This window comes from Aplidium turbinatum, chromosome 18 (assembly GCF_918807975.1).
Source record: "Aplidium turbinatum chromosome 18, kaAplTurb1.1, whole genome shotgun sequence".
Classification (NCBI taxonomy): Eukaryota; Metazoa; Chordata; class Ascidiacea; order Aplousobranchia; family Polyclinidae; genus Aplidium; species Aplidium turbinatum.
Genome location: NC_137489.1, coordinates 6,906,304 through 7,050,482, shown reverse-complemented (window position 1 = coordinate 7,050,482; position 144,179 = coordinate 6,906,304). Strand labels below are relative to the sequence as shown.

The following is a 144,179-nucleotide window of genomic DNA, read 5'->3' as shown; positions in this document are numbered from 1 at the left end:
ATTTTAATTATGTTATATTTTGTGTGAAATAAAGTATGCTAAACCCGCTAAAGTTACTATGTTTTATTTCTCAATGGTTTTCAATATTCCTATGCAAAATCTATTCAATCAAAATCAAAAACGGCCATGTTATGTTACAAACGAATGGTACTTATAATAGTTTTCTCAAATTTTGTCTCAGACATTTCGATCCTCAACATCACTTTATGTTGAGCATAAGCCTGCTGTAAACAACGTTTACAGATGAGATAAAACTATTGTAAAGGAAGCTTAGCGTATCTGATGACTGCTTAACAAGGCTGACAAACATCTGATCTCTGCTGATTACTATCTTAAGCTTCGCAACCACATTTCACTGGCTCTTAGCCTCGCTTAGTAAGGAAACCACACAGATCCCGAAAGGGACTTGGATTTTTTATTAATTTCTCTCGTTTGGTTATGATAGTGTTCACTCTTGAGGAAGTCAGTCACGTCTTGTTGATGAAACGTCTGAATCAATTTTAATAAATGTGATTGCTTCTGTTGCTTTGGGAATAAAAAAAAGTTTAATCAACGTCGGCTAACTCAAGGACGGAGTGACGTCAATTTTGTAGCAAAATACAGGAATTACCTCATTAAAACATTCTACTCAGAAATGCGCATCTTTTACCAACAAAATCCTGCAGTTAAAGCTTCAATGAAATTCTATTAAAACCGAAAAAAATACCAGCAAAGAGCAAGCAATTAATATCACGTTTTTAAAGCTTCCCATAATACACACAACATGTTGTTATACAAGATAAGTTAGCTAAATACTTAAAGTAAGTCTGCATTGTTTTACAAATGCGTCTATAGGGCAATTCAAAAAATGCCTCGGGTGCTTTAACGTTACGAACAGTGCTAAGTAATTATTTCACAGCAATCGAAATATTATTTGAATGCCTAAACTTTAGAGAATTTGCTAACGCAGTCTTTCTCGTGGCTAATCATACTTCAACAACGCACAAACATCACTTAGATTAGACTTTCATAAAGCTGTCTTTTCGATAACTGCAGTTTAAAGGCATGTAAAAACCTGGTGTATTACGCGACTCAGACAGCAAAATCTACCATTTTTACATTGATTTAACGTCTGCAGACGTTGAGTCAATGTAAAAATGACGGATTCTGTTGTCCGGAATTTGTAGCAACGTGATAAAGTTTCCGTGGGCTCGTATTCCACTTTTTCGGTAGTTGAATCCTACTTACATCTTCCGTAGTTGAATCGAAGTAAATGAAACTGATTTGCTGACTGGGCTACACAACAAGGTGCAAATGTTTAGTTTCAGTTATTAGTTTTGGTGACACTCACAAAAACCCGTCATCTGCAGACGTTGAATCACTTAAAAAGACGTTGAATCAATATAAAACTGGCGAACTTTGCTAGCTGCGCATTTCACATCTCTATGGTCACGTTGTGAGCTTCAAGAAGCCACAACTATTCTTGAGTAAACACGGCATTGTTATCAGACTCCCATGAAACAATGATAAGATCGCCATCATTTATCTGCCTTGGAATATCGCAATATTTGTTATGAACTCAAGTTGAGCTTTGTAAACATTCTGCTTACTTTGGTGAGCCTGGCAACTGAGTAAACTGAAATTAGAACCAAAGTTTCTAAGATTTGAGGGCAGGACGGAGTAAGTAAATTGGCAAACAAAAATTTCGATAAACCAAAACAAAATCTTTTTTTGGAACAAAATCCACGTCACGCAGGCAGCTGTAGTAGATTTAGAATAACCGTTGAACGAATTTTCAGTTACTCCGCTGGTCTACTGTAAGCCTGATGTCTACTCTCTGATAACTTTGCTTTGTAAACAAGAGTAATCTGACATTTTTCTCTAATCTCTCAACTGATAAAAATACAAGTCTGATAAACACCGTTTTCTCGATGGATTTAACATTTTTATTTGCAGGCAATTAAGTCGGTGACCAAGATTCAACAAAACCACTCCTCTGACGCGTCTACTTTACTCATTAATTAAATATTCCCTAAAAATCTCTTTTGCGACCTGCGACCGTGCTTTGTGTCAAAAGACCCCATTTCGTCGCAACAGAGCATAAGTAAGGCAAACGATTCAAAAAAATAGTCTTGCTGATTTTATTCACTTCAAATTGCCTTGTTAAAAAAAAGTATCCTTCTTGCTTTTCGCTTTCTTCTGTTTTAAAGGCTACAACCAGAACCACATGATTGATTACCTATTTTCTCCATACACAGCGAATAACATTGTGTATACTTCCTTCCATAGTGGCCAATATAGTAACAGTAGTACAGTGTTAAAAAGAAAATTACCGATCAAAATTTTTCGGTACACCCCCGGATGTGTGATGTTCGTCCTTTAAAGTTGAAAGGTATTCCCCTTTTCTATGCATTCATCGCCTTCCGTTGAAAACTTGCTTGTGTTATCATGAAGTAATGCAGTGGTATGAAAGTTTAATCCGTTGTTGCGAAACAAGACATGACTCAAACAGCGCACTTTTATCTGTTGTGCGATGTTTCACGACGTCCATTGCACATTGAACACAAGATTTTAAATAATGACGTAGCTACACAAGTGTCTCACACATGAGCAAACTGAGTCTGTGCATGACAATACGTTTTCAGTTTTTTTTTTGGTGCACATTTGAGGCAGAATCCAATCCTAACAAAATCGCATATAGTTTTTACAACCGAACATTATGCAATACATTCTAAAAACGCTAAAATGAAGGTTTGCACAACAGGTGCATATTGCATTTGGAACTTATACGTTTCAAAGAAAACTCGCAATCCTGCGATTCATTTAGTGCGCTGAACTTCAGCAATTAACACGAACGATTGATCTTTAGAACTTTGGACAAATTATTCAGCGGAAAATACAGTGATTCATATGCTTCAACATTTATCAATGTATTGCAGTTAAGTTAGATGCAAAAACGAAAAACCGCCCTTGAATCAGTCAGAGATCGAAATGCTTTAAAACATATTGCAAGAATAAGGACCATCTTTTGAATGCGTATTGCTCTCGAAAAGGTTTTAAGCGATGATTTTCTGGGAAATTAATTTTTCTCGACATGCTGTGGCTTCAGGTATTATCAAAACAGTTTTCCTTTTCTGTTGCCTAAAATGTGTTCTGTGACTGAATGTTTACAGCACTGTGCAAATGTCTTCCTTTCAACTTCAGCAAACCTACTGTATCAATCCTGTTCTTATTGACAACTCTTTTTCTATCATGACTTTTCTTTCAACTTACTGCCTTGGAAAGAGACTTTATATGTCACGTTTATTTCCTAACAATAATATATTTTTGAGTCACAAAACACGGATTCGACGTCAGTTCGATTGCTGCCTTGTTTCGTCACATTGAATAATTACTGATCATTTTCTAACGACTCATCTGACCACTAACCCACCGCGAATAACGTCTGGCCAAGACTCAGTGCGGAAACGTTTGGCAACTGTGCTAAATTGCAGTACAAGACAAAAATATTAATTAGCTCTCCTTTCTTCAGAAGGCAACGAGCAACAGAGATCGTTCAGCAGAAAGCTAAAAAAATACTTCATTCCCTAACTTGGCCACAGCAACGCAAAACAAAAAGCTTAAAGCATGAAATTGATGAACAGTCTGGGCTTCTTCACAAACGACATTACTGCAATTGGCAAAACTCAGCCTAGCTTCCTGATATCGAAATCAATTCATATTTGGACACGTGCAGTGGTCTTGACACGCTTCACTTTATCACTGACGAAGCTCATTTATCAGATTGTTTTGAAGTCACGTTACCATTTGACACTTCTATCTATAGGACATAACAGTGGTCTCTGGTTCAATTTGCTTATATGGCATTCTGAGCATCATAAAACAACAGCAAAGCCGATGCTACGTGCTCACTCTAAGCTTCCTATTCGTTATTTATGTTTAGAATTGTCGTATTTGCACCTCTCAGCATAACTCCATGACCATAACGCAATTTTTTGCTTATTTTTAAACGAAGAGCGACAGCCATATTCGATTTTGAAAACTCAGATTACGTTGAAGCAACGTAAAAAAGAAACTCATAGCCAAACTAAAACAGACTGTGAAGGCAGATTTATCCAAGCATGGTCAAAAAATGCAGCGGCAATTGATGGAATATTGCTCACAAGTCACAATACAAAGAAGCTTGGATAGCAAAAAATCAAAACCTACAAATCTAGAAAATTAATTATAGGACAGAGTGCATTGAATTAACGTAATGCAGAAGTTGCTCGGTTACAAAGTCGTATTTTTTCCCCATTAATTTCAAACAAATAAATCTGTTAAATAAAAATTGACAAAATATTTCCTACATTTTTCTTGAAATAGCAACAATGACAGATTTCTCGTTCAAAGTAAGCCAAAAAAAATTTCAGTGGATAACATCACCAGTCACCAATAGTATCCGCTTGTTTTCCAGATAACTAGCACCATCATCATGCAAGATTACTCATGTTTAAGAGCATGCACAACGATTAGCACAATGCAGTGTATCAAGAATGAAACACCGAAGTTTCATTGAGAAATTTGACATGTTCAGAGACGAAAATATCGATAAACTTGTAATGACTCAAATGAAAGTAACTGTGATAACTGCAGTTTTAGCAAGGAAAAAAACTTAACCTTTTCTCAGTGGATCAATATTTAAAAATAAAAATTCGTCAGTCTTGCTGGTTACGAAAACCTTTAAAGCCACTGTGAAACTGCACGGTAATTCCTAGGAAGCACTTCCGCAAAGTTTTATAGAGGACAATCTTGAATTTTTATAGGTTAGTTACAATAGATCTACAATTGATGAATATTTGCTACTTCTAACTAGTTTATAGAATAAAAAACAGAAATAAAGTTGGTTTTTCCACAGCGCAACATGTTTTGGTGATGTCACAAAACTGAACACCAGCTTTTCAGGCCACATAAAATAGAGTATTGTCAAGATGAATTTCACATCGCAGAAAATAATTTTCAAACTAGGCTTCTATATACTCTGCCCATGGCCTGCTCTACCATGCAGTCTCAGGTATAGAAGTAAATGCACGCAATTTTTAACCACTCACATCGCTCCGAAAACGCGCACTCACCACCACCACATACTCCTTCCTTTGCACGCATAAAAACTTCTCACTAATTTAAAACTACTTCACTTTGATTCTACAAGCTTTCCACACTGTCAAGTCCTAAACAAAACAGGTATGGAGTCAAGGGCTGAAACTGAAACTTCCACAGGCAATTGTGTAGTATTTCGACACAAAATTGAAAAAGGAACTGAGTTTATTAGTTGATATCAAATTTAACCTTTAGACTTCAATTACAAAAGTAGCTTTCGCAGTGTTATAACAGCTTTCTTTGAAATTGCAATTTTCAATTGAAATAAAAACAGCAGAATTCCAATTGACTCAACGTGAAATCACTTTCGTTAGCTGATATAAAACAAGGTGAAATCATCAAATTCAACTATTTCATACAAAATGACAGCATTGAAATGAGTGGAACAATTTACTTCAAAAGTGTTATGAGTAATTTTGACAAAAACAAGCGCAAGTCAACATTGCGAGGAAGATAGCAAGATTTACAACAGACTGAGCCACAGTGGCTAAACTTAAGTGTTCGGTAAGATTCAACAAGTTCATTCAATTACTATATAAACAACCTCAAACCAGGCTGGTTGATTGCGTGGGGAAAAAACTGTCTGTATCTATCCCATACGTAAATCATTTACAAAGGAATTTCGATGATTCCCAACACACCTCCGCATTGTCAAAATAGAAAATATTTAAAACCAGTAAAAAGCCTTTTTACATCATCTCCACGTCGTCAAACATTGAAACGATGTTACAGGCAACTATTTTAGTTAAAATTTCACCCAACCATAGTGCCATTAAACTAACTGCATTTTAGCAGGAATTGTCTGTGAAACTTCTCCTGCTCTTCTGGTGCTGCTGCGTGCTATAAAAAAAATGAAAGTATTGAAACCACAATGAAAACACGTGGCAGAGAAAAACGCCTTCAGTCTGTTTTCTTGAACAACGCCATGACAAGAAATAAAAACAATATTTCGATTTGCCACCATTTGGTGAAGTGCAATTAGTCAAGCAGAAGAACTACAAAACGAACTGTCACACAAGCTTCCTATTTAAATTGATAAAAACTTTTCAAACCAGTCAGATATGCAGGTTTATGCAGTTGATGTAGCCTATCACATTAGGCATTAGCTTGGTGCAAAAATTAAACGTCCGAAAATCAGTTGTGCAACCTCAATCATTGTCCTGAAAGCTTCTAAAAAAACTGAATGCGTCCAAAAGAAAAAAGGCCTTTCTATTAAAATTTTGCTTGTGGTGGCAAACCATTGTAGCCGCGGTTTAGTATAAATAAGCTTGTTAGCAAAATGATAGAATGTTACATAGATTAGACGTCGCCAGATGTTGAGCTATTGCAAAGTTAAACTACATTTCAATCCAGGGCTACTAGCAAATCTACCATGAAAGAACTCCCTGTGCGTAACAAAAACAGGCTTTCAACTTCTCAAACAAAAGAAGGCATCCAATTAAAAAAGTTTATTTGTAATTGTATCCGAAAAAGCAGAAGCAAGTTAAAATTAGAATTCAATGGGAGTCGCATGTAACTTTGTTCGTGATTTCACTTCTCTCAATCAAACGTCATGTTGCTATGTACTGACATCTAGTGGATGAAATAGGTTCAGTTTGACGAATGCTTGAAGGCTTCACAAAATGAACAATTTGCTATCTATAATAATTAAACCATAGGATAACAAGATGACTAAATTTGCATTGCATTGCATTGCACCTTGGCATTGCATTAAGCTGCATATCATGCCAAGTTAATGTTGGTCTTTCAATAAAGCTGAATACTTTGACCTTATCTCTGGAAACTAAACCTGGTTCGACGTTACTTGAAGCATGGCCACCTGAAGATGCGGTCTGATTCGTCACATTTTGCAGATTTTGATTACAGCTATTGCTAGTGTTTGACTGACATTTTCTGAGATTTTTTTACTTTTTGCTGTCTCCTAATGGTAAAAAAGTTTTTTGTTGCCTTGGGGAAGCAGTAGCAAATGAGAAAAAGTAAGTTGAAAAACGCTGAATCAGACTGTTATTGAAAAATTAACAGTCTGACTAAAATCTTCGAAATCAAATTTTCTATGTTTTTTAACATCTGAGGATGTTAAAACCTATACTGTCATCTGGGGAATGTAGTAAAGAAAGCGTAAAAATAGAATTTTTAGAAAAATTTATTTAAACATTCGCGCAAAGTTAGCAAAATATGAAAATTTCTGCTAAATGCGACAAATCAGGCCGTATCTTTGGGCAGCCATGCTTGAAGAAGCAAAATGCCAAGCAAAAGATATACTACATTTACACTTGTGGAAAAAAAATAATGTAACCTATGTTTAGGCCGGTGATGATAGCCAAGAAAAACTGTCTCTATTAATATCAGAAAATAAGGTTTTTCCAATCTCCAACGATAGAGGCGGCGATATACAACATTTCTTGAAAAGTATTGTATCTTGCGTGGTAAAGATAGCGAAGGACATGGCTCACATTGGAGCTGTTAAATCGCGTATTGCCTCTGAATATAATTGGAGCAGAGGTGTTTCTTTTCGAAACAGTCTATCAGTGAAAACTCAGAAATTATTGCTTACATATCACACAAAAATTAAAAAAATATCTCACAATAGTCTTCGTTCACACAATAGGTTCAATAAATGTTTCTTTCAATAGGTGTTCAATTTTAATGAGAATAGAAGATAATTCCATTCTCATTCACCACGTCTCTAATTCAAAGCGCAGCATGGTCTTTTGAAGTACAGCCTGCATCAATGTGTATTGGGTAGCCGTGCTATCCATACCATACGTATCTAATTGTCCTAATGTATCGCTTATTGCAGGTACTTTCGTTTTTGCCTCTTACTACTACGTTTGCTGTCCAATCTTTTTGGTTGTAGACGCGGCAATGGTGAAAATTGAATTAATATCAGAGCTTCACATTGGTTATTTGTTTATTCTGTCTCGCGAAAAATGCGTCACGCCTGAATAGACTCAATAGAAGTCGTGGTCAAGCAGCCGGTTCCGCAAAAAAGCAGATTCGAAGCGACGATGAAAACAATTTAAAACGAAAGTATTCAAATGAGCGCAGGTTTTATTGCGTTCAACTCAAGCCAGTGAATTGTTTTCATTGAACCAGACAATGAGTGATCCAATCCAGTGTCAACATTCCATTCCTTAACACGAAGTGATATTAAGCGTTTAAAACCAACCGTGAAGTAGTCACGTAGTGTATAAGTCAGAACAACACAACATGCTAACTGCTAAGCGTATCAACGTTAAGAATGGTCTGGCTAGAAATTTTTTCATCGGATGTGATTATTAATTGTGATTATTGATTATTATTATTCCATCATCATCGGGTTTTGTTTTTTAGCGTGCAGGTTTTGTGGGCCCCACTACATATGACTAGCTAGCTGCATGCATGCGTTAATATCAATTGTACCAAATGCAAAATAATTTTCTTGCAGCAATGATCGAAATGAAAGTACCGGTATATAACTCAATGATTTGGTTCAGGTGAATGCTTATTTTGTACATATACAAAGCGTGGTATTGAATTGAAACACCGGGGGCCATAGCAAAGGTGCCAATCAAACAATTCTAAACGAAGCCAGATTAAATTAAAAGCCGATAAAAGTTTCACTGAACAAATGGCTGATGCGGCTGTAACGTAGATTTTCTCAAAACGATTATTACCCAAAGCAAATATCTTACTCCCGCTATCACTCAGCACTTCCGTTTGAAATTATGACACGTTTTCAAACCTAAATGTACCATGCGTAGTTTTTGCTATTTTGGTGGGAACGTGATAACGCGTACGTCAGCAGGGCAAATGCTTTCATGTTGTAACACCGCTGAATTGTACCGACTGGCCTTTTAAACATAAAGAGATGTCTTTCCCATACAAGACAGGAAGAAAAGTTGACAATCGCGGCTACAAAAAATGAAGCTCTATCATTTGAAAAATTCGTTTTTGGTGCCATTTGTTTCAGGTTTGTTTTCATTTGAACCAATTAAATCTTTTGCAAATGAAGGCCGTGCATTGGGATTACGACTGGGAACGCTTAATTAAACAGCATCCAAGTGAAACGTCATAAGTATTGGCAACCATTCTGCTTGATGACCTCAAAGCTCTTGTAATTTCGTTATTATGAATTCTGCTGAAGTTGCTTCACAAATTTGACAACACTCATGCAGCTGTATGAAAATATCTTCTACAAAACGTGTTCAGGAAGCACATATTGTATACAGAGTCAAAGCTATCTACTTTACATAGGAAAGCTCGGAACTATGACATATGAAATCGATCAATAACCTGCACCTGATGGTAAAGAAAAATGAATCAAACTCATTAATTCCTATGCACATCCGCAGCATTATCGCAAAGCACATGCGGCTCAGATTTGAAAGCTTGTTTAAACCAATACAGACCACAACGCCCACAAAGCAAATAGAAAAACTATACATCAATATTCAATACTACTGCCCTGCTAGTGCTAAAGGCCAAAAAACTTGCTTTTACAAAGACAACATTTTGGAAATCATTTACCAAAGTTTTGGCCACAATACCATGCAAAAAATACCATCGTGTCACCAGATAAATAATATGCTAATGAAGTAGGCTAATGACATAAGGCGATCTGAAAAGGAATTATGAATATATGTAGTAAAGGTATCATATTTCCATAGTCACTTCATGTACACTGTAGTAGTCACAACATGTATTGAACACTTCAACAGGTATACAAAATTTCACATACTGGTACCTCTTTACATCATCTTACTTTTACAATTGACCTTGATACAGGGTCAGCTTACTACTTTCAATTTTTCAGGAAAAACTAAATAATGCTTACAAGAAAACACAGTTAGCAGGTACAAACATCCCTGATAAAGTTCTTGTACACTAACTGGAATGATTCTATAGAACATCCTGTCATAGACGTAAGTTTACTTTTTAGTTTTAGTTAGATATATATATAATATCAATAGAAAACTGAAACAGAACATAAACTTATGCATTGCTTTGGCATAGGGCAGCAATAAATGCATGACTTGGTCTTAGTAGTCTGTTGCCTTAGTAATCAGCACTAGTCTTACCTGTAGCCTTGGTAGAAGTTTTTGATGGAATAAAGTTTGACATTGTTTGTTGAATGAACTTTTCAGCTTCATCCAATTCAGCCAGTTCCTGTTCCAACCAAGAATCGCTTGCCATGATCAGTTTTTATGCCACAAGATGATACTAAATAAATGAAAATCTGAAAGACAAAATACATACGGTACATCAAGATAAACAATAAACTGCAGAATGTACATAAAAACTAGTCTATTCTCTCCTAAAACAAAGTACTGGCATGGCTGAACACTTTTGATATTAGGCTTTTCAGAAAATGTTGCTATTGATAAAAACTGACAATAATTATTAGTAAATGATTCACTTTATGTTGCTCTACCTGAAGTAACTAAAAAAGCTCTTAAAGTAAAATTTATATACATATCTAAACTGAAAAACTATTTTGAGAATGTAATTTAATAACAGTATAGCATTATTATTTGATTTGCCTACATATTAACTATATATGAAAACAAGCTTTCGTCTAATTTTGCATTATAATGTTTCCGTCAATTTCTAGGGTTTATGAACTGCATGGATTAAGCAATGTAGAAAAACTCCTCTATTAATAATTCAGCAATACATATAATCTATATACACTTCAATTCTATACATTTCGAAACAGCCTGCTAGTTACACGATCTACAAATCTCATCTTTGCTTTAAATACTTTTGAATAACTTCCTAAGCCGCTTGAAAGCGACAGCAACAGGATGTGACAGCAATTCATACGTTATTTCACGACCTTAACGTCTGGGCGTAATGCATGATTACTGACACGACTACTTCTGGTCTACCTCTTTGTTGACGATAAATCAAACCAAAAAAGGAAAGAAAAAGCTGTGTAACTTGATGTTAATTTTATGCAAAAAAAAATCAAGCAAAATACAATTAATCATTAATATAAAAATTATCTAAGTTTAAATCTTCAGAAATATAAAATTGACACGCATGCAAAACATAAGGCATGTATTATTACATTTTATATTTGGTCATTAACATAAAAAAGTTAAACAAATTAAAGACCAGATTTTTAAATGGCATAAAAACATGACAAAGTAGCTGAGTACTAAAAGCAAGCAGAGCAGAAAGACACATTCTACATTTGCACAGTTTAAATTTTAAATGTTTTTTTCAGAACTTGCTCATAAAAATTCAATTTATCAAATTAGTTAGTACACAACACAACAGCGAAAACATCCAAATGTAGTGTAATTTCAATAGGACTATCACAAACTAATTTAAAACGCTTGCTATTTATGTATCAAAAGTAACAGAACATTTACACAAACTCAGCAAACCCATAAATTGCAAGAGCATATATTATAGATAGCCAGTTGAACTCCCAATTGTGATACATGACTGAACACTGAAGCAATCATCGATCATCAGCCTAGGACTGATATTTCTATAGGGCTAGATCAGGTAATGACTACCTGTCTACCATGGCAGAACACATTGTAGATTACAGTTAAATAGATGGTGTACAATTATTGAACTGTGTGTGTAAACAAGAAAAATTATTGAAGCCACAAATGCTCAAAAAATAAGAAAAAGCTTGTGAAATACTTCTAAGTCTCAAGTTTATGATTCAAATTGTACATACTGTCAACAAATTGTCCAATGTCCATTCTCTCTTTTACGTTAGAATGAAAATTCTAAGATAAAATAGAATATTTTTAAGATGAAATGAAAAGAAAATATCTTAATGGAAAAAAAAAACTTTTTCATTCCATTCTACAGTAATACACCTTGCGTCCCTGCTGTTAAGCATTAAGCAATTAGGCAAGTATCTTTCTGTTACAGCTACAGTATCATTTTGTCTATAAAGATTGAGTTAAATTCTTTGCAGGTACTGATAAGACTGTAGTCTACTATGCTCTGTCCTCAGTAGCGTACCTAGGGTATGGCAGGTAATGGCTCGAGCCATGGGCGCCACATTGATAAGGGCGCAAAAATCGGTTGGTAAAAATTAAAATTTGTGACTTACACTGTCTTCAAAATCTAATTTGCACCCCATACGGTACAATACAACGGAATTGCCCGTTTCGGTGAGTCCGATTCGGTGAGTCCGATCCCTTAACGGGGAATTTTTTCAATTTTTTTTTAATTATCGGGTACCGTAACCTAATTATCATTGCAGTTTAAGGGTTAGGGATTTGGGGTTAGAGGTTAGGAACTCACCAAATCGGACTCACCGAATAGTAGCAAGACCCCAATACAAAGGTCAAAAAGGAGTGTCTCTTTTACTGAAGCCATTGTTAAACAATGGAATTGTGACGTTGCAAAAGCAACATTGTGCCTCTCCCGGCTCATTTTGCGTTCAGTCAGCAACAATTGGAAGTTTAGTAAAGTCGCTAAGCATCGACCAATTGAAGCTTAGAAGTAGCACCAGAACTTACTTATTTATTTTTATAAGAATTAATAAATCTAATCTGTTATAGGCCTATGACTTCAATTTGGCCTGACGCCGCCCTGACCATAGCACTCATTCTGTTCCAGGAAGAAATTAGCAAAGTATTATTGAGCCTATAAGCATGATTATGGGGGGAGTTGTAACGTGCCAAAGGGGGGGGGGTTGTAACCCCCAAAACCCCCCCCTTGGCTACGCCACTGTGGCACCTACAAAGAGTGTGTAAACTTAATTATGATTTGGTAATTAAATTAACAATTGGGTAGGCAATACATTACCTGAAGTAAAATTGATTGATTGGATCTTTATCCTCAGACTGGAAAAGCTTCTTAGAGAGCTTGATCCTGGTAGTTTCACATACTCGTAGAGGCTTTAAACCACTCACACAGGCTCGGTCACCGATTCTAAACCAGCACCAAGAACTGCTCTCCATTCAGTGACATCTAATGGATGGAATAATTTCCTGCCAACAACACTTCAACAATCGGAAACTTCACTCTGTCCTTAACATACCGTACATAGTTCAAGCACAATCCCTGAGAGCCAAACTACCACTGCTCGATCTTGATGCTTCTTCACTCACGAAGCTACGCACTAACCAACTGAGCTAAGTTGAAATGACTATGATGATTTTAACTCACTGTCCAAAAATCACCCCCCCCCCCCCCGAATTCTAAAAGTGGAATGAGCCCCTGCAAAATGATATGCTTCTAAAATAGCCAAGATAGATTTTCGAAAATGTGCTACAGTACATTAGTTTTTGTCTGCTATATCTTAATAACAGTTAGAAACGATCAAACAAACATAAATTTATTTGAATTGCCCACCAATTACGCGGAGCAATTCATTGACAAGTCCTCAACCCACATGTAGCCTTAGCATTCATGCAACCAAACAATACCTTTTACGGCCATAAACAACCAACTAAATACATGTAGTGTTGCCAGATGCTCAACGGAGTCGGCTTTGTTTTTATTTCTGACCATCACAACGACAAAACAGAAATTAGACAAAACTGGTTGTGGTCACAACGGTAAACCATAATCTCTTTGTGGGAAAATTGTAACGTAAGATTCCCGAATCCGTTCGTCTGCATGTAATGACCGAAAAAGAAACACTCTTTGAAACGTCTTTTCAAAAAGTGTATTCCTGTAAAATTAGCCCGCGGCTATCGAAATCGAGATGCAACGCCGTACACCTCTAAAAACTGTCACTACAATACAAACTACTTAAATAAAGACGGAAATTTTGTCCAGCTAGCAAGCACTGAGCAAACAGTTAAATGTGCGACTAACTCTCTTAAGCAACCTTTTCACGAATGACCAGAATAGATAGCAATATCTCAAACTCACATTCACAGTACTGTGACGTAATAGTGAAAGACATTGTCACCCAATTCAAACAGGTGTTCAAAGCTGGTGAACCAATATTTCATGTTTAAACAGGTTTGACACTGAAACAGGTTTAAACAGGTTTAAACAGGTTTGACACAAGTCGTACAAACGATGGTGCAATCTCTGCTCATGTTTAGGAAAAATTCCATGACGTAATACGCTAACATTCAGTAAACCTGAACGGTTTTTATATGACGTTTGATTAGGTGAACAATTGTCTGGAACAGGTTGCTATCCGTTTTTCGGGGGGTAGCAAGACGCCTGAAAATCCAGTGTATCGTTTTTATTTATTTTTTTGCCAAAAAAAAATTAAAAACTGTGTTTTTTTTTGCAATCGACCATTTCTGGACCTACGGTCATTCTATTGTTCAAGCTTTCAGACGTTGCAAAGGTTTTATCAATAGAAAAGCCTTCGATAGGCTATTTATAAAGATAATCCCTTGATATTCTCACCTAGTTCCTGTAACCCACGTTGCTTTGTGCCAATTAAAGTTAACCAATAACCACGCTATGGCAAAAAATCAAGGTTATTTAGAATTCTATGTCAAATATGAATTTTTCAGTAGACCATTGTTTCCAATAGCATGGAAAAAAATTAGTAGAGGAAGGCTATTTTATTGAAATTTTCTTTCATTTAACGAATCTATACGGTGAGGTACAAAGTGAGGTGAGGTATTACATAAGGTGAGGCACTGCCTCACCTGCTTACATCTGGCAAAGCAAAAGTTATTTATCAAAGAGATAGTTATCACAGAATAAATAGGCCAATTATTTTCTAAAAAGTAGTAAAAATTGCACGTTTTTAGGTGCTTTAATTTGTGTGAATTGCTGTAGTTGTGCCCCCTCTTCCCAAATTTCACGTTTCTATGCCCGAACTGTGCTTTATCTTTTTCTATTTCTGTGGCGAAATTCGTATCAAGCGTTCACTTGATCAAAGTCGTTGAAATACGCGAAGAGAGGCAACGCCAAGCTGTGCCTCTATTCAGACCACAAAAGTTCCATACACTGCATTATGCGTGCCTTTTTCTTTCGCAAATCGCCCAGAAAACATGATGAACGATTTAGCTACGGTTTGAGGTAGTGTTCCCTCTAAGAAAATTTTACGCTGAGCAAATATTTGATTTAGACTTCAGTGAGCATGAGCATTTTAATGCTGAGTTAAAATGAATTACCAACAGAAAATGTAATTACTGTAAATAGTAAAACCAGCCTTCAGAGTCGAAACTGGAAAATAGGCTATATTTTGCAAGCTAAGTAATAAAGTTGGGGAGACAGAGTCTTTTATTCATAACCTTTTATTCTGACTCTTTTATGACATCACAACTAAGTTTTTGAATGCGAGACCATAGACTGCTTCATAGAGCAGTCTATGGCTTCCAGTCTCTATGAAGCAGTCTATATGGCGAGACTCTCAAAGTAATAACTTTGGAAAACTTGTCACTTTTTGAATTTTTTTTTGTGTTAAATCGCCCTTGTTGCTCTTACAAGTGTTAATTGTAGGTCTATATTACAATCGACAAAATAAAAGTTTTCTTTTTTTGCTTTCTTTTCTAGGTTTGGTGGCTGTGCATTTTTAAGATTATGTTTTTGAGACACTGTTTTATTAATGCATATTTTAAACTTTTTGGTTTTGCCATCTTTTCCTTTTGTTGGTGTAAAATTTGTATGTTTACTTTATCGTTCTCTACATGTTCGCGCCAGCAATGAAAAATACAATTGAATTGAATTGCATCCACGAGTGTGGAGTGTTTGTGAAGCAAAGACAAAGGATTGTGAATTGTGATGTAACAAAAGGGTAGCCTACTGTATGCTCATGTGCATCAGCACACGGTATAAATGCGATAAGGGAACGTTCAAATATTACGTAACGCTTTTTTTCCGAATTTTTGACCCCCCCCTCCCCCATGTAACGCCTTTTTCAATCCCCCCCTCCCCCATGTAACGCTTTTTCACTACGAATTCAGCACAAAAAACTACCGTTCCGAACTCGAAAGCGTTACGTAACGTTTTGCTTGAACCCCCTCCCCCCCGATGTGACGCTAACGTAACGCTTTGCATAAACCCCCCCCCCTCCCCCTCGAAGGCGTTACGTAATATTTGAACGTTCCCTAAGCGCAGAAGCGTTCTGTCCAAAAATAATGTTGAAGATCATTTTACTTTTGAATTTGGAAATTGCAAGTGTGCGATAAGCGCAGAAGCGTTCTGTCCAAAAATAATGTTGAAGATCATTTTACTTTTAAATTGCAAGTGGGCAAGAATGAGATTTTACTGCGCAAATAGTCTGGTGGTACTGCGCATTTTCTCAGTTGCGCACCTTAGAGGGAACACTGGTTTGAGACATGCCTTAAATGTGAACGTTTGTGACGTCACAGCTATGAAACCTTTCTTCATTTACCTCAGGGCTTCCCAATTCGTTTATCACCCCACGTAGAAGGAAAAAGTAAATTTTCAAGTGGCCGGTGGCAGATCAAAAATTTGTTCGATCGAAATAAATATGTTACACAGTGTTCTAAACACCCAATGGCAAGTTTTCCAAACCCAAGCTAAACAAAATGAAGAAAAAAGTTTTTCACCCACCTAAATCGATCCACCCTACCCCACACCCCATCGGATTGATGAAGCCAATCTCGCACCTCCTGTTTTGATGCCGAGTGGTTCTGAAAAAAAAGTTCAAAATACGTATGAAAACAACACAGAAAAGCAGCTCACCGGCATTAATATGGCTAACAAATAGGAAAAAGGGCAGCCTTCAACAACGCAATCACACAAATGCAAAAGCGAATAAATAAAGAAATAACACAAGCTGAGAACACATTGGCGTTAATCAAGATCTTTGACTTTTCTCCTGTCTCTTTTCAATTATCTGTTCGACCAGTAGCCTGACTAGTAGCTGACACTTTCCTTTTCGTAAGTCAAAGTCAATCCACAGTCTACAACGTGAAAAACTTCGTTCTCGCTTAAAACGCGTTCTTTCCCAATGTGTAGGCCTACGATAAGAAATTGCTAACAATGAGCAAATTGCTGACACAATATTATCACAATATCCCGCCACCAATCACGTGACGTTCGAACCACAGCCTTTTTGTTATCAGCAACTTAATTCTTGGGTAGGTTTTTCTTGTTGTTGTGCATTGTGCTGCATAGGGCAGGCCAAAATAGAATGCTCTGAGGGTGGTCACAGCGGTAAACTATAATATCTTTGTGGAAAGTTGTAACAAAAAATTCCCGGATCCATTCGTCTGTATGCGATGACACCGAAAAAATACTCTTCTGGAAACGTCTTTCAAGAATTGTATTTCAGCAAAAAATAGCCAACGGGCTGTCGAAGAAGGAAGAAACACCGTACTTACTAAAAATTGTCACCACGATACAAATTACTTAGGGTAGAAGACGGAAATTTTGTCTGGTTGGTAAGTAGGGTTGCCAGAGGTTAATATAAAAAAGAGCCCAAGCTTATGCAAAAAGTAGCCCAAAAGTAGCCCAATTTTTTTGAAGGTTCTAAAATGGAGCCCAAGCAAAGAAATAGGCCATTACGGTATACAAAATTTTTCCAGAGCGCTTGATCATCAGTTCCAAATTATAAGTGTTATTTCAGTTCTTCACACCTTTCAGACAGATCAGCAACCATGCATTCACTCAACTGTTTGTTAAAATAACTAAAAACAAGTACAGTAGGCTACCAGCAGGGCCGTAGCCAGACCGCAGAGCAAGGGGAACCAACCTTTTTTAGGGGAGTAAAAAAAATTGAATCAGTATAATTGTAGCTGTTGCTCGAGAATGTTGGGAATTTGCCAGGGGGGGCAAAATATTTTTCAGGGGGGCAAGGCCCCCCTGGTCCCCGGCTGGCTACGGCCTGGCTACCGGTACCACACCAAGTAACACAAAAAATGGTTTAATTGCTTTTCGTGATGAGCTAACACATCAAGAGTGTTCCCCTCAAGACCATCAACAGTTTTGATAACCCACCAAGGTCGATCACCGTAGAAACCATCTTTTTTGTCTTTTTTTTTACTCATATGAATTGTTAAAAAAAATACACTAGCCTTTTTTTTCTCAACTTTCTACATTTGTAAAAACTTTATTCAGATGTTGCGACCATGCCATAACTGATTGTTGGCATCATGCACGTTATAGCGTCCGTGTTTTGTCGCTTCTACCTTTTTCTAGACCCCTGCTATGTTTGATATATATTGTTTTTCGTTGTGATGGTCAGAAATAAAAACAAACTGAACGGATGTCCATTGTCCACTGCATTTTCATGAAAACCTGCATCACTTATGTTGCCAGGATTGCCAGATATTAAAGCCTAAACATGCATATCTTTGAAAATTGGCATCTTTATACCAAATTGATAACCCTGCCTGACCGAGACCTCCAAAAACGCTGCTTCTCAATGAAATAGGCGAACTACGAATTAGGTAAAAATATTAAACATGATAAAATTTTTACATAAAAAGTTATATTATATTTAAAAAAAAGTAGCCCAATTGGGCGCCAGCCAAAAAAGCGCACCCAACGCGAATTTTTGGCGCCTAGAGAAATCAAAAGTAGCCCAATTGGGCGTAAAAGCGCCCAATCTGGCAACCCTATTGGTAAGCCCAAGCAAAACAGTTTTAATAATCGACCAACTTTTTCAACTACAATTCTAAAATGACGAGACTGACTTGAGCTACTGTATTTCAAGCCATATTACTTTCGTCTGTGACGCAATAGTGACATGCATTGTGAAGCAAGTCCAGCATCAGGTAAATTTGGCTTACGCAAGATTTCGCAATTCAAGATTTAAAATGATGAAATATTAGTAATATTCCATTACGTAATACGCAGGTTCAGAAGACCTTAACGGTTTCATATGACGGTACGGTACGGTTTCATGAATACGATGGTACGTCTGAATACTACTAATGCTAACACGCCTCGGTAATTTATGCAATGTTCGAAATCAGTAGCGTAGCCAGGAATCTTGAAGGGGGGGGGGGGGGTTGACGACCCAGCGGCGGGGGTCTGGGGGGCCTCCCCCAGAAAATTTTGAAAAATTACTTTGAATTTGGTGCATTCTGAGAGCATTTTCAACAAAAATGTGGGTATGAATATTCCTGTAAAATGGTGCTGTCCGGTGGCATAGCAAAAGATAAGATCATGTTTTCTTCGGCATTTTTCGGAAATAAAGCTAAGTCTCTATGTTTTCTTGTTGCTAATTCCTGGCTGAGATGTTTGAATGTTTGGCATTGGCAAAACTCGCTCTTTTAATGCAGTTTTGTATAAAACCAGGCAATTGTTTTTTAGACTGAAAGCATCATTCTCAATGTTGTGACGTCACACGCGTGCCAAAGGGGGGGGGTTGTAACCCCCCAAACCCCCCTCCCCTTGGCTACGCCACTGTTCGAAATGCATTATTGTAAGCCTCACGCAATTTATTCATACTTGAGGATAAGTATCTGGCCCACAGTTGACTGGAGTAGCCTACATAGGTAAACATTACAAAAATTTACAAAACTTGCAATTTAAAGTTTAGTCAATCCATGATTGATTGTGGTAATTTTTCAGGAAACTTCATCACACTAAAGCGGATAAAATCATTGTCTCCTTCACCCGGATAGCTTAGCTGGCTAAACGTTTGGCTTTGCAAACGAAAAAACGGCGAAATAAAGCGGCTCTGGTTTGACTTTCGGAGTGTGCGACATTAGCAACCCATTTCTAAGATAGCTCTTTAGCGGCACTGAGTGGATATATTAATTGCAAATCACAACTGAGTCAGGGAAATTTCAACAAGTGGCTGGAGTTGGCAAATGATGAAACTGAGCAAGCCGAAACTTGGCATGTCACAATCCAGAAAATTCAGTTTAGCAAGCGATGACCAAGCAAGTCCGAACCAAGTAAGTAAATCTCTTTGGCTGAATTGCCGACTCGCTGAACTGTCCGAATTGTCAACTGAAGTAGCTGAACGTGATTTTACAGAAGAATGCCTATAGCCTATGATTCTATATTGCCAAGTTGTACAAACTTTGAATCGCGTACACAACGACAAAAAAACTGACAAACAACTTTTCTTTCTCAGTCAGACATATCATCAAGACTGAAGATCTGTGCCTAGGCGGTCGCTTCCTTCGGAGGCGTGTATGTAACTGACAGTAATAACTGAAGATTGGAGATGTAATCATGAAATTCTAAGCGAATAGAAATTACAAGAACTAGGCTACATTTGGAAAAATGTTGTCTATTTTTCACTGGTGACCAATCATGAGCTAATGTAATTTTTAGTAGACAGCAGTTTTCACGTAGCTTATGTTGGGTACAATCGCTTCAGTGACAAACTTGGCTTTTCGATGAGATTTGAGTTTGGTGAGCTAGCTATTGCTTTCATGTTAAAAAGTTTTTAAAACAACATGTCATTTTATTTAGTCAAAAAATTCTTGGTCTTCCATCTCGAAATCGTAGCAATTGTGCTCTTAAAAAAATATGAAATGCAGGAGAATGTTACACAGCAGAAAGTGTCATGAAGTGCAAATTGAGCGAGCTTGCATAGTAGTGATGCAAGCCGCGCCGCGCCGCGCCGCGTACGCGGCCGCTTTTGACTTTTTCGCCGCGTGCCGCGCCGCGCCGCGTGGAAGGTTGAAATGACAAAGCCGCGCCGCGCCGCTTGCCGCGTAAACTTTCAAGAAATTAATTTTTCGTAAACGTAAACTTTCAAGAAATTAAACTTTCGTAAACGTAAACTTTCAACTTTTCAAGAATCAGCTATGAAACTTCAAATTTAAATTGGAAACACGGATCAGTTATTTTTCCCTTCGGAAACCCTAAGATGGAAAGCTATGCAAATGCAAATTGCAAATGGCTTGCAGTTGACAGGGTTTTAGGGCTTGCTTGTCAGGGAAGCTGTACGAATGTTTTTGGTTAGTAGCCTAGCTGATAAGCTCAGTTACCAGGCTATAGGCCTAGCGCAACTACCGCATTATTTACTATATCAGTTAGCCCAGTGAGTTCAGGCTATAAGTTTTACTCTTGTGTGTGTAGTTCATATAGCCACTGGCATTATAATTGCATTATTGCTTACAAAAAGTGTTCAAAAGTCCTGATACTGGATCCAGGAACATTCTATTTGTCTTAGTTTGTATTATGTCTTAGAACTTAGATGCATTGCTGATAAGAGAATATGATCTGGTTAGCCTGGCCAATTAGTGCACAACTGTATTGGTACTAGGTTACCAGTTATATGCCATGGATGCTTTTTCCTACAATTGACTTTCTAAACAATAACTCGTTAAAATATTTTTTTTTAATTTTGTAATTTGCGGTGTGCGGTGCGGTGTCAAAGTTCCAGATAAATTGCGGTGTGCGGTGCGGTGCGCGGATAGATGAGTCAGTTGCGGTGCGGTGTGCGGATAAAAATTTTGGGTTCGCTGCATCTCTATTGCATAGCCTATAAGTGCTTGGTCAAGATAGGCTGTATGAACTATACTTTCGCGTGGGATTATTTCAAGCAAAATATTGTTAACTTCAAAATTTTGCTTTATTTGGGTTAGCCTACATACAATAATTCCTTTACATTAATTTTTTTTTGAGTTAAACTTTTCAAGCGAAATAAAGTCTTTTGGCTGATTTACTTCAAACACCTCTAGTTTATCGCGATTTCATCATGCTTCAGCAAAAGCTATCAAATTATGTTTTCAACAAAATTCATTTATCGTAAAATTGTAGATCAGTGCGATTCAAATTATTACTGTCCATACTTAATTGTTTGCGATTAATTTGTTCCCAATGACGATACTGTTCAAATTACTGACGCTTGATTTGTAATTGTTAAAAAAAATATTTTATAATGCTGGTTAACAATAATATATGAACTGTCGAAATGCTGTATCACCAAGGGTGTAAGATATTTGCAAAAGTTAATATCACCATTAAACTACTTTATTCTGGTACTGAGTTTAAGATAGGGTTAGCTAACCCTAACCAATATCTTAAACAGAAAACGTGACTTCGGTGAGATTTACAAAACAATCTTAAACAAGCCTAAAATTTTTAAATTTTCATCAGTCCAGATTTTTTTCTGCTGCAGAGTAAAAAGTGTTTGCGACACCATTGAAGGTTCCTGTGTAGCTTACGTCACTAATTCAAAATGTGTTTTATTTTTCAAGGTTTATGATATGCACATACCTCCTGGCGAATAGAGTAGTGACTCAGTACCGGTACTCCATATTCGTGACTACATTGTAGGCCTACAGCAGGTCCTGTAGCTTAATTTCAATACAATTCACCTTTCAAAACCGGTTTGCCAAGTTCATTTATTGTATTTATTCATTTTTATATTTATTCATTTTTGTATTTATTCATTGTATTTATTCATTTTTGTCTGTTATGAGTTTTTTTAGTGTTGTATGTAGGCTACGCAGCTTAGCCTACTATTAACCTACTGAAAAGATTGCACCTAGACCAGCATTATTGCAAATACTGTAGGTTAAATTAGAAAAGGGAAACAGGCAGAGGTGGGCACCCGCTACTTTTAAAGTAGCGCGCTACCCGCTACCGCTCCTTGGACCAAAATAGCGCGCGCTACCGCTACCCGCTACCAATTTACAAAAGTAGCGCGCTACCCGCTACCGCTACTTAGACCAAAGTGGCGCGCGCTACCGCTACTTCTTCCGCTACTTTTGTCTAAAATGACATTAAGTTAGGAAACACTCTTCAAGTCCCTAATGACGCAAAAATGACCTTGACAACGAATGTTATCATTTGTTTACACTGTCATTTTAACGTCGTTATAGAAAACACATTCTAAGGGAAATTTATTGTTACGCATCTTTCAAAAACACAAGCATTTCAAAATGAGAATCACTAAGTCCTTCCGGCTTTGGCTTTAAGCACATCTTTTCCAACAGAGAAAAGTCTCTCCACCGCAGCACTGGAAGAAATGGGGGTGTTGTATTTAATGAACAGATGTTTTAACTCGAAAAGCTCAAGGACTTGCTCCTGTCCGAAAAAAAGGCGTCCACAATTGCTGTTTCCTTCTGCACCGACGTTTCACGGGATGGCGCCAACACACCAAAAATTTCATCCTCGAAGTCGTGACTGGTGTTGGTGTCACTCTTCCCAGTATCAACCTGGCTTGATGTCTCTCACAACAGTCGAATTCCATCTGTCTTGACTTTTTTTCGCAGTGCGTCAGCATCAGCCGTGGAAACGTAGTGCAGAAATTGTAGCCACGACATCTTAAAGGAGGGATGAAGACATGATGCCATAACGCATTTCATGTCGTTGAAGCACTTGTTGAATCGTTTCTTCACCCCTTCAAGGACTTTCACTTTCAACTCCTCACAGCTCACAAGATCACTGATCTCGGTCAACTTCTTCGCGTAAATTGTAATGGTTGGAAACAAGATTCCGTAATACGCCTTGGACTCGCCCAGGAGAATGTCTAAAGTGTAGCAGTTAGGCTTCATCACACAGAGATATTCGCCGAAGTAGTTGACGTCAGCTAGAAATAAATGAGCTGTTTAGAAATAAGACAAACTACGTTGTAACTTCAAAGTTGTAAGCAAAACAAACCACATAAAATTGCCTTGTAGGCCGAATGATTTCTTTTAACAAAAACCATCGTGTAAGAAAGTTTTATCAGCAACAAATATCTTAGCTAACCAATTGTCAACAGTTTTACTTTAATCAATACGATAAAACCTTATTTTTGGACATCTTAACATAGGTGATGACTGATGAGGCAATGCTCTCTGCATGTAGTCTATATTCAAAACTATATACAACTTTACTTCGGCTATTATTAAAATGAACATTATCGATTTCATACCTTGATCGCAGCTCCAAACCAGAAAACGAGATTCCCAAAAGACCGAAACTTTGCAACCAAACCGATCATATAAGATTATAGGCTACATAATATAACTGCTTGACCACGCCAATGTTGCGAAAAAAACGAGTATTTTTTTACTTTAAATTAAAAAGTAGCGGGAGTGCGACTGAAAAAAAGTAGCGCCTCTCCCGCTACTTTGAAAAAAAAAATAGCGGAGCTACTGCAGCCGCTACTCTAACTAAAAAGTAGCGCCGCTACTGCCCACCTCTGGAAACAAGCCAGGATTTATTACAAATGTGTTCAGAAGCGTTGACAGGGGAGGTTCAGCGAGTACTATTGGACCTGGGAACTTGAAGAAATTCCCGAGTATTCTTTGGATACGGTACAGTGCGTTTTTTAAAAATGTCTTGATTAGAGGCCCGAAGATCTGATCGGCATCAGGTTTAACCCTGAATATTATGGATAAAATTTGGAATGTTATATACCAAAAATTGCCTGTGGCTAAATTTTTATGTCAAGTTCAATATTTTGTACTTCTGACTCTAAAATCCGTTACTGATTTATAACACGCGTGTCTCGTGCCGCCGGTCGGCTTAATGCGATGTGAAGTGGCATAAACCAGGGTTTCCCAAACTTTTTTGTGCCACGAACCACTAATTTTTCGTAAACAACTTTTAAATTACACCGAAGGTGCAACAAGTAAGTTTACGATACTGGATAGCACAAGCTTTCGAAATCATTTAAGTTGTAAAAAACTGCGGCAATTATGTTTGACAGGGTATGTACTGTTCAACGTATATGTGTGACTTTTCAATGTCTTGTCATATCACCACGGACTACCTGTGCAGTCATTGCGGACCACCAATGGTCCGCTGGCCACAGTTTGGGAAACCCTGGCATAAAGAGTCTGCAAAAACGTAGATAGACTGCATATATTTTCTTGAGGGGGCAGGTGACTAAATGCTAACTGAATCTGAAGGGTTGATAGCTACGTCACTGTAATCACTCAAACAACTGTACATTCACTTCTATGTACAACAAACATATATTAGAGCAGATGCTTATAATTCGAATAGAAAAAAGAACACAATTTATTTTTGTTGTGCAGCTTTTCTTTGAGCCTGGATGACGGATTGCATCTCCTCTCGCTTCTTCTTGGCACGCTGGTGAGATCCCAACTGAAAAAATTGAACCTGATGGTAATTGCAGTGTTCTAAGGTTTTAAAGATGGATGAAAGTTTGGAAAAACAACAGCACAATGACATTGATACAGTATAAATGCATTAAGCTTTTGGTTTTCTATCTATGAATTTGCACCGCGCAGTATTAGTTGAACTAACCTGCTGGTCTTCAGTCGGCAATCACGGCAAGGATAGGAATAAATCAAAGGCAATAACCTTCACAAGCAAACTTACCCTTTTTTTAGCGAATTTCAGCGCCCGCTTGTCCTTGCCGATTCTAAGCAATTCTATAATACGTCGCTCATATGGTGCAAAGCCAACCACTTCTCGAATGAGATCTCGCACGAACTTTCCCTTTTTCGTCAACATCTGCAGCAAAAACAATCTCTTAGTTCATATTTCACTGGAGCAAACTTTATGTCCACAAGTATGAACAGATGGTGAACAACTTTACAAGTGCAATGGGCATCTACCGATATGACTGTAAGCTTGTAGTCCATGAAGCAACAACTGAACAGCACCTTCAAGACCACCTAGTTTTCATCTATCAATGATGAAAACTAGCCCCGATAGCTCATTGGTTAGTATGTGTTTTCGTGAACAAAGAAGCTTCAAGACCAAATTGCGCTGGTTCGTCTCTCGAGGTGTACGCTTGAGCAATGCATTATAAGAACTGCTCTTCATTCAGCGGCACATAATGGATAAAATAATTTCCTACCAACAACACTTCAACAATTGGATACTTCACTCTGCCAATCTCGTGACCAGGACTGCGTCACCGCTTCAAAGCCTCTACAAGTACACGAAACTGTCAGGATTAAGCTCTTAAAGCATCTTTCCCAGTCCGAGGATAAAGATTCAATTAACAAATCACATGACCACTGATACAGACCAGTATTATTCGTTCTAAATGTATATGAAGTGTGCAAAAATGGTGACAGGATATGGTTTGTGTTAAGTTACTAGCCATTATAGAACAATCCAATGGTAACAAAAAATTTTGCTAACAGGCCATTATAGATAACCATATAGCAAGAAAAAACTCAAAATTTCTGATGTTTTGTTTAAAAGGGCGTGGTACAACCAACACAGAATGTTTAATAGTAAAATTTGTTGCAAATATGCAACATTTACCCGAGGGTCAATTGAAAGTAATTTATTTTTTATTACAAATATTTAATATACTTTCCCAAAGTCATGTGATTTCCATAATTTTTTGTTGTAGATATGCAACGTAGGCTCTACAGGGTTAACTGATCTACCGCGACGTCCATGAATTGTGGCAGCAACGGAATGTGAAATGCTGTTGTAACCTCACAAAATCTAATCCTTTTCTATGCAACAGTATCATGAAGAAAAATTACAATATAAAACAATAGTATAATGAGTCACGTTGTAAGTGTCCACAACCACACAACCGCTTTGAACCTTCTAACTGCTACCAAATCTGGGTGAAACAAATATAATATTCACTATTTGTGCACTTGAATGCAAAAAAGTCAATAAATATGTTAACAGAACATACCCCTCTTCGACGACAGTGACGAGGTTTTTGAACATTTTTTGTCACTTTGTGGCCTTTATTTAGGCCAACACACATATCATGTATTACCGCCATGATTCCTGAAACAAAAAAGCAATCATTACCAAATGAATGTAGCCTATGCATTTTAAAAGCTAGAGTTAATCCAAAACGTAAATCTTATTTTCAAAATAGTACCTACCGGTATCTACTTATTTTCAAAATGAAAAATGCATAAAAAACATAGCATAAGGTATATATATACAAGTAAAAATGCTGTGCAAAAGACAGCAATTGATTTACTTTGAATTTGATTCAGAATTGAAAAAAGTGCTTTTGAGCTGTTTTGAATTGAGGTTCCAAGTAATGTCACTTGCAAAGATTACATTACATATGAGCTATACAAGGTACGGTAGGCTGTATAACCTAAAAGACGACAAGTTAAAAAACTAATTGAATCAGCTTTTTAATGGTAAAGATTCTGCAAAAGAAAAGACTAACTTCATGATTTAGTGAGCAGGAGACATAGCCTCAGCTTACCATATATGGTAAGCATAACCAAGGTTTCATTTTGCTCAAGATGCATTTTTTCTCAGGAGAAAAGTATAGGCTAAATTCAATGATAAAACCTCATTTCCACTATGAGCTGCACTGTTGTAGAATTGTTTTTGTTATAGCTTGAGATAAAAACAGTGGCGTAGCCAAGAGGGGGTTTTGGGTGTTTCAATCCCCCTCCTTTGGCACGCTTGTGATGTCACGATATTGAGAATGATGCTTTCAGTCTCTTTATGTCTTTAAAACAAAGTTTGCCTAATTTTAAACAAAACTGCATTAAAAAAGAGAGTTTTGCCAATACCAAACATTCAAATATGGCAGTGGCTATTTGACCGGCGCCGGTCTTTGAATTTGAAACACTATTTGACCGGTCATGACGTCACTATACAGTCACTTTTTTCTTTTTCTCTTTCAAAGCAAAAGACGAGAAGCGCATATAAGTTCTAAATCCAACCATCTCACTCAACTTGTGACGTGGCGCATGCGATACGTCGCCGCCTCCGACTCTAGAGGGACTGAGTTCGATACTACCCGGAAGCGTTATTTCTTTTTATTTATTTTTTTTAACTAAATTTTGACACGAAGTGCATTTTTTAGTCAGTTTTTAATTATTTTTTATGTCTTTTCAAATGTGAGTAATAAAGTTAGAGTTTTTTTAATTTGCTGGAATTTGAGAATTTCTCGGGGTAATTTTCCGATTGTGGCCAAGCTAACTACTGATACGGTATATATGGTAGCCTACATAATTTTTAAATTCAGGCACGTTTTAAACTTTTCAAGGTTTTGCCACGTCTTCCCGTTCATTAACGTGCTGGGAGGTCTATATGTATCGATTTTTGTAGTTAGTATCTTTTTCGTCCCGGACGCGTTAATGACGAAAAATAAAATGATTGATTGATGTGACCGTGTTTGCCGAACGAAGCAATACATTTTTGCTCTCAACAAAATGCACTTTGGGTCAAAATTTAGTTAAAAAAAAAGAACGCTTCTGGGTAGTATCGAACTCAGTCCCTCTAGAATAGGAAGCGGCGACGTACCACACGCGCCACATAACGAGTTGAATAAAATGGTTGGATTCAGAACTTATATGCGCGCTTCTCATCTTTTGCTTTGAAAGAGAAAAAGAAAAAAAGTGACTGGACAATGACGTAATGACGGTTAAATAGTGTTTCAGATTCAAAGACCGGCGCCGGTCAAATAGCCACTGCCTTCAAATATCTCAGCCAGGAATTAGCGACAAGAAAACATAGAGACTTAGCTTTATTTCCGAAAAATGCACCATTTTACAGGAATATTCATACACACATTTTTGTTAAAAATGCTCTCAGAATGCACCAAATTCAAAGTTATCTTTTAAAATGGGGGAGGCTTCCAGACTCCCCGCCACTGCGTCTTGTCTTAGGCAAACAAGCCGTCGGGCTTTTCCCGCCATTCGTCAAAACTACCCTGCTTTGCCACTGGATAAAAACACTCTAAAGTATTACAGACATCCCTCTTGGCTCATCTTATTTGAAGCATGTGGTTGGGTAACATTTACCTGCGGGTAGGTACCAGTATTGCAAACTAAGCCGAAAATATTTTCAACTCTTCTGAATCATGACTACCATACTTTTTTGTACCTGAATGGTTTGCGCTGACACTAATGCAGTAGTTTCAAATTTAACATATAAATGAATATATCTCAAAATTAAGCAAAAAAATCATACTTGCCTGACTTGCGTCCAGTGATGAGCAGAAAGAACTGTGGGTAAAAAAACCCAGCATTTGATGAAAAAATCACTGAAGCGAATCGAAAAAAAGGGAGCCATAAAAATCACAATATTTTTAGTGGTGCAACGTCACATCATTTTATTTTTGTCATTCACGTGTCTGGAACAAAAAATATAGTGCCAGCTGCAGTAGACGATATACCAGCACGTTAATAAACGGAAAAAGGGACAGAACCTTGAGTAGTTTAAACGTGCCTGAATAGTTCGTCCCGATAGCTCAGTTGGTTAGCGTGTGACTTCGTGAACGAAGAAGCCTTAAGATCAAGCGGCGTTGGTTCGACTCTTGGGGTATGCGCTTGAGTTACGTACTTTAAGGACTGCTCTCCATTCAGCGACATCTAATGGATTAAATAAATCCTTAGCAACAACACTTCAACAATCGGAAACTTCACTTTGTCAATCTCGGTATCCGGCTCTGCTTCAAAAGTCTCTATAAGTAGGCCTATGCGAAACTACCAGGAATAACCTATCAAAGCTTTATCAGTCCGAGGATAAAGATTTGTAGGATTCCGACATATTATCCATACATTTATGAGTTATTAATGTTTCAAGTTAGCATAAACCTACCATTTTTTAATATTCAGCTGACCACGCTGGTCGTGCATGATCAACTAGTTTCATTGACTTTGCGAGCGTTCCTTATCAGACCGACATCTGCACTGTTATCATGTCAGAAGTAAAAATTGAAGTAGCTTTTCATTGAAGTATAAATTACCTCGTGGTAGCCAATTTTTATTATTACGATAGTAATTGAATGTAATTAAATAAACATTTATACAACTGAAACTTTTTGTTATGTTATAATTTCAAAAACTTTTGGTCTAAATTGCATTGGGTAAGTTGCACTCATGACATCAGATCTTTTGTTTAGCCGTTGTTTTGGGTTCAAAAAGGATTTTTACACTGCAACCTAATCTTCATCAAATGCAATAATAAGTTATACTTCTTTTTGATAAAATCAAACTGTAAAAAATGATCGTCGCTGAACATAAATATTGAAACATTTTGTTTTTGTATGTAATTTACTACATTTGGAAGCAATTGTAATTTGAACATTTCAGAACAATGTAATTTAACCTAATTAAATAATATTGATGGTGTAGGCTTAAGCAATGTAGCCTAATTGAACTGAAAATTGTGTTCAACTCTGATCCAACAGAAAAAATCTCTTAATAAAGTTGCAAACATTTGATTCATTTTTCGCTGAAATTTTTGTTGTAAGCTATTTTTCAATATTCTGCAGTAAGTAAGTTAAGTATAATACCTACCACCAAGGCTTAGCGAACAATAGATCATGTGTATGCGGAACGGAGAGTTATTCGTGTAGTAAATCACGCCATTGGTAAGTGGAGTAGTTGTTTATTTGTTACAGTAGCAGTGGGCACATCAATTAATTATAAGCGATATAAAGTAAACTACGCAGAAAACAACCAAAATATTATACGAAACAAAACTTCAAACGCATACCAGACCTAATAGGCTATTATTAAACTATGCATACGAAAAGAAAATGACAAAAACGCACTAACTAACGAATTTTGCAACAAATGTATTCAAGTACCGGTACTGAGATGTTAAAAACTACTCCTTACAGATTTCGACACCACAATGTTGGAATTTTGCAAAATTTTCGCCAGGAGCAGGCCTAACGTTTGGTACAATGCTTAATTTCTGAATGTAGCTACAGCATTTCAGGAATAGGAAAAGTTCAAAGATGACATGGCTTATTTACTGGCCTTTCCTCACCGCTTATGACGCCGATATATTTGTTGTCAATCTACAATCCAGCACATCAAGCCACATAACAGCTATTAGCAAGAAAAATCCGTCCTTTTTGTAGTGATTCTTCAAAAAATGAAATAAATAAACAGGAATTTCGATCGCTGGGTTATAATAATTGTGAAGTTTCACAATTAGGTAGGCTACAGTTGCAAATTAGCCGCTTCGTATAAACTTCCACTAATTTAGTGTTTCCAAATAATTCATTGTTCCGGCGGCTCGGCTTACTGTACGTCCCAAGAACACACCAGCCCAATCATTTACTAGTTATATCTTAGTGACAATTAATTAACTAGTATAATATAATGAAAGGTGAGATCAACAACAGTAATTAATAAATTTGAAATTAAACAAATGCACAAACGACACTGCGAATGTTCAATTTCCTAACCCAAGTGGCTTAACTTTTGTTGTGTCATTTTCAGCACAAGTGTTTGGCATTCCTATTACAGCCAGAACGTAAGTTAGTCAGGAATGATCCAACGTCAAACGCGAAATACGGAAAAACATAGTAACAAGCATTTTACTTCCATCTGTTGTTGGCTGTAAAGACAAACTACAGCACAATATAAGTAGAAACCTAAATTTGATACAACGGACAGCAAAAGAAGCACAAAGGATGTCATAGTCTTTTTTTAACTGCTAATACTAAATGTCTTGCCAAGACACAGCTGAATGCTTTCGATTAGAGTCAAACCAACAACCTAGACAGCAAAATCGGTCGTTTTTACAATGATTAAACATCAGCAGAAGTTGAATCAATATAAAAATGGCGGATGTTACTGCATGGGACCATTAAGCCAGCAATTGTTTGTAATATAAAAAAAAGTTCACCATTTTCAATGCCATCACACATTTATGCATCCAAAATATTTGCTAATCTGAGTTTAAAGGATAAGAGTTGTTCAAATATTATAGGATGCACTTTAGAGGATGAAGGCATTATAACCTTCACATTGGATTAAATACTCTGTCAAAAAACGTCATATTGATGTTGCTTAAAAGGGGCAAAGCAGCTACAAATGGTATATAATTGAAATGTGATTGCTTTTCATACAATACTCAACATATATAATAAACTACTCTGGTAAGCCTCGTCACTGTTGGCTGAAACAGGTTCTGGTTTTGTCACCAACAATCCTTTTCAAATAAAATTATATTTCCAAGAACTATTCTTTACTAAAAAACTAAGTTTATACTGTCATGGCATAACAAATAACACACATTAAATGCCTGCCATTACAAAACTTGTGTTTTCATAACATTCAATTAATTGTGATCTTTTCAACAGTTTTACTGTACATTGTGTCTTGATTTATGGTACATTTTTTTTTGCAGCAACCAATAAACATCTATGTATCATTTAAAATGTGTTTAGTGGTACGCGTATGGATGTTAAGAAATTTGTAACAAATAGTTTCAGTTATAAAGAAAGTTATTTATGGCAAGAAGGTGGTGCATTGCATAAAAAACTTTTTGTCTGCAAAGTATACACTTCAAGCAATGAACCAACTTCTCACAATCCTCAAATTCTGTGTCATCAATCAACTTTTCAAATTTTTACGTATAAATTATATAGTAATGATGGAGTCTCCTACAAGTGAGCAGTTGTGAACCAAGCAAGCGACAACTGAGCAAGTGACAATTGAGCTAGCAACATTACAGCAAGTGGCTGTAGTTAGTAAATGATGAAACTGAGCAAGTAACAGATGATCAAGCCCAAACTTAGCATGTCACAAGTCAGCAAATTCAGTTTAGAAAGCGATGACCAAGCAAATCCGATGTGAGCACGTAAATCTTATTTGCTGACTTGGCAGTAACTGATATGTACTTGCTGAGTTGAAGCACTTGAGTTGTCGCATGCTGAGTGGTCCAACGACCTGAGCATAATGAATATGAATTTATGAACTACTACTACAGTATACATTCAGCAACTTGCACTTAAGAATGCCAACACCTACATAAAGGTACTTGTTGTAAGCAATTTAGCAAGTTCATTCAAAATGTAATACTTCTGGCTCATTAGCTAATCCACTTTGGGCATCACCAGGTGTACCAACGTTCTGAAACTGCTGAAGTTCTTTAAAGGCTGAATACAACGTAAATAAGACATGTAATGATTGTATTCGACTCTTGTGAACAGGGATATCCAAAATACTACAAGTCATATCTGTGTAAGTCTGTAATGAACAATCCAGGTCTGCAGTTGGCAGATTAATTTGAGAAAGAAGGTGCTCGACCTCTGGAGGCCATTCTTCCATCAAGAGATCAATGTCTGGCATGCTTTTGGTGTAGTGGACATTTTGTGGTGGCTTAGACCGATGCAGCTCCTCCATGCTCTTTACCCAAGAGTTTATTGCTTTGGGGTTGCGATCTGCATCTTTGACACTGCGAACTTGCATTGCACGTATGCCTGAAGTTTTTGATATGCTACGAAGATGAAGATCAAGCACTGTTGGATCAGACTGTTTGGCACACGGCTCATCTAAAACTGTCAATCCAAGAGTAACTGGTTTATTATCTGGTCGAGGGACTTTTAAAAATGCATCAATATCCCCTACTGCTGGGATATAATCAGGATTGAATGGCTTCAATTTATGTTCAAGCTCAATTGTTTGTGGAGTGTATCTTGTAATATACTGGAAGAGTTCTTTTATTTCCTGACTTACAGTTAAGTGCTCATAATCTGCTGGATCATACGCTCCTTCCAATGCCTCTGCATTGTCATCATCATCATCTGATGAAGATGAATCGCTATCATCCGAGTCACCTTCACTAAAGCTTTTTTGACCAGAGTGTTCACTTGCTTGTAGTTTTGTTGGTGCTTCCGAAACCTGTTTATTCTTTTGCTCCATTTCATATTCATTCATGCTCATGTCATCTGAAACTGTTTGATCAGAAGACATGGTTTGACGCTGATCACCGTCAGCATATGTTCTCTCTGGAGGAATAGTAACTCCAAAAGGAGATTTGCGTGGGGTAGGAGTGTACAAACTAGCAACTTCTTCAGAGTCGTTAACTTCTAAACTTTCGTCGTAGTGTTGATTAATAACTAATTTAGTTTCCTCCTCAGAATTTGCCATTTAAAATTAAGAGCATTTATAATATAATCACAGTGGTAACTTCAGTAATATAACTTTCTAAAAACAAAACATAATCACAGCTGTTTTAATAATAATAAATAGTAATTCTGTACAGCGAGCCAGTGATATTACTCTAGTCATAATCATGTCAAGAGTAGGCTCATAACTGCACAATATTATATATACATCAGCATAATCAATTTTCAATATTTAAAAAAAAAATTTCAAGATAATTTGATATATGTTGAGATGAGAGGGAAATTACAAAGGCATGAAGTTATTGAGTCCACGTTAGCTTTCTCTCCATTAGTGTGAACAGAGGCATTGGTGTAAGGGGACCACTTTTTTGGGTGTTTCATTTTTTTCAGCAGACTTTAAAAACATACCAGGTTTGCAGTTTGCTTGATAGCTATTAAGATAATATCAAAATAAACTGATGTATATAATATGCTATAACACGGTACGGGGCAAATCAAGCATGTGTTTGAAACTTTTAAAAAAATACGAACACCTAAAAATGGTCATTGTATGCCACTTAACAGAGGATATTGGCAATGAAAATTTTACCTAAAAAAGGCAACTTAAAGCTGATGAAACTGTTATCCATGAAGAACAAATGCCAAAGTTTCCATTTCTACATTGTGTGGAAGTTTGATGGATTGACCAAAATACCGCAACATGTAGACCAGTATTTAAGAGCTCTATAATTACCCTGGAATTTGTTCTTCCTCCAATAAAACGATCTCCAAATTAACATCTTTGAAACATTATTTAACTTTGAGAAACTTCACATAATCAAGTTTTTACACTAGTCCAACTCAATTATAATCTGTACCTATCAACTAAGACTTATTTACTTACTTCGGTCACAAGCACGTTTTAAGGTTCGCGCTTTGTCACTTCTACCTTTTTCTAAACATTTGCTACGTTGACCGGTATTGATTTGTATTCGCTGCGATGGTCAGAAATAAAAACAACTTAACCGACTGGAAACTTTAGGTAAGATAAAAGGATAACCGTTGCTGGAATTTTTTTTTGGACAAAAAGGTTGCCAGTTTCTTAGGCATAATAAATAAAAAAATAAAAAAATTCTGCACTGAATTTCCAATGTAAATGAATCATTACAATCAAGTTTATTTTTATCATCACTTCATATACGACATATTGTAAAAAGTTAGAAAACTATACAACATGCATAATTTACAAGGTTATTAAACTAAATCTGGAAGGCATTGATGAAGCATATGCTTACCTTGTATCTATATAATCAATAGGTACAATACAATAATCAATAGGTACAATATTTTACCTGTGGCATACACAACAAAACTCAAAAAAAAGATTGACAAAATGATAATGATACAAAATAGAAAGTGAAGCAAAAATATAGCACGTGATTTATGTTTTTGCAAAGTTCACAAAACAGATTCCAAAATATAAACTAGAGACGGTTTTCATATTCATTATTAAAAAATATACAAAATAATTTAATAGCTTTAGTTGAAATTTTACAATTAAAATGTGAGATGTAGATAATATTATCAGTGAGTAAAAAATTCAAAGGCTGCAAAAGTACACTGCATTATTTTTACAAAATATAATGTCACAAACTAACAAAATTTTCACTTTGACATTTGATGATGTTAAAATAAACATGCACGATTAAAAATATCAGATATTTGGCAACAGTGCAATCTCAAAGCACAATATTGTCATAACAACAGATTTACTAGATTTTTGTGAAAGGGGAAAAATGGAATGCTAATTTTTTATTTTCAAACGAGTGAGATATTTGTGCTTCAGCCGACAATGAACTTCACCAGATTGGTTGTTTAACGTTAGACGTGTTTTGTGTCATGGTTGTTAAACATTTGAATTCTATGGATTTTGTGTCTGATGAAAATAAATAATAATATTAGTAGGCCTAATTCTAATACATTGAAGAAGACTATTGTCAATAGCAATAGTTTCTACTTCCAAAAATCGGCTATTTGGTTCGATCAAAAATCGTACAGTGCCGCAAAAAAATTCATGTACAAAACCACATAACTTTGAAAAATAAGGTGTGTAATAGCAAACATCTATCGGGTTGGCTCATGCTGTTGTTTCGTATGACGCTGTAAGTCCAAGCAGTTTTCATTTAGCCAATCTATGAGAACGTTGTTGCATAGGTGGGCTGTGAGGTATCCTCCTTTAAGCGTGAATTATTCCATCATTTGAATTATTCCATTCACTTGGTGCCGCTGAATGGATAGCAGTCCTGAAATTGCGTTGCTCAAACACACCCCCCAGATGTGCATCGCCGAAGCAGCGCCGCGTGATGTTGAGCCGGGCGTATAACCACAAAAATGTATGAAAATTCAACGCAAAAAAAGGGTGTATCAGCAAACATCTATTGGATTGGTTCATGATACAAGAAAAAAATTCACAGAAGAAATAAACTGATATGTAGAAGTGCTTCTATTGTAACTTAAAACTATCACGGGCCAATAGGCCTAGATATTTGCTGGTACACCGCTTCTTTTTCTTCGACTTTTAACACATTTTTGTGCCACTAGTATCCAATTTTTTGAATTTTGGATGCATCCCAGATGATTGTTATGTCCCAGTCCCAGCTAAGTGACAAATTCCTGCCCTTTTTTCAAGTTTTTATTTTTAACAAATTCAAACCATTTGTTAGCACAACTTTTCTCAAAAAAAAACACACTATCTGGTTGGCGGGAAAATTACGTTTCGCTAAAATCCGAAATTAAAAATTACAACAATTTTCTCATTGTGCTTAGCAGCCTTAGCTTATTAATCATTTTTGAAAACCATCATCTCATCTGAAATTTTGAAGCAAACCTAGACAAATTTGTTCTATCATATCACTGCACTGGGGCAATCCTTAATAAGATCGAAACATTGGCCATTGTCTGCAGTTAGTAATATCCAAGACAGCAAAATGAAGACGTTGAATCAATGTAAAAATGACGGATTTTGCTGTCTGGGATCTTTTTAGACCGTTTTTTTGAAAAAATAAAGTGGTCAAAGTCATGTAATTTTTCACTACATGAAGGCCTACGTATGACGAGGTTAGGTAGGCTACGGTACTGATTTTTTTTTTCACTCATATAACTTTTGCTTCGAAACTTATAATTTTTTATATCTGGAATTATAATTTGAAGACTGCACGGGTTGGCTGTGATAATTTAGGTGTGTTCTATCCAGAGGCGTAGCAACCGCCCTCCGAACCCTCCGATCGGAGGGGGCCTCGCAAGGAATGAGGGCCCCTCCGCCAAAGTTTTTGGAAGACTATCGAAATACAGGTTATAGGCTAACCAAATGGTCACAAACGCACGCGAAATAGCAGAGCTTATTGGTATTGAGCAGGTGCTTTCAAAAAACACGGTACGACGTAGGAAGAGAATGTTTGGTTACGAATGTGCTGATGATTCGAGTCGTCTTTCTGCTGAAGAAAAATTCAAATCGCAATTTTTTCTTGTTCTCACTGATCAGGCCATGTCTTCTGTTTCTTTGCGATTTGACCAACTCGTGGAGTGGTACAAGTTGTTTGAATTTTTGTACAACTCTAGCAGCCTGAAGAGGTGTCTCAGAGAAAATTGTTGGTTGGTTTTGAATCTTTATCCTCGGACTGACAAAGCCTTGATTGGTTATTCTTGGTAGTTTCAGATACCTGCAGATGCTCTTGACGCAGGGCCGGTTACCGAGATTGGCAGTGTGAAGTTTTCCGATTATTGAAGTGTTGCCAGGAAATTATTCCATTCACTAGGTGCCGCTGAATGGAGAGCAGTCCTGAAATGCGTTGTTCAAGCGCACACCCCGATAGTCGAACTTGCGCAGCGTGATCTTGAGCGGGCATGTAACCACTGAGCTAATCGGGCGGACAATGGAACTGGACAATCACTGCAAAAAAATTAAAAGAAGATTGGGAGACATTGATGCCAACGAACTAATAATGGAATTGAATCGTTTTATTTATGTCATCGAGAAACAGAGAGGACTTGTCACGGCAAGCATTTTTTTAACGTAAGTTACAAGAACAGCCTTCAGGAGATATATCCGAATCTTTGCATTTGCACTAGAATTCTTCTGACCGACCACGCCAGTTACTGTCGCCTGTGCTGAAAGGACCATCAGCAGAATGAAACTGATCAAGAATATCCTGCGCTCAACCGTGGCAGATGACAGGCTTTCTGCTTTTGCAATTAGGCTACCATCGAAAACAAGATTGCCAAATCCCTGATGTATGACCCATTACAATTTGCGCAGCACAAGGCTCGAAAGAAGCGCTTTGCGTAATTATGGAGTATATGTCCACACTGTTACTGTAGACCTAAGTATACACAATGGTGGGCGCAGCTAATGTAAAAGTTAGCTTTCAACAAAGAAATCAGCGAATTTCCAATAAATTTACTTTCGCTAACGAGTCCGCTAAAATTTCTAAATATTAGCGAAAATGCTAATCCGCTAACCAAAGCGTGAGCTTCGCTAATTAGCGGAACTGTGCCCTCTACTGTGTATACATAATAATTATGAACCCTGTATGTTGTGTAAAATAAATACCACATTTCCGTCACTCCGTCATTAAGTTCACTCCGTCATGTCAGGAAACTGGAAACGAGCATGGCCTAAGTCCAGTAGCGTTGACATGAGAGATCAAGAGGAGTAGGCTACTTTTGGACCCTGGCCCGCAATAATTTTAGGGGCCTATAGTCTTTTCAAGGGGCCCGAAAACTTGAAGAACCCACCTTGTTGCCTAATCTTTGGACACAGTGCGTTTGTCTCAGACGTCAAAAGTGTCTTGATTTGGGGGCCGAGGATCACAACGAGGAGGATACCGACGTCCTTTCAAAGGCCCCAGTGATAAGATTCTCCTCCTTCTTGTGAAACCATATAGAACTTTTTTGTTGCAGTAGGCTAACCTATTTAGTAGCTATACCCTGTATAGTAGGCCTATAGGCTACAGGTGCTTCTATAGTTAAAAATAATAAGGGAGTTGGAATAATAAATTATTACCGGTAGCATAATGATCAAACTAACTTTTTATTTCGGTAAAAATAGCTTCATATAAGCTTCACTGTTTCATACTCTAAGTTACGTCGCCCACTTTACATAAAGGAACAGGTGGACCAAAACTGACAACGCGATGCTGCCAATTGTAGTAGATTAAACAGAAATATGCTGTAAAATTGCGCATTCTGAGAGCACTTGCAGCCTAAATCAATAGTAATATTTTCTTAGATGGTGTTGTAACACAGCGTGAATTTTTTATTTTACATACGAGGGAAGATTTCTCCCTGTCTCCTTTTGACTACGCCCCTGGCTATAGCCTAAGTACAAAACATGTTAGAAAAAATCATTTGCTTTTACCAGTCCAGTTTGAAAGAAAAATATAACTACTAACTATATATCATGCGTGTATAAAGTAGAAATTATTAAACATAATTTATGGGATAGGCTACGTAACTGGCCATTTAGAACACTAGGCTAGGCTATAGAACAGTGGTTTTCAACCTTTTTCATATTGCGACCCATTTTAACAACCCAATGTAACTAACGATCCCCTTTCAAAAATTTTGATTCAGGCATATGTAATACATTTGTGTATGCGCAATAGTACAAAAAAATATAATTATCAAACCTCACTGCTTGCAGTTTGAGCGCTTTGGCAAGGTTGGCAGTAGTAGCCTAGGCTACCATTTTTGGAGCTTAGGTTCCACAAATGGGAAAATGTCACGTGGAGGTATATATCTCCATGGCCATACCAGTGTACCTACTGCACTAAAGAGGCCCCAAAGGCCGAGGCGGTGTGCATTGTCTGCAGTCAGTGGCGTACGAAGGATTTTCTCAAGGGGGGAACCGGGGGACGCGACCCCTAGGTTGAAAACCACTGCTAGCCTAGAGCTATGGACATTGGACAGAGCATAGACTACGTTGAGTTAGCTCAAACAGATGTAGCCTGCAGTATTGTCTGAGGTTTCCCTTGTGCGGAAAAGCCAAGTGCTTGGTGTTTTCTACTGCAGTGCTACCGGTAGGCCTAATACTCTAAACTTTTTAATACAGCGTACCGGCAGATGTATTATTGTCATTCGGCGTACCGGTTTCACATTTCAAACAAAAAAACTGACACTAAGAAGGCCAATCTTGATATAGCAGTCTAAAATGAACAAATTCGCAGTTTTCACTAACGTTGTGTGGTTTTCCAGCTTTTACAGTCCTCAGCGCTTACTTCATAAGATGGACGTGAAGATTTTAGGCAATTACAATATATAAAAGTGTAGGCTATAACAGTATATCTGGTTAGTGGTTATATCGTGTCTGTATATCTGGATTTAGAAAGCTTTTAATTCATACTGTTTCATTTCAAAACAATCTTTTGGCTGAAGTCTATTTTCTTTATGTTTAGAATTTGAATTTCTGTAGATCTTAAAGTTTCATTGAGTCATTGCTGAGCACAACTTTACAAACGACACATTGCGGTTTAACACACAAGCATCATTTGTTGGTATAAACTTTATATAATATATTATACTATAAAGCAAATGAATCCTTTGCTGCCAGCACTTTGGCACTTTTAACATAAATTCTTTCAGGATCGGAATCAATTAGGTCTGAAAGTAATGTTTTCTTATTTACTGTAGCCTACGCAGGCTATAGGCTACATTTCCAAAGGCTACGACCAAACTTTGTCATTTGAAAAATTAACTTAGCCTATAGGCCAGGGTTAGCAAACCTTTTTCCTTGCATGGTAGGCTACACAAAAGAGGCTTTAGTAGCCTGCTTGAAAAAACAAAAACAGATCATGAATTTAATTATTAATTAAACAACATGTTGATATACATAGCCTATACTTGCTTCTGCACCTTCTCCGCAAGTCTTATCCTTGACTGGTAATGCGTTGCTTTTAGGTTCACAAATGCAACGCTTACATCTGAGCTGAGACGATTCTGTGTGCCTGATTGCGTAAAATTCAAGTGTGAAAATAAAAAATCGCACGAAAATGAAATGCCAAACAACTTTAGCAAACCACTGGAATGCTTTTCATGATTTGAAACGAACTTGGCAGGGAGTTTTACATTGCAAGGTTATGTTTTCAGAACCAGAAGGCGGTTCAACAGCAGGAAAGTCACAACCATTTATATGTCCTTTTTAAGTTTTTTTTTTTTACAAACCACACTGATCCTAAACCACTAAGAGCTGTGCCAAAAGCAGCGGTTGAGAACTATGTGGCAGGAACTAGTGGTGTGGTACTGATGAGCCCAGCCTCATGGGCGAAACACGTGTCTATCGCTGAGTTCCTGTTACACTCGACTGCCGAGAAACACATGTTTTTGGAAAAGTCTTGATGGCTAGTGTGGAGGCTACACCGGTATGGTTAGCAAAACACCATGCACGCTGTTCTATAGTGAGTAGTCAGGTAATGCTGACGCCAGGAAGGTCGCTCCTTTTCAACAATGCTTCTCTTATTAAAGAGTTTGCCGCAATGAAAGCTAGAAAGGTGCATTTTGTGTAAGTGCTGCAGACGGGTGGTGCAGGACTCGGATGGCACTGGGTGATGTGGTACAATATAGCATCAGAGTGATTAGCTCTTGTTTGACAAGCTTCGTTTCGCATACGTATTTTATATAATTTCGTATGTTACTGACGGGGGGACCACGTGAAGGTGCTTGTCTTTCTCCTCATCAGAGTGATGTGAAGATGTCACAGCATGAAATACACCTTTCTCACTTACCATCGCTGTTTGTTGTTGTATCATGTTAATTCCTTTTTGTGGTATTGTGATTTATGGTTATTTGAGTTTGCGTATTTTAATTTGGCGATACGTAGGCGGTAGGGGGCCCTCATATTACTTCTTGCCCAGGGCCCACAAAACCTTAAGGCCACCACTGGCATCCAGTTACTTGCCATAAGAATGCACCACTAAAAGCCTTAATTGTGTCAGGCTGTTATATGGCAGTTTTTCAGGCTTCTACATTATTGCCTTTTTTGAAATCGCCTACTTTCTTGCAATAACGCACAAATGTAGCGCATTGGAGCCAATGAACTATAGAGCCTATATGTCTTGCCGATTAACTAACAAAACCAAACAATAGGTTTTTTGTCTGCGGTCGGCACGCCCAGAACAAACTCTATTCTATGGCTGAAAGTATACAAAAGACAGATATATTCAGTTATTCACAATTCAAACTGTATTTAATTCCATGACGCTTCGTTTCGATATGAATCTGACAACTGCCGAAGTATGGAACCATTATTGAAAAATTCGGTTGAGGAAAGGGCAGAGTGAATAAACGCAGCGTTACTTAACTTTTCTGACTAAGCTACACAATACTCCAGTAAACAGATCTGGACATTCTAACATCTCATATCAGTTGTAGTCGTTCGACTAGCTGTACGGTATTAATGTTGATATATAATAAGCAATCCGCAATAGACTTCGTGTATTTACTATTTCAGCTCCCCTTGCATTTGATTCCAGAAAGTACAATGGGTGCTGGCACCCGGTTAAGAAACACTGGAATAAAAGCATGAAGCGACTTATGACTTGCTTATGCAGGTAGCAAAGGCTTAGCTGATAAAAAGAGGATCGATTATTCTAAGCTGTAGATTGCTGTGTAAAAATTTTGCGTTTATGTATCCTACACATTTCACAGTAACTTATATCCCACCAAGTCAAGCAACAGAACTATTGGAAACTGTGTGTAATCCACACGGACTCAAGATAAAATAAATCGTCGTCAATTTTAAAAAAGATAATTTTGTTTCAAACATTCTTCGTGTAGGTCAAATGATGAAGAAACTTTTCAAAAATATCACAAAAGGCCAAGCTAGGGTATGTTGAATTTTGTAATAATAAACAAATGTGTGTCTTATAGCGTTGTATTCATCGCAGAACTGCTTTGCTGCCAGCGCTTTACAAAGCTGACTGTAGGTTATTGAGGCGAAACGAAATAAGCCTACATTACCCTGAATTCGTTCCTTTGCTGAATGACAAGCTGAGATAATACAATAAAACTTAGCTTCCGTTTTGAAATGTTTTCGTTGTGGCATGCTAAGGTGGGGAAGCTATGGATTCGAGAAGATTATACTTGGTGGTTTTACCACGCGTTTTCCCCATTGGTTTGTATTTTATTCCATTTTCTCCCATCTGAGAATTGTAGTCATTGGAACACGTAACCCCCTTCAAAAGTTGATTAAACGTGCAATGAAAAATAGGTTTTAAAACTAGACAATTGCATTAGAAATTTTATCTAATCTGAATAGAATCTAAATAATTATAATAGTTTGCAGACGTTGAATCAATGTAAAAAACTACTGATTTGCAGTTTAGAAATATACCTACCCCTCTGTGTAGGGTATAGGCTACTTCAAGCATAGATTTTTTTTCAATAGCAAGAAAAATGAACATTTGCTGTAGACAAGACATGCTTAACTTAAAAAAATTTTGTTGGTTGGCAAAATGTCACAATGTATTGCTTTTAATTAACCAAGGGGAAGGGGGCAAGAGGGAGCTTTTATTTTTTGAAAATGTGCGTAGGCTATTTGTATTATTACAGATAAAAATTATTGAACGCACAGTTAAAAAAGCAGCTGTTTGTGTTAAAACAAATTTATCAACCATAACTGATCAGACACTAACACAGAATTTGACGATAATGTAGTCAAATTCTGCATAATAATAAATTTCTGAAATGGGCTCCCCCAATAAAGTTTGCCCCGCCCTCCTCCAAAAATCCTAATCCGTCACAGCTCAACACATTTCCACAAACAACAGGGAACAACTTTTGTTATATGCAAACTTGAATGTTTATATTATCTAAGCCAGGGGTCACCAAATGGCGGCCCGCGGGCCGCATGCGGCCGCCACGCTGTATCGCTGCGGCCCGCGGAAAGTATCAGCGTACAAGTATAACCAAAAATACTTTTCTTGAGGAGTTAAAGAGCACGAAGGCAAAAAATACTTTCCGGGAAGCATATTTTCGCACTGCATACGATTCCACCGACAGGGCCGTTGACAGGATTTCTCGGGCCCGGTACCAATTTATTTTCGGGCCCCTTCATGCACAATGTTATGAATATAAAGGTTGTGTACAAACTTTTATTGATGTGTTGTTAAAATGAGGATGACATATGCCGTTCAAAGTAAAAAATTAAGAGGAATATCATTTATATATATATTATTATATTTTCAAAGATTTGTTGCTTCCACGAATTTCCCCAACTGCGCAATTACGCATTAGGAATTTCTTCGTAAATCGCGAAATCCTTGCTCTCAATCACGATCTTCGTCGGTATGTTTAAAATTGTTGGAGTTTGGTTTTGGTTTGAATGTTTATCCTCGGACTGACAAAGCCTTGATAAATTATTCCTGGTAGTTTCGCATACTTGTAGAGGCTCTTGACGCACGGCCGGTTACCAAGATTGACAGAGTGAAGTTTCCAATTGTTGAAGTGTTGTTGCCGGGGAATTATTCCATCCATTAGGTGCTGTTGAATGGAGAGCAGTCCTGAAATGCGTTGCTCAAGCGCACACCCCGAGAGTCGAACCAGCGCCGTGTGATCTTGAGCCGGGCGCGTATCCGCTGAGCTAACGGGGCGGACAATCGGCTGAACTTAATTCTTTGTAAAGTAGACGCAAGTAGCTAGAAGTGATTACCACCAAAATATATATATTCAGAATTAAAGAGTGGGTAAAGAAAAATATTTCGTGTTTTCGAGAAAAAAATCGTGGTTAGGGAAATCACTATACCCGGAAAGGGCCCGGTACTTTACCATCTGACGGCTGAAGTGGCTGTTTTAACCTCTGATGGCAATTCCTTTAGATCTGATTATATTAAGATCTTGATAATAATTGAAGTCGCGGAGATTCTTTTAAATCCGGGTCCCCTAAATATTCCGGGCCCGGGTCCAAAAGTACCACCTAGACCCCTGTCAACGCCCCTGTCCACCGACCTACTAATCAGATTATAGTTGTACGAGAGGGTTGCTTGAAGTTATTCCAATGCGATGTCCAGCCACACTGTTCCAGTGGTTGATTAAAACGTCTGTTTTCGAATTTCGAAATTGTCTGTGAGCATAGGGTTGCTTATTTTAAGTTTGCAAATGTCATGTAAACACTAGTGTGCGTTTCACCGTTATTTTGTTTCACGAGCAGTGTTCTCTTTATGCAAGTTTTGTTGGAAAGTTAGGTCGGTGTGCCAACTCAATTTATACTATATTGGCAAAATATTATATATAAATTTAAAGACTTTTTCTGATTGTATTATGAAAATATTTAGCTTAGTACTGCAAACTGTTTTTTTTTTTAAAGAAACATGGAACGCTTCACGATTTTGCGTGTTATTCTTGCGCAGGGGCCATGCTAATCTTCTCTCTTTCTTTCCAATTTTAGTATATTAGTGGGGTTCCCAGGCACTCAGTCATTTCAACTTGATGCAAAAGTTTCGTTTTCAGTACCAGTTTGAAAGTAAGGACCTATAAAACAATTTTGGTCCGAGTGTCAAGCTGTCAGATGAAAAAAAACAAAATGGCCGCCAAAATCCAAGATGGCGGCCAATTTCCAGATTTTTTCACATTATGCTTCGTAACTTTTGTACTATTGAACCCAAAATGGTGATTGTGTTCTCTAAACTTAGGTTTGTATGTATGAGTAATTCGATAAAAATAAAATAAACATGATTGGAGCACAGAGTGGTGATTTTGGTGTCTATGTCAATGTTACGTTCATTGTTCGCACCCTTATTACATCATTGTTTTTTAGTTTCGAAATCGGAAGTCGATGTCTAAGTAACTTCGAGTCATAACAAGGAAAACAAATTATTTCCTTTGTTTCTAGCATTTAAAGAGAATGTCCCCACTGATTGATAATCCCTGCAGATAATTTGTGCCATAAACAGAGTTTTTTATGCAACTGACCTCAACTGACTGGTTTGTTTTGATGCTAAACCAGCTACATAATGCCCATTGCACTGTTGTTTGTGAACGCCGCTTCGTTTGGTCGTTTATTTAAGCGTCAGCAAAATCTTACATTTTGTCGACTCTGTTTCTTGACGTTGAACCAACGTCTGTTCTTTGCTCTAGACCAGGGGTCACCAAACTTTTTTCTCTGAGGGCCGGATTGCTGCGAGATTAACAGCTGCGGGCCGGATACAAATTGCGAAAAGATATACAGCTATTTAAAATCTCCATTGACTTGAATTGAGCACAATAAATAACAAAGTCAGCGGTGGAATAGCAAAGTTGTGATGAAAATCGAAAGGTTGCTGGAAAAGTTGTCCCCTGCTGTGATACACTACAGGGCATCGAGCTCTTGAAAAAACATTACATCTCCAAATTTGGCCTAGGCTGTCCCCGTTTGTGGTGGTCTATTTGGTTACCTCTGCTCTAGACCACCACAATTACGCAAGGTGGATTCCAATCTTTATCCAAGACCTGAAAGGTCTTCCACTTAGCATCCAGGAAGAATTTAATATGGGACACTGGACAATAAATCAAAGCAATCACCGTTTCTCATCCTTACCTATCGATCAAGCACACGAGCAAGCCAACAAAAGGGTGAAAGGAGTTGGTGGCATTATTGGTCTCACTGAGAATCGTGACATGTTAAAACGCTGGATATTGACTGGCCCAGAAATCAGCCGTGTCGTTGAGGAGTTCAGTGGTGTAAATGCTCAAGACGACGATGATGAAGAACTCTCTCATCATGAAGAAGGATGTACATCTCAGCACCGATTTCTGCGCCATGTTAAAGACCTGACGGAGGTGTTGCTGAGCAGTGGAAATCGTTTTGAGGAGTTCAGTGGAGACATGGTTACATTAGATGACAAGATGTGTGAGTCGGCGGTTGCTGCTGTATCTGTCCATAAAGTCGAGTCTTTGGGACAAGAGCAGTACAATAACTTCAGACAGAGACTCCAATGACACACCTTTTACAGCGCCGATCAAGCGCAACAAGTTAGTGTTCTTCCATGAGAAGAAAACACAAAAAAGTCAGCAATTAAGTTGAAAAGGAAGTACTTCAAACGTCACCCAGAGCTTTTTGGGCCAGCTTTTCTTGTATTAGACAGCCGTGGGGAGAACTTTGCAAGTAGCGCAATTTCTATCGACGAGGAGTTACTTGCACCAGATGTTTACGACTTCATTATTATTGACGGTGGAGTACTGATACACTCACTTCCTGGTACAACTGTCCAAGGCAAGACCTTTGATTCATACTTCGACAAGGTATTTTTCCCAAGAGTTCACCATGACTTGAACCGATCGACAAGAGTAGACATTGTCTGGGACCAGTCCAGTATCGTGCACTGACGATCAAAGGAGGCACAAGGGAAAAACAAGGAACAGGCATCCGACAGCGCGTATCTGGTACTGCTAAAATCCCAGGAAATTGGCAGAAGTTTCTAGCGAATGTTCAATGTTGAACAAGAAGGAACTGTTCACATTCCTGTCGAAGATAACAGAAGAAGAGTTCCCAAATGACAAGAATGTTTATATCACTGCAGGTGATCAAGTCCACCACCACCATGTTGGGAACAGTCCACCAATAAATCAATGCAACCATGAGGAAGCTGACACGCGTGTTTTAGACATCTCCTCCACGCACTCCAATCTTCGTCAATTGGGATGGTGTATACTGGAGACACAGATGTTGTCGTAATCCTTCTGAGTAACTTTCATCGCATAAAAGCCCTGAACCCGGCAGCAGAAATTTGGATCTCATTCAAAGCGGGAAAGAGAACCAAAATGATCTCCCTGAATACTATTGCCATAAACCTAGGCACTACAATATGCAAAGCCATGGCCCTTTTCCATGCATTCACTGGATCAGACAGTACTTCTTCCTTCAAGTTCAAGGGTAAGCGATCCTGCTGCACGTTGATGCACAAAGTTCCGTCCCTCTTGGAGCAATTTGCAACTATTGCCGACACTCCATTCCAAACATCCCCAAGGTTGAAGGAGGTGGCAAAGAACTTTGTCTGTAGACTGTACTCAAATGAATCAAATGAGGACAATGATGTTGACCTCGTCCGAATGAAGTTGTTCTCACAGACAACTAGGGACGTGGAGAGAATTCCCCCAACTAGTGATGCTTTGGATCAACATCTTAAAGAAGTGTCTTCCAAGCAAGCATTTGGGCAACAGCCTACATGTCCATGATGCCTGTCATGAACCCAAATAACCATGGGTGGAAGGAAGAGGACGGCAGCTGCTTCCCATTTGGACCATGCTGCCCCTCGCCAAGGATGTGTTCCATCTAGATGTGAAGTGCTCTTGCACAATTACCTGCTCTCGGTGCAAATGCGTAAAGACTAAGTTAAAACGCACACGCCAGTGCAAGTGCACATGCAAGAAATACCTGGACTACACAACAATTTTCAATATTGACAATTGACATGTATATAAAATATACAATTATTTCAATATGGGGCTTCGTTAATTTGTCAGCCATTTTCTTATTGAATGTATTGCTTCGAAGAGTTTTTTCGAGCAACTTTGCAAGCCTTTTGTTATAATTGAGTTTGCTTTATGACCCTAAACCAGGGGTCGACAACTTTTTGAACGCAGCCTGCCAGTTTTCGAATTATGTGGCTATGTGCTATTGTGCTAATGTTAATGACTTATTCGCGTGCCAAACATCTTTTTGGTGCGGACAGTTTTGCCCTAACTGCCCTAAACTATACGAGCTGAATCTGTAGCCTATTGATGTAGAAATTTGGCATTCTTGCGTGCCTTCGACTAACTGTGTGGTCAACTCTGCATTGCTTCGCTATTTCGCAGTCATTCGTACTTCTAACGCAGAACTAACAAGATTGTTACACATTTATTTGGAACTTTACTCAATATAAGAAAACATATTGCTCTAATCGTGCTTATTTTACTTTAACTGAATTACTCATACATACAAACCTAGGTTTCGAGACCAAAATCACCATTCTAGGTTCAATAGTATAAAAGTTACGAGGCATAATGTGAAAAAATCTGGAAATTGGTCGCCATCTTGGATTTTGGCGGCCATTTTGTTTTTTTTCATCTGACAGCTTGACACTCGAACCAAAATTGTTCCATAAGCCCTTACCTTCAAGTTGGTACTAAAAACAAAACTTTTGCATCAAGTTGAAATGAAATTGAAAAAATGCACAGGCATGGAACCCCACTATATGTACTGCCAAACCAAGTCCTGCAAAATGTTGTTAATCAACAATTCTTGCCACGCTGATAAGCACCGCAAGTGACAGTTGTCAATAATCAAAGAAAGACGGTTTATAGACTCTCACAAAAAGAATGAAAACCAGCTCATTGCTTTTTTAGAGGGAAGACTGTTCAAGAATTACGATAGAATTACAATTTTTCGGTGATTTCCACAAGCGTTTGTTTCATGGTTGCCTGGTTTCTTTTTCCCTGTTATTGGAGCCTATTTTTCGCTGATATGTTTGCAGGTCACTATTGTTGCCTATATTGCGATGTGTCAAACATTTCCTTGTTTACTGAAATTGCTAATTGCAAAATATCTTTTCTGAAGCGAAGTGACAACTCCACTCTTGCTTGGCGATGAATATTCTGATTTTTTTGTTTGTCGTGTCCAGGTTTACACCTGGTAGTTAAAGATTTAGATTAAGTGGACGGGAAGACAAGGAAGCAATCTGGGTAAGAAATGCGTTCTTTTCTAGCATAAGAGTCAACCTACCTAACATTTTATTAGTGCGGTCCGCCACAGCTCTCCTTAGTGCCAAAGTGGCCCACATGCAAAAAAGGTTGGTGACCCCTGCTCTAAGCTAACACGTTCATCGCAGTCACGTAAAATGAGCGGTTTATCTTATTTCACCTAACTGTTGAATTATTTGAAAAGGCTACTGAGTATCGATATCCATTGAGAAAAAAAGTTCAGTAAACCGACACCTCTGTTGTAGATTACAGCAATCAACACTACGCAGACTAAAATGACTGGGCTTCTAATCAGCCGTGGGCCCCTTCTGCTGGGTGGCGCGTGGAGGGGGGTGATTAACACGGCTCTGTTTTCAGGCTTAATTGTTAAAATGTCTGATAAGGTGATTTTTTAGTTACATTTTGTGATATGTTTACAAATTCTTTTTAAGGTTTTTAAGTATGTTACTCCACTACTCCAGTGTTTTACACCTACGTAGAACTTAGCCTAATCTACTCCTTTTTACCCAGAGTTAGCCTAATAACAGACAGCATCAGTTTGACAATTTTAACTGCATTTTACAAAGAGCCATGACTCAACGATCACCTCAATCAGTACTGTAGATTGTTGTTAGTTAACTAGATTTTTTTTTGTGGGATAAGGCAAGCATAGCTAAAGTAGTCCACCGACTTTCTTTTGATGTAAATGGAGCATTTTTCATGTAAAGTATTAGGATTATTGCAAACAAATATGTTTCAAAATATTTGGTTTCTACAAAAAGTTGTTTTGTTTCGCTTTATTTCAAAAAGAGTTTGGTTGGTTGGTTGGTTAGGTTCCTTCTTGCCACGGGCGCCGATCCCTATAGGACAGTGGGGACACGTCCCAACCATCTTTTTACATGTCCCCACCATCTTTTTACATGTCCCCATCATCTTTTTACATTATTTTTGTAACGTAAAAGGGAAAATATTACCCGAATGTCACAATTTTACCAGTCAAACGTTTAAAATATATTGAAAGGAGGGGATAACATTTTTGTTTTATGCGAGGAAGCCCCAACCGTAGTAGAAATGTTTTATTAGGCAGAGAAACCCTGGTGTAACACGCAAATTGTATTTAATTTGGTTACGCCAAGGCCACACAGTACAGAGTTTTAGAATTACTTTGAAAGAGTCGTAAAGCATGTAGTGCAGTAAGTGTAGCTTGTGTTACTTTTGTATAAGAAAAAAGCTATTTTTTCAGTTATTATTACATTGAGGTTAAGAGCTGCTGAAATGTCTTTACCGGTTTGGCAAAAAATTGTATGTAGGAAAATCAGCAGTTGGAAGGCTGGCAGGCAGCTTTTTTTCAATTGAAAAAACTCTTACCCTACCCAATTTTTAAAAGACTTGTCACGTTCCAAATCGTCTTCAGTATTGACATGGCCATGGTCATTGGTCAACCTCCTAAACTTCAAGATCGATCGGTCAGAGTATTTTGCAGTCATTGACAGCTCGCCAGCAAAATCTTACTGACTATTTCAAGTCGACCGATCTTGAGCACTACAAAATTCTACAAAAATCACTCTTTAGTGGAAAGCTACAATCACATTTGGTAGACGATTATCTTCAGTTCTTTGACACAGAGTCCCTTGCACAAGATTTTCGAATGATATTCAAGAAGATACCATCCGCTGTTCGGCAAATGTTTCCGCAAGTGGAACTTTTGCTCATATCACCAGCCCGCTCGTGTTCAGCTGAACTCTCATTTTCAACTTTGCGACGTATCAAAACTTTGTTACGATCTACCATGACACAGAAACGGCCAAATCATGCAATGGTCTGCTATGTGCACAACACTGTTAAAAAATTTCGTAATTTTACTGTCAAAAGAGCAGTAGAATATTACTATCTTGTTACAGTACTTGAAATTACTGGCCATTTTGTGGTATATTTACTAGACAAAGACGTTTTTTTACTCCAAATATAGTGGAATCACTGATTGAGCAGTTTTAAATTTTACTTCTTTTCGTAGTAGATGATTTCACTTCTTTTTTGGAAGTAAATTTACTGGTCTGTGAAAGTGTTTTGCAATTTTACTGACAAAAATAGTAAAATTTCACTGACTTTTTATAGTTTTTTTTTTAACTTGCATTGGCAGTAATTGTACTATAGGTACGGTAGACTACATGGGCAGTAACATTTTATTAACACCGTTATTTTAGTCCGATTAGGCTACTATACTCCTGTGCAGCAATATATTTAGCACTTCTACGAAACGTCAACCTTTTTTCCTGTCAACATATTTACGGTCACACCAGCACATTCTCGAAACAGTGGGATGCTACGTTATGTCATGCCTTTCTGTTTTGATATCTGATATAGGCTACCTTGGTCAGCAATATAGAGTTCGTGGGTTAATTGAAACAATCATGACTGGAAGGAAAGTTTGCTAGAGATCCGAACTCACGGGCTTCCAACAAAAATGTTTTAATTGTTTGTAGGCTAATATTGGTTCCTTAAAAATGCACTGAAAGTACTAGAGAGTCGAACCGAACCCGAGTTTTATAGTCAAACGGTTCGACTCTCTGACTAAAACCCGAGAATTATTATCACTTATCAGTCGTCAGCCAATGGGCTGGCGAATGTTATCCTGGTCCGCGCTCAATTTCCCGCCTTCCCGCTCAGAATTTGCAGAGTCTGATTAGCGTTGCCAGATGGGGAAATAGGATAACAAATTTAAAAAAATTCTGGTGAAATTCAATTTTAGAGGCCTTTGATGCCAAATTTTTTGACTTTGGGACCAGAAAACTTTTTGGTGAAATCTAGTGAAATTTTCCCCCAATCTATTTTTTTCAAGAAAGTTTTTTTAAACTTTTAAGCGAAAAAAATCCCCGTTCTTATAGAAAACGTTTTGCAAAATGTTTGCGCATGCGTGACGGCAGTGTCTTATTTCTTAAAAACTATTTGTATTTTTAGGCGAAATTGTTTTATTTAGGGTGTTTTACATATCTGGTGAAGTTGTATGCAATCTGGTGAAATTTTATTTACTTTTTGGTGCTAAGCATCTGGCAACACTGAGTCTGACAACTGAGCATGTGCAAAAATGCAAGCATCAAGCATGGTTGCAGGAATAGTGCAGTACCTAACTTAGTTACAGCTTGTTTTGTTGCAGTCATAAGTTTCAGATAGACAGAGGAAGCGTGTCAATAGCAAAAGTAGCATCGTTAAACCTGTATCACTGAACAGGTAACAAGTTTAATCTTACAAATGGTATCTTTGCTGATTTTTTTTATGTTTACCATGGACAAATGAGAACAATAGCGTACCATTGAAATTAATTTATTTCGATGCCTTTAGTAAGTTAACTGCATTAAACTGCTACGAAATTACATAGTTAAGCAATATGCACTGAACAACAATGACTTAGATCAGGCAGGTCGGTCTGTCAGTCTTAATGCAGTGAGGCTCTGCCCCCTCCCTACAATTTTCTAACCACTGCACCCCTGAGTCAATGTGAAGAACTACCTAACACATCTTCCCGGTATACCACAATGTTGAAGTAGTCGAGCTCTGTTGTAGTAGCTTCTAGCATTCGGACTCTGGAATGGAAGATCCAGTGTTGGAATCGTACTATAGAAAGATTAGGCAGTGGCTATTTGACCGACGCCGGTCTTTGAATCTGAAACACTATTTGACCGGTCATGACATCACTATACAGGCACCTTTTTCTCTTTCAAAGCAAAAGACGAGAAGCGCGTATATAAGTTCTAAATTCGACAAGTTTATTCAACTCGATACGTGGTGCGTGCGATATTTCGCCGGCTTCTATTCTAGAGGGAATGAGTTTGATATTATATGATACTACCCGGAAGCGTTCTTTTTTCTTTAACTAAATTTTGACCCGATGTGCATTTTTGTAGTCAATTTTTAATTTCAGTTGCCTACAGCCCAATTTTTTATGTCTTTTCAAATGTGAGTAATAAAGTTAGAGTTTTTTTAATTTGCTGGAATTTGAGAATTTCTCTGGGTAATTTTCCATTTGTGGCCGTGCTAACTACCGGTACTGATATATAGCCTACTACATAATTTTTCATTCAGGCACGTTTTAAACCTTTCAAGGTTTTGCCACCTTTTCCCGTTCATTAACGTGCTGGTAGGTCTATATCAATTTTTGTAGTTAGTATCTTTTTCGTCCTGGACGCGTTAATGACAAAAATAAAATGATTGATTGATGTGACCGTGTGTGCCGAACGAAGCATTACACTTTTGCTCTCAACAAGTTAGTTATATACAATGCTTCTTTTAAAAAAATGGTAATGGTATGTAAATGTAATGCAACTCAAATTAAAAATTGACTACAAAATGCACTTTGGGTCAAAATTTAGTTAAAAAAAAAAAGAATGCTTCCGGGTAGTATCGAACTCATTCCCTCTAGAATAGGAGTCGGCGAAGTATCGCACGCGCCACGGATCAAGTTGAATAAAATTGTCGCATTTAGAACTTATATACGCGCTTTTCGTCTTTTGCTTTGTAAGAGAAAAAGAAAAAGGTGCCTGTATAGTGATGTCATGACCGGTCAAATAGTGTTTCAGATTCAAAGACCGGCGCCGGTCAAATAGCCACTGCCAAAAGATTACTAGGCATGGCTGCTGCAACTGTCTTCAAAATGAGAAAATATTAGGTAGCCTACACAGTTTTAAAAAAAACAAGCTGTGACCCTAGCTAGAGAGTATATCTGCCATATCTGGTGCTACACCTTGCCCATGAGTAGCCAGGGAGTAACGACATTTGAGATGCAACTCCATTTTACCTCAGAGTGAAACCTCTGCCGTCAGTTGCAGTTTATAGGCCAAGTCAATGCCCAGGACTGTTAAAAAGTGAGAACTAAATAATTGAGTGGTTTATCCAGCTGTGGTGATAAAACTTGTGGTAGGCTGATCTTTCGTGTGTGACCAGCGTAAATAATTTGAGCAGCAGGTCCAGGGTGGTAAATGATAGACCCTCAGCCCTGGCCAAAGATCAAGAAGGAAAAATCTCCATTAGGCTACAGGAAGAGGACCAGTACTTATTACCGGTATTATTCGTGACAACGTCTCATAATACATGTTTTAAACCGATTTAGGTTTTTTCATGCTTTCCTGAGCATGTGTTGTATTTCATTTCATTGAATAACTTGATACTTGGATATTATCCTTGTGCATTTATGATGTGCCGGGAGACAACTGGCGGCTGGGAGACAACTTGCCCATCTCAGTGGGATTAGTGGAACTGATTACAACATATTTTAAAGAAGATTGCTTAGCGATTTATCAATGCTTTGAGGTAACGTACATCTATTATTACTTACTTGCAAACACAGATTTTTTAATACCCAACCTTCCCATTCCCGGAAGAACATCCGACACATACTTTGCAAATTTATATATAGCTTATATATAACTTGTGTGATATGAACACCATGCTACTACTGCTAATAAATTCTATTTCATTGCCTTCTTAGCGATAAGAGTGCGGCTATATGAGTGTTTGACAATGTTTGTATTATTTTCAATATCTTAAAAATGTTGAATTCAATTTGTAGGATTCAGCTATCTCCCAGTTTGAAGAAACTCGTGTACCAGCATCCAATAATTGTGTGTTTTGGTAAGTTGTGAATGAGCGTTTGTACAATTTTGACTGATGTACAAGTGAACTTTTGAATTGCTCACCTAAATATGAAGTTGGTAAATGTAAATATGCACTAATTTCAGTCTTCGTAGTTTCATTTGTGCCTCATTGCATCTGCAGGGCCCACTCTTGCCAGTGCAATGAAGTTTCTCGTGTTCATCGAAGGCAACCTTGCAATGGAAACCAAGTCGTTTTTTTGTAGCGCTGGCTTACTTCTGCTCATATTACGTCTTTGCACTGTCATATCCAGATAGTGCAGCTGCAAGTCTGGAGTTTATACAGAGGTATGTAAACCTGTAATGTGTTTAATTGTTTATGTATGAGCTAAGGAATAACAATAATGGAACTCCCTCCTTCACAAAGTCATTCATACCAGTGACAAGCTGGTCTGGAGTGGGATTCAAATCCACGAAGTTCTTGACAGTGTCTCTCTACTGCAGCTAGTAAGAACTGCACCCATTACCGGAGGGATTGCGTCTTAGACCACTCGGCCATCCAGACTGATTATTAGAGGTGTTAAACTGTTAATACTAGTTATGTACGCAAGTTCCAAGCCACAACTCCAGAGGATGACGATTATTCTAAGATTTGTGGAAGTGACAACGCATTCTGATCAATTTGAAGGTTTCACTACACGATGGTATTGTGATGTAGTTGCAAACATTGCTAAATATCACGGTCAAATTTGAAAAGATCCACTGATATAACTTGTGTTGTTTCCTCAGATACTTTGCTCGCATTGGGGTCATCCGTCATAAGAAAAAGTGGGATGTGCACCCTAAAGTACTCCGATTGTGCAACGAGGTCATGCTTCGGCAGGGATGTTTGTTATGAAGATTGAAGCAAGTCAAGAAATTCACTGTTCAGTCGCTGCTGCTTCATGCTTCGCCGAAATATAGCCTCGGCTGAACTCTGCAGTTAAAAAAGCGAATTCACGTGTTCGTGAAACATCAAACAAATAGCTATACTTGTAACATCTTGAGAAATATATTGTGAAACATTGTCGCCAGTGAGGTCTGCTGTACACAATAAATTTATATCTGCAAATGCACGTGTGTAATATTTACTTGTAGAGAAAGTCATTTTACTCTCATAATGCCGTTTGTCACAAAAACTATTCGGGAAGTTATTTTGCTGCCTGTCCAGAGCAGTAATTTTACTGATCAGAAACATTTAAAAAATGACTATCCGGAGCAGTAATTCTACTGATCAGAAACATTTAAAAAATGACTATCCAGACCAGTAATTTTACTGATCAGAAACATTTAAAAAATGACTATCCAGAGCAGTATTTTTACTGATCAGAAACATTAAAAATATGACTGTCAACGGAAGTAAAAATACTTCCATTACAGTAAATAAAATTACTACTTAGGAAGTTATTTTGCTGCCTGTCCAAAGGACAGTAAAATTTTTTAACAGTGAATAAAGTTTTGAATTCAATCAACCTTCATTACAAGCCAAGGATCAACCAAGGACTTCGTTTTTAATTCGCCGAAGACTCGTTGCCGAGTTGCAGTGTTTGGATTTCTGCTGTCCAATGCTGACACTGACAATCGAAATACATCGCATTAGACTTGTAGCCTATCTACTGTAGGCCTATTTGTTTGTTTGTTGAACAGACCCCAATCTTTCAGCTCGCTTCGCTCGTCTGCCCTTTCTTTCCTAGTAAATGTCCCCACCAATCTTAGAGAGCGATCGGCGCCCATGCTTCTTGCATAACGCAGTGAGAATAAATCGGGTAATAATGTGATGACATCGTAAACCTGATACAAAATTAAAAATGGGCCCTGTCGCTAAAAGACCTTAGCGGTGGTGGAGCGACAATTAATAAACCATAACATTATTATTATTAGGCCTACAAAACGAAACAATTCAGAATTTTTGACATTAAAGAATTTTCTCTTCATTTTGACACAAACATCCTTTGGCTTAATTTCGTTTCAAATAATTATTTTGCTTCAAACATTGCTTTTTTGCAATTGAACCGAGATAAGTTCGTTTCCAGCAGGCCTATTAAATGGGGCCATTTTTAGATTTAGTTTGACAGAAGCGCAGTTTTCCCTTATTCTGTCACCAGCTCAGTGGCAAAGTTGTTACCGCCTTCAACTCTGGTGCTGGTAAATTTGAGATCGATTCCAGGTCGGGCCAAACCGAAGACTATAAAAACAATGCCGATGCCTTACGCAACGCAGTGCAAATAAGTCGTGTAATAATGTGATATCTTGAACCTGATATAAAAGTTTAAAATGAGCCCTGTCGCTGAGAAACCTTAGCTGTTGCAGAGCGACAATAAATAAAATAGTATAACAAAAATTCTTATGCTGTCAGCAGTGCCCGTACACATCTGACCTAATTACATCATGGTGAGGTAGCCTACTGTAGAATGTGAATTGCGTTAAATGAGCGTTTTTTAAGCAGTTTCAGTTACACTGTTTTTCAGTTATTCAGTTTCAGATACAATATGTTTGTCTATTCATTTTTGATTTATCCATACAATGCTGAAGTGCATGAACCCGCAGTTTTGAAAGAAAATCTGCAAAACATTTGGTGTAGGCTACAAGGATAAACTTTCAGGCTATAAAACTACGTGTCAACTCGCAAAACCAAGACAGTTTGCCTATCAGGCCAAAACGTTGAAACTTTTTGTGTTATCTGTTGGCAATGACATCAAGTGATGGCAAACTTTTGATTTAAACAGACGAAAAGTGAAATGTGAAGCCGCATACAAGCCTAAAGCTTAATTATTGAAAAACTTGTGCCTCGTGTATTCCAAACAAAAGAATTTATGATAGGTAATAGGCCATTTGCGTACACCATCAATTGGCCCTGCCGTGTAAGGTTGATGCGAGAAAGGGACAAAGAAAGTTAACCACAGATGAAATCAATACTCCCTTTCATTTTGTTTCGGTCAATGAAAGCTTTATAAAAACTGTTTTATCACTGAGGTATACAGTATGTTGTGTAGAGACAGGTTTACAATGTTTTTAAAATAAGCTACTGACACTAACAGAAGCATTTTTTTAAATGACGCTTGTGAGCTTTTAGAATCCGAAGATATCTTATCAAAATGAACTGCTGGTAGCTTCGGCAATGCCTTGGATTTGAGCACATGGCAGTGAAAGCAAACGTTTTGTAAAGCATGAGGTCTAATTAAAAGATGTTTAGGCCTGTGTCAATGTTTCTGCTGTTTGTACTGCACCTGCCAAGTTCTAATGATCGATATTGTTACTTCCTTCAGCATAAGCCTAACTGGTTAACTTTCTCTGTAAACAATGGCCGTTAGGCTTCAAATAGCGGCCATCTTGACTGGCAGTTTGGGATTAATCTCTGTGATCTGGTCAGTGGTGATATCAGATTGGCTTCAGGTAAGCCTTCGTTTTATAAATAATGTAAGCTTAAACTTTGCTGGTGTGTAGGTCCCATACAGCAAACCAGTCACTTTTTTACATTGATTCAACGTCTAAGGACGTTGAATCAATCTAAAAAACGACTGATTTGCTGTCTGGGGTGTAGCCTAATGTAGTTCTCCACAATCTTTTTTCACCAGCCGCACTTTTTTAAATCGGATGGCACTCTTGAACCAAAACTGTTTCTAAGTGTTTAAAGATAGCCAACAACAGATCACTCAGCAATGACCTAAATCGTCGCTCGCAGTCTGAGTTTTTTCTTATGCACCACCCTTATCTGCTGATTAGAATCGCCGATTAGGCCTACTGATCCGCCGATAAAATCTGCAAACTGATTATATTAACTAATCAGACAGTGGCTTCATCGATCGCTTAAAAGTTTCACAGCTCGTGCATCCAACCGTAAAAGACACAAAATGAAACATCATTTTCTGATATAATACATTTTATGCGCTTTTTTAATAATAAAACCAGTCGCTGTGCATTTGGTGTCTAACAATTTCCAAACAAATTTTTGAACAATTGTTGTGGAGCACAGGCCTAATATACTACACCTTGCCGTGAGCACACTTCAGGGATAGGCTACCTAAACCATCACTGACAACTAAACAATTTTAGTTGTCCAATTTGGTGTATTAGAGCAAAATATTAGCAATTGCAATTCTAATCAATCTAATAATAACTTGTTTACTCCAATGATAGTTCTAATCTAATCTCCGGTTTTGCCAAAAGTTCTAGTTTTTCTAACAGCATATTTAGCAATGAAAGGTATCTGCGTGCTTGTTAACCTCATGCAAGGAAAATGCAACAAAACGATTAAGGTCAAGTGCCATCCTGTCATTCCATTGCTTAACTAGGGAAATTATTAGAAACTCGATTAATTTAGTAATTTACCTGCGTCACAATGTTTATTATGATATATGGGCGTTTTTATCTAAATAGAAAAAAGTATGTGACAACTATGGCCATGCTATGTCCAACTAATTGTACGGTAATCTGTTTAAATTCTAGTTTAATTTGTTATAACTTAAAAAGTTTTAATTAAAATTCTATTCTAATTTAGAAAAGCTAAAAAATTTTTACAGTAGTTGTCCAAGACTGGCCGTGAGTGCCGTACTCAGAGCAGTAAAGGCCTTAAAAGCGTTTATATACCGCCTTGTCCAGTTCTAAGAATCTAAATTTATGTCTGGCAAAGTTTGCAATAGAAATAAACAAATGTAAAAATATTTAAATTTTGAAAGAAATCATTTGCATTTCAATAGTAGGCTACATAAAATCTTGCTCATTAGTCATATTCTGCCTGCTTCATGGTTTGGTTTTGAATCTTTATCCTCGGACTGACAAAGCCTTGATAGGTTATTCCTGGTAGTTTCGCATACTTGTAAAGGCTTTTGACGCAGGGCCGGTTACCGAGATTAGCAGAGTGAAGTTTCCGATTGTTGAAGTGTTGTTGCCGGGAAATTACTCCACATTTAGGTGCCACTGAATGGAAAACAGTTCTTATAATGCGTTGCTCAAGCGCACACCCCGAGAGTCGAACCAGTGCCGCTTGATCTTGAAGCTCCTTCGTTCATTAAGTGCAACCTTTTTATTTTATTGCCCTTATTTTCTATTCAGGCTTGCGTTTCAGTCAAAAAGCTGTTTGACAGCCTCTTGTCAGTGCCACAAAGTTTCGTTCCGAATTATTCTCAAACCAAAATGCTTTTGAAAGACCAAAATTTGTGTATTTACAAAGGCCTGTTCAAAATCAGCTTTTCGATGGGTTCGTTTGCCAACTTTAACCTTCCAATACCAAGTAAGTTAAAAACTTTGTACGAAGCATAACTTAACGTTTTCAAGTAAAATGCAAGCTTTAATCTGCACCCTACCTGTACGGTTGGTAATGCTATTTTCTGAAATGACTTGAAATTTTCGACGTAGCCTATATAATAATAATGCGTGTTTTTATATAGTAGGCCTAGGCTACTGTATCTTTCTGTATCTTGTATCAGATATGCGTTGCTCTTCAGTGCTTTATAAATCAGACGGTGTCAGTGCGGCCGTAAAGTAACACAATTGAGTGTATTGTTACCCGAATTTATATTCCATTGGTGAGTGTGTCAAGCAGGAATAAGATTCAGTACCTCTTTTAAAAAGTGTATGGTATGACCCGACAGGGTATCGAACCCATGCCTACCGATTCAGAGGCGAGCGTAATAACCACTAAACCACCGGTTTGTAGGCTCATTTTTTTTAAAGTTTTGTTTCGTTCTGAAGCAGCAATGCAGTAATGTACTTTTTCCTTTGATGTAAAATCGTAACCTAAAGATTTGCTAATTATCCAGACTTAGTCACGTTCACTAAGGGTGCAGTTAATTGGGTGGGCATAGTTGCTGAAAGAAAGGCGGCCGAGAGAAAGGAACTTGCCACCCTACTCTCGTTAGTGTCAAAGTCCGAGTATAGCAAGAACCTAATCTTCCCATACCTCAAAGCTCAATATCTGAGTATGGGACCTTTACCTTACTCATCATCATCATCATCACCACGTGCCGTCTCCGATCCGAAGGTTGACTGTCATTTTCTTCCACATGTCACGTTCTTCCGTTGCTCTTTTTGCTTCTCCGAGGCTTGACTTTTTGCTTCTCCGAAGTCAGCCCACTGTTTCTACCTTACTACCAATGTTAAAAACAATAATATTTCAAACTTTGAAATATCCGCTCGGTGAAATTCGGATCTACTGTATATTTAATCTCAATCGTCATTGTTGCTTTTGTCTTGTACAGTAGTGTACGGACGCTCCGAGCACTCAATGTGAAGGGTAGCTTAGTATTCATAGATATACAGTATGCGAAGGTCGACAGCTAAGTGGGTATAATCCACCAGCCACGACAAGCTGACCAGATGAAAATTGTGGTGTCCGATGTTCCCATGTGGGTCTTCTCCATGTGGGATTGGCTGTGGGAAATCCTAGATAGGCCAGCTCAGACATGGGTCTTGCCACCGAAACCAAATGTCACCGCAGTTCCTTGGAAGACGATCATCATAGATCCGTCGCCAATGTCTGCAACTTGGCTGGAGGCTTCCAACTCTACCTAGCCTGCTTCCGTTACCCGTGATATTATCACCATTGGGCTTTGTTTGGTCCAGGTCCAAATTAAGACAAAGGTCATTCGCTTGTATGGTTGTTTTGGGTGGTCTAGGTTGTGCGAGGGTTAGCCTACGCACACTCTCGTGGCCAGAATCATGTCCAACAAGGTCGAAACGTGCAGCTTCAGGAGAACTGGTTGCAACGGACTACCTGGTGCTTTGTTCACTGAGACCTGCCTTACAGGATGGATGGACACTGCGATTTCATAGAGCATATCCAATTTAATAGGCTGAGAAAATGTCTCATCCCTGAATCAGGAACAGCTGTCGCTCTGCGGCAACCACCCTTTTTACTGTCTAGTTCAATTTGTAATTTGATTTGTTTGTTTTAGTCGTCTTGACTGACAGTTGACGACTAGTTTCAATTCCTACTGTACCCTCTGTACCCCAGCGCTTTTGGTGTCATTTCTTGAAACAAAAGTAGTGATTTGTACGCATGGTTGATTTGGGCTCAGTACAAGTGACATTCTTTGGCCCCAAATCAAAACACTTCTTGGAAAACTACACTATTTCCAAAGAACATGAGTGGATTCTTCATGTTTCCGAGCCTCTTGCAAAGGTTACAAGTCTATAAAATCATCGCGAGCTTCAGGCCCAATAGTATCCTCTGAACCACTCTGTTAACGCTATTGTTGGTACGCAATGGTTCAATAGCCAGAGATAAAGCAACGTTGCTAGCTCTCTGAAGTTTTATTAACTTAGAACTAGGTGAAGGTGTAAAAAATAAATTGATCAGCAAAATTCGAATCTTAACTCTAATTTTGTGTTACAAAACGATAACACCATTTTCTTTTTGGGTTGTGTTACATGCAGTGCTTCATATCTATTGCAGTCCATTTTTGTTCAACTATTGGCTCAACTACTCTCCTAAAAACGTAACTAAGAGTGTAATGATGTACGCTAGCAATGTCACACTGCTTTTTGTGTTTTTAACGAAATGAACACAATTCTACGATGATGTATAATATTGTATGAGGAAACCGATTGCTTTCATTCAGCATAAAGAATGTGCGGTAATCAAGAATAAAACACACCTCCAACTGTAAAAAAATATATAAGAGTGAAATAATAGTTTTATTATTAGACATGAAAATAATACTTACTGAAATTAAAAAGTATATTCAAGTTAGCGGAACATCTGCTGCAATGTAGAGTGTAGACTACTGGTCAAATTTAAGTTTTCGTTTCCGATAGAATCGAGAAGAAGCGTGTACCGGTAGCTTAAATATATTTTTTTCTGTTTTAGTATCTGCATTGAATGCGCAAGAACGAGTGGTCGTTGGACTATTTATCGTTGGGGGAGTCATGCTATCTTTAGACATTGCTCTCTTTTCTCTAGCCTTATGTATGGCCTTTTCTCATCAACGTAGAAAATGGCGTATTCGAAGCTTTACTCGAATTGGATATGTCGTCTATATATTTGGATGTGAGTAGGCAGCACATTTTTTAAATTTAGTATTGAAGCAAAGTAACTTTTACGTTTCCAGACTATGAATTTAGAGCATGCTTTTAGCATGGTAACTTACTAGTAACGATTTCCTTGGACTCCAAAAGCGATGAGTTATTGGCTTAGCCTACTTACATCAAAGCTTTTGCTTGTATGAATCGGTTATTGAATTAACGGTCCCTAAAAAGAAGTTACAAATTGATACAGTTCAGTAACCTTCGTTTTACGTTAGTGTTAGTGCTCTGTACAGTGTAGGCCTACATAGTTCCTTGCGCTTGATTACGTCGTGCCTTACTGTGGCTATGAGCAGCTCATATTTAATGCAGTAGGACTTGGTAACTACACAGCGATTTATCACTTGTACATACAGCTCTTTCTCGTGCTAAGATTTCTTTTCAATTTCTTTACCTTGAGGGTCTCTGTAGCTATTCTGGAGAACCTACAAGCGTAACACAAATATCCTTGCTTTACAATCAACGTTGCAATGGTTTGGGCAAGAAAAACTAATGAAAAGGTTCAGGCTCAAATAAAAGTTTTTAAAACCATTTAACTTTGCAAAATGAAACAAGACCAACCCATTACGCATTGAATAGCGCGTTCGCAGGATTGACATGCGTGCGTACTGCCTAATTTAGTCTTTTTCTTGCATATTTGTTTACTCTGTAAAGATAAAAAACATAAAAATGAGCTCCCTAACTTAGGCTACTATTAAACGTTTAGCCTACCTAATTAGTTGGCCGACATCAAAACATTTTTCAGATAACAATAATTGCATTTGTTTTTTTGTCATCAGCAATTTTTGTTGGAATCGGATTGTACAATTGCATTATTTCTCAAAGAAGGAACATGAAAAATTCCAGAGATTTTCTGAACTACACATTTCAAGAAGGGAGACATCTGATGATTGATTTCATAGAAAAACAAAATTTTCCAATTAAAAAACTCCTTGCAGGATACAACGTCGGAAGGTCTTCGTTCGCAAAGCTTAGATCTGCTTTTTTGCCACCAGACCACATCTTTCCAAATGCCAAGACAATATTTGTCGTCGATACCGATATGACTCCTATTCTGGGATTTTCTTTTTATATGGCTTGGTTTAGTTTTTTTGTTTCATGTCTAGCGGTATTGTTTGGACTGCTGGCGTATTGTTCCATGAAAAGGTGGAATAATAGTATACAGGTAAAGGCGCATTTAAAAGCATAAAGGAAAGAGCAACCCCCCTAAGTTTATGCAAATTTCTGCTCATTGATGTACGCAGAGGAGGGGGCATTGGGCTATAATGCTATATGATGAGTATGCTCGCCGTTTTACGAAAAAATTTCAGTAATTTAACGAATTAAAATACTGTTTGTTTCATTTTTTTCTTTTGTTTTCAACCGCACTGCAGCGTGTAACTTTGTAAATTTATTTTGTATGTTATTCGCTCCGAGGATGCGCGTTGTGATGGTGCACGAAACGCCAGTGAAGCAATAAATCGACTTTCATCAGATGAACGTTGCAACTATTGCTAGAAACGTTAACGAATTGGAGTATACGGCGTTTGATGTGTTTTGGATTGCACTTCCAAAGCAAATAACAATGTTGCCATTGACTAAGCAAATACTAAATCCATGGCTCAATGCCTTCTCTCCGCGTACCCCACTGTCTTCGTCCATACCGTGTTGTACTTTGTTTGTACTTTTTTCTTATGATGGCAATTAATTCCTCACTTTTGTTATTTATTATAAGACGTTTTTGAAACAAATAAATTAACATGACATTGCAGGCTATGATCCGCAACAAATTGTGGTTTCTTCCTCATTTATAGATCATATTTCACAAAGATTACAACTTAAAGATTATTCAGTGTTTATTTGAAATTCGTTAACAATGTGTCAAAGTAACCTGACAATCGTCTTTGATCTTGAAGCCGAGTGACTGGTTGCAAGTTGGTTTACAAGCATGAGACTCCGTCATACTACAATCATAGGTTATACTGGTTTTTATTTTGTTTTGATAAAGACTAAGATGTTCAATCGGATGCAATTTATGAACAAGACATTGTGCTGAAACACAGTAAGCGTTGCTCTATCAGTGTAACCAATTTTGATTGAGGAACTAATTTTTTGCTGTTATTTTAAACCAGTGGTTCTCAAACGTTGTTGCTCCATCGCTTTCCTTCCCTTTAGAAACATTATTTTTTCCTCCTTTACAGAGTTGCCTGGGCTATTCCACAAAATTAACATAAGATCGCATGCTTTGAGGTTCAATGTGATGCATTAGCTTGGTGGCCTTTACAAAGGTTTGAGATATTTGGCATAATCGGAAGGCAATGCATGGGTAACGATAATTGCATCGAATATAGGCTATTAGTTAGTGGTTTAATGTTTTCACTCCTCAGTTACATCTTGACATTTTTACCCCACTATTTTTACCCCAGCGGGGTCGATATCTCCCACTTTGAGAACAATTTTTCTAAGCCAGTGGGGTAGCGTGACCATTTTTTGGGTGTTTACTTTTTTGAACAACAGCAAACTTTAGTCTACTTGTATTTAAAAATGCAGTTCAATCGCGTCAGCTCGATTATCTTTAATATAAGTAGACTATATGTTTAAACTTTAAAGTTTACTGAAAAAGTGGACACCTAAAAAAATGGTCACGCTGCGCAACTGTTTTAAACTCAATAAGTTTAGAACTTGGGTTTCCTTCTTGGCCTCGAAAACCTGTTTAGGTTTTTGAGAATAAACGTTTCTCGGTGGTCATTTAGTCTTGACTAACGTCTTGACAATTCCGCTTGAGCGCAACAACGCCAAAGATGTAACATTTTACTTAATTTGTCATATTTCGCTTTCTTTCGATCAATCAAGTACCAGCCACAATCATTTATTGTAATTGATGAATTGGAGAATTTGGACTGCTTCATTGCAGCATGCTCGGCTGCTACAATATTGCGGTACTGTGGACTATTGCTATGAATTGTCATATTAGATAAATACACCGTGATTGACCGTTCTTGCGCAATTCTCTTTTTTATAGTTGTTGTAGCAAAACGTTTTGGTAAATTGATTTGTACGTTGATTTAACTTGCAACAATACATCAAACTAAACTACAGTAGCAGTTATTTTTAATTGTGAATCTATGGCATGAAATAGTAAAATCTGTTTTCGGGGCTACAACAAACCTAATCTGTTTCTGACAGAAGGCAAGGATCGACTTGTCTCGTTGAGCAACCCCAACATCGAGAGCTCTCACTGTCGTTTGTTGAGTTCAAAACCAACAAACAAACCACTAAAAACAAAGAGATTTGTGAGTAGGCCTATGTAACTTCAATTTCTTACCAAAACCATCAAATAACTAAATAAAATAATAGTCATAAAATGTTTGTAACAGGCCAGGGATATCTATCTGTGTAGCAGGCAACGTCAACCAACTGGGTGTGAAGACTAGTGAGTAGTGACCAGTGCCGGGTTAAGAGGGGGCGGACTGGGCTGAAGCCCAGGGCCCCCACTTTTGGGGGCCCCCACCTCAAAGAAAAAAAAATATTAATTTTCTTTGTTGCACAGCTGGAGATTGCTGCTTTAATTCGTGTCTCAAACAAGCAGATTGCACAGCACATTCACTTAATTTAATCGGTAAATGTGCTGTAGAAACATGCCGTTTTGCCGCTGAGCTTAATTTTTGAATTGTTGCAAAGCCTTTATTCATGGCTCGTCTCGTTTACTCATCGTTGGCAAGTCCACCGAAAATTCCTAGATGGTTTGCCTGTTTTAAAGACATTATCTGATACAAGATGGTCAGATAGATAGGATGCAGTTAGTGCATTAAACAAAGGATAGCCTACGGTGAGACCATTTTAGCGCTTGAAGAATTGGCCTCTGATGATGCTCAATCTCGAGAGAGCAAAGTCGTAGGAGAAGGACTTGTAAAAAAGTTGAAACAACTGGAGACAGCTATTTTGCTTGAAATGTGGAATGCAATTTTGGAAAGGTTTTAAAAAACAAACCTGTCCCTTCAAACAAGTGGATTGTGTTTGAATAATGCAGTACAGTTGTTACAAAGTCTCATGAGCTTTGTCAAAAGCGAAAGATCTAACTTTGAAACGTATGAAAAAAAAGGTAAGAAGAAATGTGGATCCAACACCTACGCAGGTTTTTCAAAACGAATTCAAACCCAACGTTATAGGCATTTTGATGAGCCCTCTACAGAGCCAACGATTTTTTCCCCAAGAGATAAATTTACAGTTGAAGTGTATCTTGCCATAATTGACAAACTATCTGCAGAACTGGATAAGCGGTTGAAAGCATACCGTGACGTCGAAAGTAAGTTTGGTTTCATTTCAAAACTGACGGATCTTAGCCCTAACGAGATTCATCAAGCTACTGTTGCATTGATGAAGGAATATCTCATGGATTTGGAAGCCAATTTTCCAAAAGAAACAGTTCATTTTGCAGAACTTTTCAAAGTGAAAACTGCTGATGGTGGAAAAGAAGCTTCAGAAAACCCTTATAAACACAACGTGGAAGACAGTGTTGAGCTCAACATGTTTTTACTTCTAAGTGAAGACAGGTGCGTTGAAACCTTTCCCAGTGTCTTCGTTGCTCTGCGAATGTATTTGTGTGTGATGGTCTCTAACTGCAGTGGAGAAAGATCTTTTTCAAAATTAAAGAGAATCAAAACCGAAGTTCGAAATTCTTCGCGACAAGATCGAGTTTCGAATCTTTCGCTTCTAAGCATTGAACACGATATTTTGGATTCATTGAATTTTGAAGAATTGATCAGCGATGTAGCCACGAGAAAAGTAAGAAAGCGTCCATTTGAGTTGATATGAACAATTTTCTAGGGCAGCAAACAAAATGACTACCGGTACCGCCTACCAGTTTGCAGTTTCCTTTTTACTTATGGCCTATAGCCTACTTCTATGAATATAGATTCTGTTTTTATCGTGTGAAGCTGACAAACAATTCACAGTTCATACATAAAGTTGCGGCCAAAAACAAACGTTTAGTTTTTTTTGTGAAACGATTAAGCTTACTTTGCTCGCTCTGTATCTCAACAGTTTTGTGTTTAAGTATTCGACACCATTCACACCAGGCACTAAAAGTTTAGTCATTGCTAAATTTGCTTTTTAACCAGAAAACGAATCTTTTCCGAAGAAATACTGTTGAAAATTAACCAGGTTTGTCCTCACAATTTTCTTGGGGCAAAATTGTTTGTTTTGAACAGTACAGTAGGCCTATTGCACAAAATGAACATGTTATCGTACAGTAGCTTATATCAATAATCGCCTATAAGCTATTTGTATTGAAAGTGTTGCCACTAAAAATTGTGGAGAAAAGATCGAGTTCACTTTGAACAGTGATAGTCTATCTCACAAACGGATACGTTTGTTGATCTGCTCTAAAATGATTGGTTTTGCTTTCAAAAAGACAACTGGAGAACAGTGGCGTACCTAGAGAATAGTGGCGTCGCTCTGGTAAGTTTGAGAGTTTGAGCCCCTTTAATAAAGTCAGCATTAAACGAATTATGTCATTTTGTTGTTCTAAAAACAATGTTCCTGTTTAAACGCTTTTTTCAATCCCAATCGCAGCAAATCACAATACCAACTACACAATACACACAACTCGGGGTTTGGAGGCGGAGCCCCCAGCTGCTGAGAAATGCATTTAGCGTCATTGATCGATAACCTTTTCAGCGAAAAATGTCACTTGATAAGGGCCCCCACTTTCAGCTCAGCCCAGGGCCCCATAAACCCTTAATCCGGCCCTGGTAGTGACCCTATACCCTGCAAATCTGCTAATGGAGGTTTAGAATTGCTGACCGAAGGAAAAACGTTTTAAAATTTAGCTAAATCGTTTGTTCGTGTTAAATTTATTTGTTTGAGAAAAAAAGTAAAAGTATTTTATTGATTCCTCTACGAGTCTAACTGTCTCCTCTGTGTAAGCTAGCCTACTCCATTGGGTACCAGTAGTCACGTGCTTATCATTACACCATCAGGCAAGATGAAGTGCCACATCTTCGCCTTGTTTTCTTAAGGTTAATTCAACAAAAATACTTGATATATTTTTTATTTACTAGTTGCTTTTTTTAAATTGATAAGGCTACTTGATAATTTTTAAAATTAAGTATGTTAATATTGCGCCTGCAATGAATTTAAAAAAATTATTGGGGGCCGAAAGAGTTTAACGAAAGTAAAAACTAATAAAAAATAAACAATGGAAAAATTTAGCTTCAAAATTGCAAATAGTGACCTGGGATCTAGGAACATTTCATAGAACAAAAAATGTAGTTAACATCCAATATTTTTTTTTGCACCATGTTATGTCAAACGTAGCCTAGGCTTACACGATCTCAGTCATAATTCAAACTACTTTCTTTCACGTAACGGAAAAGCATCTCAGAACCAAATATAACAAATGCTTGCAGATATGTTGTATTTACATTGAGTAGCCTAGTCGAAGAGTGCCTGCTGACAAAAATGCAAGTCATCTGTCATAGCTTATATCGCGCAGTGCATGAATTCACTAAACATACACGCTGTAGTTATGCAGCAGACATCAACGTAATAAGCAAAAGTTTAGTCTATTTGAGCCTGGTCATTTATTGCTGATGCAACCAAACAAGCCATCAATGCTTGAGTTGTTCGAGTTTGCAAGGAAATAGGACATGGCGCATGCGTTAAATCTAGAGCTTCTGCTGTAGCACATAGCTTCAAAGATATTTTTTTGTAGAATGAAGGCCAGTAACAGTTTTCGATAAACTTCTTCTGGAAGTTTGCTTTCACAAATAAAATGCATTAACAGCTTTGTTTTTTGTTTATTGCATCTATTAGCCTTGAATATTTTATAGAAGGATAAGTTACAATAATCGAAGCCAGGCAGAGTATGAACATAGTACAGTAGCTGAAGGGTGGGTCAACTGCAATGGGGAACGGTGAACAATTATTTTGGTGTTCACATTTTTTAGAGATTGTCAAACACATGCTTGATTTGCACAGTGACTCTTTGTATTTTGTCACATCAGTTTATTTTCATACGATATGAACAGCTATTGAGCAAACTGCAAATCTAATGAGTGTTTTACTTTAAAGCCTGTTAAAAACATGAACACCCATACAACTGATCACCGTGCCCCACTGGCCAACTATCCCTACGAGAAGTATCAGTGAGCGTTAAATTAACAGTAGCCTAATAATAAAACTTCAAAATCCACAATAAAGCATCATAGCCTACTTCACGGCTTAGACTACTTGTTATCAGGGAGTGTAATGTTTTATTATTGCCGGGCGCTGGGAACACTTGCTACGCTACTGTGTGTGTTTGTATGTCTGAAGATATTTAGATTCGCTCTGTGTGCTCTTTGCTTCTACGCTACAATTACTACTTGTTAATTGAATTGAAACGCATAGCTACTTGTAAGTATTATTTGAACACATTCCACTAGAGTCGAATATCAGTGCAGCGGACGCCGAGTAGTCCAAAGCATATGCTCATACCTAGTTGTAAATTATTGCTAGCAACATCCCGAGCACATCGGTGGTAGGGATGATCCAACAATGATGTCTGGATGTCTACACGCAGGGCCTCTGAGAGAAATTTTCGCTAGGGGTACGAAGAGTCTTTCCGGGCCCCCCTCTCACTCCGGGCCCCTTTGTCACGGGCAAAACGCCTGATGTGCATATTGCACACCATACAACATTTTACTGCAGAATTGGACATCTGTGCGTGCGCAATAATAGTATCAGGCTGCAATAAAACTATTATTTAGTGTTTTGTGCATATCATGTGATCTGTCCCAAGCCAATTTGTGTAGGCCTATCTTGCATTGATTTCGTGCGTCAGTATTGTTGTTGATGGTGCTGTTGAGATGTGTCGCTTGTACAACTTTAATAAAAAAATTTCAAATTCATTTATTTATTTATCTTAGATCTAGCCTACAATAGGATCGGAGCGTGTAGCCTCTACGAAATCGGAGTGTCTATAGGGAGCTGACTTTGTTCAGCCCCATCTCCATGGAGATGCCTCAACGCGGTGTAGACTAGAGGTGAACCCAGGCTAAAAACTAGGCTCATTTCTAGCAACTCCTGAGGCTAATCGACACACGTAAAAGTCCCCAACGGCAACTTTTTTTGGCGGAAGAGGGCAGTGTCTGATGGGCAGATATCCTGTAAGGCGGGCCTCGATGAACAGAGCACCCGGCAGCTCGTTGCAACCAGTTCCCCTGAAGCTGCACGTTTCGATCTTATTGGACCGCAGTAGACATGGAGCTGGCCAAGAGTGTGTGGGTAGCCCTCGCGTAGTCACAACCACCTTAAACAACCATACAAGCGAATGGCCTTTGTCTCAATTTGGACCTGGACCAAATAAATCCCAATGACGATGATATCACTGGTAACGGAGCAGGCTTGATAGAGTTGAAAGCCCCCAGCCCGGTTTCACACATTGGCGGCGGATCTATGATGATTGTCTCCCAATGAACTGCGGTGACATTGGCTTCCGGTAGCAAGACCCGTGTCTGGCCTGGCCTATCTAGGATTTCCTACCAGAGTTGGCAGGGACCATCGTATGTGGAAGGGTGTCATAGACCATCACGGCATTGGGACATGCAATGCAAACGGAGAATGACGACGACATTTACTCCGAGGACACTATGTGGTGTCGAAAACGTTGGATTCAGTGTTTTTTTTCTTGTTTTTTTGTGTGTTTAATAAACCATGTTAAATCCGTTAATGTTACTGAGTGTTACATGTGTCTGATACAAGCTTGTTAAAACATAACCAAATTAATCATCTGACCAATAACCTTTCGTCAATAACTTTTGCATTTACCACATGTCTAGCAGAGGTGAACAAAGTCATTTTGTTTTGCTCCGGCTCCGCCATTGCTCCGAAAGTATCGACTCCGGCTCCTGCTCCAACTCCTAAATTCATTTTGAAGTGAAATAAGCGTGAAACTACCTTTTTCAAATAGTTTTTAAAAACACAAAAAACCTCATAACCTCCCGGCTTTTTCTCAAACCTGCTTTTTCTACACTATGCCCCCCCGGACAGGAGAATAACCAACTTTTATGACTTAATTTGGGGTGCTTTTGACAACATTTTTGCACGTAAAACATTAAATCACCACTTTGAGCCCCTAATTTGCTCGCAATGCACTCAATTACCTTTTCGGGCCCTTTTGCTACATTGCGGGCCCCCCAGGGCTAAAGAATAACAACTTTTATGCTTGAATTTAGTTGTTCAGGATGGTTTTAACCAAACATTTTTACGCGTAGACTACAAAATCACAATTTCGCGCCCCCCAACAAACACAGGCCTGGGCCCTCAAGGGTACACCGTACCCTCCGTACCCACCTCTCATAGGCCTTGTCTACATGTATGAGTTTATTGCATAAAACAAATCTTCAAACCATCAGGACGCATTAACTCAAAAGGTTGCAACCGAAAAATGCCAAACTAACAAAACGTGATGAGCTGAATCAAATCACGACTCGTAACATAAATTAAACTGACACCACAACTGAACTGGTACCATAACTGCAAACAAAACGTGGTGAACTGACTGAAAGATGCTGCCACGACAAAATGACTGAAAAAAATCATAATAATGATAATTCAACGCTAGACGCGTTGGTTTAAATTTTAAAAGAAAGCCCAGTGTGATTGGAATGCTCTAAGCCAGGGGTCACCAAATGGCGGCCCGCGGGCCGCATGCGGCCCGCCACGCTGTATCGCTGCGGCCCGCGGAAGGTATCAGCGTACAAGTATAACCAAAAATACTTTTCTTGAGGCGTTAAAGAGCACGAAGGCAAAAAATACTTTTTGGGAAGCATATTTTCACTTTGCATACGATTTCACCGACCGACCAATCAGATTATAGTTCTAGGTGGGGGTTGCTTAAAGCTATTCCAATACGATGTCCAGCCACACTGTCCCAATGGTTGATTAAAACGTACGTTTTCGAATTTCGAAAATGTCGAGCATAAGGTTGCTTATTTTAAGTTTGCAAATGTCATGTAAACACTAGTGTGCGTTTCACCGTTATTGTGTTTCACGACCAGTGTTCTCTTTATGCAAGTTTTTGTTGGCAAAATAGGTCGGTGTGCCAACTCAATTTATAATAAATTGGCAAAATATTATATATAAATTTAAAGACTTTTTCTGATTGAATTATGAAAATATTTAGCTTAGTACTGCAAAATATTTTTTTCTTCTTTTTTTAAAGAAATATGGAACGATTCACGATTTCGCGTGTCATCCTTGGGCAGGGGCCATGCTAATCTTCTCTGTATCGTTCCAATTTTAGTATATCTACTGCCGAAGCAAGTTCTGCAAAATGTTATTAATCAACAAATTCTTGCCACGCTGGTAAGCACCGCAAGTGACAGTTGTTTATAACAAAAGAAAGACGGTTTTATAGACTCTCACAAAAAGGATGAAAAACCAACTCATTGCTTTTTTAAAGGGAAGACTGTTCATGAATTACGATAGAATTACGATTTTTGGGTGATTTCTACAGTACAAGCATTTGTTATATGGTGCCTGGTTTCTTTTTCCCTGTTATTGGAGCCTATTTTTCGCTGATATGTTTGTAGGTCACTATGTTGCCTGTATTGCGATGTGTCAAACATTTCCTTGTTTAATAAAATTGTTAATTGCAAGATATCTTTTGTGAAGCGAAGTGACAACACCACTCTTGCTTAGCGATGAATATTCTGATGAAACCGCTCGCCTCGCTATAAGTGCGCAAAACAAGTGGCCTCGTTTATTAGGCATTGTTAAAAAAAGTCAAAAGTGTTGTAAAAGGAGCTTGGCCTGGCCGTAGCGTTGTTCGATTAATTTTGTTGCTGCGGTATTCTAACATAAATATGAACAACATGTATATAACGCTGGATACTGGGTACGAAATGCGTTCTTTTCTAGCATAAGAGTCAACCTACCTAACATTTTATTAGTGCGGCCCGCCACAGCTCTCCTTAGTGCCAAAGTGGCCCGCATGCAAAAAAGGTTGGTGACCCCTGCTCTAAGCGATGCACTTAATCACGACACACAAACGCACTGCGGCATGCAGCAGATGCACAACGCTAAAAAGACATGAAACTATGTGTATATGTATCAAACTACCGATTGCAAGAATGCACTCAGATTATTAGTCAGCGTTCCAAATTCCTAAGAAGCAGACAAATACCTTGCTAGCGTTTCAAATTCCTGATCATGACACACTTGACTTATAGCGAAACTACAGGGACTAAAGACCTCCAGGTTTTCACAACATCAATAAGACACAAGGGAACACAATAATACAGCAAAGAAAAAGCCGCAGGATCTACAATAGGCATTTACAGCACACCATGGTTTTTCAGATTTATAGTGCAACTAACAAAATTTCACGAGTTATTTTGTGACTGTTGAAAAATGGCTACAGTATTTCACATTGCAGCAATGGCATGCGGATCTGTAACACTGTTCTTCATAATTGTTGTATTAGCTACACCCCATTGGCTACAAGTGAGTCAATTATGTTTAATGCAGTCTACTCTAGGCCTACATTACAAGTTAAAAATATTGTTTTATGAATGTATCCTACTGCAATTTGTTTTAGTCTGCTGCCAATCCTAACAATTGTATTCAAACGTTAGGTTTCGGTAGTTCACACGCATATTTAAAGAGAAAATTCAAGCTTTGAATAGTTTTTATGAATGTTTTATACCTTTACTTGTAGACTGGGAATAATCTGAACATTGAACAATCTTAAAAAATTATTAGAAGCATTTCATGGAGAAAAACGTTTTTCTTTTGTTAATTACAATATAATTCAAGTAGGGTATGTGTTTGCAATATAAATAAACCCATTTTAATTTTTACTTAAAAAGTTTTTATTTTATTTTTTTTATTAGACATTTACTTCACTTTGACAGTAAAGCAGTTCTAGAAATTCTACATTATTGATTTTATAACTAGACTATGTAGCTTTCAATGCAGTTTTTTTTGACAGCATAATTGTTTAAATATCTTTGTGTTTTGGCTCGCCACGAAAAATGTGATGGTGATTTTATTTAGAAACGTTTGTCACATGAGCGTGGTAGTCTATGAACAGATATTTTGCTTATCTTTTCTTATAATCACATGTTTGCCTGTTTACCTCACGCATTTAAATTAATTAAAATTATGAAAACTTTGTATAGCATCACTTCATGTCACGATATTTTTGACATCACTTTTAATTCGCGTTTACACTAATTTTTAGAAATATGAAGAATGACCTTCCGGTGAGTTGCTCTGCAGCAAGAAAGTTAACAAAAATTAAAATAGACTAAGGGTGAGGCTAGACCATTTCAAGCTATTTCCTGTTGTATGAAATTTTCTGCGAATTCCTGACTGGCCTTAAACAGTTTGGTTGCTTGATAACATTAACATCGTCCGCCCCTATAGCTCAATTGGTTAGCGTGTCACTTCTGGAACGAAGAAGCTTCAAGATCAAGCGGCGCTGGTTCGACTCTCGGGGTGTGCGCTTGAGCAACGCACGTTAAGGACTGCTCTCCATTCAGCGGCATCTAATGGATGGAATAGTTCCCAGGCAACAAGACTTCAACAATCGGAAACTTCACTTTGTCAATCTCGGTGACCGGGCCTGCGTCAGTGATTCAAAGCCTCTACAAGTATGCGAAACTGCCAGGATTAAGCTCTGCAAGAAGCTTTCCCAGTCCGATGATAAAGATTCAATCATTCAATCAATCAACATCAAAGAATTTCAATTGCAATCTATGTAGCCTGGTGTGAAACAAACTCTTACAAAAATACCAATTTTTCCTTGGCTCCCGCAGCGAAATTCTTTCTGTGAAAATTACTTGAAACAAAACGAAATTATTGAGAAAAGAAACATTTCCCAAATATTTTTGTTTTCAAAAATGTAACCAAAGACTGAATACTAATTTGTGAAGTATTGAAAAAGGTAATCGCAAAGCCGTGCACTTGAAAGTTATGGTCTACTTAAGCTACTTTATTTTTTTAGTCGGCTTAATTAAGCTAATGTTTATTATAAACAAAATTTTGTATAGAAAACAAATCAGATTTTCCCACTTTTGATATTTTGTATGGGCTGCATTTACAGTTTTAAGCTACTCGTAAGTCTAATACCAAAAGTTTAAATAAAGTTAAAGTACTTTTCTAAAGAAAAAGCTATGATTGAATTCCCAATTCTGATTTTAGATGTGATTCATTGCAGGCTTGCATCCAATTTGACAAGTTTTACGACACTTTACCTGGGCCCGGAAACACTACAGTGGTACATCCCTTGAGGCACGAAAGTCTTTGTTATTTTATTGGACTCTTTCAAATCAAGTCTTCGACCAAGTCGTTTGGGAGCAGCACACAGTCTATTGACCGTAGGCTACCAGTTTACAACAAGTCTATTTAAACCTAGATATTAGCCTACAGAATGCTGATGAAATGTTTTTCATTTGATATGAAATCTTTATCATACAATTCTAAACTAAGCCATTGAGATAGAATAGGTCTGTTTAATGTGGAGTGGCTGTGGAATGTGTCTTCTAAAAATTCGAAATGATTAAAGTTTTGATTATTTTAATTGTTGAATGATAGGCTACCGGTACTAATAGTTTAGCCCTACATTTTATTAGAAACCGATTAAATTTATTGCGTCAGTATGATCACTAACCTTAGCTACTACGTCAGTGCATTGACTAATAATGAAAAGCTGACGTCAAAAGAAGCATAGCCAAGACAAAACGACTTCATCAGAATATCTCACGGTGCCACAGTAATTACATCACTCATTTGAGCCGTTTACAGAATGAATAAGCAAAATAAAGTAACTATAACGTGCTTAACGTGCTTTAACGTGGTTTAACGTGGTTTAACGTGCTTCATTACAAAGAAATATAACAAAATTAAAAAATCAACTCAAACATTTTCGACACTTACGTGTGTCTTTTTCAGGAATTACTTAAATCTGCAATATACATAAAATAAAAATTGTAAGATAAATTTGACTCTACACTATAACTGCAACTACACACCGGACTGAAATACAGTTACAGTTATAGTGCAGTGTCAAGTTTATCTTACAATTTTTCATGTTATGTACCTATAACAGATTTTCTAAGTAATTTCTGATGAGGACACACGTACGTGTCGAAAACGGTTGAGTTGATTATTTAAAATTATGTCATACTTCTTTATAATAAAACACGTTAAACCCACTAAAGCTACTTTGTTTTGCTTGTCTATGGTTCAACAAAGCAAACTCTGTACCAAAGCTTTGACAGAATAAGTTGGACTTGGCAGCAAGTGAGCAGCTTATCGTTTCTGAAAAAAAACAAACAATACACCTCCAGAGAAAGCGTCTTTTTGAAGTCTAAACGGAAGTTAGGTGTCTTTGTGAAAGAAACTACTACCCTTCCCTCTGATAGACGATTTTTTAGAGTTAGCCTACCTTGCTTTTTGTTGTTGCAAAAATAAAAGTGAGCGATTCTGGGTCTTTAGAATTCTATAAACGCATCCTCTAGATACCCTAGCTGCCAGCAAAACTAATGTCACTCACGGACCATCCAATCAATTGATGTAACTGGATGTGGCCTCCAGCCGTATTGAACCATCCATTTGTCCTTGCAGCTTTCCAACTCACTATGCGCCAAAACAGAACCTTATTTTACTTAGGCCTAGATTTAGCTCACCTTCAAAATATATTGATTGGCCATTTGATTTTTTAATTTTAATTTCAAGGCTAATTTTAAGGCTAATTTTAAAGCTAGTTTTAAGGCTAGTTTTAAAGCTAGTTTTAAGGCTAGTTTTAAAACTATTCTGTTGATGAATTTTTTAGATAAAGACATCACGTCGTTTATTCTGGCAACAATTGCCTTGCTCATTTTGGGAGTAATTTCGATTGCTATGGCCATTCTACTGACTTTTCTTGGAGGAATGAGCACTGGAGTACATGTGGAAATTAGAAAGAATTTAAGCAACCGTGTTTATACTAGGATCGGATTAACGTTATTTGGTGTCTCAGGTAAGAAGCTTGAAACTGAATATACATAGGCCTACTGTAAATCTATTTACCAGAATACCCAGCTTGGCCGAAGATGTGTTGTCACTTGTCAGTCTCAATGGTGATAAGATCCTTGCAATTAAGCCATAAAGAGTCGTTCCGACTCTACAATTCAAATCGTCTTTATCAACAAACAATTTGAATTCTCTAGTTTTGTATGATAAAATTTTGTATTTTAACACTGTTTTGCTGGACTTGCTTTGTCTTTCAATCGCCGAGTAGAAGAGTAAGTTACTTAGTAAAAATTATCCAAGTCGTCGTGTAGAGTATAGCATTCATCGGTTATTGACTTCATTTGGGACACGTCGATTTTCCACCAGAGTCAGGATTTAAAAAATCAAGTACTTGTACAATTCTCAGATAACTAATTTACTATTTTTTTCAGGGATTTTTTTATTGGCTGGAATGCTTTCATACACTATCAAGCAATCACCGGTCATTCACAACCCAAGACTGTTTGTGCAACACGTCCATATCCATCTCACAAAATCGCTGGCCCCGATTGTCGCAAGTGTGTCATCTACCCGAATTGTGAACTTACCGACATCAAAAAATGCAACCTTGGCAATTAACCCCCTTCCTGAAAACTACGACATTCAAAGAGGTTTATTGGTGGTTTTCCAACATTCCGATCCTCTGTTCGACTATTCGTTTTATCTCGGGTGGGCGGCAGTACTGACTGCGCTGATTGGAACAGCGGTTTGTGCAGTTGCTTTTAAAAGAACGTCAAGCTATGAAAGCCATACCGATGACGAGGTGATGTTGTAAAAGAAACTGCTGTCAGAATTTGTTAGGGTTGTTCAAGTATCAGAATCCCCTTGTTTTGCTTTTTTATTTTTCCCGGATCTATAACTAGCCAAGCATGACATCTGTCTCCAATAAATATAAAAAAAATTAAAAAACATTTCTTTTACTGCCCGACGACGCAACCTATTTGAACAGCTCTTCAAGACAATTTTTTTTTAAATTATTTCGATTCATCTGAGCTTGTACCATAACTAGGACAGAGGAAGAAAGTAAAATATTTAGAAATCTGTTATAGCTGATTTGTTCCAGTCTGCAAAGAAGCGCAATTAGGCTCAACTTGGTTTGGTTACTAAGCGTGAATTCAAAACTTGCTTGTGTCTGTGGTAAATACCTAAAGGCTTTGTAGCGGACGCTGCTTTTCAGCATACACGCTCATACGTAGCCATCAGTGGGATGGCGACATTCCTGGGCGAAGTCGGCAAGGAATGATAGGACACGAGGTCGACTTTGCTGCTGTATATCCACTGACTCAAATTCAACCGAATAGTGCTTGCTCATATTTGTTTATGATTTTAATCTTCGACTAATCTTCGATCCAGTGACACAAAAAGCGAGAAAAGAAAACACCCGAATGGTTAACGTTCCACCACCGAAAACTGGACATAAAGTATTGTCGCTTCTACATTATTAACAGCCTTGAGTCAGAAATCATAGCTGCTGCACCAAAATCATAGCATACAGACTCTGAACGGAATGCTAAACTGATACAAACGTTATAGCCTACTAGCGGCAGCAGAAGTATGAAGCAGTAGCGACAATAAAACTGATACATTGATATCTGGACATCTAGTATGACATAGCCTACTGATTCTGATATCTTGATTTTTTATACTGATTTTCAATACTGGATTTCGATACTGATTTTTAAATCATGATTTAAGCTTCTTTAAGAAAGGTTCTAGTTTGGAATAGCGAATTTTACATACGATCATACAACGCAACACGACTGCAAATCTACATAACGATGAACCATGGTTGGAATTCGGCATAGCGCCTTACAAAAGGTTGATTACTGAATTGAATTCCCGAGACGTGCAAGGCAGTTCGCGGTATGTGCTTTCTTGGCCAGAACTTTCTGGAACAATTCTAATGACCTGGAACGTGACGTCAGAGCTCTCTGGCGCTACAGCTTTTATAGCTTTATAACCTACAGCTCTTTTCAATAGGTTTGTCGATTTTTCTTGGATTGAAGCACAAGTTATCGCTTTATACTGTGCTGTTAAAAAAAAGTTTCGGAATACTTATTCATTTCGTTGTAAATATCACGTAAAGCAAACTTTGTGATGTTGTTACATTATTTTTTCGTGAAACTTTGAAACCAGTGTAAAAGTCAAATTGCGCTACTTTGTTGAGCTATATTTGGAATCTGTTGTCTTCAGACTTTTTTCCGCTTGTAACCAAATAAATCGCACCACTCAAGAATCGGTTGTTTCTCAAGCATTACCTTGAACATGTTTCTTCTGCTTTGACTTTTAGTGAAATTGCAAAGATTTTAATATTTGTAGAAAACTGGTTTAGAGGTTCCACTTTGCTGGTGGTTTAAAAACCCCACACGGGATACAATTCAAGTTCACAATGAATTGATAACTAAAAGATAGTTTAAATGCAAGCAAAGTTTTAAGCACAGCGTCGCTTCTTGTAACATCAAACCAGTCTAAACTGGTAGAATTGAGTATTAGAAAATGTTTATCATAATTTTTTAGTTAGCAACAGTACAATATGTTTTTGTTCTTAGAATGAGCTGTCTACATTTTGGTCTCAAAGTGCTTGTGATTTTTGGATGAAATACTGCAAAGCATTTTTCATCCTTGTTGACATTCGTCAAACACTGGTTTATAAGTTCCATACGGCACCATGCTTGCTTTTCACCCAAGGTGTTCTTACTGACATAATCATGAGCTTAGTTTCTGATAAGTTGCAGTACTTACTTGTTTGAAATAAAAACCATTTAAATATTCAAAACAGAAACCTGCAAAATGTCACTTTTTCTATCACAGTTTTGTTGTGAAATTTTTTAAATCATAAATTGAAATTAATCTCAACCTTGAAACATTTAATTTGAAAAGATTTCATTTAAAATGAAAAAAAAATAGGTTGTGGTTTAAATATGCCACATCTCCCCTAAGTTTCGTTTACGCGCAATGGAAAGGGTGTTTCTTGAACCTTGATCTTGTGGCTTTGTTCCTGCTTGCGCATGTTAGCGAGCAAATCCTCAATCCATAAATAAGCAACAACTTCAGTTTTTAAACCAGGACTGCGGAGTCGGACGAAAAAAATAAACGATAAACGATTTAATCTAACCTCAATTTAACTGACCGACTCTGCCTTGAGTATTCAGATTTTTTTAATTTAATTTCACTTTAGTTGTGATCTAAATTGAAACGGCGACTATAACAAAAATTGACAAGAATACCGTTTATTTTCTGGAAAAAATTCGGAGCGTGACATGGAGACAAGAAAGTAACTTTTTTTATTGTTTATCGTTTTGTATCCAGTCGGAGTCGGCCTTTTTTTTGACAACTCCGACTCCGGACATGCCAAAATCCTTCCGACTCCACAGCCCTGTTTAAAACTGATCTGATGAAAATTTACACCACAAAACACGAAGATGCTAGAAGGTTTATTAGTTGTTTTTCTATACAAGAAGTTGCAATCTGCTCAGCTCTTGTCTACGGCTCGCAAGATCAGTCGTTATTACATTGAGTTTACGTGTCACAACAGTAAAACAACGCAAAGTCAATAATTTGCAAGGTCGACAATGCCACTGCACTTGAAAGAAAAGTCATCGCAAAATTTCAAGAATCAATGTGAGAAAAAATGTATCAGTAGATCACCACGCTAATGTAAGTATGAAAAGTAATTAAATATGCAGAATGGCAAAAAAAAAACTACATGAACTCACCCAGACGATAGTTGACAACCTAGCCAGCAAAAATCGCCTTTTTTTTCCATTTTGCGACCGTTAAAACGTTAACTTTTGCTGGATGCGAATGATACAAACGTAAAATAACATGTTTTTGTTACAATAACCTTATTATCAACGTTAAATCGATATAAATATGCGATTCTATCAATCGGTTACAAGTTATATACAAGTGGCTACAATACAATACATGGCTACAATATTTGCCAAAAGTTTTTCAAGTTCCCATTCATATTATGTTCACTGTTCAATCAGTTCAATATTTCGTGCAATCCACTGTTTTTTTTTTCTAATGTAAAAAAATCAAGCAAATCTTGCATCACAATTTCATCCGGTTTTAAAAGCAAAAATACGCTTTGAATAATTGCCATCTGGCTTCAATAATATACATTGCGTTTACATTGATACAAGGTTGCAGAAAGTGAAATCACAGAAATACAAACTTAGTTGCTTAGGTTCAAAGCAAGTGCAAACTGGGCGTCTTTGTTTCCATCAGCTGAAGTGGAAAATTATTTACAGAGAAAAGTATTTAGACCAGCGGTGTGTGAATGCACGAACAGACAAAAGAGCGCATAGATTGATCAAATACCTGTCCAAAAAAATGGCGCTTTTTACATCGTTTTAACGTCGCAAGACATTGAAACGGTGTGAAAAACAAAACTCCAGCACATCTCTGGGCTGGAATGAGTCCATAGAATAAAGTGAACACCAGCAAAAGATTATTTCAAGAGAAACAATATTGACAAAATGCTTGAAGGTTTGGCTTCCGTGGTGAGCGTACGAGTCACAGTGCGGGGTGAATTTTAAGCTTTACAATTTGTGGCTATGAAAATATAATTTGTGATCAGATCAAGGGTAAATTTGAAGCAGAAAAACAATGCAGCGGACAAGGCCTTGTAGTTTAGATATCTAATTTACGATTACAGACGTTAAAAGAGGTTAGAGCAATATTAAAATAGCACGACTGGTTGCAAAAAAACAAAGTGAAGTCACAGTGAATGGCTCACCAAAAACAATAGCTGGTTCCTGCATACGAAAGTAGTGGTTTGAACATTGATTCAGTGATAAATCAAAAACTGTTTCCGTGGGCAGAAAACGACCAAGATTAGACGTTGAATAAACATCAAATGACAATGAAGAGCAACCCAAGACAGCAAATCAATCGTTTTTTACATTATTTCAACATTATTTGCAACAACTGCAAACGTTGAATCAATGTAAAAGCGGTTGATTTGCTGACTGGAACACCACAATTTTGGCTGAACGTAGGAAACGTAACCCAGGTTGTTCTGACAAAATACTGGAAAAGTTTGATGAAATACAAAAATAAATCACACACCATACATTATGACATTGTTACGTCAAAACAACGTAACTGTGACATAACTTGACGATATCCACAACACCGCTGGTCTAAATGTGAAAGAATTACCTAACGTATACAATCGGTTGGGTTAAGATGAAAATGGCAGCAAAAATAAATATCAGTTAATATAATTACGTGACAGTATGCGTTGAAAAAAATGTATTTATCACCAGGTATTAGTGTATTTTTAACGTCATTTGGCGTGGACGGCAATGAGAAGGCTCGAATTTCTTGAGGAATTGTTCCCAGCCAGAAAATCTGACATAAGTTTGTGTTGATTCAACGTGTGTCGTTCGACCACAGTACAGGAATAATATAGTTGATTGGGTTTGTAATAGCTGCAACCTTGCAAAGCGGGATTGTCAACAAAACTCAATTGCAGAACCTCAAAAGTAACACTGAGAGATTATTGTTTTATGTACCATAAGAATTTATCAGTTTTAGATATTAAAAAAGTAGTTGAAAAAACTTGAAGGAAAATGAAAAACAACAATATATGGGATTTCTTTTTAACGCTGGTTGTCTCTCAAGGTCAAGCAAAGGTTGTTTTTATTATTTAACGTCAATGATTGAAGTTCACCTGCCGTAGTTCTAGAAATGGACGAAACGAAGTCAGAAAGTTTTTACAATTTAAACAGACAGTTCAAGTGCACTGCGAGAGTTAACTGCAACTACACCTGCCAGATGAAAGACCCCAAAAACTTCACTGTGATTGGAAATCAAAAGTAAACTTAACATCAATAAAGTTATTTGAAGGCGCCGGTAAAAAAAAAATCATGGGAGCTCAAAATACAACAAATAAACCCCAAGCATGCAATTAAAATACAACTGTGTCTACAGAACAACTTAAAAATTAAGTTGTCCGGCGATTTCCTATTTCTTGCTAAGTTCATGTTACATTAACACGGCATGGCCCTAATTGCAACTTGGACAGTCGATACAAATACATAAACGTTCTTATTGCAAAACTTCGGTTGTTGCTTTGATAGGCCAATGCATTGTGTGGTAAAATTGGCATCGCCTTTTGTACCAGCTCAGCTTTCCCGCGACAACGATAATAATACTGTTGCGTTTCTTCACACCAAATCAAATGCAAGGCTCTCTCACAACAACGCAAAAGGCCCTTTTTTTGCTGAATGTACAACACAGTGAAATTAGAATTGTCAGTTTACGTGGCAAAAGCGAATAAATGTGAACGGTTTGATTTGCATAGACTTCATAGGGTTAAGTTGACCTAATCCAATTGAATATCAACGTAGACACAGAAATTTGTGTTTATGTACCGAAAGACAAAAAGGGGAATCTGTAATATTGCTCTGATCTTTCGCCGCCTTTGCTCTTGTTTATTTACTTCACAAAAACCTTGGTTTGTTTCAAGACCATCCGAGTATGACATCATTTTTGAAAAAAGTTTCTGTTTCAGTGCAGTCCCGATATGCGCGTTACATAATCTGCCCATGCACCAAGTGTGACCGTTTGTTACAAATCCGTGGCAAGGTTTGACTCCAATGGTCTGCCGTATCTGGGATTGCTCGTGAAATTGAAAATATCTTCTCTTTTCTCGATTTCTTTAATATCTAACCACCGCAAAGACTCCGATGGCCTCTATCCCAAACAGCAAAATCCAACATTTTTACATTGAAAAAATGTAAAAAGGACGAATTCAGCTGTCTGGCATACAGATACAGGAATAACAAGGACACACAACACGCCGGAAGATATGTACACGCAACCTGTAAGGATACATGAAATGAGCCAACAAGGAGACCAAACAAGGGTTTTTTTACCGAATTTTTTCCCCGATCTAAACAAACATATCTTTCGAAACCTGTTTAGACCATCATCAAAATTTAAGAATATTTACTAAATTATAGCTTTGGCTAAGAGGTAATTCTTGAGGTTGTTCCTAATCATCTGTCTATGGTATTTACCAAACAATACAGTTAAAGCAAACGTAAGATAGTAAGAAAGTAACAAAAATGGTTTCGTTCTTTAAATCAATATTCAATTTGACTGACAGCATACTAAGTTTCTAAACAAAGTTTACAAAAATTGCTTAGTAGAAAAGTAGAAAATTTTTTTATCTTTTGGCATTAAATTTAAAAAACTTACATCACGTCATTCCTTTTAATTCACATGGTCCGAGGCAGAAGATTCATCACCATGTGTGCTGATGTGGTGGAAGTATAGAGGATCAGAGCTGTCATCACTGGATGTGTAGCCATCCTCTCCAAGAAGGTAAACAATGTCGAAGAGATCAAGATCATCTTGGAAGTAATCCATGATGGAGGAAGCATTGTGCGTCCATTCTGCGCTTTCCCTCTCATCAATGAAGTCCCAGATCGTGAATTCATCCACAGACTAGAGACATAGTGGAAGCTTGAGCAGTGCATTGAACATGAAACTTCATAAAACAAATTTCAACAAGAAAGATGTTATTTCTTTAGGCGCTGCTAAGCATGCCTAAAGCGACATGGTTTAAAAAAAAAATTAACTTTCCAGGTGAAGTTTTTCGTTGTTAAAAGAATAAAAAAAATTCTTTTCGTTTGTTGATCGAGACCAATCGTTTACTCAAAACTTGCAAAATAATGAAGGATCAAAAAGGCTAAACTCAACAACGAAGCTAAGCAATACATAGCAAATAAGGCTAGTCCATTGACAGGAAGCAATACAAAGTGTATGATTTAGTATAACATAAAATCGATGCTTCTTGACATTGAACTTACGGCTGCACCGCGACTTCCAAAGACTTTCTTGGTCTTGATCTTACTACGATCCTGCAGAGTCCCATCGGCGTAGGCATGCTTGTAGAAGCAGTTGGCTCCAAAAGGACACTTTCCCTTCCCTTGGTCAAAGTAGCGACAAGGCTTCACACTGTAAATGACAATATGACGTTGTATACATGTCCAGCTAACTAATCAAACCTTCTTTGCATTGATTCAACGTCTGAAAAACGACTGATTTGCCGACTAGATTACTTTAACCTAAGACATAGTTGAGTTTCGATGACTACAGAGTACAGATTATTATTAGCAACCTTTCCAGTTAAGAAACATTGCATTTTTACTTCATTTCAAAATTGCAAGGTGTTAAAACGATGTAAAAATGACAGTATTTGCTAGTTGGGTTTGCATTCATTTTTGAAACACTCACCAAGCTTCAAAAGGTGGATGGGTAGACATATTGAGATTGTTCACGTGCTAACTCACTGACTTTAACTGATATTTGTTAAGTTCGAGTTGTTCAATCACATTTGGCGCATCACTTTGGCATTTCGACAAGTTTAAAAAGCAATGCAACCCGTTGTACACTTGAACACATTCAATGCTAACTTACACCCTTAAGCGTAGACGTGTATTATTTGTGCGGATAACATAAAACTGAAGGAAAAGCATAGGGATAGAAACCATTAACAAAGCATCAGAAGGGATTAAATTTAAACCTTTGATTAATTTCATCTGCACAATGTTTATAATTACAATGCAAAAGCGCAAGAACGAACTTCAAACACACAAAAAAAGCTTTAAATTTCAATTTTTATAGGTAGAGTGTTATTAAAACAGCATCAGCTTATCAACTTCGAACGGTTTAATGAAGTGCTTGTCGCTCTTTAAGCATCGCCAGCCTTCAACGCCAAGTGTAAAACCGTAGAAATCTCCAAACGTTATAAGATTTTAGAAGTTGTTCGCAGATTGTATGTAAGCAATTGCTTAATTCTCGTATCCAGATTCCCGCCCGGTGGTTGAAGATTTAAGATCAAGTGGACTGGCTGGAGGGCAAGGAAGCCAACCTTTCGTGTCTTTTTTCAAGGAAAACAGCTACGTGCTCATGAGGGTTGTCGAACCGGTCAAATATAATTGCAATTCTGCATGCACTTTGTAGCAAATGGTTCACAGGCATCATAGCTGTTGCTGCACGTTAATCTATTTAGATACAGATGAAAGCCAGAAAGCAATTGCTCCAGTTCTGGAGGTACTATAAGATTTTGTAAAGTTCCTAGTGGTTTTTGACACAGTAGCTCTTAAAAACCAAGCACGTCTTTGGAAACGAGGCTCCTGCAATAAAAGCGCTCAGAACTTTGTCCGTTTGAAACTCAGCAAGTTTGGGCGATGACCACGTTTTCAAAGTGTTGGTCACGACCGGATGTATTATGGTCGTGTTTTAGCATAAACTCAAAAATTCACTCGAGTAGTTAGCAAACCTAGTTTTTCATCACAAGCACATGATTACATGACATAATCGGGATCAACAATAATACTCTGCAAACAACAAAAGACCGCTGAAGCTTTCGAGTAAAATTTGCACTGTTACAGTTATTTTGTCTAGTCCTCTGACTTCCATCACTTACCTGAGATGATCTTTGTAGCCATCGATCAACTTCTTTTTCTCATCTTTATCTTCCACCCACGTATCGCTGGGAGTGACGAATGCAGAGGAAATGCGGCACTGCGGACATGCTCTGTGGAAGAAGTGGATGAGGATTTCTCCAGACATTATAATCATTAAACGTTACATGGCATTGTAACTCAAATGAGAAAAGCATCGTGAATATTGTCGCTCAGGCATCGCTTTCTCTTTCAGATATAAAGTTTCTAAAATTGCCGGCTATCTTAACGTGAAACCAAAATAGCAAAAATAACTTTCTGTAATCAGGTAAGAGATATTATCTACAGGCATAGCGAAACAAAGCTTACGGTTATCGTGCAACAACTATTGTCCTATGAGCTACTTAGTGCATGGGGATTGGGGAATGATAAATTCTAATCCATGGAAGTACTCGTAAGAAGTATTTGCAACTTACATGAGTTATATACCCAATAATACACGAAATTCCCGTTCAGCAAACTATTGGGCATCACAATCATCACCCATATATTTTATCACTTGATTACCTAATACATGGTTTGACAAAAGGTTGTTTTGGCCGACTACTAAAGTCACAATAGTGTCTGACAGCAGGCACCTTGTTGGCCATGATAAAGAAAGCACCCGGCAGCTCCATGCAACCAGTTCCATTGAAGCTGCATGTTTCGACCTTGCTGGACCACAAAGAACATGTAGCTGGCCAACAGTGTGCGTGTACTAACCGCGACCACCCTAAATAACTTTACAAGCGACCGGCCTTTGTCTCAAACTTGGACCAACGACAATGTGTTGGCAGATTACCAAACTCACAATATGGAGACTGATACATCAACGGCACTTCAATGATAATTACTTTACGACTTTGTTCTTGAATGCCTTCGCACTTCTCCATTTTCTGATGCATTCCAAACAGAAAGTGTGGTTGCAGTTCTCCAAGATTCCAAACTTCCTTTTACTTGCGTCACTCTTTTCCCACACCTGAACAAAATAGTTGGTTTCGATCTTTTTCATACATTTGCGCATTGGTGTTAAACAACCTACTCCTACATTTTAAATAAATGCGATTACAACTTTCGAAAATCGGCAGTGTCATATTGGTAGGTTGAACGTGTAATAGTAAAACTAAGACCACTGAATAAGAAATGATAAAAATAAAAACAAACTTCTCAAGGGGGCATCAAACCGGCAATTTTCGAACAGTTAACAGTCCACTTTGGATTAGGAGTGCTCCATGCAAATAAAAAGCACACAAAAAAAACAAAGAGCACCAAGTGTATAGCTGCTTATTCAGTGAGAAGTTATTACAATAAATGATTGCACACTTGCTAGTATCTTTTCTGCTGGCTGTTTTAACAAATAATTTTGTTTTGCTTATCCTTTGCACCTCGTGTGACCTGTATCACGCAGAGTGACGTTGTCTGGTCTCAAGCTGTGGTGACACTACAACCGTGCGTTTGAGAAGTGTTGTTTGTTGTTTTGGAATCGAAAATTCAGTTTCTAACTGTGTAACATTCACAGCATGTTTACATTTCTTACAAGAAAGGGAACTCTCAACGAAAACTCTATCTTCCAAATGCTGCAGAACAACTGTGACATGCGCAGTGAAAAATCTCAGCAACTGTGAGATTGTTCCCTTTCATTCCCAAATTATTATTTTGGGCGGGAAAATTTTTCTAAAGCTCTCCTGGGGTAGTAATGACTTCAAAAAAAAATTGCCAAACGGCAACCCTGGGAAAGAAAGGGTTAAATTCAAAAAAAAATGCTGACATCAAAACAACGATAAATAACATCAGAAATGTGGTGAAACTAGATTCAGTTCAACCGGCGTTTTATAATTTTAATTGCAGACAGGGACGAACAACAGGATGGAAACATTTGATTACAACAGGTAAGTATACCTTCGACAGAAGTATTGCTGGTTGAGATTATGAAACCTAAAGTCGTTCTGGTCACTTCCAGACGATAAATCAGTCATTTTTTACATCGATTCAACGTCTACAGACGTTGAATCAATGTAAAAAGTGACTGATTTGCCGTCTGGGATTACGATTTCCTCACGGCGATAGCACGAATGCGGTAAAAATGAACCTTCCAGGACAAGCGAAGACGTAGGCTAAGCCTTAGTACTAGCACCGCTTTAGTGCAAACAAACATAGACGAAGGGAGCCGTCCACTTAAGATACTGTAAATTATTTCATGCTAGTTAATAAAACAGGTATAGTATGACGGTGGTACCACTTCCATGCATATTCCACAGGCAATTTCCCGGCTCTTGGCAATTTTGAACGATTCCTTCATGCTGTCTTCGTGATATTGCATGCATTCCTGTGAAGAAAATCAACATGGATTGAGGGCGCGCAACAGGAAAACAACGTTTAAAACGTTTCCACAGAAAGCCAGCTGTTGTGGAAGATGACATCACGACACGCTTGTGGCAAGTGACGCGTATTAGCTTTTATCACACAACACGAAAAATCATCAGCTATGTAATAACATAACAATTTTTGAAATAAGCGTTTCAATTACGGTACTAATTAAAAAAACGCCTCAACTTCATAATAACCAACACTTACCGATTACCGATACATATGAACTATTAGTTCTTTTGAAATTATTGGCAACCGGTAGTTAGGCTTAATATAACCTTTTTTGAGACTAACACCGACATCTAAATCGAAGGACAACCAGTAGGAAATAGATTGTACCTCTTTGTGCTTCTCTTGTTGTGGGACGTCAGTTGGGTGCAGGATGTTGAGACCACACATGTCACATAAAAGACCGTGAAGAAAAGGGCAGGTGTCTCCATTCCTGCAATGCATACAGGGGATATAATACAAATGCATGCCCGATCGTCTATGGATCTTTCACAGCCAACAAAACCATCCATTTCCACACTGATTTAAAATCTGCATCATCAATGTCATCTGGATTGTAGTTACTGACATTTGACACAAGTGTCTCATTGAGCAAACCCGATGTGTTCTAAAGAATGCGCAGTGCGCACTACTACTATTGCGCAAAGTAAAGCCAGGTTACATAAAATCCAGCTTGTCAACGGGTAATTTTTTGCAAATAATGCAAACAAAAAATCTGTGCTTGAAAGATGAATTGTGCTGAAGTCAAGCAAAACAACGCTTGCAATCATCTATTGACTGAACCACGACTTCGAAAGTAATATTTTGGTAACACCACATCGTTTGAGAGATTTTCGTGACCCTTTGAATTCACTGTCAACAAAAATACCACATACGATTACGGTATCAATGCATGGATGATCACGGTATCAATCATTCAACGTCTAGCGAACGTTGAAACGATGTAAACACAATAAGTACAGCTAGATAGACAAAGCAATTAAATGACACCAAATGCTAAACACTTTCCCTTTGGAAATGAGAAAAGTACGGAGAAAACAAAAAAAAACAAGCTAGCACTATTGGCGCATACAACAAACGGCCCGACGCGTTGCTATGAATACACAGCCGTGTGTCATTAGGTATTAACAAGTTGCTCTGTCATCAGTACTTCCGCCCAAGTTTCATACGTGAAGCTGATTGGTGACGCTTTGAAGACAAAAATCCAGAAAAAAGTAAGTATGGTTATTGGTTACCCATCCAGCGAAATCCGTCTTTTTTACATTGATTTAACATCTGTTTTCTGTACTTTTTAAAACGTCAAGGAGAGATTTTGCTGCCTTGATAAGCAATACCAATGAGTCGATCAAATAAAGCATATTTCCGACCACCAATCGTTATATGACATTGACAAGCGAATTAGATTCATTGCAAAGTTACAAATTCGGACAAAAACAAAATATTAGACATACTTGCAATCGCCATTCAAAGCGTAAATGCAAATCTCATCTATCTTCGAAGGCGGGGGTGCCGATGGTGCAACGGTGGGCTTTAACCCTTCCCTGGCAGCTGCACTGTAAGTGCCCATGTCTGAAAAAGAACTCAATTCAAAGCAACAAAAGTAAGCCACCTGGTAACTGTTTCGCTATGATGATTCTAAGGCCGCATAAGAAAGACCATCACGTTCGGTTGCATGCGACACACTTACTAGCCAGGCATGGAGTAATTTCATGGCAAGCTTTAAATGACAATTCATTGCCGGTTTGACACTCTTACAGAAGAAATTGCATGTCACTGTTCTCGAGTTCGTGCACTCACTTGCAACTATGACGTTTCGATTTAAAGCCAACTGAAAGTACTCAATGCTTATAAGCAACTCTTCTCATTTTGCTTCGAAGAAGCCTGGTCTTCCTCCCGAAACAACAGGGTTGACCAAATGACCAGTTGTCTGCAGCACACCCTTATTTCTTAAGCAACAACAAAGAGAAAGTGGAAATCCAGGAGAAGTCATAATAAAGATACTTACTTTGCTTTTTTGTTGTTGCTCACTGGCTAACCTGACTAATTATAGCCTAGGCACCCAAAAATGAACGTAAACGTATTTGAAACGTAAACGTAAACCGGTGCAGGACTGAAACTAATGACAAGTTTTCATGTTTTCCCACAATTTAATGAATCCGATTGAATGTTTGGTTGAACCAATTTCACAAAAACAACGTAGCAATCTTTGTTATTTGAACAATAAAAACCAAACATACTTCTTGGAGCATACTGCCTTCCAGGTACAAACTCAGCAGCATTAACCCAGTCTACGTCATTGCTGGAACTGTTGATCGGTTTGCTGTGATAAAAAATAAATTCAGTGAAGACGGCTACTGGGAGGTAAAAACACTAGAAAAGTATTGCAGCAGCACTCAAACAAAACAAAATATCATGGTGTCGACTAAAAACACACACCAAAAAGATATTTGTTTCTTTTCTTATTATTTCTTATGTGTGTGGGGGTGGCACCAAGGAATAAATCGGCCACCCCACTAGTGGAGACAAAACTGAATTTGAATGATGATGATGCAGGCTATTAATACAAAATAAAAAATGAAAATTTTCTGCATATTGCATAGACTTCCAGCAAAATTACGACACGTCGTAAGTAATAATTCATTGTTGTTGTTTTTTACACCCAGATTCCATGATGGAAGAGTGAACTTATAATACCTGATCGCTGAGTAAGTACATACAAGTAGTTACAAACCTCTCAATGGTACAAATCACAGTTAAACATGAACATTGAACAAGATACCTTTTTTGTCTTGAAGGAGCTTTGCTGTCGCTTGTAGTTTTCTTTTTAGTTTGTTTATCAATTTTTACATGATCATATCTACAAAGCATTGCGTAGTGTTAATATTCAAACATAAAACAATTCTTCCCAACAATTGCAAAGCAAAACAGAGCAAAAGTGACTCAGTTCGGGCTTATAAATATTAACAGAAAACGAGAAGGGAAAAAAGGACTGAAGAATTGTTGGATATGCTAGAGATGAGAGAGACCATAGACCAACTGGCAAGGGCAAATGGAGTAAGATGGTATGGACATGTGATAAGGAGGGAGGAAGGAAGTTTTCTTAGAAAGGCACTAGATCTAAAGGTGGATGGGAAGAGGAAACGCGGTCGTCCAAGAAGAACGTGGAAACAACAAGTGAAGGATGAATTTAAAAAAGTCGGACTGAAGGAGGAAGATGCAAGGGACAGGGTGAAATGGAGAGAAGGGATTAGAACAATTGCTGCGCGATAACAATCGGCCACCCCCACTAGTGGGGAACAAACCGACGATGGATTATGATGATGATGATGAACAGGAGCTTTTATCTGATAACAAAATTTATATAACAGCCTGTTTACTTTTACGTTTACACAGACTGGGATCATCCAACAAGTTTGCTTGAATTTAATTATTGACAAGGTATTTTTAACTGTTGGACATTCGACACACAAGAACATGCCTGCATTGGTTTCCATAACTGCAATGACCATTTTGATAGTATCGGCAAATCAAGTTTGGTGGAGTGCTGAGTTCATGGGAGTATTTACAGGAGTTTCCATTTTTGCATATCCCGTGAACAAAATATCTGCAAATTCAAAGCAAAATATCAAAATAAAAGTACTGGTAGGTAGTAATGGAACGGAACAACCTCCGGAAGTCCGGCTCCGACCAAACTTCGCCTCTGTACCTGAGGTGATAGTGGCTCCAGCACGGAGCCAGAGCTGTGTGTGGTTGTGGTCAAGATCATGACCTTGGAAAATATAATTTGATGTATCAGTGTGGTATTTTTGTAATGCAAGAATACACAGCTACCGTACACAATACACAAGTTGGCTGTAACATTGGTCTTAAATGTACTACATCAGGTGGATTGAAAACATAGCCAAATTTGAATTCTACTCAAATGTTTATTCCTGAATGAACTCTTTTAAAGGATTACAAGCATTACCATAAAGCACATATTTGTTGAATGATATGAGTGCCACTGCCTGGTAATTGCTTCACTGGAGCAATTGACAGGATAGTTTGGTTTCAATACCAATGAATCTCTCAGGCCCCAAATTCAGACACTTCTTACAAAAATGCAACATATCCAACGAATATGAGGTGGTTTCTTCAAGTTCCCAGGCCCCTTGCTATGGTAACGGGCCCCTAAAATCATCCTGGGTGTAACAGGCCCTCTGAATGTTCCTGTCAACGCTACTGCCAACAACCACTTGGTTAAAACATTGATCATATGATCCAAGTATTAACAAAGGCTGGAAGCACAGGCCTCCGGCCATAGTTGACAACTTAACATTCTCTAGCTGAAACATTCTGCCAATGATCAAAACCAAAATATTTCCGGTGCATCACTACTGGGAAGCTATTTAAAAAACTAGCCTAAAATATAATGAAGGGCACCATCTACACTTCTTCGTCGTATGAGCTGTTCTTCCGGACTATATGTTTGGGCATGATGTCATCAGCCATTCGACAGTCTCGTAATCCAGGGCCTTCAGTCCAAGCGTTCCATGTGGTGGTTGATGGATTGGGCAGTCATGGACGACATGGTCTACTGTCTGGTCTGTGGCGCCACACTCGCATCCCGGTGAAGGAGCCAGGCCCCATCTGCACATGTCTGAACAAAAGCGACCGACGCCGGTTCGTAGGCGGTTAAGCCGGACCCACGCAAGTCTTGCGAGGGACATTCCCGGAGGGGTCTGCTACTATTCGGTGAGTCCGATTCGGTGAGTCCGATTCGGTTAGTCCGATTCGGTGAGTTCCTAACCTCTAATCCCTAACCCTAAAGCGGCAATGATAATTAGGCTACGGTACCCGATAATTAAAAAAAAAAATTGAAAAAATCACCGAATAGGACTCACCGAATCGGACTCACCGAAACGGGCCATTCCGTTCCCGGAGGGTGGGGATCGACGTCGGGTAGGAAATCACGGAGTCGGGAGGTGTTGTTTTGCCACTCCATGTTCCATGTGTAGTTCGTCCAGTGTGCTGCACTTATTTCAAGATCTTCAACGTTGTTCAGAAGCTGTCGTGCGGCGGGCACAAATGGGCGTCTTGATTTCAGTCGCTGCTGTTCTCCAGGTAGGCGCTGGAATGTACTGTGGAGGAGGTGGTCGGGGTCCAGTGCGCGACGAGCAAGGGAAATCATGGCTCCTTTACGGCGAAGCTCAGCAGGTTGGATGCCTGCAAGGATGGGAAGGCAGTGCGTTGGAGTGGGACGCAGGCATCCAGTCACAGTGCGTAGCGCGTCATTGATGGCAGTGTCAATGTGGTGGGTGTGGGAGCTGCGGCACCACACTGGTGCGCAGTACTCAGCGGTAGAATGGACGAGGGCCAAGGTAGCTGTGCGAAGGATTTTCGCATCAGCTCCCCAGCCGGAACCCGCCAGTCGCCTCAAAAGTGCAACGCGCGCAGATAGTTTTTTGCACAGTGACTCCAGGTGTCGTCGGTACGTGAGTGACCTGTCCAGGGTTACGCCGAGGTGGGTGGGTTCGGCGCAGTATGGCAGGCGTTCGTCATCGGTGGTAATGTTGATCTCACGTTTTGCTTCCTTGTTGTTTAGATGGAAGGCCGCCGACACTGTCTTTGCCTTGCTGAGCTGTAGCTTCTATTTCTGGAGATATGTTGATATAGTTGACATGTCCTGGCTTAGGTTCCTCTCCATTGACTGCCAATCTCCGGCTGGATGCAGGAGAGCTAGATCGTCTGCGTAAGCATACTTCCTGGAGATGGTGTCAGGCAGGTCATAGATGTAAGTGTTAAAGAGGAGGGGAGCCAGGACAGAGCTCTGTGGGACGGCGTTCCTGAGTCGACGTAGTCTACTTTGTCGGCCGCTACCGGTGGATAGGGTAAAGCTGCGGTTTTGCACAAGTTCCATAATCATATGGACCATGTGCCTGTCAGGAAGGAGACGGAGTAGTTTGCAGGTAAGGCCGCTGTGCCATACAGTGTCGTAGGCAGCCGTGAGATCAACAAACACGGCGCCAGTCTTCTTTTTTGCCGAGAAGCTGTCCTCGATGTCTTGGGTCATCAGAGTGACCTGGTCTACGGTTGATCTTCCGTGGCGAAAGCCGGCTTGTTCCCGAGGGAGCTGAGGGTCTATTATCGGTTCGACACGGGCGTAGATAAGTCTCTCGAGTATCTTGAAGGGGATACAGAGCAGAGAGATGGGGCGGTAGCTCTTCGGATCCCCTGGGGGCTTCTTCGGCTTTGGGACTGCAACCACTAGGGCTCTTCTCCAGATTCTTGGGATGCGCAGGTGACGCAAGCAGCAGGAAAGGAAGCACGAATCTACACTTTAAGTGTATATTATATACAGGGAGTGATGACAGATTATTATCTAACAAAACAAGAAACTGACCTACAGGTCACCAACGAGTGCAAATATAAATTATTTATGATATAAAAAGTGGACTTGCCTGCATAGTATTTGTTTTGTCCATGGTTCTTCCATTTGCTGTGAATTCTCTGCATTAAATGTAGCCATTGACAAAAAAGGTTGAGACTTTGAATGACAAGCACACTGGTAACTCCTCCTGACGAGCCTGTAGTGAACAATTTTATGCCACACAGTTGCTCGTCAGTTAACACAACTCTTTTGCTGGGAGCAGATAAAACAATATCGACTGCTTTATGCAATTAAGGCCAGATAAAACCTTATTAGTCTTAGCTTACTACTGAAATACAAAAAAAAACTATCATAGTTATAAAACAAAATATTGGGGTATGGGTTTTGGTATGTCTAGCATTGGTTCGAAATACTGTAAAGTTGGACACAAAACTGTATTCCTGTTTCACTGAAAGTTACTTGAACAAATATTTTTGTTCCAATTAAATCATTACTATCTATGGTTTTCCGCTTTAAAACGTAGAAAAAAAAAATTAATAAAAGTATCATACTCAACCAGAAACAAAGGACTGGCTAGCGTTGCAGTCTTATCAATAAGCAAAAAGATGATAGGCTATGCGATGTCTTGTCACATATATACATTAAACAAAAAAAAATAACAATATATTTTAAGCCTGGACATTTCATTAATCATCGTTACGTGCAGGCAGGGTGTGCTGAAGCCTGAAGGAACTACATTATTGCCAATGATTCTTGCAAACGCTATTCAGCAAAAAGAAAAGTGTTTACAGGAATTTGGACACTGATGAGCATTCCTAGCTGCTGTTTGAGTGTGGTGGTTTAGACCAGTGGTTCCCAACACATGGCACGGTCGCAACCCAAAGTTGGGTCGTCTGATTATTTTTTTGGGTCGCTTGTTTTTCAGGCATATTGTATCTTGGACGAAAAAATAACAATAAAAAAAATTTTAAACGTGAAGACTGAAGAGATCGATCACAAAACTGGAAAATATAAACACAAAGTCATGAAGCGTTTCATGTTAAGACATCGGAAAGCTTTGTAGCATGATTGTAGTGCAAGAAGTTTTAACAGTTTTCGTTTTTGTTATTGTTAATTCTAGCAGCAGCAAAAATACGTTAATTTTAAAGGCTGCCGAGCTGGAAACAGCATGTATAATATAAGTCGAACCTGGCTTTTTGAGGTGAAAACCACTTGCGAAAATCTCGAACTACACTCGAGTATATACGGTAGTAAAATTTTGAATGTTAGGCTACAGAATAAAAATCGCCCGAGGCTCAATTTTCATGTCAAGTTAAATATTTCTGCTTCTGGAGTGCTCCACAATTAAATAAGTCACACCATGGTTACGCTACGCCACTGTCTGTACAGCATAACTCCTGTTGCAAGTAGGCTAACCACAGTTCACCTAAACTGCTTAGTGGATGAACAACGGAATATGACCGGTATTTAAAGCGCAGATGAACAAGAAAAAAACAGTTCCCGAACTTCATTGAAAAGCTGCATGTTGCGCCACAACATTGTTCTTGTAATACCGCTTTGAAGGAGGATTACGACTATGAACAAAAGAATAACTTTTAAACTTCATTTTGAATTGAAAAGACATGACGTAATGTCTTCCATCTTTAGTTATATATTTTTTCTTTACGTAATGTCTTGTAGGAATAAATTGAAAATCAGTATGATCACTCAAAATGAAAGCAATGGGACTACGAATCCTCACTAAACCAATCAATCAATGGTCTAGTTCAGAGGTCACCAAACTACAGCCCGGGGGCCGGAACCGACCCGCGAACTGATTTCATCCGGCCCACCACGTGCTGTGGAAATAACAGCTGCACTACAACTGTTAAGAAAAAAAGTTACCAAACGGTAAAGGACTGACGTTGCTATTGAGCTACACGCAACCTGCTAATAATTCTGTTTTTATGATTAGGCCACCACAAATGGGGACAGCCTAGGTCAAATTTGGAAAGATGTAATGTTTTTTCAAGAGCACGATGCCCTGTAGTGTATCACAGCAGGGGATAACTTTTCCAGCAACCTTTCGATTTTCATCAGAACTTTGCTATTCCACCGCTCACTTTGTTATTTCTTGTGCTCAATTCAAGTCAATGGAGATTCTAAATAGTTGTATATCTATATCTATATAATCTATATATATAATAGTATATCTTTTCGCAATTTGCATCCGGCCCACAGCTGTTAATCTCGCAGCAATCCGGCCCTCAGAGAAAAAAGTTTGGTGACCCCTGGTCTAGTTGCACCTAAGATGACAACCTTATATTTTACTGATCTCTGGAGCTGATGTAAACCTTAAAAGTCATGTCGACTTATTCTTGATGCCCCCCTTAACAAAAATTGTTGTTCGTAATACCGCTTTGAAGGTGGATTACGACTATGAACTAAAGAATAAATTTTAAACTTCAATTTGTATTGAAAATACATGACGTGATGTCTTCCAACCTTATCACCTATCTTTTCATTACGTAATGTGTGATAAGAATGAATTGAAAACGAGTCTATTCACTAAAAATGAGAGCTCACTGAACCAATCAGTAAAAGGTCTTGTTGTGCCTACTGATCTCTGGAGCTGACATAAACCTGAAAAAATATGGACTTATTCTGGATATGGAATTTGACGACATATATTAAATATCGATTAATGGATATTTTGTTTCACTGAACTTCAAAGTAGAAACGTATTTGTTTACCACAACCAAACCACTTGTGACGATCGAATTTGTGAATTCCTTATTCGATAAAATGTTTAGATGATGTCACGTCATTACGCCGATTTGAGATATTTCATTCATGACGTTGTATGGATGAAAAACTTTTACAAGTTTTATACTCTGCTGAGAGTAAAAAAGAAACGCAAACGATAAATATTGGAGAAATTGAGTCTCCTTTACAACTTAAGAATCGAACAACGCAAAACTGCTGAAACAAAACGTTTTGTTTGAGTGAAAAAATCACTGTAAGCAACCAATGCCAAAATGCGGGCGCAAGAAGTCATGGGAGTGTGAGGTATCAAAAATTTAACAGGTTGTTATTTTTCTACATCAATGTGACGTTAGTTGCTACTTTAAAAAATCTATATCTTTGCTTCTGTAGAAAATCCGCAGCAAGCGCCTTTTTTTTATGTTTAGTATTGGAGGAGTATTGCATGAATTGAAGGAGGCTGCGTGGGATCAAGAGATGTGGAAAAAAATGACGTATAGAGTGACCGAGAGTCGTAAACCACTGAACGGATGAAGAAAAAAAAGAAGTATTGGCCAAATTTTGCCGATACCCATACTCAAACAATGGCCGATATCACCAATACTGATATATCAGATTTTTTATCTACAATTTAGTCATCAAGGTTTTCCATACTTTTTCAATACCACGAGGGAGGTTTCACAAAATTCCCGACCTTTTCCCGGTCTGGAAAACGGGTTTTCAAATTCCCTACTTTTTCCCTACTTTCCTGACTGCGTGGGAACCCTGTTTGCGGGAGGAGATTGCTATCTTTCTGAGGCAACAGAACTGTGTGGGATTAGCCGAGAAGTTTTTGCAAGAAGATATCAACGCAAAAGTTGCTTACCTTGCCGATATATTTGACTCTCTGAATTCTCTAAATTTATCTATGCAAGGCAACGGTTTTACGGTGATTGATCGCGACGCAAAAGTTTTTGCTTTCAGTAGGCCTACTACAAAAAACTCATATTCTGGAAAAGTTATGTCACCAGAGATGAGTAGGCTACAATATATTTCCTCAGCTAACGCAATATATTTGTGGCAAGGAAGTTGATATTGAGCAAACCATAATTGAACAGCTGGAACAGTTTGCCAAAAAGTTTGTGCACTACTATGGAGAATCTCTAACACTTAATAGCCAAAATGATTGGATAATTGATCTATTTGCTGAAAAATATCTGCCTCAACTTCCCATCCATGTTGCAGAACAGTTTATGGACATAACGACAGAAGCAGCAAATCGTATTTCTTTTGCGTCCTTCAAAGACCAATACCTCCAAGATTCTGCAATCATCCACTTTTGTGCTTCCATATGTACAAAGTGTCCATGTACTTCAAAGCTTCCATGTACAAAGCAACAACTTGGCTTTGTGAGACTGGATTTAGCGCCATGTGTGTATTTAAAACTAAACAGCAAAACGGCTGGAAGTTAAAGGCGACATGCGGCTATGCCTAAGCAAAATAATGCCTTGATTTCAAAAAGTCACTGACAGCAAGCGAGCACAGCTATCTCATTAGTGATTTGATAAACATATTATTTTCGGAAAAATTTACGGCTTTTATAGTGCTGTTTGTTACCAACGCAATCTTGTATGGCTTTTAAAATACTACGACAATTTGCTTGGGTTGCAAGATTTTACCGAACTGAATTTTTTTTTAAAATGGGTTGCCTTAAAAACGAGTTGGGAACCACTGGTTTAGACATTATAAAGATAACAGTGTTATGAAAGGACTGAAACATTATATTGTAAAAAGTTAGCTTTTTTCAACTTTATGTCATCAGTAGCTATTATAACATAGGACTTATGCCATGGAGTTACATGTAGATCAGAAGAGATGATGCTTTACTCTCATTTTAATTGTAGGTTCATATTTATGGTAATTGGTAAGCTCTAGAATCGAAATTTTTGCCTTAGATATTAAATAAAGACAATGGAAAGATTGCACCTGCATTCTGCAAGCAAGTTGAACAATCTACATACACCAGTATGGGATAATCACTAACAGAGACCAGCCGATAAAAAACTCAGAAATAGTGTACAAGTCTGGTCCTGGTCAAAAATATGATGACATCATCATATGTCATAAGATGGAATCAACTAAAAATATATGGGGTACAGTGCGCAAATAGCAACAATCCCAGCTTTACTTAGTTGTAAGTTGCTTGTTTTTGCTTCGAATTTAACAATTGAACTATTGATGCAAAGCCCAAGCTCCCATCTATCCAGCTATATGTAAACTAAAGCCAAAAAATACAACATATTCATGTAGCCGAGAGTTAGATTTGACCAAATTCAACCATTTCTTGGCAAAATGTTTTTGACAACATTAAAATTTAAAAAAGCCAATTTATATAAAAATCCTATCTCTGTCTGTTTACATGAAAAAATTGATGTTGATGTTTTCTTCTAAAAATGAGTATTCTGAGTTCAAACCTAAACTCAGCGGCTGCTAGCTTTAGATTCAACTCATAATCAATGCAAGTGAACAACTCTCTGCCAATCTGCAATCATTTTATTTCTTTACCAAATCAGTTAAAACTAGCTTGTTTTTGCTTTGATTTTAACAATTGAACTATATATTACTGCAAAGCACAATCTCCCATCTATCCAGCTAAATATAACCCAAGTCTAAAAACTGCAAAATATTTTTCCAGCAATGGTTGACCAATTTTAACTATTTCTATGCGAGATGTTTTTGATGGCATCAGAATTTAAAAACTCCCAATTTAAAAATTATATCTTGGTTTGTTTACAAACATTGATGTTGACGTCTTCTTTTGAAAGCAAATATCGTTCAAACGCAAGCGCTGCACCTGTTGGCTTTCATATGAACTTCGAATCGATGCAGTTGTTCAACTCTCCGCCAAATACAATATATCCGTATCGTGAAGGGTTAGATTTGACGAGTTATTAAATTCTGATGTTGTCAAAAACAGTTCGCATAGATATTGTTAAATTCAGTCAATCATTGCTGAAAAAATATTTTTGCTATCTATTATTATTAGGCTATCCTCAAATTAAAAATCTGCTGTAAGTTATTTGAAAAAAACAGGCAGTGTCAAACTGATATCCTTCGAAATGGCAGCTCAAGAAACATTGCACGAGCCACCGATTTAGTTGAAGTTTAGTGGTACCGTACTTGTCATTGTTCTTTTCTCGTTTTTTATTTTAAAGAGTATGTGAACGAAAAGAATATGTCATGCTCGATTGAACATATAGCCTCGGAAGTTATATTCACAATACATGGAAAGAATAGCCACTGCGTAATTTAAAAATACAGTTTGCATCATCGCAAACAAATGACATTAAAATTTGTACTTCTGATATTACCAACATCATTGGCAGCTCACTTTGTAAGCCCACCTTTATGCTTGCAAATATCCTTAATTTGTTGTACTAAAGTTTAGTCAAGGCTGAAAGGAGACTCTAGCTATTTTGTATAATACAAGTTGAATGAAGAAAAAATCTAGTCTGAAGTCAATAAGTACAAGCTTAAAGCAGCCGACGGCCATGGCAGCTAAGTAGTGCTTGCATGACCGCCGGTGCTACCTTCTCAATCGGCCAAGTTTGGCCGCCGGTTTCTTCTAGCCAATTATTTAATTTTGCAATAGAATGAGCGTAGATTAACTGTCAAAAATATGTAATATCAAAGAGTGACGTGAAATTAGGTCAACGTGTTATAATCACCACTGTTATATTGTGCCGGAACATTTGCCACTGCATATATAGAATATATCCAGCTGCGATCACTAGCTGTACCTGCGCATTCGCAAATGTGTGAGCGCATTAGGCCAACACGCGACGCGCATTGTGCGCGAGTAATAGCGTTCAAGTCGCAGGTTTGCAATTTTTGCACGATTATAGAGCAGTAGGCTAGCCTACTAGACGAACATAGTTGAATAAAGACAATACGACTTTTTCGCTTATTAAACGATCTAGAATAAAAATTTAAAAAAACCTTTGCCTGTTCGACTAAATCTTGTTTGTAATTACCCACATTTATTTTAACAAAGTGTTAATCCGTAAGGCTAATTTACATCGGCAATATTGTCGTTTTTATGTCGATGCAATGTTGTCGGACATTGAATCGTTGTTAAAAAGGAGAACTAGGTTAGCTGACATCCGAGGGGAAAACACGTGTCTTCATAGTTGAGAAATGCTCCCGCTATGGGTTAGTGACTTCACACTCTCAATGGTGACATCATAATGGTATAAATGGTCAGATTTTATAAAAGGCGGTATTCGGTAATGCAGTCGAAACAAGTTACCAAGCAGCTGAAACAATTTAGTGTCGTTTGATGGTCCAGCAATACCGGATTACAATCCCGATAAAGCAGTTATTGCATGGTACGGTACAACGATTCTATTGCAGGACATCGCCCAGACTTCAACAACACTAAGTGATCATTTTAGCATTGTAGCGAGTTTAATTAATTACTTGTGCTATCGTTATTTGTATTTTGGCCTCCAAGCACGCAGATTTGGCCGCTGAGAAGAAGCTCCCGGTAGGCCACGATTGCTGCCGGAAAAAAATAAGAGTTTAAAGGGGGTGCAACCTAGTTCGTACCTTGAACCATTCGTACAGTCAGTTTGTACCCTAAAAAAATCGAAAAAAAAAAATTAAAAAAAGCCGAAGTCGCTGATCGCAGTTTAATGGCACAAAGCCGAAGTCGTTGATCGGAGTTTCCCCAAACAATTTGAAACAAACTCGAGGGTTAGGGTTAGCAGAAACTGCGGTTAGCGGCAACTGCAAAACTGCAAAAAAATGTTTGCGGAAACTGCGATCAGCGAGGATTAGGGTTAGAGCATTGATTACTCTATGGTTAGGCTAAAGGTTAGCAGAAACTGCGGAAAAATGTTTGCGGAAACTGCGATCAGCGAGGGTTAGAGCATAGATTACTCTATAGTTAGAATTAGGGTAAGGTTTAACAAAAACTGCGGGAAAAATTTTGCAAAAACTGTGATCAGCGAGAGTTTAGGTTAGAGCATAGATTACTCTAAGGTTAGAGTTAGCGGAAACTGCGGAAAAATGTTTGCGGAAACTGCGATCAGCGGACTTCGGTTTTGAGCTATTTTTTCTCTCGATCTTTTCAGGGGAAAATTTTTTAAATGATTGCGGAAACTGCGATCAGCGACTTCGGCTTTTTTTTATTTTGTTTCTCGATCTTTTCAAGGTACGAACTGATGGTCCGAACTGTTCATGGTACGAACTAGGTTGCATCCGTTTTAAGGCCTGAAGTAGCACTTGACACAAAGTTAAAATAGCATTTGTTTATCATGCAGCTATGTAATACCGGTGATAACTCAAGAACTTAAACATTACAAATGCAAAAAGTGATCTCAATTTTGGGAGCTCGTATACAAATCTCCACCCTGGTCAAAAAGTACCATGTCATGTATCGAAATCAACCAAACATAGGTACCGGTACCATAATGGGGTAAAACTACTTTTTCTTTGTTTTACTGTTTATACATTGTATCATATACGGTAGACTATGTGTCGAACGCCTCCATATGTTGACGTATATTCACGTCATAGCAGTTATGACCAGGGCGGAGACTGGTACACCAGCTCCAATTTAGTTCCTTTTAACTTCTGGAATACTAAACAAGTAAATCACTCAAATTTATTTATCATCTAGCAGAGTCGGACACAACGAAAACATCAGCCATGACAAAATTTTTAACTAACCACTGTTTCTAAAGAGCACAAAGGGTCTTTAAGTCAGCCACCACCTTCAACAGGTCAAAAGTTCAACACAACAAAAAATAATACAGTAATAGAAACTGGCTGAACTCTGGTACTTGCAGTGATTACCAATGATTGAACCAATCAGAAGAGTATTTTTCTTTTTCTTTAAAACACAGTGTTGCCAGATTTAAAGGATAAATTGGTATTTGCGAAATTATGCTAGGGCGTATCCAGCAGGTGAAGTCAAGAGAAAATTTCAATAACGTTTGAGATTAAGTTTTTAGTTTTGAGCAGTAAATTAATAAAATAACAACAGAAACTTGAATACTGAAAAGTTTAATATTTTTTATATACATCACACAGGGATCCCTGACCTCACAATGCTGCTGTGATAAAGCAATCAATGACAAAATGACTGATGCTATGATTTTGGTGATTCGAATATGGCCATTCTTATCTGATGCAATAAATAATAACAAAATAATAAAAATAGCCTATGTCTCACTTCATGATAGATCTGTGAAAGAGAGTAGCCACTTTTATGACGCTCAAGTTATCGTATTTTTAGGATCTTATTTCTTTTGATGAATAGGTTGAATCGCAGCTTTCAAACTGTAAAGTTGCAGTGACCTGCATCAAGTTTTAATCGAGAAAGTCAATTAGTTTACAGACTTTCAAACTAATGCACCTAATTGTATGAAGTCAAAGCCACACATGTAACTTCCGTAGTATTTGCAAAAAAACAAGTAATTTGAATGGTTGTGTAATCATGGGCGCCGGAAGCGGGAGGAGGCAGGGGGGGGGCGGATTGCAATCAAAGTTTTATTTACACTTTACATTTCTCCAAATAAATGAAAAATTCCTCACCTGGCAAATTTGACAGCAGACACAGTGCTGTTCTATTTCTATATGCAACTGTATCGTCGCAAATTTTTTAGAGTTTTGGTAGAAGGTTGGTCTTGTTGTAGTATAACCACACAGAGTAGGCCTATCATAGGCTTAACACATTTACTCTTATTTTTAACACTCACAGAAAAACTGCATTAACAGCTAATTTGATATTGAACGTTTCCGACACAACTTATACAGTGACTTCGTCAGGAACAACAATTACAATAAAAGTATCTACAGTAGGCTATGTTTTATGAACAAAACAGTAAATACAGTAGTAGTTAAAGATGAAATTCATCTAAAAGAAAAACAGCACAGTGATCAAATGAACAATGCTTTTAACTAGTTGTTACGGCCAATCTCTGTACAAATCAAACGTCATATAAAACCGTTCAAGTCTACTGAATATTACGTCATGGAAGTTGCTAGAAAATGTGCCAAAATTGCACCATCGTTCATAGACTTGTGTCAAACTTGTTTGGGCCTGTTTAAACAGGAAATATTACATCAGCTTAAACACCTGTTGGAATGACTTCATAATTGTCTTTCATTTATTGCGTCACAGTTACTTTCTACGTGAATTTGAGATATTGATATCTATTCTGGTCATTCGTAAAATGATTGTTTGAAAGTTGGCCGCACATTTAACTGTTGGCTTAGTGCTTGCTAGCTGGACAAAAGTTCCGTCTTTTATCCAAGTAATCTGTATTGTAGTGACAGTTTTTTAGAGGTGTAGGCGTTACACCTATTTTCGATAGCCTCGGGCTAATTTTACTGGAATACACTGTTTGAATAGACGTTTCGAAAGTGTGTTTATTTTTGGGTCATTGCATGCAGACGAACGGATTTGGGAATCTTACGTTACAATTTTCCCACGAAGAGATTATGGTTTACCGCTGTGACCACTAGTTCAAAACCATAAAACGGTGTTAAACTGCAACTTCATAAAACGCGACCTTCAACTTTTGATTTGATATTTGCTTTCCGTCACTGTACGATTATTACAGTACGGTACTTTTCGTCTCTTCAACTTGCACAAAAGTCGTTTTCAACTGAACATGGATGTAGCCTATTTAACATTTAGGCTATGTCAACAATGAATGCAGTGATGCACTTGATCTAAATTACTTCAGAGTTTTCTTCACATCACTTTCCACAAGTTGGATTTTTAACAACATAAACAAATGCAGTAGCAATAAGTGTTATGACTATTTCTGCGTTTTCTTGTTTCATTTCAGCATACATTCGCCAAGACCACAATTATTATACATGTGTAGCCTACGTTTGCATCTGACCACGTAAGAATTTAATCAGCTGCAAAATAAGTTTGTGTCTTCCTGTTCTAATCAATAAAGCGAACCTTATAGAGAAATTATAGTATTTTTACAAATGAATGCAATGCTATCTTGAAACAAATGAGAATGAATAATAACAAATCACCTGCAGTTGCAGAGTTGGTCTTCTAACTCACGGCACTATTGCTTCTAAACCTTAATTTATCTATATTTTTTTAAATCCTATTATTTTGCTCTCAATTCGACTGCTTTTGGTTGCACCTATTTTAACAAGCTTCGAATGACAATTTTCTGAATCAAAAATCTCTATTTATAGAAACACAAATGGCTGAAACTATTCTTCAACTAAATGCAATGAAACGAAATAGCCAACTGCTTTCAGACCTATTTTACTAACCTGATTAGATTAGCTATTTGTAATTTAGGTCACCATCAGATACTAAACACCAGTGCTATCACAAATGAAAAACAATTTAGAGACCTGATATCTAGTTTAAACTATCAAACAAACCAGCTGTGAATTAGGACACGATTTATAAAGAAAAACTTAAAATCTCACACTTTACAGTCATCTTTACTAAACGGCTGAAACCATTTGTGTTCAGTTCAATTCAGTTGTTTTTATTTCTGACCATCATATCAAAATGTATTCTATTGTGTCCAATAGCACACCTCGGTAAAAATGACGCAAGAAGCTGTGTCTCAGCAAGACGCATGTAATGACATGCCCAGACAATGGGTAAAGCTGACTAGATGCCCCTTTTGTTGCTTCCAGTTGTCTGATGTGCTGCGTCTGTGTTCACAGTAGCCTATATAATGATGTCGCAATAAATACGAAAAAGGACATTTTTATCTTACGATTACATGAGAAATATACGCTAACTAGTTTGCTGGTTCTTGTATTCTTTTGCAGAAATCTCTTCATGCAAGCGCGACAAACTGCTACAACAAGCAGAGCCCACGTCACTTACCTCATCAATCACTGCTTTCATTCGGCGATTAGCCGATTACCATGCCATTGTTTAGTTTAACATAGCCTACTGTTTATCACTTGCGTACATGAATTAACTGTTTGTGGTCCGTGGGTCGGTGCAGCGGATGGAGTGTTTTGACCTTAGACGCTTTGAACATTAGGCTTTTTTCTGTAGACCAGTTGACTGCAGTCGTTGTGACTCTTCTGGCACTCAGCCAGAGCGTTAATTCTTGCTTGGAAAACTAAAGAATTAGAGAGTGAAGGCTGGGTTAATCGAGCCACGTCGTCAAGGTGGCTGCCACCGTGACTCTGGGCAATGCTGACTAAACGTTCTCTTAGTTTAGTTTCTGTCAAATGTTTTGAGAAGAGCGCTCACAATATTACGTGCATGTAGCACTCGGTCTGCTGCGGCGGCCTACGGATTGCAAATACGTCTACGACTAAGCGAGGCACAATTAACTGACTGCCAGCATCATCTACGTGACTCAAAAAAAGCCTTGAACAGGGGCGCCGGAACGATTTTTGACTGGGGGGGGGGGGCAAGATTACGAAAAAGGGCACTTTTGTTTACTAAAAGGCCAATTTTGTTCAAGTTTTAAGATAAGATATAGCGATAATGCTAATCTATCAGCTCATTATGTATTGAGTAATGATAGCCTACAAGTGTCCGGTATACAAAGAAGGGCATCATGCTATGTTATAATGATGTAACCTACTGTCAAGCCTTAAAGCAGCCCGCAGCCATGGCCGCTAAGTAGTGCTTGAAAGACCGCCGGTGCTACCTTCTCAATCGGCCAAGTTTGACCGCCGGTCTCTTCTAGCCAATTATTTAATTTCGTAATAGAATGATCGTGGATTAACTGTCGAAAATATGTAGTACCAAAGACCGACGCAAAATTAGGTCAGCGCGTCATAATCACCACTGTTGCATTGTGCTGGAATATTTGTTATTGATGGAATATATCCATCTGCGATCACCAACGCTTTAAGTCTTGTTTGTAATTCCCGACGTTTATTTTAACAAAGTCTTAATCCGAAGTGCTAATTTACGTCGGCTGGCAATATTGTCGTTTTTATGTCGATTCGATGTTGTCGGACATTGAATCGTTGTCAAAAAGGAGAACTAGGTTAGTTGACATCCGAGTGGAAAACATTTTTTGATCATATTTTGCAAAAATTGTGCTTCTTTTAGTAATGTCCTTCACATCATTGAAATAATTATTTTATTACCTTGCCGTCATCGTCAATACATGTCGAACGTTGTTTTTCGTTGCTAAAAAGAATTCTAGGGGAAAGGCGAGCTTCTTTAAAATTAGCCACATTGGAGACACTCGTGCGAGTGTCGTTAGATCAGGGGTTCCCAACCTGTGGTACGCGAAGGTTTTTCCGGTGGTACGGGGTAGCTTCCATTTTTTTCACTAAAACCTGGATTCCCAACTTTATATTTTGTTTATCTGGTTTTGTTTACAATTTTTTAAACAAAGCCTATACTTACTTCCACGAAGCCTATACTTATTATTACGTAGGCTAACTATTCTTGTTGCAAAATACAGGTCATGTCAATTGTCAACATAGAGCACAGTTGCTTTGGAAAGCCGTACAACGCTGTGGGACAGTGGGCGTTAATTATGTCAAATGATTGCTCTCGATAAATATCATCCACTGTTTTATATAGCCTAGCTTAAGCTACAAATAGCGTTGAATTATGCTAATTGTAAGCTAAAAATAGATCGGAATAAAATGTTCAATAACAGTTACAACCCAGCAAACATTGATTGCTGGGCCAGCGTCGGCTATATGCTGGGTATGTTGGCACAAGGCTGGCAATTTTGTCCAACATTTTGCCAACATTGCCAACATTACGCCAACAATTTCAATACTTCTTATTATGCGTTCAAAAAGGTCTTAAAGATTTTGTTTCAGGTTTATTTGTTTTAAACTGTAAAAATACTAACACAAACTTCTTTTCATGTGGTATTGCTTCAAAACACAGTTGTGTGATTGGCTGACATCGGTCAGAAGCATTGCCAGCGTTGTGCCAATTCATAACAATTTCGGGGTTTTCTTCAAAATTATGCAAATGTATACCATCATTTTGCTACAATTTTACATTTTAATAATAGGCTATCAATGCTGTTATTATCTTCTGATACCGTACAAGTATTCTATGAATACTTAAGACCAGCGTAGGTCAGAAGGGTAGCCAACAGTTTGCCAACAAAGTAGTTTCATTTTAGTTTGTTTATGCCAAACTGAGCAGAGGTCTAGAAAAAGGTAGGAGCAACAGAAACGCGAACGTGATTCCGTGCTTGATACTGAAACAGTTTAAGTTTCCATTTGCCCTACACGTTTCCACAAAATAAACAATTGCAATGTCGGCTATATGCTGGATGTGAGGGCACAAGATTGGCAATTATGTCCAACATGTTGCCAACAATACGCCATCAATTTCAATAACTTATTTCTTATCATGCGTTCAAAAAGGTCTCAAAGATTTTATTTCAGGTTTATTTGTTTTAATCTTTAAAATTACTAACACAAACCTCTTTTCATGTGGTATTGCTTCAAAACACAGTTGTGTGGTTGGCTAACATCGGTCAGAAGCATTGCCAGCGTTGTGCCAATTCATAACAATTTCGGTGTTTTCTTTAAAATTATGCAAATGTATACCATGATTTTGCTACAATTTTACATTTTTATAATAGGCTATCAATGCTGTTATTATTTTTTGATACCGTACAAGAATACTATGAATATTTAAGACCAGCGTTGGTCAGAAGTGTAGCCAACAGTTTGCCAAGTTTGTTTATGCCAAACGGAGCAGAGGTCTAGAAAAAGGTAGGAGCAACAAAACGCGAACGCGATAACGTGCTTGATACCGAACCAGTTTAAAGTTTCCATTCGCCCTACGCGTTTCTACAAAATAAACAATTGCAACGTTGGCTACTTTATTTCAGCTTCACTGGATTTATTCTTTGAAAATATTAATAGCCAACAATAAAATGACTCTTTAACTAAATGACTCATGTGGTTTAGTGGAAAAACACAGTTTCTTTCGCATACCGTATTCTTGTACCAACAACGCCATGATAAAAATCGTTTGTTCATATTCAATTGCTTTAGATAATTTAGTGCAATAAATGTCTTGTGATTCAGAGAACACTTCCAGAAAGTTTAGGCTTTGGCGCCTGCAATACCCAACTAGCATAATCCGTTCTTTTTACATTGATTCAACGTCTGCAGACGTTGGTAAGGTAACTAACAAGCGATAAACTTAAAAACGTGGTTGCTAATTCAAGTTGCCAGGTCTTCATTTTTTTCTTGTGTTCAACAAAAGCTTTTTTAATTTTCAAGTTTAACTATACTAAAATGTTTTGTAATATTTTTGAAAACATTTTTTCAGGACTAACCTCAAAATTTGCGTGCAGTTCAAGAAAATTTAAAACAACTTGTAAGCTTAATCGAATTCACTTGTTGATGTTTAGTAGCGCTCGACACAGCAGCATGATTGTGGTGATCATGTAATCATTGAGTTGCGGCTGCACTGCCGCCGCGCTGCTGACCTGTCTGCAGACGCTGAATCAATGTAAAAAAAATCGATTGATGCAGTATCACTTGTTGATTTTGTTCTGAGAGCAGTCTCGCTCACTGTCTGATTTTGACCACGTGGGTGAGATTCTCGTGTCGCCAACAAAGGGGCGTCTTTACTTTAAATGTAGCAAAGCTTGCACAATAGGCCAGCTTCAGGAGCAGTCATGTTGCGTCGAAATCTCTCCTCAATTTCTTGAAGCGAGATTTCACAAAACGATCGCTACTTTTACTTTCAACGATGCGGCGAATCGTTTTTTCTCCTCTCGCGGTGCATAGAACAATACTGCAGGCACAATAATTGTTGTGAAAACTCCATTATGACGTCACTACTTAAACTTTGACTGGGCAATATGACGCGTTGAAGTAAAAGAAGCAACAAAGCTTTAGAATGCGGCGATGCGTTATATCAACGTGAGGAGATGCAATTTAGCAGAAGAACTTGGTTTTTTTATGAAGGAAGACAAAGGCCATGACGTAATCCTTTGCTAAAGGGATTATGACGTCACTCGATTCACTTCGACTGTTCAATCATGGCGGTTGTGCTCAATACACAATTACGTGGAGAGCCGAAAGCACAATGCTTATGTGAACAGCGCTAAGAGGAATTTTCGCTTCTTGCATCGAAAATATAAAAAATCGAATTCAATTGAGATAGGCCTATTTACGGCCGAAAGAAGTTTTAGAAATGATCAAAATGAAACTATAGGAATGACTTACGACAATGTTTATGAAAACCTGGTAAGTGAATGTCTTTTATTTATTGAACCTGAAATAATTGTGTAAAGTCGTTTTTGTCACTAGGCTACGTTTACACAATTTAAAGAAAGTTATAAAACTCAATTTAGAGAAAGTTATAAAACTCAATGACCAATGGAAAACTTTCATATGAAATATTCTCGTGACAAATTTAGTGCCAGTGCTTCTAGATGAGTGCTAAGAAGATATCAGCAAAGTAGCAGAGCTTGTGATGTCCCACAACATGTGTAGGGTTCTGCTCAATCTTTGATTTTGCTACTCCGGCAGTGTTTGCCTGACTGCTTGAATGTGTTTGTATTTTTATGTCGTGTGGATAGGTCTGTGATGGTTGTAGAGTATTTGCAAATGTAGCTTTCATTGCCGTCAACTGAATAATAATAATAATAATAACATGTTTTATTTTGCGCCCATTTCGACAACATAGCCTACAGTAGCCTACACTGCAACCTACATACGCAACAAAACAGACGACTGGAATCCCGAAATAAACTTTAAACGTTGGCTGTCATTTGTAACAGTCGAAAATGTCTGTAACAAGTGCTGAAGCTTTTTAATATGATGGATGAAACCCCTGTCATTACATTCGATTTACATTTTGCAGATAGCAAATTTAAGTCAAGCTGTTGGCAAAAATGCAAGCGATTGTATCAGTGGACTTATTACCAACTATTATTATCGAACACAACACAGTTCAAAGCATGTCGAGAAAAAAGAAAGGAAAAAAAAACGTCGTAAAGTCTAAGCACTCGTTTGAGTGTTTAAAAAAGAATCTGAAAAAGATTGTTCTTGGTGAGTACGGATAAATGTTTTTACTACGACTAAATGATTATGTCATAACTATGCCATTTTGCTCTTTTGATTAATGTATGATGTAATTGTGAAGAGTATTGAGTAATGTATGAAAATGTTTTAGTGGTGTATTCGCATTGATGTGAACAACGAACATGGTGGTTAGTAGGCTATGTCGGCATTTATATACTGATTTAACACTTCTTTTTTTACTTTCATGATTAGACATGGTGATGGCGCACGACAAAGCTGCTGCCGTGCAGCAAATTGATGAAGAGTTTCAGAGTGATTTCGAAATTGGAAGGACAGGCAAGGTGGCTGAAAACGGCAAAAACTAACTTTTGGTGAGCTTGTTATATGTTTGAAAGACAACAGCGCATGTGTTGCTTTAGTTGTTGAATAACTACTGTACACGCAATTAGAATGTATTGGAACTTGATTATTGCTCTGCGTGGCGCAGAATCGAATGATAAGTTTTTTGTCATGCACGTTGGAGAGAGGGATATTACATTGATATTGCAGATTGTCAATTAACTTCGTAGTATCCTGAACGACAACTGATCAAAATCCTACACAGTGGCGTAGCCAGAAAAATGTTTTGGGGGGGCCAAATATTTGATGAATTGAAGAGAACAACAAAGTGTTTGATTTAAAGCCATCGCCACTTGATGTGCAGTGGCGTATCCTGGTGGGTTGAAGCAATAAAACTGGTAGCGGGGTTAGAGCGTGCCGAAGGCACGCGTATTCTAAGGGGGTCCGGGGGCATGCTCCCCCGAAAAATTTTTGAAAAATTACACTCAAATAATGGATTATAGCGCTTTCTGAAAACACTTTTAGGGTAATATTTGTATGAAATTTATTAGCAGATAAACAGCTATTAACTTATTAAAGATAGTTCTTACACACGAACTGGCAAAAACTGCGGCTAAATTAGAGAACACCAAAAACACAGCTAAACAAAAACTCAATAACTACACAAAAGCCCAACAGAGTAAGCCATTCTGAAATTGCTTCCACAAATTAGTTCAAAGAAATGTAAATCGCGTAAATTTTAGGCGATTTACGATTTGGAAAATTTATTGGTGTCTTTCTGTGTGTCTTTCTGTAATTTCTGTTTCTTGTGTTTTTCTGTCTTTCTGTAAAACAAGTCCTTGGGGGTGTTAATAGCCAGATGTCTTGGAAAACGATATAAATTTCTACAAACTTTATTGCATTTTCAACAAAGGGCTCAACTTCGGAATCCAAAGTTTGAAAATTTGGGGGGGCATGGCCCCTTTTGCCCCCCTGGCTACGCCTATGATTCCTACACTGTTGCCAAACAGCCCTCTTGAATTAAATATTTTTGTTTCATTCGCAGGAATTCACAATGATAAAGATACACAAGAAAAAGCTGCTGATGTGCAATGAATCTCCATCTATCAATACGATTTGATGTGGCTTGTTTCTAATAAATGTGAAAATATACGAAGCTCGGCTGTTACTTTGCTTTGTCACAAAGGGAGAAGTGTTGCTTATAAATCCGTGTTGCTGCTGTTCTTTCGCCCAAGGATTAGCTAGGTTCAACAATAAACTTTTGGTGATGAGCGAGGTTTAAGTACAGAGACGTTTGGCAAATGTAGATGCCAATGCTGTTCAGATGTTTTATGCACCAGCTTGCTTCGCATGGCCAACCTTGGTCAAAGCGCGGGCATCACAATAGTCAATAGATCAGATGAAGCAGCATCATGGTGCATAAAAGTCAACCAGAATTTAGGCGCCAGATGAAGCAAAATGGTGCACAAGCCATCTTGCCAACGTTGGCCAGATACAGATGCCAACGTTGGCAAGATGAAGCAAAATGGTGCATAAAACATTTTGCCAACGTTGGCAAGATACAGAAGCCAACGTTGGCTAGATGCAGAAGTCGTCGTTGGCTAGATGCTGAAGCCAACGGTGGCAAGATGCATACGCCAACGCTGGCCAGATGCATCCAAATGGTGCATAAAACATTTTGCCAACGTTGGTAAGATGCAGAAGCCAATGTTGGCTAGATGCAGAAGCCAGCGTTGGCAAGATGCAGACGCCAGCGCTGGCAAGATGCATCCAAATGGTGCATAAAACATTTTGCCACCGTTGGCAAGATGCAGAAGCCAATGTTGGCAAGAAGCAGAAGCCAGCGTTGGCAAGATGCATAATCCAATGTTGGCAAGATGCGGAAGCCAACGGTGGCAAGATGCAGACGCCAACGCTGGCCAGATGCATCCAAATGGTGCATAAAACATCTTGCCAATGTTGGCGTCTGCATCTTGCCAATGTTGCGGCCAACTTCTTGCCAATGTTGCCCCAACAATCAATGTTTACTGGGAAGGAATGTTCTCCAACAAACGTCTTGCTCAGTATGGCTTCTTCATATTCACCGCTAGCTTCCCATGCTGTTCCACAGCTACCGCTACTCATTTTCCCTTCCACGTGGGAATGCCAGCAGGAATTTTCGGTCATGACGAACAAAAAGTCGAAACCGACTAGGTGCGCCCAGAAATGACTTTCGATGCGCTGTTAGAAAATTTACACCGCGAATCGACCAATTGGTGGACAGTACATAAAAATTTCATTAAATTTAGTTGTGGTGCTTTGGTGTTATTTTAGTACGCCAATATTATTCTTCTGAATAAAATATGATTCGACCAAATTAGGCTAGTTGTTCTGCAACAAGTGGTACGCTTGGCAGTAGCCTATAGGCTACAGAGCGTCCAAGTGGTAGGCCTACGAGATCGTGAAAAGGTTGGGAACCCCTGCGTTAGATGGTCCCGCAGTACTGGATTACAATCCCGATAAAGCAGTTATTGCGTGGTGCAGCGATTCTATTGTAGGATGTCGCCCAGGCCCAGACTTCAACAACGCTAAGTGATCATTTTAGCATTATTGCAAGTTTAATTATATTTACTTGTGCTATCGTTATTTTTATTTTGGCCTCCCAGCACGCAGATTTGGCCGCCGAGAAGGAGCTCCCGGTAAGCCACGATGGCTGCCGAAAAAAAAGAGTTTTAAGGCCTGTTCTGTGTTGCAAAATTTTGTGCGGTAAATATTATTTTGAGGCAAAAATGAAAGATTAGGCTATAATTAGGCTAAGGGAACGTTCAAATATTACGTAACGCTTTTTTTTTCGAATTTTTGACCCCCCCCCTCCCCCATGTAACGCCAACGTAACGCTTTTTTCAATCCCCCCTCCCCCATGTAACGCTTTTTCACTACGAATTCAGCACAAAAAACTACCATTCCGTACTCGAAAGCGTTACGTAACGTTTTGCTTGAACCCCCTCCCCCCCGATGTGACGCTAACGTAACGCTTTGCATAAACCCCCCCTCCCCTCGAAGGCGTTACGTAATATTTGAACGTTCCCTAAAAGCGAATAGCAGAAATTGTTATATTGCAAAATGTGCAGTAGCTTACATGACCTTAAAAGGGCACCATTGCCCCTCTATTTGAAGAAAAATTGAGAGCAGGGGGGCATCCGCCCCCCCCCGTGCTTCCGGCGCCCCTGGCCTTGAACAAACTGTTTCTATTTCCATGCTGTTTTAATAATATTCACAACATCGTTTTTGTTTGTCTTGCAAAGCTTTGTGCATTGCGTTCTGAAATGGCGTTATTTATATATATAATTTGTTATCTAAACTTCACTAGCCTTTTTTTCTAAATTTTTAAAAATTCTGATATGGTTTTGCGACCGTGCCATACTTTAATCTGATTGACCTGCTTTGGTATCATGCACGTTGTAACGTCCGCGTTATGTCGCTTCTACCTTTTATTCTAGACCTCTGCTATGTTTGGCGTATATTATTTTTCGTTGTGATGGTCAGAAATAAAAACAAACTGAAACTGAACATCGAAGCCTTCCATTGTCACGATCAGCGAGCGGTTCTACCGCGCTCAGTTCGAGCAAATACGAAGTTTAAAAAAGCCTTGCTTATTCAACGAAACAATTGTAGTAGCCTATACACTAGGGAAGTTAATTTCTTCAAAGCATTATATACCAACGGAGCCGTTGTTTCCGCAACGCATGTCAGTAAACAGCTGTATATTCAGCGACATCTAACGGATGGAATAATTTGCAAACAAAACAGTTTGGTTTGTTGTCGTTTCTGGCGACTATAACGACAAACAGCAAAAACCAAACTCAGTAGAAGTTTAGAAAAAATGTAGAACACTTAAGCATGCGGGAATATCACTGTTAATCTCGGCGGCATTAAAACACTGTTTTTATATGGACTTGGCAGTTGGAAAACTTTCGGTTGCGGCAGAAAACGGTGGTATGTAGCCTACTACAAAAAAGAAAACGATAGCATTTACCATACTTTTCTACAGGTCACAAGATCTTGTTGAAGATCTATCGTTGAAACAAATTTGTGAGCACAGAAGTAAAGGTTCGTCATAAAACTTTTCCTAGAATATCTTTCCTTGAACTTGTCAGTTATACAAATGGACGCGCATTGCACAGTGTGATACATAACAAAGGTTGAAACAGTATCTGGCAGATAATTTTTTTTGCTGGTGAACTCCGCATTTATGCAGACGTATAAATCGAATAAGATTTAGCTCGCACAAAACCACCTTTGGACTAATATATCAACAAAAAATGGTGATTTGATAAATATAACCTATGTCAAAAGATAACCTCGTTTGATAAAAAATTTAAAACACGTTAACACATTGCACCATGCTAAAAGGTTTTGATTTAACCACAACCAAAGTATGTTGCCTTCGGAAGAGCAAGTTCGATGTCCAAACTGCCTCTTTCTCTCAAGAAACAAGTCTACGATCAATGCATTCTTCCAACCGCTACATATGGTGCAGAAACTTGGCACCTTACAAAGAAATTAACACTTAAACTAAGAACTATGCAGAGTGCACATGAACGAATCATGATGGGTTTAACATGGCGAGATGAAAAGACTGCCGAATGGATCAGAAATCAAACGAAATTACGAGATATATTAAGCACAATCAAGAAACTAAAATGGTCCTGGCAGGTCATATAGCAAGATATCAGGACAATAGACTGAAAAATTAACAACATGGACATCACGAGAACCCAAAAGAAAGAAAGGAAAACCAAAAGTGAGATGGAGGGATGACATTGACAAACAATGCAATACAACCAATTGGTACCAACTAACACATACTCATGTAAATTGGCATGAAAAGGGGAAGGCTTACTTTCTGCAGTGGGCTCTCACAGGCTGAAAATGATGATAAAAGTATGTTGGGCACTTGACAAAACTTTTTGAAATATTTATTAAACGTAAAAAGATTTAACTCAATTTTGCTTTACTACACATGATCATTCGTTTTTAAAAATTCAATAATTTCATAAGACTTTATATTTTTATAACATTTTTATCATTATTATACAAGCTAATTTCAGTTTTATTTCACACATTACTAATATACTAGTCACAAAACAAGACATTTTTATTGATTTACACTCATTGTGTTATTCATTTGATACGCTAGTTTGAGGAAGGCATAAGTTGTAAAAAGATGAGCTATTAAGTGTATCTATATTTCTCCAAGAAATCCATTGTTCATCAATTAGATTGGTTTGACTTGGTGAAACTAAAGAACAATGAGGATCTAAGACTAATATATGACAATTATTTTTGTTGTCGCCACATATCCCTAACAGACACTTAGATGCTGCATCACAGTCCCCACCCATCATGACAGGGCTGCCATATTTTTCAAAGTGTTCCCACAAAATTTTTAGTCCTTTAAATAAGTTCTCTTCAGGCCTAATATGATGAATTTTGCAAGGAACATCATAAAAATAATCCAGGCATAAACAAACTTCAAACGATCCAATCCACTCATGAGAGTTTACAATACTTTTGGGTTTGTCTTTCATGGCTACCAATGCTTGTTGAATTTTGTAAATGGATGGCACTGATGGACATTTGCAAGCATCAAGCTTGTCTTTATTTTTGTAGTATATCCAACTACACAAAGTTTGTAGTGTTCTGTAGCCACAACCCCAACCTCTGTCGTTAACGCCATCACACATATAATGATAATATGCATACTTTCCCTTGATCAATATGCCAGGAATAGTAGGTTGCTCCACGCTGGTATGCACATCATTCAACAAATCTTCAGATTTCATGATTGCTTACAATATTTCAGTTCTGGACAAATATGCAGATATTCAAACACTGTTGTTCGTTAGATCCTAACTATAATTTATAATATTGTTAAAAAAGTTGCAATATATATATAATTATTGAAATCCCAACTGAGATCTGTACTTTAAAGGGGTGCAACCTAGATTGTACCCAGAAAAGATCAAGAAAAAACATAGCACAAAGCCGAAGTCGCCGATCACAACAAAGCCGAAGTTGCTAATTGGAGTTTCCGCAAAAATTTTAAAGTTAGGGTTAAGCGGAAACTCCGATCCGTGTGCTATTTTGGCTTTTTTTTCTCCATTTTTTCAGGGTACGAAATGAGGGTACGAATTGTTCAGAGTACGAATTAAATTGCATCCCTTTAAAGCGACATCAGAAAATAGGCTATTGTTAATGTTTCGATGTCTTGTCACAATATCTCAAGCAAATAGATGAAAAACTTAGGTGATAAAAAAGCATTTCAAGCAACAATGGTACTATTCTTGATGTAAATACTTCAGCAATGTGCTAAATTTTAAAGTTATGTATATAATGTTATTTTGATTTCAAACACGCTAAAACATTCTCATTTTGTCACTTTTACTCTTTTTTACATGTGTTGTTTTTCTCTATAATGATGATGATCAGGAAAAAAAAAACTGAGCTGAGAATTAATCACTCCATCTACTCTAGACTCATTTAAAATATTAATCAAGTTTTAATTAGCAATTGGAAGAAAACTAGAGTGTGCAGAGTTGGTCTACGATGTAAAAGAAGGATCTGCAAAGGATACAAGCTGGCTTATGTAGCCTACTGTAAGTTAATAATAAGTTATCAGGACAAGTAGCTTAATCTTTAGTAAAAATAACATGAATTCACATTGTTTCTTGCTTTAACATTGGAAAAATAATAGCTTTTTATACAGACATTATTAACTGCAGGCAGACGCTAACTGTTTTAAACAAAACAGTCTGCTATACAGCAATTTTCATAATATCTCTGTGATCTTTCTAAATGCTATGAGACAAACTTAACAATGAAGTTACCAGTTTTTTTAATAGCTTATTGAATAGGCATTTACCAACTCCACACCAATAACTTATTACTCAAATGGGAGTCTGGATCTGAGCTGAAGAGTTTAACAGTGTTCTCACAAATATAAACTTCCTAAAGTCTATGTTTAAAATTTCCCAAATTGCCTCAAAACTCCCTATGCCTGCAAAAAAGCTTGGTATAGCATTGCAGTACTGTAATATCAATTTAAAGATCAGAAACGCTTAATTCTGAGTCAGCAAAATCTGGTTGGAAGGTAAGATCAATGGTAAAAAAAACAAGACAAACCACCAAGAAGATAGCATGACAACATCCAGGCATGGACCAAGCTCAATTTGCGACACTGGGAAAGCCAGTTCAAAATCGTGACTCAAGGAGGCATATGGGGAGCAAGTCTTTTAGGCGCAGACAGTTAGGCGCCGGTCAAATAGGCGCCGGTCAAATAGGCGCGCACACTGTGGGGTCTGGATATTTAGGTGCATAGCACTGTGGCGCCCGTTCATTTAGGTGCTATTCGTAGTAAAGTCTGCAGATTGTATAAGTTTGGCAGGTAGGGCAATGCGTTTCACACACTGTTATATTGAACAGAAAAATATGTTGTTTTGTTAATGCGCGTGCATTTATTTGTTGTTAGTCATGGCTTCAGTGAGTGCAGCTGCTTTTAATCTGGCAATGCTTTTCACACAAAATGTTGTATTGAACAGAAAAATATGTCATGGCTTCGGTGAGTGAAGCTGCTTAAACCAGCAATGCTTTTCACACAAAATGACAAAATGTTGTATTGAACAGAAAAATATGTCATGGCTTTGGTGAGTGAAGCTGCTTAAACCGGCAATGCTTTTCACACAAAATCTTATATTGAACAGAAAAATATATTGTTTTTTTAATGGGCAAATTCAGCATTTATTTGTTGTTAGTCCAGGTTTGCGTTGGCGAAAGCTTTGTCAATAAATTATTCAAGTTTCCGAACATGACTGAGTTCACTTTTAGTTATGTAAGTCGAATAATAACTAGACTAAACATCAGTAAAAAACATACCATAGCCCAGTGCTCTTCAACCGGGTATACTGTATAGTGTATACCCAAGTGTATACCAGATCAAAACTAGGGTATACAGCTGGAGAAGGGTATACGAAGGGTATACATACAGCTTAGATCTGTGATAGTGGAAGTCACAACAGAGGTACGTTGGCTATCGCAAGGGAAAGTTCTTTCTCGTGTGTTTGAACTTCGCGAACAATTAGGGGCATTTTACACTGAACACGGAGACCCAAGGGCTTCCAAGTTTCGTGAAATATTCTGGATTGCAAAATTGGCATACTTGGCTTAGATTTTTAATTGTTTGTACCAAGTGAACATCAGACTTCAAGGAAGAGGGGGTGATATATTTCGGTCAACTAGCAAGATCAATGCGCTGAAGATGAAAATTGCACTCTGGAAAGAGAATGCTTTGTCGAGGAACTTCAATGACTTTCCTGTATTACCGGTAAGTCAATACATGAAAGAGTCTAGCTAGGAGTTTGAGGACGTTTTTACTGAAGATAACTTGTCTGCCCTTATTGTTGGTCACCTAAAATTACTTGCCGACAATTTGACTACGTATTTTCCTGAAGATAACGACTAATGTCTGGAAGCAGAATGTTGGGTTTCTCTTCTTGAATTTCCCGAATACAAAAATCTCGCGCAAAAAGCCATTGATGTCTTGGTGCAGATGCCTACCACTTATTTGTGTGAAGAAGGATTTTCCAGTCTTGCTGAGATCAAGTCAAACAAACGAAACTCGATATTTGACATTGATTCTGCGGGGAGGAATAGAGAAAGAGCTAACACCACGTTATGTCCAACTTGCCGAAACAATGCAACAACAAGCTAGCCATTAAATCAACTTCAATTTTGACGTTTTTTGCACTTTTGCATGCGTAGTTTCTTGTGCCCAGTTCAAGACTACTATAATCACTTTAACAAACAATTAATTAATTATTAGTTTTTTTTTGCTTTCTGTGCACAATTAAACATCGCTATTTGTGAGGTATACAAAGTTATTAAAAATTGAAAAAAGGTGTACCACGGACAAAAAGGTTTAAGAGCACTGCATAGCCTATATTCAAGCCGGTGGTAAGCGGGTAATTCCATGTCAAATCATCCAGGCCAGTTTGGCATAGCCGCCAAATAAGTTGCTACTTTGTGTATTTAAAGAAATCTTCACTCTGATTTCAAGGGTAAAAATTTTTTTGAAATCGGTCCACATATAACCAAGTTATAGGTGTTTGAATTATGGCTAATTTGGTGTTTGCTCAACCGTGAAATTTCATAAAAATATTCCACAACTAACTTTAAACCTTTGTAACTCAGATTTGATTCAACAAATATCATTTATTTTTGGCAGTTTTATACTTTGACCTGTACTTGACAAGTTAGTATAGTCAAAAATATATTGAACAACATTAAATCACTTAACCGGAACAAAACATAATGAATGTCGTTGAAAATTACTGAAGCGGAACGGTATGTTTTTTGCTAATATCCCTGTGCTGCCAACTCCGATTTTGACAAATGAGGTGTCATATGAAAGATCTTGGTGAGAGGAATCTGAATCCAAAAGATCTTCTTGTTTATTAATGTTTATCTTACAATTATGCCACCTAGAAAAAACATGCACTAAAAAGTAAAAATTGTACTAAAATTATCATTTTTACAATTAACATTGTATAAAAAACACAGTTAATATTATGATGTTACTATTAAATGTAGTAAAATGCAAATCTAAAGCTCAAGAAATTGGTTAGTAGTCTTAACCCTACTCCAGGTTTTATTGAACCCAACCAAAGGTGGGGGGAGGGATTTTTTGCCCTCCCCTTAAGAAAAAGCTTAATATCTCGATTTCTACTTAACTTATGGTCATGAAACTTTGTAGAATATTCTCTAGGATATTGTTTCCTTGGAAGAAACTTATCTAGAACCTTATGTCAATACACTAAAGAACATAGGCTTATACAATAAAATATATATATACATGTTTCAAAGAACTTTCAAAGAAGATCACCCACACATGAAAGTTGGCTTTTTGAAATTTTGCAGTCTGCGACCTAAATGGTGTGTCAGTGCTGGAGCTTCAGAAACTCATTCTGTTTGCGTTTGCACTATCCACCAAAATGTAAAGCTAATGTGTCATGCTGCACAGATTGGAGAAAATTATCGTGAATTGATTGAAATGGTTGTATGCAGCAGCGAGAATCGTGACTGCATGCTACATAAATGCAAAATTTGCCCAGGTGTTAATGCTATTGCCGAGATGTTACAAGAAAAGTTTGAAGACCTGAATGAACAGATAGAATTTAAACAGTGGGTATCTGTTGATCGTACAATGATGATCACACAATGCCTCCCAGTCCAGTCTTTTATTTCGTTGCTTACAAACAAAGTTTCTGATCTTGTGTCACACCACTTTATTGCACATGCTCAATCAAGTTATTTAAAACAACGGAAACTGGAACTGGCACTTGGGACTGTAATTATTCTTATGGACTTCAGTGAAAATTACAGTTTTCAGATGAAGCACAGTGCTACCATTGGACGCATTCATGCTGCACGGTACATCCTGTTGTGTGCTATTATAAAAATTCTGATGGTGCCCTATGCCATAAAAGTCTTTGTTTTTTATCCGAAGATCTTGTTCACGATGTCACAATGGTTTATATGCAATTCAGAAGGAAACTGTCAACTATTTGAAGGAGCTTGTCCCAGATTTGAAACAAGTGGAATACTTTTCGGATGGCTGCGCTGGCCAGTATAAGAACAGAAAGAGTTTATATAACTTGTGCTGCCACAAGAAAGACTTCAATGTTAATGCCAAATGGTCTTTCTTCGCAACCAGTCACGGCAAGTCACCATGTGATGGGGTTGGCAGATCTGTTAAGAGATCAACTGCATTAGAAAGTATTAGACGACCTTATGTAAACCAAATATTAAATGTCGATGATATGCTTAAACATTGTCATGAAAAGATACCTTCAGTCTTGTTCAAGAACTTAGATGAAACAGAAATGAATAATTTACGTGATTAAATGGAAGAGAGGTACATAAAATCAACCACAATAACAGGTACCCGTGGATTTCACTGTTTCCATCCTATGGAAGACTCCAAGATCGGAATGAAGCAAATAAGCAGTGACAACAGCTATGCCTTAATTGTTGGACTAAACATTTTTTTTTGTCGTATCCAGGCTTACACCCGGTAGTTGAAGATTTAGATTAAGTAGACGGGAAGGCAAGGAAGCCAATCTTCGTGTCCACCTTCAGGCATGCCTTTAAGTGTCCTGCCAATGACACAGCCGCATGCTCTTGAGCGGTGTCGAACCGACGCCCTTTCGATTGCCGTTCCAGGGCTCTCACCACTCGGCTATGCAGCAACATACGATGATAAATGGTATATTGGAATGGTTGAAGATATGGACGAGAATCAGGAGGATGCATTTGTTAATTTTATGGCCCCCAATGGCCCATCTCACTCATTCCACTGGCCTCAATCTGCTGACAGAGCATGGGTTCCCTTTGCTCACATTTTGAATGTAATTAACGCACCAATATTATCAACATCACGTGGCCAGTATCATGCAAGTGAAAGATCAATGGAAAACATAAGAAGTAGTTGTAGTATTTAAGCCCTAGTCCAGGCAGGGAAGCTTTTCGCCCCTCCCCCCCCCAGTACACAAACCAATTTTTTGGCACTTTTATGTCCATATTTTTGTCTGACTCTCCATGTAGCTTCCCAACTTTTACTTGGGAAACTTTTTGTGAACAAAATTGCTTGTACTAGGGGTCAAATGAGGTTAAATTTTGTACTTGGGGTCAAATGACGTCATCAAAAATAGTCACTAGCCTGCTCTTGAAAATGCACAAAAAACATGTATATATATATTTTATTGTATAAGCCTATGTTCTTTATTGTATTGAAATAAAGTTCTAGATAAGTTTCTTCCAAGGAAACAATATCCTAGAGAATATTCTACAAAGTTTCATGACCATAAGTTAAGTAGAAATCGAGGTATTAAGCTTTTTCTTAAGGGGAGGGTAAAAAATCCCTCCCCCCACCTTTGGTTGGGTTCAATAAAACCTGGAGTAGGGTTAAGACTACTAACCAATCTCTTGAGCTTTAGATTTGCATTTTACTACATTTAATAGTAACATCATAATATTAACTGTGTTTTTTATACAATGTTAATTGTAAAAATGATAATTTTAGTACAATTTTTACTTTTTAGTGTATATTTTTTCCAGGTGGCATAATTGTAAGATAAACATTAATAAACAAGAAGATCTTTTGGATTCAGATTCCTCTCACCAAGATCTTTCATATGACACCTCATTTGTCAAAATCGGAGTTGGCAGCACAGGGATATTAGCAAAAAACATACCGTTCCGCTTCAGTAATTTTCAACGACATTCATTATGTTTTGTTCCGGTTAAGTGATTTAATGTTGTTCAATATATTTTTGACTATACTAACTTGTCAAGTACAGGTCAAAGTATAAAACTGCCAAAAATAAATGATTTTTGTTAAACCAAGCCTGAGATACTAGGGTTTAAAGTTGACTATGCAATATTTTATGAAATTGCACGGTTGAGCGATCACAAAATAGACCATGTTTCAAACGCTCATAACTTCGTCAAATGTGGTCCAATTTAAAAAACAAAAAAATCTCTAGAATCAGTGTGTAAATCTCTACAAAACTACAAAAAATCAGGAAAATTAATGATCAAAGCAAACTTTACAAAATTTTCTGGATGATTTGACATGGAATTACCCAAGCTTGAGTGAAGAGTAACTTAGTTTTCCATTAAAACCCTGACTAGGTTTTGCCAAAGCTGAGCTGATACAATCTGCAGACTTTACTAGGAATAGCACCTAAATGAACGGGCGCTACAGTGCTCCGCACCTAAATATCCAGACGCCACAGTGTGTGCGCTTATTTGACCAGCGCCTAACTGTCTGCGCCTAATAAACGTGGACCCGGCATATGACCGGTGTTGATGCGCAGTCTGCTTTAAGCGGACATGGCGACTGAATATACAATGCTTAATCACACATGAAACTCGCTAAAGACAACTAGGAATGCTCTATTTCTAATCTTATCTGTGACTTTACTATAGTCCAAAGTGCACTGCATAAGGTCCATAGGCCTCCTGTTGGGTAAAAATTGATGTGGATGAATCAGTTCAAAAAGCTGGACAAATTAAAGTGCATTTTAACAGACTTTAGCACAAATTACACTATATATATGATAACTAATTAGTTTTCTAAATTGCTCATTTCTCTAACTTTGTCCCTAAGTAGGCTTAAATAAAATCTCAATCTAAGAGCAAATTCCCTAAAACTGAGAACACTGAGAGTTGGAGCATTTATCTGATCTATGGTTGGAGCAGTGCTTCCACTTCTGACAATTTTTAAATCCTCTTCAATTTCCTTTTTTGTCCTGAAAAATCCTTTTTTCCTCAGTCGGAAATCTTTCAAAATTTCCTTCATAGGCGAGGTTATTTTTGACGTTATTTAGGTTAAAAAAAGGTGCTAATTCAACTTTAAAGTTATTATAATCTCAGTTAAAGCTATTTTAATCCCGATTTTATTCAGTAGCACCGGTATGTCGAAGCAACATTGTTTTATTAGAACAGTAGGCTGCACAAAAGCAGCCCATATTTTCTAATAACATGGTTTACTTCCTTTGTTCACTGTCCAGCCAAAAAACTGCTTGTCAGTTACCGTAGTCGGTTCTGGGACATTTACCACCTGGAGTCCTGGACATCATTTACCAATTACCACTCTCACTGGCGCCGACTTACGGGGTTACGGGGTGGCCACGCCACCCCGTAACCGCTGTGGCGGGGTGGCAGCCACCTCGTTTAGGTTACATTACTTACTGCAAATACATGTAATTTGAACGGACGTTTAAATCTTTTTTTGATCATTGGTTTTCGCTTCAAGTCAACGTAAAGCAAGAGGTGAACCAATACAGTATTGCGAAGAAAATGATTGTTTTTGTCACAAGCATGATACTCGCGTAACATCAAGTAAGCTACGTGAAGATTACACAACACGTGACTTTTCCTTGTTGTTGCGATCATTTTATTTGTTATTTGTCATAAGTCATTGTTACATTTGTTAGGTTTACAATGGGATTTATTAATCAATAAAATACGATCTTTCCATTGCCTCCCTCAAAAATCTTTTTTGAAAATTTTTAAACTGCTCGTAATATCGCTATAAATTATGACAGCTATAAAATACTTGGAAATAAAATTATCTCGATGATTGATAGCTCCACCCCCTAAGCCTAAATGAATATATATTTTCAAATTTCATTAAAAAAAAATGCAATTTTCGAAACTTTTTGAGTTTTATTTAAAAAGTGCGCTTAGTAAAGTAGCAGTTTTAACGTTCTGCAAATCTACACGTTTACATGATTCTATTCGAGGAAAGCTACACCCCCTGCCAATTCCCAATAATAAAAGCAACCTTTTTCAATTACTCAAGATTTTGCACTTTGAATTATTTTCCGATTTCAATTGGAGTGTACTGTCATCTACTTCATGCTTTAATTTCTACTTTGTTATCTACAGTACTTCATGCAGTAATATTGTGTGACAAACTGTGAGGCGGGAATTTATTGGTCTGACATAAAAGTTGCTTGTTACATCATAAAAAAAATTACGAAAAGTCGTCCAGTAAAAGTTTTTCGCCGACATTCCAGTTTTATTCAGCTTAAAGATGCCACCGAAAAAGCGTTCAAAATTGCAGCCCTCCATTGAGTCATTTTTTGTTGCGTCTAGTCCGGATTCAGCCAGCCTGAAAGTGACCAAACGCCTGAATGAAACGAAAGTGTACCACTGCCAAAAGGCGTTAGCACGATCAGGGAGGTGGAAGAACCGAGCACGATAATCGCTGTTGAAGGGAGAAGCTATCAAAAATTGTGGGAGAGCGAATTCCCGTGGCTAGAATACGATAGATGCAAAGATAGAGCATTCTGTCCGATTTGCAAACGGGCAATTTCGCACAACAAAATAAATGTGGTTGGCGTCGTTAACTCCATTAATTCAGAACTCTGTAAAAGTTTGGACAGAAACCGGGTATGGTAACTGGAAGAAAGGAAAACAAAAAACAAGGTATCAAAAAACATAGGGATAGTGGTATTCAAAAATACTTTTGCCAAATGTTAAGTGTCAGAGCAGCAACGTAACAATAAAATTCACGACATGCCTCCTGTGCTTTGTTTTAAAGTTGCTTTGTAAATTATCGAGCTACAAATCAGGTGTGAAAAGACAATTGCCATCTACGAAACACGCTTAGTAAAAATCAAACAAAAACATGCAGTTTGAAAGTTTTTAGGTTGCCATATCGTGCTATCCGCCACCCCGTGCAAAAATAAAAGTCGGCGCCTATGACCACTCTCATCTTTCCTACCCGGACTCCTAACCTATCCCTAATCAGCAAAAATGTACAGGTGGTAAATGTCCAGTTTCAACGAATTATCCATCCTTTAACAAATTTATTTTTGTGTTTAGTTTAGTTTTCCTTGATGCGCTAACTTAACACTATTGGCTAGGCTATCTCTTTTTTCTCCTTGTCAGTAACGTCTTCACAATCATTTGAGACTGACAAAAAACTCCAGGATACTAGGCCTATTCATGATACTGACTCAGTCTGACTGTGTACACTATACATGTTGTATACATATTACATAGCCTCTATTATTATGACACCATCAGTTAGCATAGGCAAAAACTAACTTTTCTAAACCGGAAGGATATCACTAGCCTAAGCTTATCATACCTAATTGTACGTCGAACCTCAGTGAACTTTGTCATTGCTACTCAACTTCAACTGTAAATCAACGGATTGCCTAATTTTAACTCAAAGAATTGAGAACTACCGTAACTCTCTCACTACAGTCTGCAATCACGTCCAATTCAGTGGCAATAAAAGAAATCAAGCGATAGAAAGGCGAGGATGGGAAAGAGAGTAAAAGGGGTTCCGGATGGCGAGTGACGATGGAAACCAGCTGATCATCGTTATTCCAGTCGTTTTTAGAACTTTTGAAAGAGAATAGCCTATTAATAAAATTTTCTTCAAAATTGCTAAAAACAACAATCCCCTTTTTAAGACAAAAATTCCTTGTAAAATTGTTAAAAATCCTTTCTATCTTCATTTCCTGTTTTTATCCTTCAAAGCGTTGAAAAATCCCGATTTCGGGATAAAATCCTGCAAAGTGGAAGCACTGGGTTGGAGTTGGAGACAGTGTTGTGCGGATATTGAAATTTGATAATCCAATCCAATCCGAAATTTTTTAGAAATATCCGAATCCAATCCTGATCCAAAAATAATAGGAAAAGCAATATCCAATCCAGATCCGAATATCCGAAAACTACCGTACCATTATACTTATAACAGACACCAGACATATATATGTTACGGTACACTAACATTTTTTTCTTACCCTACTATCCTTGTCTCAATTGCAGCATAATGAATTTATACTGATATTAAAGTAGCACTCAGCCTACCAGTAATCTGAAACACAACAATAAACGACAATAACAAAACAAAAAAAATAGCAGTGTAAGCATGCACAGTTGCACACACTTATCAAAAGCATACTGTTTTTGAATATAATGATACAAATGTCATTATAAGATCAGTGTATAATAAATTGTCACTAATCACATGCTCACTTCCATGAACCATATATACAGAAATGTAAGTCGTTCAGAAAACTACTCTTCCTCAGACCTAAACACAGAGTTGAGTACAAGTAAAGCATCAACAGTTGATAATGTGAATATAATCTAAAATGTCAAGTCAAAAGCATAATAGTATACTGCACAGCAACAGGAGATCTACTATGGCAAACTTTTTAGCTTCTGCTGGGCACCGGCCAGCACTTTCTAGTATCGAGGTAGGCTACTTTAATCAACCTCTTACCGTGGCGTGCCTGCCTTTGCTTAGTTGCTGGTTTGCTTCTGCTGAGTGAGTGGGTAGCCACTTTAACAAGTCGAAATTCTGCCACTGAAATTGATTAGAATGAAACCGCCAACCAATCATAAGCTACGGTTTAGGTGACGTAAAAATGGCAAAAAAACGATGATAGAAAGCAAATTAAGTGATGGATTTTTTGTCAGCTGGTTGGCTTAGGGGTTAGAGTTCGGGCTAGAAAGCAGTCATTTCATTGACGTGGGTTCGATTCCCACTACTGCTATTGCTCTTTTTCTTCTGTAATTACCAAATAAAGTTCAAAACAAGCATTAACTCTCTGGATGAGTGCGAGAAGGATCACAATTGGACGGTAGCCTCTTATAATATGTTCTGATTGGTTGGCGGTTTCATTCTAATCAATTTCAGTGGCAGAATTTCGACTTGTTAAAGTGGCTACCCCAAGAGTTACTGCATGCCAAAAGTTACAAGGGTTGCCAAATATTTCATTTAAATTTTATTTAATTTTGTTTTAAAAAATAAATAAATTTTTAACCTCTCAAAAGGTCAGATTAATAATTATAAGCATTTTGTAATGTTAACTAAAAAGTTTGCATTAATTTGAGAGCAATGAATTTACTACTCTTAGTTAAAACAATTTTTGCTTTTCTATCGATTGCAAAAACGCCAGGCACCCCTGGTAACTTTTGGACTGACAGTAACTTCCAGACTGCAACGCCGCAGAAGCAGTCCAAAAGTTACTGCTATTGTAAGTGGGTGTGCTTTTTTCAAATTCGTTTGGGAAAACTTGTAAATGGACTGAAAATTTTGCAGTTAAAACTGTTTTTTAACTGCAGTTTAAACTTCACTTGGTCAGTAGATTAAACCCTCTGCAAGTAGGCCTATGCGAAAGATGAATCCCAAGGATAAATATTCTCACCACGAAACCATTATTATTGACTTTAAGTTTCGTGCCACGTGTTTTCGATTGGAGTCCAACGGAAATTCATTGGAATCTCAAAGTGTTCAACACTTTTGTAAAAGTTAAAGCCTCCCCGCGTGTGAGACTGTGATAGCCTACTCACTGAAGGTTGATGGCGTTTTGACTACCAGTTGTAGCCAGTAGCCTAAGTTAATTTATATTTCTTCAAAACGGGAGTTATGAAAAACCAGACCAAAAATAGGCTCAGTGCTTCATTCACTAGAAAACTTTGGTTTTAACTTTCATGAAATACATAAAATATAGTCAAAGTCTCAAAGACTATGTTCGTCAACTACAACTCAAGACCAGCGGCTAACAAGTCAGCTTTCAAATGCAAACTTTTCACGATATATTAAGGCCTGTAGCTTATTAAATGCCACCGATTCATGCATAGCCACGATTCAAACTTTGAAATGTTTGGAGCGATGATCAATTAAATTATTTGTTTCAACAGCGCCATAGGCCTATAGCCTACAACGAGTCAATAAAACACTCATAACACTACATTGTGAATCGTAGGTTACATCATTGCACAATCAGGATGACCGCAAAAGACTATAGGCTGGGTGGTAGGCTAAGTGGATCTAGTCAATCACCTCCCCATGCAAATTTATTTCCCAACGCACGTAAGGCACGGACACAACTTCAAATGGTATGATACAAACCCTTGGGAGGTGATTGACTAGATGACCACTTAGCCTATAGACTTTTGCTGTCATCCTGATTGTGCAATGATGCAACCTACGATTTATTTGCCAACGCACGGACACAACTTCAAATCGTATGATACAAACAAATCAGGTTGAAATGATAGCCTACCGTACGAAAATTGTTAGGTTACATATTAAAATTTCATTCCAATACAGCAACAATTTCTGGTACAAAACTCATCTTTTAACTTTCATCTTATTTTCGCTTCATTCCCAATTACGTTTCTGCTGTAAACCATGTTGTTAAGATGCAATGGTGGATAAGTCTTCAAGTTCAACATGTTTCCAATGTTGAAATCATTTAGGCTATAAAAATCTGCTGCAATTAAGCGTCAAATCTGACAGCCCTGTTTTAGTAACTTTTGGACTGGCAGTAACTTTCAGACCGCGTATACGCGGTCCAGAAGTTACGGTAACTTTCAGACCGCAGTAACTCCTGGACCGTTACACCGGATTTTTGGAGTCTAATCCTGCCGGATTTGAAGAAATTTTTCGGATCCGGATTGGATAGGATTCACTTTTTCCCAAGCTGGATCCGGAGCCGGATTATCCAAATCCGAATCTGTTTAACTTTGTTTAGTTACGTTTTAATAAATTGAATGACATAAATTCCATGTACCGGTAGTTGCTGTTCTTCGTTTCAAGGAAGCTAGCCTCCGTAGATCTGGCAGCACTAGTCTGATACCGATGTACGGTACTCGCTTAATGCTTGTTTTGAACTTTATTTGGTAATTACAGAAGAAAAAGAGCAATAGCAGTAGTGGGAATCGAACCCACGTCAATGAAATGACTGCTTTCTAGCCCGAACTCTAACCCCTAAGCCAACCAGCTGACAAAAAATCCATCACTTAATTTGCTTTCTATCATCGTTTTTTTGCCATTTTTACGTCACCTAAACCGTAGCTTATGATTGGTTGGCGGTTTCATTCTAATCAATTTCAGTGGCAGAATTTCGACTTGTTAAAGTGGCTACCAACTCTTGGACTGCTACACCGGATCCTGAACAACACTGGTTGGAGAATTGAAAATGAAAACATACGTTTCAGAGTTGCCAGATCTACGCTTAAAAAAATACTAGATGTGCAGAGGGGAGCATGGATTCAAGATTTTAGACTTTGACTTCAAATCCGGCAGGATTTAAAGCAAATCCATGGTCTTCTGTGAAACTTGGGCGATCCGCATGTATTGCAATCTTGCTTCAATCGAATGAGTCAAAAGATACGTTGAAAAACAGTAAGATCTTGGTTCTGTTTCTATGCACTTTGTAATTGTGCAACAAGTAACTGCGTAGTGCGTATTGGTGTCTCAACTGTAGCCAAATTATGTTGGTAACCTGGACGACATACAAAAATTGCAGTTGTCTGAAACAAAAATAGCTGTTAAAAAATTATTTTAATTTCTTTTAGTTCCGTTTCTTCCCTGTAGTCCTGGGTTGCTTCTAGGCTACTAGTAGCCTACAGTTGCTTATGTCAAATCCAGTGGCGTAGCCAAGAATTTTGAAAGAGGGGTAGGGTTGACGGCCGGCGGGCGAATCCCGACGGCATATCCGCCAAAAGCGACACCCAACGGGGGGGTCTAGGGGGCCTCTCCAGAAAATTTTGAAATTTTTTTTTGAATTTGGTGCATTCTGAGAGCAATTTCAACAAAAATGAGGGTATGAATAATGAATATTCCTGTAAAATGGTGCTGTCGGTGGCATAGCAAAAGGATAACATCATGTTTTCTTCGGCATTTTTCGGAAATAAAGCTAAGTCTCCAAGTTTTCTTGTTGCTAATTCCTGGCTGAGATATTTGAATGTTTGGTACCGGTATTGGAAAAGTCGCTCTTTTAATGCAGTTTCGTTTAAAATTAGACAAGCTTTCTTTTAGAGACATAGGTTGATGGTTTTTTTGCGAGATAATTAGGCTACAGTTTTATTATTTATCAATTTTCTCCTTGGTTGATCCAACAAACGATCTTACTCCGGTAAGTCCCTAGCTTTTATGCTAAGTTAACCCAAAGTTTAGAAAAGTCATAAACGTAGGGTCATGTAGCGTCATAAACGTCATACATCTTGATGAGTGTCAGGCAAGACGGACTATATAGAGGCCATGACAACGTACAATGGGATTGTTAAAACTGGGGGCAGATAGTGACGTCATAGTGCCATTGTCTTCAATTGAACCGACATTGAACCGTACGTTAGGCTAATATTTATAACACTGAAACGAAAGCTGTGGCAGCTTTAAAAAATTAATATGTTGTTACAGAACGGTAGCCTACTGAAAGTTGAAATAAATCACCAAGTACGCTACTCGTCTTGTAAACAATTTATATATATTTTTAATCTCGTATGAAACGGGCCCACCACAAACTTGTAAAAGGAAAATACAATTAAATCGTTCGTTATACTGATATTGTACCACACCAACCTTGAAAATTGCGATGGATCAGCCATGATAACACTGAGATATTTAAAAAAGTGGTAACTTCACTAGCAAAAAGTATCTAAAAAAACAACTCGCTTAGTTAAAAGATTAATTGTTAACGTGCAAAAAGTAAGGCATCATTCACTAAGCCTTATAAATAAGTCGATATCGAGACAAGGCTGATACGCATCATCTTTAGTATATAATTTGACTAGTATGCTAACCCGACTTATAGTAGTATTAACGAGAACACTAAAGAAAAAAAATTGGTAAATATCCAGAAAAGCTCATAGACTAACGTTAACATAGTCTAGGATAATTAATTCCCAAGCTTGAGAATTGTAAGTGTTCTAGTACTGTGCAACTTGAAATCCCGTCTCAGTCGGTTGTATGAGCTTCTGGACAAAGACAAATATTCGAAGGACCTAACGATTGTTTACACGGTGTATTTCTTTTTTACAGCCGGCATAAAATTCATAGATTTCACCTGTTGCAAAAGATGGCGTTCACAAAGATGGCGTTCCAAAGTTCACAATTCTGGCCAATGGCGTTCACAAACGAAGGTGTCCTTTGAATCGGGAATATTATCCCTTGGGATACTGGCAAGCCATCTATCACGTTCCGGTTGGCATTTAGGCAGTTTAAACACTGCAACTTTATTTTCTTCACTATAATTTCCATTGTAGTTAAAGATACAGCACTTCTTAACCATATTTACAAGAGTACTAATATATCACAAACAATGCTTCACAACCTAAAACAAATCAAATATAAGATTGAATCAAATATAGACGTATAAGGACGTTAAATAGCCTATCCACCAAGGCTGTTCGAAACAAACATATTTCTAAATACGGGTACTTAGGGTGCATCCTGACTCATTACTAGTAAGATAACTGGGTTGCTCAAGGGTAGACCCTCCGCCCTAATAGCTCAAATGACGACCAGCAATTCAATTAGGCTATGCTGTTTCGAATCAAATCATCCATGAACGTAAAAACAATCATTGTATTACTATCGGAAAAGCAGCTTATCATGCAATAGCACTGGGGTTGGAACACTTTTTGACTGATGATTTCAATCTGTTTATTGCAAAAAGTTCCGAAATATGGATTAAGGGGAAGCCAAGAAAATGTAATTTGCTTTAAATCAAAATGAAACGATAAAAAAAAACTCCGGAAAAGACAAAAGTAAATTATTCGTTTTATGCCTCACAGAAACTGACAGGCCTATTTGAGATTCTCAAACTAGTAGCCTAGTCTAGTAGTTTTGTATGGTAGTTTCATACACTCAGCTGGTGACCTCAAGAACTGCTGACTTGTAGGAGACTCTCTCATTCATATAGGCGTCAGACGTGTTGGGTCAAATTTAGTCCGGCAGCTTATTAGGCCTACTGTTACGGCCAATCTCTGTACAAATCAAACGTCATATAAAACCGTTCAAGTCTACTGAATATTACGTCATGGAAATTCCTAAAGCATGAGCCAAAATTGCACCAGCGTTAATAAGACTTGTGTCAGACCTGTTTAAATCTGTTTGGACCTGTTTGGGCCTGTTTAAACATGAATGCATTGGTTCACTAGCTCGAACACCTGTTGAATGACTTCATAATTGTTTTTTATTATTGCGTCACAGTACTGCATACGTGAATTTGAGATATTGATATCTATTCTGGTCATTCGTAAAATGATTGCTTGAAAGTTGGCCGCTCATTTAACTGTTGGCTTAGTGCTTGCTAGCTGGACAAAAGTTCCGTCTTTTATCCAATTAATCTGTATTGTAGTGACAGTTTTTTTAGAGGTGTAGGCGTTACACCTATTTTCGATAGCCTCGGGCTAATTTTACTGGAATACACTGTTTGAATAGACGTTTCGAAAGTGTGTTTATTTTTGGGTCATTGCATGCAGACGAACGGATTTGGGAATCTTACGTTACAATTTTCCCACGAAGAGATTATGGTTTACCGCTGTGACCATAAAAAATAAAAGACGAGTTCTTGTTAGCTGGTGGGCCAAGAAATTAAAGCAAAAAAATAAAAGACGAAGTTGTTGGTTGGTAGGCTACAAAAGCAAAGAAATAATAAAAGAAGATCTTGTTGGTTGGTAGTCTAAAGAAGCAAAGAAAATTAAAGACATTTCTTCTCGGTAGGCAACTGAAGAACTTTAAGCTAAAAAGTAAAGACATTTCTTCTCAGTTTGGTACAGAAGAAAAATAACTTTGACATTTATTGGCAAGAAAGAAGATTAAAGGCAATCCATCTGTGCTTGAAGATTCAAGTGGAAGAATCCAAGCAAGTTTTGTGGACGTTTGGACTTCACATACTCGTACAGCTACGGTATCGTGCATTTAAATTCTTTTTGTATTTTTACGGTCTTGGCAGTTAAGTTTTTTATAACTACTGTAATTTGTGTGTTTGTGTAACTTAATTTTTTAATTGTTAAATTTAGCCCTAACATTTAATATGTCTACACTCGGTGGTGACAAGGACTCGACCGCCGTAGACTCGACTGAGTTTAAGCCTGATGATGTTCTTTGCGGTCGGGCAGGCCATTCTGGGGAGGGACCCATTAACGATGAGGCTAAGTCAGTTCGAGAGGCCCGGCATCTTAGACGGGATATTTTGACTCAAATTGGGGAACTTTCTGTAGCCCTAGGTTCTTTGAGTGATAAGCAGGAACTGTTAATTTTTCGATCTAACTTATCTACTTTAGAAGAGGAATTAAGGCATTTCCATGCTCTTTTGAGTAAAATTGTTAACTCTGCAATCTTGGCAGAACTTCGTGATAGGGTAGATCCCGAATTTAACTCGTTAAAAAATAACTTCGAACAAAAAGAAAGTGAGTTCTCAGATAGGTTGGATGCTGACATACATCCTGAGGATAGCGCCTCAAATGTAAGCACTAGGATGTCTGAGAGCTCGTCACGGATAGTTGCACAAATTAACCTACAGTTAAGACGAGAGGAGCTCCAGATCCAAGCTGAGGCCGAAGCAAGAGCTGCTGAGGCCATCGCAAGAGCAGAGGCCATACGAGCTGAGGCCGCACGAGCAGAGGCTGCCGCGAGAGCTGAGGCCGACGCGAGAGCTGCTGAGGCCGCACGAGCAGAGGCTGCCGCGAGAGCTGAGGCCGACGCGAGAGCTGCTGAGGCCGCACGAGCAGAGGCTGCCGCAAGAGTTGAGGCCGAAGCCGAAGCTAGAGCTGCTGAGTTCGCACTCAAAGACGCTCAGTTGAGGGCCGAACAACGTAAAGAGGCAGTTTTAGCTGAATATCGTTCTGAGTTGGGCTCCCGGCGTAGCTCTAGGAAGGGCTTTTCTAGGCATTCCAGAAGTGAACATCAATCGCAGTTTAGTTTACCTAACCTTTTCCAGACGCCTGTTCAATCTGTAAGTGGACCAGTGCGATCCACACGTTTTCCAGCTGTTTCAGGAGGTCTCGGGGCCGCGGCTAAGGGTCTTCCGAAGGACCTAGTGCCAAGGCCTGCGAATTTTAGCCGAACTCTTCCCCCAGAGCGTACAGGTCACGGGGCCGCCATTAGCAGTAATGCTTTGCCCCCTTCAAAGTTTTCTGCGCCGCTAGTTGTTGATCGCCCAGCTACACGTAATTTGGGTGGTTGTGAGAGGCGTATCGTGTCTCCTGATTTTAACGTGTTTGAGGATCGTGATCGGGCTGTGCATGGGACTGAGCCCACTCAGCCCCTTAAGGGATATAGCTTGTCTTCTCCCGCTAAATCGAGTTCTCAACAGCAGGATTGCTTTTTTGAATACCAAAATAGTAGGACGTTCTTCGATAAGGCGGCCTTGATTGGTTACGATGGTAATAATATGCCATTTGTCTTCTTTAAAAATCGTGTTATGGCCTTGATGGCAGCTTCGCCCTTTAAGGGAACTCGTTTGACTTTGTTGCAAGCAGCTTGTGTTAGAACAGCTGCACAAACGATTGCTAATTTGGTTTCCGACACTCCTGGCTTGTCAGAGGAAGACAGGATAGAAATGTCATTAGCTCGCTTGTCTCAACGTTTTGGAGTTCGTGGAGGTCTTTTCGCAGAACCGGAAATTAGAAAGTATCGCTATGGTAGCAAATTGACTTCGACTTCTTCCAGTGATCTGAAAGAGTTTAAAGATGAATTGTCGCAGTGTCTGCTTTACGCGCAAGCTTATGGTCAGCGTGATAAATTAGAAGGACGTTTTGTTCTGGATTTGGCTAAGCGACTCCCGTTTGACGCTAAGCAGCGTTATCTTGACTTTTTAGGTGATCAGTATGGTAGCACTGAGGAACCTACTTTTCAGAGTTTGTTTGATTTTGTAGTACGGGAGGAAACGCGCAAGTCGACTGATTTTAGCATTATGCTAATGGGCGATTCTGGTGAGTCGCAGCAATTTAAAAAGTTTGGCAAAGGAAAATTGCCTTCATGTCCGGTTAGGCAGACGTCCGTAAAACCCCATCATAATGTGATTTCAGGGAGTTCGCAGTACTCGACTGTTGTTGGCGCACCGCGCGGTGGTGAAGCCAGACGTAAAAACCTACCGGCATGCATTTGTTGTTCGTCACGTGGTCAAGTTGAATATCATTTTTTGTCTAATTGTAAAGAATTTTTGCGCTTGACACCTAAAGATCGGAGAGATGTCATTGTGAAAGCTGGCAAATGCTTGAATTGTTTGCGCCAGCATATGGTTAGGGATTGCGTTCATGCAAATAACTGTCGTAAGTGTGGGCCTAACAACGATAGGAAACACTATTTTCTTCTGCATGATTTTTATGTGACGTCACGTGATTCTCTGGATTCGGTTGGGAAAGATGATGCTCGTGCCAGAGTTCCTGTGCGTAATGTTAAGATTGGAAATGTTAAAGCAGCCTTTAACCGCGTTACTGCTGCTCGTGTTTTGAATCCAATGACTGGCAAATCGAAGTTGGTGTATTGTCAGCATGATCCTGGTTCGCAGTTGACCTTTGTTTCGAGTGACTTGGTGTGCGAACTTGGTCTTAAACCGTATGATAAAGCGTCGTTTAAAATAGATACTCTGGCTGGTCAGAAACCTACTTGTGCTGACCTTGTTAAACTCAACATCCAGTCGTTAGAGACTGATGAACTGTTTTGTGATATAACCTCGGTGGTTAACCCAGCTTGGGCTGACGATGTTAAAACTTTACCTCATAAACAAGATTTAAGTGGTTTCCGTCATTTTTATGACGTGAATATGTTTCATTTGAATGATTGTAGTACTGTAGATGTACTGATTGGCAACGACAACGCTTATTTGATGTGTGCAAAAGAAGAGCGTGTTGGTGACAATCGTAGTGAACCGCATGCTTTGCTCACTCCTCTCGGTTGGTTGGCTTGTGGTGGTAAGTCACCCTTAGTTGAAAGCGTTGCTAAAGTGTGCAGAGTGCAGACGTCTTCAGAGTCGGATGTCATCTCTGGCTTTCAGCGTAAAATTGAGTCTCGTGATATGGAAATAGCAGACCTGAATAAAGTCATTCAGGATTTGACTTTGCAAAATGAAACCTGTGAATTGTCTCGCAATGACATTTTGGCTAGAGAACTTGTCGAACCGAATATTGAGTTGAAAGATGGTCGATTTGAGATACCTGTTCCGTTGAAGGAAGATATTGATTTACCTAACAATTTTGTGTTGGCGTCAGATAGAGCTGCTGATTTAAAGAAGAAGGCTTTAAAACAATCTGAATTCCGAGGAACTTGTGTAAATGATGTAATGTCTTCTTGTCCTGAATTGTCTGACTTGTTAAACCCTCTGGCAGATGTCTTGGCTAGATTTCGGCTTGAAAGATTTGGTTTCATGGCTGATGTGACCAAATACTTTTTTCACATTTTGGACTCTTCAATTCGTAAGCCCAATTTTATTGAACTGCTTACGTACACAGGCAGTGCCGTTCGGATCGTGAACGAACGCCCTTTGGTACCTTTGAGTGACGACCCTAGGGATTTTACTGTCATCACCCCTGCCTCACTTTTGACCCCATACTTAGACCCATACTGTGCTGTTGGGCAACCACATGATCGTGACCAATTAAGAAGGGATTATCGGTTCAATTTGTCACTTTCTCAGCAGTTTTGGAATAAATGGATCGATTTTTACTTGCCAGGTCTTCAGGGCCGGAAAAAATGGCTAAAAATGGCCGAGAATTTGGAGCCTGGTCAACTTGTAGTGGTAGGTTCTCTCCAAGACATTGGTAAACGTGGGAAGTATCAACTTGGGAGGGTGCATGAGGTAGTTCCACAAATTAGGAAAGGGAAGCCTGTGGTTCGTAGAGCCAAAGTTGCCGTCTGCAACTATGATGAGAGTACGGGGAAAGTGAAAGTAGACTACGTGTTGAGGGATATTTCGTGCCTCGCCCCCGTAAAGAACACCTAAGTGTTAGGGTTTGAGCCTGGTTTTGTCTGCGGTGGCCGATACTTGTCTGAGCCCAGAACAGTCGGTTATTATCGCAATAATTTATTGTATATAGCGTCATTTTAGCGTGTACCTATGGTACCAATTTCATGTATCGTCGCGTATTCTTATTGCTGTTCATTCTTTGCATGCCCTTTGTATTTGCGTATTAACTTAACGTGAGTGACTCAAACAATTTGTGTATCATGTGTTTTATTCATTGGCTCACGATTGTCCTTCAATTCTTTTTTAGTTATGCCATGTTAGACTGTCATAACTAGGGGCCGCTATGTTACGGCCAATCTCTGTACAAATCAAACGTCATATAAAACCGTTCAAGTCTACTGAATATTACGTCATGGAAATTCCTAAAGCATGAGCCAAAATTGCACCAGCGTTAATAAGACTTGTGTCAGACCTGTTTAAATCTGTTTGGACCTGTTTGGGCCTGTTTAAACATGAATGCATTGGTTCACTAGCTCGAACACCTGTTGAATGACTTCATAATTGTTTTTTATTATTGCGTCACAGTACTGCATACGTGAATTTGAGATATTGATATCTATTCTGGTCATTCGTAAAATGATTGCTTGAAAGTTGGCCGCTCATTTAACTGTTGGCTTAGTGCTTGCTAGCTGGACAAAAGTTCCGTCTTTTATCCAATTAATCTGTATTGTAGTGACAGTTTTTTTAGAGGTGTAGGCGTTACACCTATTTTCGATAGCCTCGGGCTAATTTTACTGGAATACACTGTTTGAATAGACGTTTCGAAAGTGTGTTTATTTTTGGGTCATTGCATGCAGACGAACGGATTTGGGAATCTTACGTTACAATTTTCCCACGAAGAGATTATGGTTTACCGCTGTGACCACCTACGTTCTGAGATTCTCCAGTTTTTCACTATCGTTTCAAACGCACAACCAAATGAAATTGCTTGGATTTTGAAACGATTAAAAAACATATTTTGAAATACCAAAACAAATCAAAGTAGGCTATTTCTATTTCAAATATCGATCTATCTCATCCTTATGCTGATATAGGACACCGATAAATCACATTCCTACCAAGTTTAGAGTTGTAACTTAAGTAGGCTACTGTACCGGTAGTCATTAAACTAAAATAATTCCTGACTACCCTGAACTAAACGTACTGCAAAATGGAAGCATCTGTAGAGAATTTTAATTGAAGACAATGGCACTATGACGTCACTATCTGCCCCCAGTTTTAACAATCCCATTGTACGTTGTCATGGCCTCTATATAGTCCGTCTTGGTGTCAGGCAATAAGTTTAAGACAATGAAGTTACTTTATTTCTGATCTATATAAGTTTTGTATAACGAATCACTGGAATTAGCTATATAAAAGGTCATTGCAATTTTTCACAGCTGTGGATATTGCGGTGTTTCCATGGACTGCACGAGTAAGCTGCAGACTATGGATACTGAACAGTTGTAGAGCGGTCACACCCTGCTATATGAAAGGTCATTTGAATTATAAAGCATATGACACACAAGTTCTTACTCATTTTAAAAGATAAAGCACCAGAATTGCGTAAAATCGTAGTAGAATCATGCTTACAGCAAACAGCTATGAAAAATTGATCAACACAAGCAATAAGAATGCGAAAAATCATTGATACTGATGAAACTAAAGGGAAAAAGGAAGTCGACGAGGCTTTTCACACATCTCGTTAATGACATCCTCAACATTTGTGACTTGTGACTTGAATTTTTCTTTTAAAAATTTCTATTAGTTCCGTTTCTTCCCTGTAGTCCCGGGTTTCTTCTAGGCTACTAGTACAGTATGTCGAATCTAGTGGTGTAGCCAGGAATTTTGAAAGAGGGGTAGGGTTGACGGCCGGCAAATGCAAAATGCAAATAAATATTATTATACATATTAAGCAAAGCCAAACCATTTAATCGGTTTTCAGAGGTTGAATTTCTTAAATAAGTTTTAAATCTTCGAAGAGCGGAAAAAGATCTCTCATTGGTGCATTATTCTCAATATCGTGACGTCACACGCGTGCCAAAGGGGGGTTGAAACTCCCAACCCCCTCCCCTTTGGCTACGCCACTGTTCAAATCAAATGGCTTTGTAGTCACGTCTCATCTCAGCTAACCTGTGGTCTGATATTAGCTTGAAATACAACTACTCGGTATCCGATGTGGATAACTGTAGGCCTATGCACTATGCAGTTTTAAAGTTGTATGCGTAGCTACATCACTGCGTTCAGTGCGTTGATGCAAATGCCTAAAACCGACTTTAGCGGAGCCTAACCCAAATTTCGTAAATACTGCACGTAAAAGGTTTTGATGATAATATTAAAACATCAGCCACATGCAGGTTAGGCTACATCATAAGTAAACATAAAATGTACAGCCACATGAAAGTAAAATTTGTATTGACTCACTTCTTAAATATAGCGCATTTCTTAAAAAAAAAACGATCAAGGCAAAAGCATGCAGGTTGCATTGTTCAAGCAGTGTTGCAAAGTTATTTCTCGGCTTGGTTAGTTTTGAATCTTAATTCTCGGACTGACAAACTCTTTTATAGATTATTTTTAGCAGTTCCACATGTAAACAGTGATGAATTTACAGGCGAATGAAGCAGTTTTCTACCCCCTTCCTAGTCAGTTTACGCACTTACAGTGCTTTAATACATCGAGCCTACTCTATTCAATAAAATGATCTCATCTCGTTAAATACAGTAGATTCCATGTATTGAAGTAAGCGTGAAAAACCGACTTGGGGCTCCAAATGGGAGCATGAGGTGGCTATTTTTCTTTCATGTGGCTTTTGGAAATATGCATATTTGTGTTAGTATTACAGATAAAAATTATATTGAACGCATTGTTACACAGGCAGCTTGTTTGGTGCTAAAAAAAATTTATCAACCAAGTAATAATCAGACACTCACATACAGTACACAGAACTTGACAATAATAACCTATGTCATCACGAATTTCCAAAATGGACCCGCTAATAAATTTGGCTTGAGCTCCCCAAACCTAAATTCATCACTGCTTGTAGAGGCTTTGAACCACTGACGCAGGACCGGTTACCGAGATTGACAAAGGGAAGTTTTCATAGTTGTTGTAGTTGTCTGTGAGTTATTTTATCTACTAGGTGTTGCTGAATGGAAAGCAGTCCTGAAATGCCTTGCTCAAACGCACAGGCACACCCTGAGAGCCGAAGTATTGCACATTTTGTACGTAATGATATCAGTTTATACGTCCCAAATTGTGAAGACCTCTCACCTCTGGGTTGAAATGAAAAATTCTCAAGACAACGTAGTCGTGGGTGTCATCTTCAAGCACCCTGAACAAAATATTCAAAAATTTTAAGGCCGCGTAGTGTCAACTAGCTTATTGCCAAAATTGAAAAAACTAAGTCAAAATGTATCATTTGGTAGAAACATTGACTTTGCGCAAGAAATGAAAACTTATTTTGATTTACTTGCAGCCATACGTTGTAATTTCTTGATAAACAACGTGACCAGATTGTTTAAAATTAGTGAACTATTTTTATTGGACCATATTGAGGCTCACTAATATTTAAAACTGGTTGATGTTTTTGAT

At 38.1% G+C, this 144,179-nt stretch overlaps 6 protein-coding genes, 1 long non-coding RNA gene and 2 other non-coding genes across 12 annotated transcripts in view; 2 read left to right on the top strand and 7 right to left on the bottom strand.

Moving 5' to 3' along the window:
• LOC145787431 (lipoma-preferred partner homolog) overlaps positions 1–10,328 on the bottom strand; it is a 23,362-nt gene extending 13,034 nt beyond the window's left edge. The window contains exons 1-2 of one of the 2 annotated variants that reach the window (XM_082599174.1): positions 10,179–10,328; positions 9,839–9,857 (exon numbers count right to left, since the gene is read on the bottom strand). In XM_082599174.1, the coding sequence (XP_082455300.1) occupies positions 9,839–9,857; positions 10,179–10,293 (134 nt within the window). In that variant the 5' untranslated portion in view covers positions 10,294–10,328. The remainder of the gene's footprint in view (positions 1–9,838; positions 9,858–10,178) is intronic. The other variant, XM_082599173.1, reaches the window with a different exon arrangement.
• A 14,521-nt stretch (positions 10,329–24,849) lies between these two features.
• Positions 24,850–28,821, bottom strand: LOC145787727 (large ribosomal subunit protein eL36-like). Of its 3 annotated transcripts, none has more exons than XM_082599531.1 (4): positions 28,772–28,821; positions 26,510–26,607; positions 25,219–25,353; positions 24,850–24,981 (listed from the first exon to the last, which is right to left on the bottom strand). In XM_082599531.1, exons 2-4 carry the CDS (start codon positions 26,600–26,602, stop codon positions 24,895–24,897), a joined length of 315 nt encoding a protein of 104 aa, XP_082455657.1. In that variant the 5' UTR covers positions 26,603–26,607; positions 28,772–28,821; the 3' UTR covers positions 24,850–24,894. The 3 variants fall into 3 exon arrangements, with proteins under 3 accessions (XP_082455657.1, XP_082455659.1, XP_082455660.1); XM_082599533.1 differs by having other exon boundaries at positions 28,768–28,788; XM_082599534.1 differs by lacking the exon at positions 28,772–28,821 and adding an exon at positions 26,810–26,934.
• A 3,665-nt stretch (positions 28,822–32,486) lies between these two features.
• LOC145787681 (intraflagellar transport protein 46 homolog) lies at positions 32,487–33,727 on the bottom strand. Its single transcript, XM_082599480.1, has one exon. The coding sequence runs from the start codon at positions 33,690–33,692 to the stop codon at positions 32,604–32,606; it is 1,089 nt and encodes a 362-aa protein (XP_082455606.1). The 5' UTR covers positions 33,693–33,727; the 3' UTR covers positions 32,487–32,603.
• Positions 33,728–45,003: 11,276 nt separating this feature from the next.
• LOC145788022 (U6 spliceosomal RNA) lies at positions 45,004–45,112 on the bottom strand. Its single transcript, XR_014291483.1, has one exon. It is a non-coding gene; the product is annotated as a U6 spliceosomal RNA (small nuclear RNA).
• Positions 45,113–58,226: 13,114 nt separating this feature from the next.
• On the top strand, positions 58,227–78,919 carry LOC145787936 (uncharacterized). Its single transcript, XM_082599774.1, has 8 exons — positions 58,227–58,353; positions 60,013–60,190; positions 62,768–62,947; positions 63,762–63,936; positions 67,131–67,746; positions 76,169–76,328; positions 77,786–77,971; positions 78,396–78,919. The coding sequence occupies exons 1-8, from the start codon at positions 58,261–58,263 to the stop codon at positions 78,776–78,778; spliced, it is 1,971 nt and encodes a 656-aa protein (XP_082455900.1). The 5' UTR covers positions 58,227–58,260; the 3' UTR covers positions 78,779–78,919.
• LOC145788030 (U6 spliceosomal RNA) lies at positions 73,167–73,269 on the bottom strand. The gene has a single exon (XR_014291487.1). It is a non-coding gene; the product is annotated as a U6 spliceosomal RNA (small nuclear RNA).
• A 2,503-nt stretch (positions 78,920–81,422) lies between the features above and the next one.
• LOC145787284 (putative E3 ubiquitin-protein ligase makorin-1) lies at positions 81,423–96,540 on the bottom strand. Its single transcript, XM_082598996.1, has 12 exons — positions 96,287–96,540; positions 93,325–93,450; positions 92,626–92,703; positions 92,084–92,166; positions 91,298–91,415; positions 90,177–90,279; positions 89,707–89,796; positions 88,325–88,449; positions 87,455–87,565; positions 85,833–85,980; positions 85,219–85,467; positions 81,423–84,839 (listed from the first exon to the last, which is right to left on the bottom strand). Exons 1-11 carry the CDS (start codon positions 96,352–96,354, stop codon positions 85,234–85,236), a joined length of 1,284 nt encoding a protein of 427 aa, XP_082455122.1. The 5' UTR covers positions 96,355–96,540; the 3' UTR covers positions 81,423–84,839; positions 85,219–85,233.
• Positions 96,541–112,932: 16,392 nt separating this feature from the next.
• On the top strand, positions 112,933–114,439 carry LOC145787991 (uncharacterized). The gene is made up of 3 exons (XR_014291465.1): positions 112,933–112,965; positions 113,191–113,309; positions 114,323–114,439. It is a non-coding gene; the product is annotated as an uncharacterized LOC145787991 (long non-coding RNA).
• Positions 114,440–116,780: 2,341 nt separating this feature from the next.
• On the bottom strand, positions 116,781–119,102 carry LOC145787935 (ufm1-specific protease 1-like). The gene has a single exon (XM_082599773.1). It carries the CDS (start codon positions 119,100–119,102, stop codon positions 118,437–118,439), a length of 666 nt encoding a protein of 221 aa, XP_082455899.1. The 3' UTR covers positions 116,781–118,436.
• Positions 119,103–144,179: the final 25,077 nt, after the last annotated feature.

Coding starts and splice junctions, on each gene's coding strand:
- LOC145787284 (XM_082598996.1), bottom strand. CDS start 96,354: ATGGCTACATTTAATGCAGAGAATTCACAGCAAATGGAAGAACCATGG. Junction 93,451..96,286: donor ACAAAACAAATACTATGCAG/GCAAGTCCACTT, acceptor TTGAATTTGCAG/ATATTTTGTTCACGGGATAT. Junction 88,450..89,706: donor GTGGAATATGCATGGAAGTG/GTACCACCGTCA, acceptor TATTTTGTTCAG/GTGTGGGAAAAGAGTGACGC.
- LOC145787727 (XM_082599531.1), bottom strand. CDS start 26,602: ATGGCGGTAATACATGATATGTGTGTTGGCCTAAATAAAGGCCACAAA. Junction 25,354..26,509: donor GTCACTGTCGTCGAAGAGGG/GTATGTTCTGTT, acceptor TTTTTGCTGCAG/ATGTTGACGAAAAAGGGAAA. Junction 24,982..25,218: donor TGAAATTCGCTAAAAAAAGG/GTAAGTTTGCTT, acceptor CAATTTTTTCAG/TTGGGATCTCACCAGCGTGC.
- LOC145787936 (XM_082599774.1), top strand. CDS start 58,261: ATGGCCGTTAGGCTTCAAATAGCGGCCATCTTGACTGGCAGTTTGGGA. Junction 63,937..67,130: donor GCAGGATACAACGTCGGAAG/GTCTTCGTTCGC, acceptor CCAACGTTATAG/GCATTTTGATGAGCCCTCTA. Junction 77,972..78,395: donor AACGTTATTTGGTGTCTCAG/GTAAGAAGCTTG, acceptor TATTTTTTTCAG/GGATTTTTTTATTGGCTGGA.
- LOC145787935 (XM_082599773.1), bottom strand. CDS start 119,102: ATGAAATCTGAAGATTTGTTGAATGATGTGCATACCAGCGTGGAGCAA.
- LOC145787681 (XM_082599480.1), bottom strand. CDS start 33,692: ATGGCAAATTCTGAGGAGGAAACTAAATTAGTTATTAATCAACACTAC.